A 144,179-nucleotide genomic window follows, 5' to 3' on the forward strand; every position below is an offset into this window, starting at 1 on the left:
AATAGTCGCGCGATAAAAATGTTCAAGAAGGCCGACATTATGTAATTATGATTAACGCAAGGAATTATTGACTGATGTCTTAGCTGACACAACATTAGAACAGCATGGTGACGAAATTCAAGGAGAAATGAAAGAGTAATGAGCCAGTGAACTGTCATATGTATAGATGAAGTACCTTCACTAAGAATTTTATGTTTACAGGGGATTCAGGATGAAGCACAGAAGGCATTTTCGGTTTCTCTGCTTATCTCTCTCTCCTAGGACAACCCAGTTAACTTAGCCGAGCTGTTGTTTGTTTAATTAGTTTATTTGTTCCTTTAATTAGTGGAGAATTTAGCCCAAACAAATTATGTCGGGGGTAGAACGGGATAGATGAACTTGTCCATGATAAACGCCTTTGTTGGTGCCACAAATTTTTCATGCCCCACCGGCCGCAACGCCTGATGACGATAGTCAGTAGGGCAGGACAATGCCCTTTAATAAAATCGTTTAAACGACAAGTACCAGCCAAAAACAACCCCATCCGCCCACCATAACAACCCGAACGCCGTTTACCCTCAACGAGTTCACACAACCACTTTTCAACTTTGTTTTTTCTTTTTTTCTGTATTTCTTGCTTTCCTTAGTTTTTCCGTACATCCAATGATTGGAACGATCTTCACGACGTCACTGATTCATGCATCATGTGTACTGCCATTGTAATATCCAACCCTTCTGTAACGCCCTTGTGACCGTGAGGTAACAATAAAAGAAAATAAATACTATAACCGTGTATCGTACCTCTCTCTCTCTCTCTCTCTATATATATATATATATATATATATATATATATATATATATATATATATATATATATATATATATATATATATATATATATATATATATATATATATACCTTGGCCAACATTACCTGAGACACTCCGTATATAACGGCGCAATTTGCGAGCATGGATTCACTGACTGGCTAGTTGGTTCATTGTGACAGAAAGAACAGCACTGCGAAGCCCGCACTCGTGCGCCGTTCTCCCCCGTACGGCGGGCGGCACAGGTTCCGCACGTTTTCGGAGAGCGTTGTGCGCTGCGCGATGCGGTAGGGGGCCGCGCGCGCGATGGGGGAGCGAAGGAAAGAACACCGGCGCGCTCGCGCTCGGGCACTTCCAGAAACCAATATGGAACGGCGGCGGAGGTGGCGCGGTAACAGGCGGCAGGCAGCCAGCGGTCGTAGCGCGGCGGGAGCTGCGGCGTCGGCTACTCGCCATGTCCATTACGTGAAATGCGGCCGCGCGCCTCTCGCACAAGGAAGAAGAAGAGCAACACCCGGGGAAATGGAATGGAGGAATGGGCCTAGGAAAGGAGCGAGTGGGCTGCCCAGATCGACGATAGGTGAAAGGAGGGAGAGGGGGAGGGAAGGCGAAGGAGCGCGGGTGGCGGGGAGCACGAAAGAGGCGAAGCGTCATCGGCGCTGAAGGCCGCCTGGCGTGTGTGGCAACAGGCAAATGGAATGCCTCTCCCCGGCGCAAAGACAACAACGCCGGGACGCAAACACTATACGCGCTCGGGAAAGGAACGAGGCGGCGAGGGTTCAGCGGGAGAAGAAGGGAAGGCTTCCGAGGCTTCCGTTTCGGGCCAGGCCGCGCACTCTCCGGCTGTCTGTGCGCGAAGTGGGGGGCGGCGGAAGGGTCCCCGAGAAGAGAGATGGGAGAAAAAAAGGAACGCTTGTGTAGTGAGAGGGGAGGTGACGACAGACGACAAGTTAATGGAAGCCATCTTAGCAGGGGAAGGAAGGAAGACGCCCCAGTAGCTGTAGCGGAGAGGCCGCCTCGAGATGCGTGCTGTTACTTGCGCTCTTTTGTGACGACGAAATCCGAGTGGCCGTAATGGACTTTTTGGTCCGGGGCCTCTATAAACTGGTGCACCTTGTCTTGCTCCGTGTTTTTCGTTGCCGCTTTCTCTCTTTCTTACCTCTCACTCTCTGTGTGCCTAGCTTGCTTTGGCTGCTTGGCCTCTCATTTTTCAATCCTTCGCTTCTTTTTGATGATGTTGTCTCGACTTTGTCCCCTACTTACTTAGTATGAATTTTTTTTTCTTTCGTTTTCGTTGTCTGGTTCTCGCGTCTCGCGGTTGTGACGCCTCTCGCCGCGCGCAGGCTGCATTTGCTCAAAGTAGGCTTCAAAGAGTGGACTTGGTTTTTGGCGCCGTCGGGAAGACGAAAGACTCGAGCCCGCGTTGCCGCCCACACTCGGAAGAAAGTAACGCCGCGAGGAAGTGGACGGAAAGAAATCTCTGCCGAAATGAAGAAGGAATAAAAACAAAGGCACGACACAGAAAAAAAAATATATAAAGAAGTTTAAGAGAGGGTGAAACAAAGTGACGGCATAGAAGGACGGCGGGAAGGCGCAGAGTGGCCTACCATAAGAAGCCGGGTCTCAAGTCTGAAGCGCATTGCTCTTCCAGCGGATTGAGCATCTCGGAAGTGCACGCTGTATCTTCGGGGCTGAGTGCGACTCAGAGACCTTGACGGCGCCCTCTTCGAAAGGAACTGCTTTAGGGGTTGCTTAAAGGTTGGCTAAGAAAAAAAAAAAACATCTGAGACGGCCCCTGTCTTGTATACTTCTCCTATCCCCTACATTCTCTCTGAGTCTGTTAGGGAGCTCTCGCACGAGATGTGTATAGAAGAACTCTACAAGCTTTGCCGTGAGTCAAGTTGGGGATGCGAAATGTAATCTATCGCGTTCATTATGTGCTTCTAGCGCCAAAGCACACTACTCCTTCCTCACTTCTATAATGAGACTGCTTAACGTCACTGACAAGAGCGCATACACTTCAGGCCTCGATCAAAATTGGAGAGTGCTCCAGCAAGGCCTCGACTATATCTCGGAAAAAGCTCAACAAGAATTAGACATTACAATTCATTGACAACATTCTTGATACAACCGGCGCTCCCAGGCCTAGCTCGGAGGTAGATGTCCCAAGTAACATAGCCTTGGAAAATGTTTCTACTTTTCAGCATCCAAGCTGAGAAAAGTTCTCATCGCAAGTAATACATAAAGCGTTGCAGAGAATACTTTGCTCTGTTGCTTCACGAATGCTGTCTATTTCTTGCATACTAACCGCTCTTGCGCTTTCGGACTTGTGGGCCAGTATATTGTAGCGGTTCTTTTCTCTCGATTCTGTTCTCTTCTTATCAACCACCTGCCTCGGTTCGTTAATCGTGGCGATAACGTATACGCAGAGTCAGCTTTGGGGAAGTGTGAAGAGGAAAATAATTGGAAAAGAATCCTTCCATTATCGCGGCCCTGTTATAATCTGTGCAAACTCTTAATAACATTTACACAAAATCTAAAAAATGGGTGTTACGTCTGAAATGGTGCTTCTCGAGCATACTTCGGCTAGCATCGGCGCAACAATTTGCAAATGAGTTTCACTCACCCAATACTTACGGAGTGTTGTTACAACGGCCTAATACACAATCGCAGGACTCTGAAGACAGGAAGAGGTGAAGAAACTGGTCACAGCCTTGTGCGTTCTTTTTCTGTTATTCCGCTGCAAACGTTTCCTTTTCTTTCTTTCTTTTTCACAGATGGGATTATTCGGCCATATTGAATGACATTTCTTTTTCTCAATGACGCAAGGACGTCTATAAAGATGCACTGTTATTAGATGCATGGATCGAACAGAAACAAGCTGCAGTTGTACATGGAAACTTTTCAGTATTTGGAAGATACAGGGCACAGCAGTCATTCGTAGCTTTCGCGCCAGAATGCGAACTACATTCTTCCCAGAACTATAGGGAGCCTTGCAAATGAGTAGCACACGGTACAACAATCAGAACACCAACTCGGTGCGGGAAAGCTGAAGGCCACAGCAGGAACAAAGCACGATATTTGTGAAGGAACCACTGGCCGACTCTGAAACAGGCAGATTTTCACCGAGTCATTGAAGAAGACGGGCGCAAGGAGTTCAGAGAAGCATTCTTGGCATGTTTTCCACGTGAAAGCTGCGCCCACCACTGCAGAGGCGAAGAATTCGGAAGGTGCGAAAGGTAGCCACTAGCGCAGGGTCCTGACCTTTCAAACGTGCCGCCTTATTGCCCCCTCCTCTGGGAAAGGGCTTATCCGCCAAGCCTGACAGAAGCGCAGATGCATATTCGGCTTCGCTATAAAGAGTTTAAAGCGGTAATTGAGCCGTGGCCACCGGCGCTAGTCACTATTCCAGAATGTCTTCGTAAGCTAGCCAACACGTCGTCCGCAGCAGAAAGCTCATCACGGTCAGGCTGTGACACGGTGATTGTGAAGCCCGCATAAAGGAGCCGCTGGCAGGTTCCCGTTGTCACCGAAACTGACAAAGGCAAATCAGTGGTTCGTAGACAGCTTAGTTTAGTCGCGGACGGCGCGGCGGGCACCCACGCGCTGAGCCAGGGACGGGCTGTGTCCTTCTCAACTCTTTCTCGGAACGCTCCGACGAGCTGCGTCTGAAGTATTACAAAGGACGTTCTCTGTATCATTTTGTTAACGTGCGTATGCAGCTCGTGCGCTACCATGTTTGTTAGTTTCAGCTCTCCGGCTCTTCTCGCTACCTATTCGTGTGCCCATTCATTGCGTCGGTCGTCTGTCGACTGTCAGACGCTTCTTCCTCGTGGCACTGCTAGACATATTCATTGTTCCACCATGCCACGGAAACGCGTTGGAGCCCTAAAGCTCTAACCAGGCACTGCCATCGGAACGTGTCTGCACGTTGCGCCCTGCACCAGTGTCGCGTCGAACCCGGCGACGGGACCAAGAGGGCACGCATCCACACGATGCGCGAGTCGCCAAGCGTCGCATCGCGTTTTGTCGCGGCGGCGTAATGTGCTATACTTGCTATTTTAGACGTCTTACCTCTTCTCAAGAAAGCTGTTGGAGAGCGTCGCTTAACGTATCTCTCTTGGGGCTGTCAACTGTCCCTAATTTTTCGGGACAGTCCCTACTTTTGAGTAAATATCCCGCATCCCGACTTGACCCAGTCGGGACGGCCAAATGTTCCGACATTTACATTCTTGTTTCTTTGTACTGGATAACAAACAATAAATACAACAGGTTTCCATTTTATAATGCCTTACAGCTCGTTTGCACGCTCTTCTCTTTTGTCTGCTGTTGCATTCTAATAAACACAAAGGCTCTTTCGTTTTTTGTCGTGGTTCTATAAAATTCCCTTGGGGGCCCTAACCGTTGACCGTAGCTCTAACCGTACTGGTAGCCATGTTAGTCAGGCGAATATACTGCGAATTTCTTGCTGTAAATCACTACACGGCGGCACAAACGAATTTGTTCAACTTTGTTGCATGCTTTGTTGCACGTCAACTTCGTTATACGTTGGCGGCTCCTGGTATTGAAGAGGTCGGTCGTCGCTAGCCGCTCCCGTCGTTACTTTGTGCACTCGAGAGCTGGTAACCCTAACTTCTATGTCGATGTTAAAGAGCGCGCAACTTCCGCAAAAGAGTGTTGCCAATCCAAAGGATCGAGCGGCGCGTTTGTTTAAATAGGCGTGTGCAACAGTCCGCCTATCGTTCGCTTGAAATGTAATGCAAGCTGCGCCTCACTGGCATTGAATGTGAATACACAGCAATACATACACACAAGCCCCAGCGCATCATCCTGAATCGCGCTGGTATGACCAACCTGACACCTTAGAAAACGATGACTGAGAGACCGCATAGTACGCGCTGTTAAGGTGTATACATAGGGTGCCCTTTATTTAGCCAACCCATTATAAGAAGGAAATGGAATGGCGGATACATGGACTAAGGTGGCTCTCATCACAGTTTGGAATCCCGCCGCATTCCCGTGTCTCCCAGTCCGACAGATGGCGCATCTTACGAGGGCTTCAAGAAAGGATAACGTCCGTCGGACTGGATCACTGCCCCTATTTTATATATAGTTGACGCGCATCTTCAGTTCCAATTGGATCCTCGGCTCCCACGACGCATCTACACGCTAGTGTGTCGCCTGCGCCTCGCAATGGCTTTCACCAGCAATTAAGCGTGTGTCTTATAAGTAGAAGTAAATGGGACCAACCTGGAGAGGTTGGAAGCAGTACGCTTGTAGCAACTCCATTATTGTTATGTGGAAAATATAAAGGTGCTTCAAACGTGGATAAATACAAATGAAGGAAAGGATTATAATGACACTTTAACGCGCGCAAACACTAGTACAATAAGAGTTAAACAAGGACAGAAATCAACAACGAACGCGAGCCACAACACAAAATCGTGCCTAGCATTTTGAGCAATTGTCAGCATTAATAAGAAAGTATTTCACTGCGTTACAAGCTGCCACTAGCTGCCCATAATCCAAGTATCGTCCCAAGTGACGTTCCCCAGTGCTGCAGTGAGCCTTAAGTTGGAAGCGTATAGTTGTTGCCCTTGCTGAGCACGTATGGGTAGCCCAACAACGCGCCGGCAATTTCCGCGTCTGCCGCTCCGCAAGCGCCCGACGCAGAGCTTGCACGATGTACATTAAAAATAAAGTGTTTCGTGTACGCCATACTGAGGCGATAGCGACGAAACAATATTTCCACACTTCGCGGCAACTTCACATATTCAGAACTTCAGTCCAGGGTCGGCGGTACCAAAAATTGATCTTTTGGCCTCTTGATCGAACCATACGCCACAGATGATCTCGCTTAGAGTTTTTCTAGTGTGTATTGGTCCATCATATTTGTACGGCCACGACAACAAGGACGTAATTACCGTACTCCTCGACTTTACCTAGCGTGCACACTACAACTAGACAGTGCCTAGAACGAGAATTCCGTTTACATGACTCGCATTGGCTTTCTTGTCTCGACAATATTCGCAACGCGATGAGTGCACTTCAGCACTATTTTTTACCGACATACGTGATTAATATTCATCGCTCAGAACCACGTGCAACTGCAGGCGTCTCTTTCGTGCGTGTATGTGAAATATATTTTGGTACCTCTGACACCCGCCGACCTTGTTTCACTTGCAGTTTTCTTGCGTCTCTATATCTGTCTTTTTTGTTGTTGTTGTTTTGTGAATGTTAAATAGTGCAAGAATCCATATGTGACAGCATACGGCAACAAAGACTCCTCCATTTATGCTAATCGCTCTGTTTCGCGCAATATCAGTCGCAGGCAATAAAGACAGTGGTGCGCGAACAATGGTACGGTGAGCCACCACTCTTGTTTCCTTCTAATGCCTAGTCTATCGTGTCTTCGTGTTGGCAATCTTGAACCGCTTATAAGTAAAGGAGCGCAAGCAGCACGAGAGTTCGCGTCTTGAACTTGGCACTCAATGTGCGAATAAATGGGCGCAAGAGAATAGCATATAAGTTGGTATCCCGCCTCGTGCTGGGTCACATCTGCGCATGTATAGGCAAGACCGTGATGGGTAAGGGATCCAAACCTCCGTAGCTGATGTCGTACAGCACTGTACGAGATTAGCTGACATCGATATATATGTCACACACGAGTGGCCGTATCATGCCCCAAATTGTGTCCGAATATCTTTGATTTAGAATACGAAAATGTAAACAAAACATAACATGCGCGCCTGTTGTTTTCGCTAACGTGTAAGGTGATTGCTTTACAATCATTGGGAACGTTGTTAACATGTTATCGTGAGCAACGGTAAACTCACGACGATGGCGAATGACCAACGAAAGAATTTCACGATGGCGTGACGTACCATCTATGGACGAGGATTTTATCGTGGCTGAGGTCAAGCGGGTTCTCGCATCCCTTAACGGCAGATCTGCCCCTGGGCCCGACGGGATCACCAACAAAATGCTCAAGCATCTCGACGATGACTCAGTCGAATTTCTTACACACAAGATGAATGAAATCTGGTCCAGCGGCCTCATTCCCAAGAGCTGGAAATCAGCCTACACAGTACTCATACCCAAGCCAGGTAAGGCGCCGAGCATCGACAATCTAAGGCCCATCTCCCTGACGTCGTGTGTTGGGAAGATGGCCGAGCACGCCATGCTTAACCACCTCACTGAACATCTCGAGTCTAACGAATGCTATACACACAACATGATTGGCTTTCGGTCGGGGCTTTCGGCTCAGGACGCCATGAGACTGATCAAGCACCTGATGATTGACTCTACCTCCGCCGACACTAAGGCAATTCTCGGCTTGGATCTGGAAAAGGCTTTCGACAACATATCGCATGTATTTATTCTCAAGAGCCTGACAGAGTGTAACGTCGGCAAACGGGCGTACAATTTCGTGCGCTCCTTCCTTTCCTCGAGGTCCACTACACTCAAGATTGACGAGTTCTTGACCCACGAAATTCAGCTTGGGCCAAAGGGAACACCTCAGGGGCCGGTGATCTCCCCCACGCTGTTCAACATCGCCCTGATCAACCTGTCGAGGGCCTTGAACAAAATACCGAACATTAACCACACGATCTACGCGGATGACATCACCATCTGGTGCTCCAGCGGATGTGAGGGTCAGGTCGAGGGTGCTTCGCAAGAGGCCATCGATGTGACGGAGCGGTATCTTATCCCCACCGGGCTAAGGTGCTCGCCCGCTAAATCCGAGCTCTTGCTCTACAAGAAGAGGCCCAGAGGCGGTTCTCACCGGTCCTGGAAGCCAGCAACAGAGAGCCACATTACGTTATTCACCGGTAAGGGCTCCCCAGTACCGCGGGTAGACACTATTAGGGTCCTAGGAATGTTTATCGAGTCGAACGGGGCCAATGAAGCAGCTCTCAAACGCATTTGTTCCAAGACCGAAAGCGCCCTGGGCCTGATCCGAAGAATTGTCAACAGGTACCGCGGAATCAGGGAGAACAATCTGATCCGGATTATTCACGCCTTCGTGCTATGCCACCTCGCTTATTAAGGGGCTATGCACAACTGGCTCGTATCGGAGCGCAACAAGATCAATGCCCTAACCAGAAGGGTCTTCAAGCTTGCCCTCGGCCTTCCCATCCGAACGCACACAAAAGACCTCCTCAATTTGGGAATTCACAACACGTTCGAAGAAATCGTTGAAGCCCAAGAATTTTCCCAGTTTGTCAGACTCTCCGGTACCCCAGTGGGCCGAGCCATACTTGGCAAGCTGGGACGTAACCCCATGGTCGTCAGTCTCGACGCTGTGAAGCTGCCGAACGACGTAAGATCCAAGATTTACATAGACCGGATGCCACGCATAATGCATCCCACCTACAACGAAGGACGAAGACGAGCCAGGGGTAAAGCTCTGCTCGCCAGTGCCCGCTTGAACAAGGACCGAACATGCTTCGTAGACGCTGCTTCGTACGTTCAAGAAGAGGCCTTCTCCTCAGTGGTCATCGACTGTGATTCTAAAATCCTTAGCTGCGCTACCATGCGCACTTCTAATTCCAGCGTTGCAGAGCAGGTTGCTATTGCTCTTGCATTGACGGACAGTGTTCTTGGCACGACTTACTCCGATTCCAAGGCCGCTGTTAGGGCCTTTCAGATGGGCATGGTGGCTACCCAGGCCCTACGTATCATCTAAAGTGCTAAAGACATGAAACATCACTCTTTGGCCTGGTTCCCTGCGCACCTTGGAACCATTGAGGGTGCCTCGATCAATCCCAACAAGGAGGCGCACTCGGCTGCACGAGGTTTGACTGACCGTGCGCTGGGTAACGCGTCCTCTCCTGGGCAACCCGAGCCTCTCTGCTCGTACAACGAAATTTGCAAACATAATTATCTGTCAAGAAGACTCCTGCCTTTGCCGCACTCCTCGCTGTGCAGGGCCCAGACAGTCACTCTCAGACTTCTGCAAGCAAGCACTTATCCGAGCCCCGCGTCGCTGCACACAATGTACCCCGAAAGGTTTCCAAGCCCGGACTGCCCATTGTGTGGTGATTATGCGGACTTCGAACATGTCCTGTGGGGCTGCGCCTCTGCCGGTCCCCCTTTCGCCCAAGAGGAAATGATGAGGCTAATTAGGGCCCAGGATCAGGCCTCTCCAATCCTGGCAGTCCAGAGGGCTCGCGAGAGGGCCGTCAGGTTTCACCTGATGGTCCCCGAGTAAGCTTAGCGAGGTAACGTTGAGTTTGCTTACGTGTATAGTGGACCAAATAAAGTTGTTTCACTCACTCACTCACTCACTCACTCACTCACTCACTCACTCACTCACTCACTCACTCACTCACTCACTCACTCACTCACTCACTCACTCACTCACTATAGCCGTAACATAGAAAGTCAACGCATGCCTAAGAGGTGACTAACCAGAGGCTTTGCCCCTGGCGAATGGTTCATAATGAGATGAAAATTGCAGTACATGTTGTTGGGGTCTCGGTGCTGGCGCCCGTTATTGCGAATGGGTCGCAAGCCCCAAGGGTAGCGTTGGCCTGGCGGCCTGGGGCACTGGAAGCATCCGAAGGTCCCGGCAAAGCAAGAGAAGACTGGTAACAGAACAACTTGTTTATTCTAACATAGCAAAAGAGCGGCCGGTCAGGTCGACCGGAGTGGAGAGACGGGAGAGCACGTAACTCAACAGTACAAATCGGAGCCTCTCTCCTGGCGTCCGGGGGCAGCTGCTCTTATACTCTCGGCGTCGCGGGCCAGAAGGAAGGTCACGGGATGAGCCCACGACACGGCGGAGCATGAGCCCACGACGGCGCGCACGGTCGAGCCGAGAGACCTGCTGAACCGAGTGTAGTGACGCATCGCCAACCCGCCGACGGACAGACCTGCTGGCTCCTCACTTGGGGAGCTCCGCTCCCCGGCTGCCGCGCTCTGACAAGCGTGGGCACACACACACACACGCACACACGAATACACGTGGCACTGAAACACGCTTGGACACGCTTGGCGGGGAGGCGTTGCGGCGGCGTCGAACGGGCCAAAATGTCCGCCGCTTTGAACGAAGCCCCGGCGTCCGTTGCATCCGCGCCGGCATTACCGCGCGTTGAAGGCGAAACGTAACAGACCGCCCCGCCGGGGGAAGGAGATCCCGATGGTCAGGGGACTGCATCCGCTGTCCGGAGGGATGTCGCTCGATGATGCTCATAACCGAAGTCGGGCGTCCTTTGGCGTTTCTTGAGCGCAGCGCACAGAGAAGGCCTCGTTTTCACGTTCAGGTTCACACAGGACACTGCAAAGTGACTTCGGGAGAGTTGACATTTTTGTTCTCGTTTCCGGCAAGCGTTAGAACTACGCCGAAAGTCAACCGCTCAGTCAGCAAGCACGGCACAACCCTCACTAAGCCCTGCCAGGCTCTTTCCCCTTTTATACTGCTGCCTAGTTCCTTACAGTAGTTTAGCAGCACTCAGAACGCGTCCACAAATCGGAAAATTGCACTAGAAAGCACATCATCACTTTGAAACACTACACAAAAGCAATAGGTTAAAAATCCTGCCTCAGGAAGAAAAACATCAGTAACAAGCAATTTTGAGGCTGATTCCCACGTTAGGGGCTTCGACTTAAGCCATCGGCGTTACCGTTGAGACTCCCCTTTTTGTAACGCACCTCAAAGGAATATTGTTGCAAAGCGAGGCTCCAGCGCAGGAGGCGGCCATTTTTGGGAGAGATGGTCTGCAGCCATTGGAGAGGGCAGTGATCCGTTTCAATGATAAACCTCGAGCCAGCTAGGTAACATGACAATTTCTGAACGGCCCACACGATACACGCACACTCTTTCTCGGTGGCGCTATACGCCTGCTCACGACTCGTCAGCTTACGACTAGCATACAGGACGGGGTGTTCTACTTCTCCATTTTCCCGTTGGCACAGTACAACGCCCATGCCTCGCTCACTAGCATCGCACTGAACAACGAACCTTTTTGTGTAGTCGGGCGATCGTAGCACAGGCTGGCTTGTTAGGGCGCTCTTTAGGGCGCTAAAAGCTCTTTCCTTTGTCTCATCCCAGACGACTGTTTGCGGCTCTGTCTTTCTTAGAGCATCCGTTAGGGGAGACGCGATATCAGAGTACCTGGGGATGTACCTCTGATAGTAGCCGGCGACACCTAAGAACGACCGAATATCGGTCTTCGTGCGCGGTTGCGGGAAGTCTCGCACAGCGGCCACTTTTATTTCAGAGGGGCGGCGACGACCCCGACCAATCACGTGCCCGAGGTAGACAACCTCGGCCTGTGCTAACTGGCACTTGGGAGCCTTGACTGTCAAGCCCGCATCGCGCAGGCGGGTTAGCACTGCCCGCAAGTGGGCCATATGCTCAGGCCAGGATGCGGAGAATATCGCTACGTCGTCTAGATACGGTAAAGCGAATTCTTGCTGTCCCCGCAACACTTTATCCATGAGGCTTGAAAAGCAGTATGGCGCGTTCTTCAAACCAAAACTCAAAACTTTAGGACGGAATGTCCCCATTGGTGAAATGAACGCCGCATACCTACTAGCCTCTTCTGTAAGTGGAACCTGCCAATAACCCCTGACAAGATCTAGGGTGGAAATAAACTGAGCGCTACTCACTCTCTCAAGGCGCTCCTCGATGTTAGGGATCGGATAAATTTGATCCTCAGTGATGGAATTAAGCCTGCGGTAGTCGACGCAAGGACGAGGTTCCTTGCCCGGTACCTCAACTAAAATCAAAGGGGAGGTATAATCACTCTCACCCGCTTCAATAACACCGAGCTGTAGCATTTTCTTTACCTCAGCCTCCATAATATCGCTCTGGCGGGGTGACACCCGGTACGCCTTGGATCGTACTGGCTCTGGGGAGGTAAGGTCTATGTCATGAGTAAAGACAGAAGTCCTACCAGGCCTCTCAGAGAACAGACCTTGAAACTCTTGTAAGAGCTGGTGTAGTTCGGTTTTCTGCTCAGGCGACAGCGATGCTTTACTTATTAAGTCACTAATGACTTGATCGGTGTCTTTCCTGTTCGTCACTGAGCCTAGTCCCGGAAGCTCGACTGGAAGCTCTTCGGGAACGTTTACCATCATGCACACCACTGCTTCCCGTTGCTTATAGGGTTTGAGCAGATTACAGTGGTAAACTTGCTGTGCTTTCCGCTTTCCTGGCAGACTCACCACGTAGTTAACGTCCGACAGTTTTTGAACAATCCGTGCTGGGCCCTCCCACTGCACGTCGAGTTTGTTCTTTAGCGATGTGCGCAATATCATGACCTCATCGCCCACCTCAAAACGACGGGCCCTGGCTGTCCGATCATAATAAACCTTGGCCCTCTGCTGGGCCTCTGCCATTGCTTCACCTGACAACTCCTGTGCCCTTCTTAAGCGTTCGAGGAGCTTAAGCACGTACTCTACCACGACTGGGTCGTCGCCCCTGCCTTCCCATGATTCTCGAAGCATGCGAAGCGGAGATCGCAGCGAGCGACCGTACACCAGCTCAGCTGGCGAAAACCCCGTAGCCGCATGCGGCGCGGTCCTTAATGCAAACATCACTCCAGGCAGACACAGCTCCCAGTCAGTTTGATGTTCAAAACACAATGCTCTCAACACGCGCTTCATGACGGAGTGGAGCTTCTCAACGGAATTCGACTGGGGGTGGTGCACTGAGCTGTGTAACAGCCTTACCCCGCACCTTTCGAGAAAGGCTGTCGTCAAAGCGCTAGTAAACACTGTACCCTGATCTGACTGGATTTCTGCAGGAAAACCAACTAGCGCAAATATGGACAGTAGTGCATTGACTATCTCAACTGAGCTGAGTTCTTTAAGCGGCACTGCTTCAGGGAACTTTGTCGCTTGGCAGATCACTGTCAAAATGTGTCGGTACCCCGTGGCTGTTACCGGCAGAGGTCCCACTGTATCAATAACGAGCCGTCTAAAAGGCTCCGTAATGATAGGTACCAACTTCAACGGCGCCCTCGATTTGTCCCCTGGCTTGCCCACCCGCTGACAGGTGTCGCATGTCTTCACAAAGTGGTCTGCGTCCCGAAAACACCCTGGCCAGTAGTACTCTTGCAAGAGACGGTCCTTAGTTTTCTTAACTCCTAGGTGTCCGGACCACGAACCCCCATGCGACAAGCGCAACAGATCCTGACGATAGCATTGAGGCACGATCAGCTGATCGAACTCCACTCCCCTGCGGTCTAGATACTTCCGGTACAGGACCCCACCTCTTTCCACAAAGCGAGCATTTTTCTTGGCGATACCTTCCTTGACAATGCAGCGTATGTTTTCTAGGCTGCCATCCTTCTTTTGCTCGGCTATCAAAGCCGACCGGCTGACTTTTAGCAACCTGTTAAGTCCGTCTGACGTAGGCGCGATGAGCAAATCTGGAGACAGCTCTTCTAACTTTCCCGTGTCGGGATTTTCCTCTCCAGTATCTGGTGCCTTTAACGCTACAGGCTCAATGTTATTCAGTTCGGGCGTGCTCTGAATACCAGCTTGCTGCGCCTCTGACCCTTTCTCATCGTTCAACAACGTCGGCCCCGCAACTACCGCCTTTGCAGCGAGCTCCCGAACCTTCGATCTGGTTAAGGCCTGAACGCTAGCCTCACCAAACAAAAGCCCCTTCTCGCGCAGGAGGTGATCGGACCTGTTCGAAAATAGGTACGGGTACTGGGGGGGCAGCATAGATGACACTGCGGCCTCCGTCTCAAGTGCTCCGAAAGGTCCTTCAATAAGCACTTTTGCTACCGGCAGACACACGCTATGAGCTTCCACTGCTTGCTTGATCCATGCGCACTCGCCCGTGAACATATCGGGTTCTACGTAAGAGGGGTGAACTACATCCATTGTAGCTGCGGAATCGCGAAGCACTCGGCACTCTTTCCCGTTCACGAGGAGGTCTCGCATGTAAGGCTCGAGAAGCTTCATGTTCTCGTCAGTGCTGCATAAAGACAAAAACACGACTTTTGTTTTTGTTTCTGGACACTGCGCCGAAAAGTGACCCGGCTTCTGGCACGTATAACAAACGCGCGCTTGCCTCGTCTCGAACCGCTTTCTGCGTTCGGCTTCGGTTGCCGCCGTCTCCGTACGTTCGGTCGGACTGCTTTCACTTGCATCCGAACTACGTGTGTCCCCCTTTGCTCTCATGGGTGTGAACTTCGGCCTCTCAAACTTGGAGCCAAATTCACCCTTTTGACCGTCCTTAGCTCCGCGAGCCCGACGCGTCACAAACTCCTCGGCTAACTCAGCGGCTCTAGCCACCGTACTAACGTCTGGCCTATCCAAGACCCAGTACCGCACGTTCTCAGGTAACCGACTATAAAACTGTTCTAGCCCGAAACACTGCAGAACTTTCTCGTGGTCACCAAACGCTTTCTCTTCTTTGAGCCACTCCTGCATGTTTGACATAAGCCTGTACGCAAACTCTGTATATGACTCACTTTTGCCTTTCTCATTTTCCCGAAACTTCCGACGGAACGCCTCCGCTGACAGCCGGTACTTTTTTAGCAGACTCGATTTCACTTTGTCGAAATCCTCTGCCTCCTCTCTATTCAAGCGAGCGACTACGTCGGCCGCCTCGCCGGGTAGCAAAGTGAGCAAGCGCTGTGGCCACGTTTCCCGAGAGAACCCCTGCTTCTCGCACGTTCGCTCAAAGTTAACCAGGAACAAACCAATGTCCTCTCCAAGCTTAAACGGCCGCATCAGGTCAGTCATTTTGAACAATACTCGTTCTCCTGCACCGTGTGCCTGACTTCCATTACGAGCGCGTTCCATCTCTAACTCGAGACGCTTCATTTCCAAAGCGTGTTGACGGTCGCGCTCTTCTTTTTCTTTCTCTTTTTGTTCTTTAAGTTCACGCTCCTGTTTCTCTTTCTGTTCTTTAAGTTCACGCTCCTGTTTCTCTTTCTGTTCTTTAAGTTCACGCTCCCTCTCCTCAATGGTCTCAAGGCATTCCGACAGCTCGTCATCCTCAGCTTCTAACTCAAGAATAGCCCTTAGCAGTTCTGGTTTTCTGAGTTTGTCTGAGACATCCAGACCCAACTCTCTTGCAAGCTCCAGCAATTTCGGTTTGCGCAACGACTTCAAATCCATGGCTGCTCTGAATGCTGCTTTCTCTACTGCCTACTATTGTCTTGCCGCAAACTAACCCGGCAGCAACGACAACCACAATTACCAGCTCTGTTTCTAACACTAACAAAAGCCTGGCAAAACTCAGAAGAAGAAAGTCCCGCACTCACAAACCTCGCAGCCAAGAATTCAGCGCAGTCGTTCCGCTGCAGGCAACCAGTCATCACACAGGGCTCGTTGCACTGCTCCCGGATGGTCGTTGTGCTGCTCAGCATACATTCAACCGCATCTCTTCGCTGCTGGCCTCCGTTGTCGCGATCTCACCGCTGGCACCAGTTGTTGGGGTCTCGGTGCTGGCGCCCGTTATTGCGAATGGGTCGCAAGCCCCAAGGGTAGCGTTGGCCTGGCGGCCTGGGGCACTGGAAGCATCCGAAGGTCCCGGCAAAGCAAGAGAAGACTGGTAACAGAACAACTTGTTTATTCTAACATAGCAAAAGAGCGGCCGGTCAGGTCGACCGGAGTGGAGAGACGGGAGAGCACGTAACTCAACAGTACAAATCGGAGCCTCTCTCCTGGCGTCCGGGGGCAGCTGCTCTTATACTCTCGGCGTCGCGGGCCAGAAGGAAGGTCACGGGATGAGCCCACGACACGGCGGAGCATGAGCCCACGACGGCGCGCACGGTCGAGCCGAGAGACCTGCTGAACCGAGTGTAGTGACGCATCGCCAACCCGCCGACGGACAGACCTGCTGGCTCCTCACTTGGGGAGCTCCGCTCCCCGGCTGCCGCGCTCTGACAAGCGTGGGCACACACACACACACGCACACACGAAGACACGTGGCACTGAAACACGCTTGGACACGCTTGGCGGGGAGGCGTTGCGGCGGCGTCGAACGGGCCAAAATGTCCGCCGCTTTGAACGAAGCCCCGGCGTCCGTTGCATCCGCGCCGGCATTACCGCGCGTTGAAGGCGAAACGTAACAATGTGTTGGATGACAAACTTCGCCACGAAACGCAAACTCAACTAATGGTCACAGCTAAGGAAAACAGCCGGAACGGCAATGCTAAGGCAAACAACAGAAAGATTCAAATACCATACCTCACGCAACAAATACGACAAGTTAAGACAGCTCGCTTCATTTGTTTTCTGCGTGTTTCGCTCGCGTTAAGTAGTTTTCCCGTTCCCGCAACTCTTTCGGTCTTGTGCACTAAGCAGTGATGAGTCAACTCATGAAACAAATCTGTCCAGTTCACCTCTAAAAACAATCATGAAAAGAACATTTAGAAAAACGCAGCCTAAAAAGTGGCGACTGATACGGAAGGATGATTGTTTGTTTTAGTTTCTTGATTTATTTCTACAAATATGCGAAAATCTTCTCTGCGCTGAACAATTGGTAGGGTATGCAGACGCCTAGTACATCAACACTAAAGACTCTACCAATGAGCTCGCTGCTTGAGTGATTAAAGAGAGAAAGTACAGAAACGGGACAGGAATGGTTCCAGATAAAGAGTAACCCCATGGACTAAAGTTTTTATGTGCGATACCAAATACGCAATCCCTCACCAAATATTTTATCATTATAAGAACCACTCCCAAACAAAGAGAGAACACTGCACTGAAAGTACCGCCATCATAAAATATCTGCTTTGCGACTGTGTTTAACTCATAAATAAATGAGCATGACAACATTAAACTTCCCAGTACTCATCGACACCTGACAAGCGTTGTATGATCAGTATATATCTAAATATGAATATTATCCAAATTTTTTTTAATTGCTGCAGTGTATACCTGGCTGCGTAAGTTTTCTGTTTACGAGACCGTCGGAAAAAAGAAGCGCAATATTTGACTCGGGTAACTCATCCTCCACAGTGATTAAATTATATCTTCCTGCATGAATTATTATGGGGATCAGCGTCTGCTTGGAGCTCGAACCAGGTTGACCATCGGAGATGGTTCGGCAGGGAAGACGAGGTGATGTAAAAACAAATAACAGAAGTTTAATACATCAATGCAGGTGAGCGATGCACTCCAAGGAAAATACAAAAACGTTCAGCGTGCGTGCACCGGTACGCAGGGTCAGAGATGCGTCTCCACGTGGCTTTCTTATACCCTCCACTATTCGGACAACCTCATTCTCTGCTGCTCCCTGGTAGAGCGCCCTGTCAGGACATGTCGGGTCAAGCTGTACCGAGGGACACGGGAGGAAAACCACTCCTTGGCGTGAAAGGGTGAACGTTGGCCACGTCGTGTCAACCCACACAGAGGGTTATCGCAGGGAAACCACCGCTTATTGTAGAGGGGTGGAACGTAGGACAGAGGAGAGTAGAGTTAACACATTCCGCGCATAATGCCGTCTCACACACCCGACTCTTCATGTTGAGGAGCGTGACGATTAGCTACGCCGTGTCCCAGGTTCTTGGCATCTGTTCCGTTCTTTGCCGCACAAATATGTACAACAATGCACATCAGAGACAGAGAGAGAAGGATATAAGGAAGGCAGGGATGTTAACCAGTCAAGAGTCTGGTTAGATGCCCTACGCTGGGAGAAGTGAGAAGGGGAAGAAGGAGAAGGCAGAGAGAGATAGAGGGTATAGAGACGTGCACGGACAGTACTTGAGTCAAAGCTGCTCGGGCAAACCAGACGTTCTGAGAAAGCACAAAATTGCCTTCACTGCCTTCTTAGCCGATGATTGATGGGGACGGCGCTCTAGTACTGTCTGTTCACTCAGAGGGCGATCATCCTGTTTCCTCAATGTGTCGGACAAAGATTGTCTTTGTGCTTGAAATTGAGGACAGTGGCGCAATAAGTGGTCAATGTTCTCCTCGATCCACAAACATCGCATGTAGGACTATCAGCCATTTCTATTAGTGCTGAGCACGCTTTCGTGAAGGCAACTCAGAGCCACAACCGACACAGAAGAGACGCGTCGGCGCAGTCCAGCTGGAGGTTTCAGTTGCAATGAAGGGTTTAGTCTGTGCAGTCTTGTGCGCCTTGTATGTGCGGTATTCCACTCTGCTAAAGAGAATGTGCGTGTTAGAATGCGAAGTTGTCTGGCAGGGTCGGTCGTTCATCACATCAGAGTTCCAAGGTAAGTGTTAAGGCTGCCCGGTTTTTACCGTTGTCTTTTACCATTAAGTATACGAACAGTATTTTAACGTTTTAAGACAGGGACATTTAATAAACTATTTATGTAAATGAAAAATAATGTAGATACAACCGTGTGCACTAGTCATTAAGAAACTGACTTATGGTTGTCATGCACGTCACACATTTTCTGTGTCTACTTCCTTTCAATCTCGACAACACAAAGGACACCTTTATATTGTCGAGATAGAAAGCAAGCATGGATTAGATTATGAATCTAATACGTGCTTTCTTATGCGCCTTGATTTTAGTCTAGTTCTGTGACCGTACTTCGTGTTTACTTTAGCGCACATATGTGACTCGAATTTGCGTTACTGTGTTTCATAGTTGACTGTCAGTTTTAGTGCACTTAGGTGACTGCACTTAGCGTGTTTATGATTTCATTATTTTTATTACGATTTATTCTTTTTTTATATCCCTATGCGAGAAGGAGCAGCCGGCGCCAATTAAAAGCGACCCCATCTTCTAAATATCATATAATAAAAAAAATGACAACCATTCCACTCTGTGAAATGGAATGGCAGCCAAAATTGACGACAGTCAAAGCTCTCAAACGCAAAGCAAAGTGCTTTCGCTGCCATTCCACCTTCACAGAGTAGAATGGTAGTAGTTTGTTCGTTAAGCACCGCGTGAACGTTCATCGTCGGTGGTCGTTTCGCGCCGGCGCCGTTTACATTCTCGTTGCTGTTCCCTCTGGCGCTCCTCGTACTCATGTTATTCTTCGGGTGTACGAACTATACGTGTCTGCCCCACCGATAACACAGCTGTTTTTAGCGCCAATACATCTCCTGTTTATATACTGCGATAACCTTGACGTCACGCTATTTTTCACGGCGAGCATTCTAATCTGTTCCGCATTCTGCCATCTGCTCTGCCGCACTGCACTAGTACAGGATTGCATACAAAGCAAACAATGAAACCCATTGTGTATAAGTAAGTCCGGTTCTGTTACCGGACGCCGAAAAAACTTCGGAAGCTTAGTCATATACAGCTTTCGCTGTAAAAAAAGACAACATGTATAGAGAGAGAGAGAGAGAGAGAAACGAAGAGGGATAGGTAGGGGGTCAACCAAGGACGTGCCTGGTTGGCTACCCTACACTTGAGGAGGGGGAAAAGGGAAGAACAGATCAGGAGAGAAATGAAAAATAACAGTCAGTCATTCAGTCGCACAGGAATCTCCACTGTCAGAAGCGTTCATACAATCCAGTGTCCTTCAAGAAGTGCAGAAGGGATTTTGTGGCCTTTTGCATGCAGCATGCAAGACTACGCGCTTCTGTCTAGTATTTTCTCTTGTATTATTCAGAATACTGACGTAAGGCTTTAAAGATTCCGGAAACTTCTTTCCCTTAAAATTTTGAGGAAAAATGGCAAGGTGTTATATGTGAAACGTTATGTCAGAAATTGTATCCCACAGCCTACAGGTTATCAGCATATCGCAAGCTACGGGGCTTGGAGGCGTCACACATAAACAATCACCACTAATACACTTCTCTCTTCAGAATTATCAGCCTGGTCCCACTGTAGTGACCCGCCGCCAGTACTATATATATTCCTCACTCGGAAAAAGAAAATGAAAACAATAACACAGACACCAGCGAGAAAGTATGTGGAAAGAGATGGAGACGAAGAAGAGGAAAAAACGCTGAGGGCAATCAAAAAAGACAGCTCTCGCCCATAAAAGCCCCAGCCAACTACAAAGCGCCAACCTCTTATGTTGATTGCGGGAGGCGTGCGTTAAAGTCGCGGCCCAGGCGCCCCTCCACCTTCCTCTTCGTCTCCCTTGCCTTCTCCAACGTTGAATGATCCGCCCGATTTACTTGCACGGCGGGCAAGCTCCTGCTCTACCGCCTCTTCGTATCGTGGCACGCTGCCCTCTCCCGATGCACAACCGGAAACTGCGTCACGTGGTTTCGTCAGTTCCGGCGCGGCAGCGGTGGCGCGCGCGCTCTCGCATCGCTATCCGCCCGCGCGTCTCGAAAAACGCTCCCACTGGCGCGCCCCCCAGTCGCGCTCGAAACGCACGGGTGACGCTACGCCTGCGCGCTGCGCCTGTCTCTTTCCCAAGGGCTTCAGCGGTGCCGCACTCGTCTCTTTCGCCGTAGCGCTTCATCTCTTTACCTATACTGTCACTTTGAACGAAACCGCTTTCCGTCACCACCATGGTGTGCTCCGCCGGACCTCCTCGCGATTCGACTTGACTGTTCTGACTCGCTCGTCAAGTCGGTGAAGTTCCGTCGCACTCGCCAACACACAGTGCTGCTTGCAGTTTGGTTTCGATTTCGCCCAGCGAGCGCGCGCGCGTCCGTTGACATCGAGCGCGTGTTCGTCGTGTTCGTGTGCTACTGGTGGATTTGAAAGCGCAGCAAACGGCGTGTGTTCCCGAATCCTGCGTGACAGGGGGAGGCGAGTTGACATCTGGACGAGGAGCCCCCCGATCGGGCAAAGCGTGGTGTGGACGGCGTCGTCCGTGACAGTCGAGTGCTCAGCTCTCGCGAAACACTTCCTGCTTCAAGCTACATCAGTTTGGGTGAGTGATCTACCGCGTCGCCGCACTCTAATCACTTCGTTCGACGCCAACGACGTCCCGCAGTTGGTGAAGCGCGTTCGTGGAATCGACACGGCCGAGGCTGTTAATTTCGTAAGGAGCGGCATTTGGCTCACGTAAGCATTTGATCGCGTAATGAAGCGCGCGTGCGGGGTCCTCCTCTTCGACAGGGGAGCCGTCGGCTGCGATGCATAATTACGCAACCCGAACCGCATGACTGCGCTCGTATGGCCCTTGTTTTAGCACTTAATAGGACGGCAGTGGCGCAAGCCATTAGTGCCACCGTAATTAACAAAGTGCTTGCCAACGCCGAGTTGTAGGTTTTGTTTTTCTTTTTGGCTCTGTTTCGAAGAATAGGCGCAGCCTTGGTGAAATACTAAAAAAAAAGGAAGAAGTGTGTTTTTACGAGTTCTATCGTCATACTGTCTTCCGGTAATTGCCCGTCGAAATGGTGTACATGCACCGTAAGTTACATAGAAACATCTTCAAAGTGACTTTTACACTGAAAAAAAAAAGAAATGTAAGAAAACCAGCGTCATATGCTTTGCTTCGTAGCCGCTTAGCTATAGCATGAAATAGCATCCCGACTGTATTACATGATTTGTTATCATGTCATTTCGCCGTAATGTAGGATTTGGGCCTCCGATCAATCACCTGCGGTTGTGGTCATTACCTCTGATGGAGCCCAGACCTCGTACCGCAAACATGGGTGACAGCATGCATCGTATAGTTACAGCGGTGAAACCTTTGCAGAAAAGAAAACGCAAAATATACCCAGAACAGCGCCGGAACACGTTCGCGTCGGGAGAAGAGGAAGGCGTTGGCGATGCCGTCGCTATCTGCCCCTCCCGTGCATAAAACGGGACAGTTAACCGACAAGCGGAAAGAGCGAGAGTGGTCGTTGCGTCCGGACGCGACGCGTGTGTCTGTGCTTTTTTAGAGGATATAACGACTCCACGTGCGCCTGTAGCTGTCAAGTGCGCTGTAAAAAACGCCACTGACAACCTGTTTACGCCGCATATAGACTCTTTCACTCTCTAACCAAAGTACGGCAGAAGTAGAGGATTCGCACTTCCGCTCGCGAACAGTCGCACGTGTGTTTGCAGGAGGACGTCTCGACGTCGGTCTCAGCACTACGAGGTCCATCATACATTTTTATCACCCTAGGCCGCGGTATTCATAACAAAAAAGGAAGAAGGAGATAAAGAAGCTGGAAAGTAAAACCAACCAGGCGATGAGGACAGAAAACGCAGGTCGTTGAACGAGAATTGAGACCTTCTTCTCGTTGATTAGAACAACTGCACTCAAGAAACACGAAAATAAACAAAGAAAGCAAAGTGGGTGAAAACCCGAAAAAGAAGTCTCGACTTCCGAGAACGCCAACTGTCGTTCATATTGATAGGCAATTTTCTTATCGAGAGACACATGTGAGGAACGCCGATGCACGAAGATCATTACTGACGGATGATAAATTAGCTTGCCTAGCCTATATAGTGATCGCAGTGTCTACTGATTCCACGTGCATTATGGAGACAGGATTTGCAAATACGACATCCGGAGCGGAGTGCCACTTTACTGCGGTATCAGCTAGTAAGGCTGGCAATTTTCAGTGCTGCGCAGACCATCTTGTTGAATGGCATATGTAAAGGGGCAGCAAGACACAAGCTGCGCTTTGTGGGTAGTTCTCTCATTGTTTGTAGTTGCGTGTACTTGATATGTGTCATTTACAGCTCGCGCTTCTAATTATATATGTACCCCCCCCTCCCCCCATTTCGTGATATAAACTTCGTTACAAACGAATAATTTGGTGTTGCGTTGCTATAACGTACTTGCAAAGCATTATACCTTTAATCTATATATTTAGATCGCCTTGTCGCCTTTATGCTTTATACTATACATTGTAAGTGAGCATTCGCAGACGAAGACGCCACTCCTCGAGTTTAAGGTATTCTAGAGGGAAAGCCTAAAGTCCACAGCTTTCTCCTACATAATGCGTTTGCTTGCCTGTCCCATGTCGGCCTGTTGAAGCCGGTGTAACTAATGGTTGAGAACAGATAAGCGAGCATCGAAAAAAGCCACAGGCTTGCGCAGCACACGCAGCACAGTCGCAGCCTAAGCTGGAGGAGCGTTTCCGTAGGAGACCGTCGTAAACTGATTGGACACGGTAACTGCGAGTAGTAAGGATATTGACACACCTGTTTTTATTTGCATACATTTATTGAAACACACTCAGGTGTGCTTCATGGTCGTAAGTGCAGGCCGAGAAGGACATGCAGCGGGGCAGTAAGGGTACTTTGTTGTTTGTAAATACGAAGTCTAAACAAGAAATGGTGCGCGAAGAGCTAGCTGCACTGTGTTCACACAAATTCCATGCCGAGGCCAGTACTACGTTGGGTAGTATGTACACAACCTTGACAGTGTTGACAAACTAATCGCAGCATAGAGAGAAGAGGTTAGCCGAAGGGGGATCATCCTCATAAGGATTGAAAGCAGCTTGTCCCCCCCAGCGCTTTAATGCATCTGGCATGTGAACTTATATGCTAACATGTCATCACTGGAGGGATGGAAAAACGAAGCTGACAATGCCGCAGGGACCGCCCAGTGAAGGTCTACGCGAGCAAGTCTAGAGCAAGTCCACTTCGCTCCCGCTGGCTTGCACGTCCACCTAATCCAACCTAACTGTAGTGAGTACGCGTCACCATTAAGTCATATGTTGAGCTCCTCGCAGAAACTTCACGAGGAGATATTCACCTCTTGAAGCGGTAATGACCCTGCGGGAACGCAGTGCCTTGTGCAGTTGCGCCGGATACACATATACTTCGTTCGAAAAGCGCGAAACGTGGCCATGTGTCTGCAACCGGTGCCTCAGCTCACGAATGTTGAAATCAAGGATATACTCGTGAAATGAGGCTTTTTCTAGGAAGTAACTCGTAAAGTGTCCATCTAAGTTATCTGCTCGAATGATCACACTAATGGCGACTGGAATCTTATTAACACTTAATACGGTGCCCGTATTTCACCGCCTCTTGCACGCCTCCAGTCATCAGCACAACCAAATCCTGCAAGAAAGCTCGAGTAGTTACCGCGTAGTTTGCCAGCATACGCCCTCCGAGTAACCTACCCTTGAGTTCAAACCGCGCATTACGCTTCATTTGAGTGGTGTATATTTCCCTCCAACACCAAAGCGCGCGCCCAGAACGGAGCTCCCGGTCACGACCGGGCCGAAAGAAACATTCCGGAGGGTTCTCAGCGTGGGTGAACTGTAGGAAACGCCGTCGTCTATGGTGCACGCCGCAGAAACGTTTCTCGCTTCGGGTTAAGTGGCTGGAAGCCCGGCTACGATTCCGCACGCCCCGGGGGCAGCGCCGCATCGCCAGTGCTGTAGTAGTTCGCGCGTCCCTCTCACCTGTAGCGGAACTCCGTCAGCAGGCACGTTTCTTTCTCAGCGCATTTATGATCTCATGCCGCGCACTACGTCCTCACGCGTGGTTCGGCGCTGTGAAATGCGGCTCGCGAGCGTGAAATGGAACTAATTCAGGTGGAAGGGAGCCTAGAAGGAGAGAAGCCGCGTCCGGCAGGAAGGCGTGCAGGTAAGACGGCTCTCAAGCTTGCAGAGTAAGGGTGCAGCAGGGTGAGGTTATGCAACGGCGGCCTTTAATGCGCCCTGACACGCTGCCGCCGTCATCTGCGCAAAGCTTCTTTTTTTTTCCTCCTTCCTTGAAGCGGCGTGAGTGCGATGATGCGGCGAAGCATCGCGGTCTGTACGACTTTCGTGCTTTAAAAAAAAAAAAAAAATATGCTTGGTGTCTGAGACAACGAGTAAACCAGAGATCTTCACGCAAAGACTTCGTCGTGTTCCCTCGTAGCTGGTCTGCTGGGCAGAAGAGTCGGTCGCGTTTACTGCGCATAGCCCATTCCTGTGAGTTTAACTGCGAATCACAAAAGTAAATAGCAAGAAAACGGATCCCGAAGGAAAACATATTATTACCGCCTCTATATATGGTACCAACCTAGAGAAATGTGTTTCCTGCAATGATCTGCAGTTCAGCGTGCACAGAACTGTTATACACGGGACAACTTAAGAATTCGCCGCTTCAAGTCCCACCTTACGGAACCGCACAGCTCATCCACACACTTTGTGCATCCGCGCATCAAAACATAGTTCCTCAGGAACGTTGATACTGAAAGAATTAAGTTTCACTCCGCCGGGACGTCACAGATACGAGCGAACGTAATGGGCTTGCGCACCTATACAGATTCTCGTTGAGTTGTATAGCGGTGTACTTGCCAATTCATAGGTCATCGCGGGCTATAGTTAGTATTAGTACCGAGCACCTCCTAGATACCCCCACATTGGGATTACATTTGATGAGCTCAATGTGCATGCTCATTATCATGGCCGTTGCCAATATGGCATGTCTTTGTCAAACAAACAAAGGTTTGATGTTGCCTTTTATGTTGTTAAACCTTAGTTACTGTTTTGTTATCTCGACCACCACTTTCATTTGGGTCCATCCCGAGAGAGGTCCAAATGCTTACTCAACATTAGATGCGAACGATGCCCGCGTCATTTCCCTTTTGGCTTTTTTCCTCGAGATGAATAACAGTTACCTTGTACTATTACTACTAATGCATCGATACTTGCACAGCGCTGCTTACGCTATCTAGAACACATCAGCAGCATGCATCGGCAAAATTTAATGCTGCCTCCTTAGCGGGAAAGGAAAGGCCGAAATTGATCGAAAGCTCGTTGCGACTAAACAATTCATGGACATTCAATACCTTTATTAGTGAACACATTATGCCGCTTCAGATTTCTGCAGTGAATAATGAATGACCTTTCTTCGCTTCAAGAAGGCTTTCACAAAAATCTCGCGGTCGTGGTGGCAGCTTCGTGGGATGCTTCGCGCATCTCGTCACCGCGGTGGCCGACGTGGGTGATTAGAGCTAACGAACCGCCGCCAACAGTGGCCGCTGTTCCCACGGCTCTTCGAGGCTAAACACCACGCAGTGTGGAAAAAAAGAAATAGTGAGCGTAGGCGGAGAGAGCGCGCAGAAATAACGAGCTGGCGAAAGAAGGCACGCTGCAGGCGCCGTACCGTCGCTGCAAGCCAATGAGCAAGAGCCGCCGCTGCCAACGGCACCGGCAACAGCCACTAATTTGGGGCGCGACGGTATAGAAAGCATCATTGTACGAACGGGGCGACCTCCGGAAATCCGCCGCGCCATGATTGAGAACGAAACACCCTTTCCTCCGCGGACAGCCACCCTGCTGCGTTCGGCGCGAACTCTCCCGCTCTCTGTCTCTCTCTGGATCTGCCCTCCCCTGCGCGTTTCGCGCTCACATGGCCGCACAAACAAGCGCGCCGCTGCCGACGCCGGTGAAACGTTTGGGAAGGAACGAGTTAATGAGTCGTCTTTCTCAGCAAGAAGGGTGGGCAGAAAAACGCCGACGAGGCCGCCCACCGCTGTATATACAACCGCGGGCTGCGATAAGTCCGCGGCTCTGTAACGCTGCGCCCTTGTTATCCGCTTGCTCGTTACGGGGCGCCGTAATATGATTGGAACGGCGGCGCGTGGCAGTTGTTGACGAGTCGCCCTCGGGGGGAACGAAAAAAAAAGAAAAAAAAAGACAAAATTGAGTAGAAAATATTATACCAGCCGTTGCGGAGCCTGCCCTGGCTGCCTTGTCAACGAACCGGGCACGCAGGGAAACTAAATAAACGAAACGAGAAACTAAAAAAGAACGAACGCGAGATCCGAGTCACGTCGGTCAATGGATGCTAAGTCACGGCAGGAAGCTGTTTTCTTTTTTGCTCTCCCTTCCTTCCGGCTGTCTCTTCGCTCTATGTCGCCCAGCGTCGTTTATTTTATTGCTTTTGCTCGTTTCGCGTTGACACGTCGGGGGCCTATATAGCGAAAACAGGCGCCCGCGCCGCATGCTGCAGCGGTTTGACTCGACGCGGCAGATGCATTCCAGCGCCTCTCGTGCGTCTCCGCTTCGTCTCGGCCGCGCGGCGCTGCACCGGCTGGGACCCGGACGGAGGACGCGGACGAGACGTCGCGCGAAACGCGAGAATGCGGTTGGCTCTTTCACCGGCGCGGCGAACGAAGCAGGCCAGTCGCGAGGCTAATGAAGGAGTTCGATTGAGGAAGAGAAGAGCGACGGCGACGCCCGGTGCACGGCCGCCGCCGGGCGCCCCAGACCGAGGAGCCCAATTAGGGGGACGACGACGAGCTGATGAATGAGGAGACGAGCGACGACGCGGCGGCCGCCGAGAAGAAGTATCTCCTCTTCTTTCTCCGCGACGAGAAGTTCTCTCGGACGAAAAAGAAAAAGAAAACAGGAAAGGAACGCAGGCAGTTGCCAGGATTGAAAAAAGATGAAGAAAAAAGCGGTGCGGGGCAGGGGGAGGAGTGGGAGTGTGGACGGAAACCGCAGAGCGCCGAGTTCGTCACCTGTCTAAAAAAAAAAAGATAAGTGAGTGAGAGAGAGAGGGAGGGAGAGAGGGCTATGGACTCAAGTAAAGTGAGAATATAACGAGTTAACCGGAAGAAAAAGAAAAGCTCGGGAATTAAGTCAGGCAGCGACATTAAGCGGCTCGCGACGAGCACTTTCTCTTCCTCGTGGCAAAAGAATAGCGAAACCAATGTTTGCGAGGCTTTCTTTTAGTATTCGACTGGCGTTGTGCACCGGACGCGCATCATCGCGACCGGTGTTGCTTTTTTACTGCCAGGGTAGGCAAGCAAGTGGCAACGCGCGCTTATAGATGCCGGCCCATGTACTATAGACAGGGGACATTGATAGCTTTCAGAGGTCGCGTACAAGCTGTCGTAATGAAAGAGCCGCTCCTGTCGAGAACCTATATACGTACAGCACAAAGGCCCTCCGCACAGGTGACTGCAATACCTTGCATCTTCAGATGGGTCTGTTTATGGACTGCCAATAACCTTCGCGCCTTCTTCTCGCATTCTTAAGTTATACTGTCCTATTGGAAGTGGGGTGATTCACCCAAGTGGCACCGGAAAACACATTCACGCGGACCAGTTTCCGACCTAGATCGTCAGGCTAATCCCGACTGTTTAGCTACAATTATTTTTCGTTATATACCTCCTTCGCTACGACAGCCACCACATTCACTGTCGTCCTGAAGGAGTTGGGTCGACAAGTTCTCGTTTTTATAGACATCGTCTGATAGCGGCACTTAACGCTTTCGTCTTCAGTGTGCACCTGAGGGGGCTAAGCTTCATAATAAAGGAGTAAAAGATCGAGCACCCCACCCGACAAAGCCGCACCAGGTAAGAATGCTTTGTCGGCTGTCTCTGAAAGAACTGTCGTTAATTGACCAAGCCGTGAGCAGACAACTACTATAGGGTACACGTTCGTGGGCGTAAGAGCCCAACTAAGGGAGATTCTTTTTGCAGTACGTGCGAATAAACTGACACACACCAATATGTATTAGAGCTGCTGCCTAAAGTTTGCTTGAAATCCTAGAGCCTGGATTCTTGATCTCGTAATTCTTGGCACTGATACAGCGCGAAATGTGCACAGACCACTCATTGTTTAGTGTTATAGCCCTTTTAGTATGAAGAAATATCGACTCATCCAGAATTCAGCTAACTTACTCGCAATGCACGTTTGTCACATCTCTGCTTTTAGAACGCAGTGAGGGAAGCACCCATGAGCCCCATGTGAAGCCGTCTCCAACTTAACAACCAGCAATGTGCGCGCTATGTATTCGGGACGCGTCTCAGCTGCTGACCTTGGAAGATAATATCATAAGGCATTCGTAAGGAGCTCCAACTGCGATATTGACGGGAGCCTCGTGCACGAACAAGCTAGCAATGTTGTTTAAACAAATCATCTTCGGCCACGTAGAAGCAGAAAAGAACAAAGTATATATATATATATATATATATATATATATATATATATATATATATATATATATATATATATATATATATATATATATATATATATATATATATATACATATATATATATATATATCCACGAGGCAATAGATTACGCGTATGCAGCCCACTCTCGCGAGCTCCACTCGCAACCGGCGAAACTCGCTTAGTGGACCCAAACGTAAGCAATTGCCCTAATGGCTCTTGATTGAAGTGACAGGGCTTTCTTTACTCCCACGAACTTTGCTTCGTGTTTTCTTGTCCGCAAAGAGCGCGTGCCTTCATCAGAACCTCTCTTTACGTCACACGGCGCATCGCGTGGCGCCCCTACGCGGCGAGCAGTGCACATGTAGCCCGAGCCATTAGGGCCATTGTTGACCCAGTGTGGGCGTGCCCCGAGCGACTAGGGTGGTCGCCGCAGCCGTCGCCGCGGTGTGCCGCGTCCAGCGTGTCTGTACTTATTTTTCTCTTTCGCGTTATTTACTTCTTTTTTTAACCTGGGAAATATAAACCGCGCGTGCGGTGCGTGCTACGCGCGCATATGTGTGCCAGAGCGTGCGTGCGTGCATGCATGCGTAATGCTGATTGGACGAGAGATCCGGCGCCTGGCGGCGACGTGACGCGTGGCCTTACAAGTCGTTAAGCGACGTGTTCTCTCTTCTACCTTTTTTTTTATTTTTTTCTCCTTCATCTGCCGGTGACGCCGAGCTCTGATACTTCTGCTTCGGGTGTCCACCTCACGATGGGTTTCCTGTATATACTGGGTCACCGAAAAAGAGCAAGAACTGCTGTCGGAGCTCATCCAGCGCAGACGCCGCGTGTGAAGAGAGAAGTGCTGCATGGGAACGGACCGAGGTTTTGCTCATCGAGCGAGTTCTATGACTGGCATGCCCCGTGTGCTCCGTTTGCGTATGAGCAAACACAGCGATAGCAAGGGAGGAGCAGACAGCAGCTAGGCGACGGTTCTTGTGTGGCCCAAGGGCGTTTCGCCGCCAGCGCAGCAGTGGGCACATTACAAACGGTGTCGCGAACCATCAAGGCGCGGGGCGGGGCGGGGCGACTGTGCTACGAATAGCTGGACTACGGGCGGGTGCGTGCGTTCCTTCCGTCGCGGACCTGCGAATTCAAACAGGCGGGGTCCACACACCGCAAGAACAGAGGAATCGCTCTCGTGCGCCGCGCATTACTCATCTCTGCATGCCTCTCCCTGGAAGCTTCAGCGACGGACCTTTCCTCATTGCTGTGCGAGTGAGTGCAGGCGTACACACATAGCTTCGAAATCTGCGCGCACGGTTGCGAACTGGGCGTGAGTTATGTCGGCTGAAACGTGCCGGACACACACACACCAGCACGGAGGCAAACCACAGCGTGCGTATGTGTTTTTCTATACCTGCTAGCATATGCATGGAGTGCACACCTAAAGCAAGCATATTTGCTGAACGCCAGAGCGATGGCGCGGAACCCGCCGTGTCAGCTGTTGACGTCGTTTACAAAATGTGGTGTGTAAGCGGACGGAGGCGGTAGGAACGGCGGCAGGTTTTGAGTAATGAGCCGGCACCAGGCACGCTTCCTTTCCCAGTATTTGCTCCCTCGAGCTGAGCAGTTTATGCAGATTGGTGTATCGACAACGGTATTTACCCGCACCGGAAGCGCGCCGCGTCTGCTCCGCTATCGACAGGCCGCCCGCATGCATGGTTACGGGGGGCCAGAGATGCAAACGATGAAACGCAAAACGGCATTTGAATTCGATATCAGACGCGTGGAATCGTACGCGGCTTCCATTCGAAGCGTGATTCGCTAAATACTTCGATACTTTCTTCACCGGCATTTACTGCACTTTTTGAGAGTGGCTGGGCCGTGCTACCGCCTTTGATTGCGCAGTGAACTCTGTTGTGTGTGGGCGAGCATAACTTTTATCCATTTCCTCCTCCATTTCATCTTTCCTTTCCTGCCCGCTTCCCCTTCTCGGAGTCTAGGGTAGCACACCAGGTTCAAATTGGTTAACCTCGCTGATTTTCCATCTCTCTTTATCTCACCATAATTACAATACTGTGCTTCCTCAGGGTGGGAAGATTGTCGTGGAACTATACATGTTAGTCAGAAGTACTATTAGTGTGAAATTTCTGTTGTTAGCAAAGATGAAAGTGGGTCTCCAGGTGATATGGTGGGTTGCGTTTCAGTGGGCTGCTAAACCACTCATTTGATATGCGGACTGCTCTATACACAAAGGAGATCAGTATAAACAATTTTGCGCATGAATGCTACTAAAACAAGTCACAGAGCACAACTACCTGACGTACTAGAATATGATACTTGTCTGGTGCGCCTGCTGTCACTGTAGCACGTCTGGCCACTTTATCATCATCATAATCATCGTCATCATCATCATCATCATGCCCATTGCAGGACGCAGGCCTTTCCCGGCGATCACCAATTACACTTTACTTGCGCTAACAGACCCCGCCTTATGCCTGCGAAATTTGCCAATTGCATCACACCACCTAATTTTCATCATGCCGTCCTCGACTGTGCTTCTCTTTCTTGGGACCCGTTCTGTAACTCTAATAAACCATCGGTTATGTGCCCTACGCATTACATGGCCTACCCTCTGCCATTTCTTCCTCTTAATGTCAACTAGAATGTCGGCTATCCTTGTTTAAGATAGGCGAGAGGGACGTGTTCATCATATATCGGAGACAATGTAGTTTATCAATTTATTTAAAAATACCTCACAGGCCTGAAAGTGAGGCATTGAGTAAGGGGAGGCAGGACATAGAAAATACATAGAATATATGACATCCATGAAACCGTAGCAGTTTACATACTACAACCGTAAGTGCAACCGAGGTGAAAAAGAATTACTTTGTTCACGATTCACTAGTAAAAAAAAAACATAATATAATAACAAGGAATGAATCACACAGAGTATTTTCAATGAAGTCGTGTAATTAACAAGACCGGAGTATTAAACAGTAGTATAAAACAAGACAGAAAAGTTACTAACGCGACATTCCGACGGAAAGGTAAGCATAGTGACATAACGGTGCTAACGCGACAATAAGGTCGAAAACAAAGTGCAAGTACAAGAAAGGATGGTGCAACAACCGTAAGACCTCGCATTTTTTTAAGTCATGTAGTCGGTCAAGGCGTCACGGGATGAATCGTAGCTGGACCCGCATGCAGTGTTATTCGGGAGAGAATTCCATTCATGGTAAGGTTTGTAACAGCGCACCCAAGACAAGGACAACAGAAGGAATAAAACGACGACACGGTGCTCGGTCCCGAAGCGCCGTGCCGTCGTTTTATTCCTTCTGTTGTCCTTGTTTTGGGTGCGCTGTTACAAACCTTACCATGAATCCCAACCAACTGGCCCAACTTGCCGTTCTGATGAGAATTCCATAATCTGATAGCACGAGGAAGATCAGAGTAATGGACTGCATTTGTAGAACCGTAAAGGCGGGCGCAATGCAATACACAAAAGTATACAATTTATCTTTCACCGAGCAGACCAAACGTCCAACCACTTAGCTTGCATCAATTCTGTCTGAACGTATGGTTGGGTGTTATAACAGTGTAGAGATATAGATTCGGGAACGTGAACTTCGCATGTTTGTATTGGCTATAGCCTTTAACACCTTCGCATCGTAGCGGAATACGTGTGAGCGCTATACGGGCGAGCCTTACATTACAGCTGCAATGCTGGCGGATGCATGCCAAGTCGCGTGCTTCTGAGCTTATGACAGTGCACGACTGCAGACCTTGCGTACTTCGAGCGCACCACCTGGCGCGGAGGTTCCGTAGAGCGTGGCATCACGAGAGTGCTCAACCGCCAGCTGCGGCAGGCCGCCGGCGTATGCATGGACGCAGGACTCCGTACTTTCGCAGCAAGAACAACTACACCTGCACTGAGAAACTGAGCGTCCGACGTCGAAGCCTTCAGCTCTATCTAATCCTCACAGTGTATAGCGAAACAGCAGGGCATCACTAACGAACGTTTCGTACAACCTGCTGCACGCCCGCTGGCATTTCACGTGTTCGCGGCTGCATGCACCGACCCAAGATCATGGCGGCTGAAGCGGAGCTGCGCGTGCGTATTACTGACGTTGAAGCTTGATAACATTATTTAACAACAGCTGTTCGTAATTGTGATGCAATGCTTTAAGCTTGCCTCATTCGCGTACCGCCGCATCTGTCGGTAAGGGTTGAACATCGGAGACTGCAGGATGCGCCTTCCTTGTGGTATGTACGCCAGGTGCGCTTCCGGAGCCATGGGCATAGAAGGAACTTTCCTATTCAGGGTAAAAGAAATGTAATTGAAACAGAAGTCAGAACGAATGCAGTGAAAGTGGGCGAGAATTCAACAAATATAGAGAAAATTCAATGACATTCGCTTGAAAACGTACATAAATGAACCTCTACTATAGAGATAAGGTGGAATTCAGCAAAATTCATCGTGTGCCAGAGAATCCTCCAAATGCCTCGCCTACAATATACTTGTGCATTCACCCCTCATCCTCAACGCAGCCATTACGAAGCCCAATTGTTCCTAGCCTGTTTGAAATACACTAATCAATGCCTACAAATTTGGTGCGCCCTTTATGAACACTATTCGTTTTTTTTTCGTTTTTGTTTGTGAGCCTGAGAAATACGGTTCTGATGCGTGCGTGCGTGCGTGCGTGCGTGCGTGTGTGTGTGTGTGTGTGTGTGTGTGTGTGCGTGTGTGTGTGTGTGTGTGTGTGTGTGTGTGTGTGTGTGTGTGTGCGTGTGTGTGTGCGTGTGTGTGTGTGTGTGTGTGTGTGTGTGTGTGTGTGTGTGTGTGTGTGTGTGTGTGTGTGTGTGTGTGTGTGTGTGTGTGTGTGTGTGTGTGCATTCTGGATGTATTTCTGACAACAAGCGTGTCTTGAATGGTTTTGGTAATGATACGTTGAATAAAGGCAAAATTCCTCAAAGTTCAACTGATTTCAGGAACGGGACCAAATTTCTTCTCGTGAAGGAAATGTAAGCAATACACGAAGATAATGGCTGTGATAAACAAGAATGAGATCACGTCATTATTACATTAGTAATGCTGTGCATGGACATTATCTTCAACCTCAGTAGTTTCTTCCTGCATTCAGTTATGGTGCACAGTACTCATTTTGCTGTGAAGCAAGGTCGCGTTCATATAGCCTCATACTTTGCCTCTTTATTATCCGCCAGAACCACATCACAAGTGCAATTTCACGCAGTTCGGGCTACTAATTATTTTCACCCACTACACCTTCGTTTCACTCGCTAGATATCAGCACCAGCCGCCAATTTTCTGTTTTCGATCAATATACTGATGCCATAAGACCATCTCTTATCAATTCCAATCTTATGTTCTCTTTTGGATGTGTGACGTCACCACTGCAGCTGTAAAGGACGCAGGGGGAAAGAAGAAATAAAAAATAAACAGACGAGCGCAAAAGGAACAAGTATAGCATGCAGCAACAGACAAATCTTCGAATATAGTAAAAAAAAAGAAAGAAAATTCGAAATTAGCACTGCGGAAACCGAGCATGGCCTGTATGGTGTGTTTTAGCCTTCGGAGATAAGTTGAGTGCATGGCACGCCGTTGGATATTTCTTTTCGGTTTATCCCGTCATGTGCTGTTGCTGTCGCAGACGCTACTAGATACCAGAGGCTGAATTCATGGAATTTATCGCGCGAAGACACCGAAGCAGGCTGCGTTACTCTTTCCGTCCCCGGACGTATACGTGTTCGTAAAAGTCATCGGGCATAATTTATTTTTTTTTGTGTGTGACCTACGAGTGTAGGAATGCATCCACAGAGGAAACGAACACCAGTGCTTACAAGCCGACAGGGCATTTTAGAACTTCCCGAATTCTTGCAAAAGGAAGCGGCAGCTGATACACATGGCGACAAAAGAGTGGCATGGACATGGGAATAACACCGCTGCGACGACGTTACACGCACTGCAGGCGGAGGCAGGGCCGAAGAGACGATCGCCTCCGCATAGCACGCGAGATGCGAACGAGGCCCTAGCGGAGTGAGTACTGAGTGGCAGTGTAGGAGCCAGTAAACGAATAAAAATAATTGAATGGAGGTGTGAAGTGATGAGAAAAACAAAATTTAATGTAGGATGTCGGCATTTGGTAAGCGGAGCTTCAAACCAGTTCTGTACAAGTTCAGACTCGCGATAAGGAAGCAAGAGAGTGAGGACAGTAGCAGGGAGGTAACAGGCGACCGCGACAACGTTTATTGCATGGCATCATAGAAGAGTGTTTCAGGTAATGTGCCAGCCCTCTTTGAACTCAGAAACGTTCTAGCTCGAGGCAGGTGCTATAGACGTCTTCATATACGTCCAAGAAGCTGATGGCAGCGTCAATGCAGGGAGGAGAAGTGGTGGTCTATATAGTCCTAAGCGGATGAGAATAGAGAGACGGGGGTATGTACTCCAGGTTGAGTTTCTCGCGATCGCTCACAGCATCGGGTCTTCCGAGTAATGGGTTCCATCAGGCAAATTGTGTTTCCGAGGGTGGAGAATCAGCACGCACTCGCTTCTCCCTGTTGCAGATATGCGTGCCTGAAAAAAAATAGTAAAGAAAAATAAAGAAACAAAAAAAAAGGAAGGGAGGTCGACAAGCGAGGCGCATTTATTTGCTCGACGTATAGGTTCCTCACCTTCTTCCTCGCATCCTTACCCGTGCTAAGACATTTTCCCGAAGCGCCCATTTCCTCCCTCCTGCGTCAAGAATGGCCGGTCGATCCCTACGCGGGCTTCGACACACAGTGCGGCGCGGTGTTTCTCGTGTCCGGCTCGATGCGACGCGGCGGGCTTTCAGGGGAAATGGAGACGGACTGCGCGGCCTGCCGCAGGAAACAGAGCCGCCGCCACACCGCGGCCACCAGAGCGAACGCACGTTTGATGCCTCCTCGTGCCATTCATACGTCTTTTTCGCGGTGTGGTCTTTCTTCTCCTGCGGTGGCCCTTATCTTTCTATGGCAGTTTGGAAGAAATGCAGAGTGTGTAAGAAAAGTAGAAAAAATTGATGGGTATGAGACCTCATCTAACGACTTCTTCTCGAATGCGTCTACCCCGGAATCTGTTAGTGTGCTGGTATATTTGGGGAAAACTTACATGTTGCACTGCCGCATCGGGTCATCTCATATAGTCGCCCATTGACTGTAGGCTATAGGCGCGCGAATTTCTGCACGTATAGCTCGCGCTGCGCTTTAGACTAGAACACCAAATGCATCCGCGGCAGCAGTATAAGCCATGCGGCTGGCACCTTCATAGTAGTTGGGGGTATTCGATGAGGGAAATATATAATATGCGTGTTCGAGCGTTTCGTCTGCGGACACAAAAACGTGCACGAAAGCTATACACGATTCGGAGCGCGCGCGGCACCGTTTTGGCGAGAGGACGTCGTCTGACTAAACGATATGCCGGGAGCGCAGGAAGCGGCTCCTCATCGTATCAGTGGAGCGGTTGCACGTTTCTTTCTCAGTAACGCTTGTTTGTTTGTGATGAACATTATAGGATGACGTCTGTTATACTATGTCATCTTCGCATAATGAATAACAGCCAACGAAGATACGTAGTTTTAGAGGATTATTTGACGTAGCCCTAATTTCTTTTTTCCTTCCTTTTTTTTTCTTTTTTCTCTTTCTTTTCTTGTTTTTTAACGTTTAGCGCTGTGCAGTGGTCCGCAATACAGTAATTCGAAAGTACAGTACTGTCACTGGCCTACGTCGTGTTCACGCACTAAAAGAAGTTCTTGCGCTAACATTTTTCTTAAGAAAAACTGACAGCCAATTGTGATGGACATATTATTAGCGAAACCAGCCGACCAATGACAAACGGAGTTTTTGCGGACGAAAATTTTTTTGAGTTTGGCCCCTGTATAGCAGTTCGAAATGCCGCGCTAGCAACCAATTTGTTGTTGTTGTCGTCTTCGTCGTCGTCGTCGTCGTCAGCTGCCAGAACTGTCCTTGCTTGCAAACAATACGTATAGATCATTTGCTTTATGGTTGGCTAAAGATACCCGCCTTCCTCTTGCTCAGTCCTGTATACATGTACCTTCTCAGCGATAATGTGCAAAACGCGGTATGCTTTCTTTCGCGCGAAACAGCTCAGTATATAATGACATCTCTTATAAAGCGCGCTCCCACGCTGTACGGGCCAACTCAACCTACGGAAACAAACACGCAAAGAAAAAAAAAGAAGAAAATGTCAGCAGCTAAAAACTGTGTGCGCAATCGACACGTCTCGCATGTGGTGTCGGCTTCAGTCTTCCCACAAAAAGTTGACCGCCCCATTTAGCGTCTCTCTTTTTCTTCCCAAGAGAAAGAAACTGGCAGCACACCGATCTTGCGCAAGCGCCGCGAAAAGCCATTTCTTGTACGTACGTCAGCCATGGGGCGCGCGCTGCCGCCGCTCGTTCCCGCATTTCAAATACTATTCCCTCCCTGGTTTCCACTAATTGCCATCAGGACAGCACGTTTCCCTTAGCCGAGTGGGAAAAAGGCTTTGGCATCGTGAGGCTCCCTTTCCTGCCGTTCCTTTCTAGTTGCTTCTTCTTGCTTTTCTTTAGCTGACAATGGCTGTTAGCGCAGCTCAAGCGGATCTTCGTTAAGCCAGACCCAAAAACAGGCGCCGTAACAAGCGACAGCTGGCGGCTTTCGACAAGACTGACAGTCGTCGTCGTCGTCGCCTTGCGCGGCGCTAATCAAACGAAAGTAGAAAACAAGAAGCACGAATGCTCGACTGAGCCAGGATAGAGTGTACGGCGGGCGTATGTTGGAAACCGCTGCTCCGCTGCTGCGGACATCGAGGGCGTGGAACAAAAAGAAAAAAATGGAACAAGAAGAAAAGCTCAGAAAGCAGAAACTTCTCGCGCAGCACGCTTGTGCGAAAGCGTTTGCCAACTCGTTTGAGGACCCTTTTAAGTTCGCCGTCTTCTACGTTCCTCGCTAACTAGCGCGCGCATTTCGGAGAAATACCACTGCTGCCGTGTGTCCTTGATATGAGAAATGTGTGAATGGCCCATGGCAGGCGCGTGTAGGGACTCGCTAACGCATGATTTTTGCGTATTAAACGCAGCGGCTTGTTTTGTTAGAGATGCCGCAATGAGTGTCCTAGGTGGCGTACTACTTGAGCTTATCTAACGCGCATCTAAATATGGGCAAAGACTCGTTTTTGTTATCGTTTCGCTTTCTCTCGAACGTGCTGTCGCCGTGGCCATCGTGAACGAAGCCCTCAAGGCCGCTCTCACCACATTCATAGGCGCAGGACTTAACCAGAGACTCTATAGATGCCTGTTATAGTGTGTGCTTGTGTATCTCGTGCGCGTGTGTTAGCGTGTGTGAAAGGGTCACTTGACGTTTATGTTATCTGGAGTCTATATATAACATATTAGGCCTATGCTCAAGCAATCATCATCATCATCATCATCATCATCATCATACTGCCTTATGTCCACTGCAGGACGAAGGCTTCTCCCTGCGATGTCCAATTACCCCTATCCTGCGCCCACCGATTCCAACTTGCGCCTGCGAAGTTCCTAATTTCTTCGCTCCACCTAACTTTCAGCCGTCCTCGACTGCACTTCCCGTCTCTTGGCACCCGTTCTGTAACACTAATGGCCCACCGGCTATCTATTTTACGCATTACATGACCTACCGAGCTCCATTTTTTTTATCTTAATGTCAGTTAGAATATCGGCTATCTCCCTTTGCTCTCTGACCCACACCGCTCTCTTTCTATCTCTTAACGTTATGGCTAGCATTCTTCGTTCCATCGCTCTTTGCGCGGTCCTTAACTTGGCCTCAAGATTCTTTGGCAATCCCTAAGACTCTGGCCCATATGTCAGAAGCGGTAGAATGCATTGACTGTACACCTTTCTTTTCAATGATAGTGGTAAGCTTCCAGTCAGGATCTGGCAACATCTGCCCTATGTACTCCAGCCCATTTTTATTCTTCTGTAAGTTTCCTTCTCGTGATCTGGGTCCCCTGTGAGTAACCGACCTAGGTAAACGTACTCCTCGTACACTCTAGAGGCTGACTGGCGATCTTGAACTCTTGTTCCCTTGCCAGGCTATCGAGGATTATCTTTGTCTTCTGCATATTAATCTTCAACCCCACTCTTGTACTTTCTCTCTTAAGGGACTCAATCATTTGTTGCAATTTATCCACAGTGTTGCTGAACAGCACAATGTCATCTGCAGATGGAAGGTTGCTGAGATATTCTTCGTTGATCCTCACTCCTAAACTTTCCTAGTTTAATAGCTTGAAAACTTCTTCCAAGCATGCAGTGAATAGCATTGGAAAGACTGTCTTGTTGCCTGACCCGTTTCATTATACGTATCTTTATACTTTTCTTGTGGAGAATCAAGGTAGCTGTGGAACCTTTGTAGATATTTTCCAAGACATTCACGTATGTCTCCTGTACTCATTGATTACGTAATGCATTTATGACCACTGGTATCTCTAATTAATCAAATATCTTTTCATTATCTACCAAAGTCATATAAAGAGGTTGATTGTACTCTTCAGATTTCTCGATTACCTGACTCATGACATGGATGTGATCCATTGTAGAGTTTCCCTTCCTGAAGCCAGCCTGTTCTCTCGTTTGGCAGAAGTGTCGCGCTTATTTTATTGGATATCATCTTGGTGAATATTTTATACAAAACTGAAAGTAAGCTAATGGCTCTGTAATTTTTCCATTCTTTAACGTCTCCCTTTTTATGGATTCGTATAATGTTGGCATTCTTCGAGTTCTCTGGAACCGTTGAAGCCGTGAGACATTTCGTATAAAGGACCGCAAGCTTTTCAAGCATGATATCTCCGCCGTCTTTGATTAAATCGACTGTTCCATCTTCTTCTGCCGCTTTTCCCCGGTTCATGTCTCACAAGGCCCTTCTAACTTTATTGCTGGTTATAGAGGGAGCCCCTGTATCCTGTTCATTACTCCTTTGAATGTAGGTAGCGTGGCTGCATGCTCTGGGTACTGTACAGGTCAGTATAGAATTATTTCGCTGCTTTTACTGTATATTGGAAATTGCTGAATATATTACAAGGTTTATTTTTCAGTGCATGCATCTTGGCTTGTACTATGCCAAGTTTTCTTCTCATTGATTTCATGCTGCGTACATTTTTTTACTGCTTCCTCCGTCTTTCTCCCGTTATAATTTTGAATATCCGTTAATTTCTCCTTGTTGATCAGTTTTGATAGTCCCGCGAATTCTGTCTGATCTCTTGAGAAGGAGGAATAAATTTTATTTTAGGATAGCAGATTTGGGACCTAGCTAAGCCTATCTACCTAGATGACGGCCTCGAGCCTTCGTTACTTAGGAAAGCTTATTTTCTGGTTGATTTGGTGCCTTACCTCCCACTTCAACTGCTGCTTCTGAAGCCAGCCTAGTTATGGTTTCATTCATTACATCTATGGCATATTCATCTCTCTGTTCTAAGGCTGCATATTTGTTTGCAAGCACCAGCCTGAATTCCTAGCACTTCTACAATACCTAGCATACCTAGCATACCTAGAATACCTAGCACTTCTACACGCTGGCAACAGAGAAAGAGAAATGATGCATAGAAAGGCAGGGAGGTTAACCAGAGGTAGTTCCGGTTGGCTACCCTGCAAGGGGGAAGGGTTAAGGGGGATAAGAGAGAGAGAGAGAAACCACCTACACTATGGAACGGTAGGGGGCGGCGTTCTTAAAGTCTATCGCGAAGCCCCGTAGACCGCAGGAACCTTAGTAACGCTAGTAAGGCCTTCAGGGCGGATGTTCTTTGGGAGCACTAACCTAAAGCAAAATATCCATCCTCCATTAGAGAATGTGTATCTCCTTCTTCACTGAATTAGCGCGGCGAGCACGAAGTGGTAAAGTAGCAACTGTCTTCTTGTGCGGATATACAACAGGGTACTCTGCAGCCATCACTTTAATGCAATGGATCAGATAGGCGCGGCCAGCAACGAAAATGGGTGGGGAATAGGCATGAAAGAGACAACACCGCAAAAGTTTTTCCTCTGTACTCATTTGTGGTGAGCGAAAATCGAAGAAAGAAAGAACGAAAGAAAGAGAAAGAAAAAAAGGAAATGCTAATGGACGAGTCGCGAGAATTGCTCTAAGTCAACACATCAGAGGTCCCAGTGCCTCTTTCTTTTTCCAGCGTTCGCGTGTAACCAGGATGAGGTGTGCATTAGCCGGTCTCGGCTCCGGAACGGCATTCCTTTTTTTTTTTTTTTTCTGGGGGAGGGGGGGGGGGGGGGGTGGCGCCTCGGTGCAGATTTGAGCAGCCGCACGGCCTGTCAACGCAGCCATCAGGCGACCAGTCATCGCAAGTGTCCTGGAGGGTGCGAGACCGTTTTCCCACGGCTAATGCCCCAACCACTGGCACGCGCTGGAAAGCTTCGGCGCGCGCCGAAGGGTCAAATGCGTCAAAGCGTCGGTCGGGAACTCGCTGAAGCGGAACGTCGCGCAGCGATTACGTCTACTGCCGATGCTAGAAGTTTGCCGGCGCGCGGCGAAGCTGCGCCGGCGTGCACCAATGGGAGGCTGCGACGCCTCGCAGGCGTCAACCAATCGGAGGCTGCGGAGCCTCTGGCTGCTAGGACTGTAATGGCCGACCGTGCGGAGACGCCGGCACCAACGATCGTCCGAGTGTTTTGGACGCACGACGCGCGCGACAGTGTTCCTGAAAGACAGTGTTGTAAAAGTAGGCCGACAACGACACGATCAACCGACCGACGACCGTAGGTTGTGGCAGTGCGACGTGGATCCGAAGCGACTTCGAACGACGCCGACTAATCCAACCTGCCCACTGGGTTCCGCCGGGCTCGGTACGATCGTCTGCTAAAACAGCCAACCGAATCACGATTGCCGCAACGTCTGTGCTTGTTGTATGTGCATTTTGTTGTGCTCAAAACGAATGGAAACACGTTTACGAGCTCCGAAGTCTGGATAGTCAACACTCGCCTATCGCCGATGTTGTTTACGTTACGCGTAGGCCTAGCGCGTCCATCGAGTTCGTAACTGGCGAGTGAACGAACTCACCTGAGAAATCTGTCGAAGGAAATGAATTTTCAGGTCCGTTTGGTGCTGCAGTGATTTAAAATATGGCACTCTTGACTTCGTGTGACCTGTGATGTGGTGAATGAACCGTGTGGAAGTTGGGTTGGTCAACCGCGGCGTGTTTCGTGTGGTGTCGGTTGACTCAAGTTTAACGGGCAAGCTCTGCGCTGTTTCCAGTGGTAAAGATAACTCCCGAAAGCGAACTACACTAGTAGCCGAACTATTGGAAGTACTTACATAATCAGCCGTGCCGCCTGTTTCAGATGACATTGCGCTCTTTTATTCGGCATGTGAATCCAGTTCAGTACAAGTTCACTGTACTCCTTCACTCGCTTCTTTCAAGTGCGACCGTCTTTTGGGCTAGTTGGGGATAAATCGCTCGTGTAGCAATCAAGAACACTGACGCACTGAAGCATACGTGGCAACGCAGTCATATTTGAGTCAGTGTGTCGTTATAGTTGAGCACTGCAAAAAGAAATCTGTTTGCAACGTGTGCCCTGTGTGCAGTGCATAGCAGGACCTGCATCATGCAAGACCTATGCATGTAGCAGCGTATACCATGATTGCTTCGATGCCCGCTTCAGAAGCAGCAAGTACTGAGTCAATGAAACTGTAATTGAATTTTTATCTCACTTTTTGCTTATGGAAAGTGTAGATGGTGTGAGTGCATTGTGGGGAAGGTAAAAAGGTGTCATCAGTGTTTTGTGCAGTCAGTATGCTTAAACTGCTGGAATCCCTTCAGCCTCTACTAAAATGTTTCTTGCTGCGATACTATAAATTGTAGTCAGGACAAAGATGTACTCAAAACCAAGTTACTAATGCATCTGCCCAGAATGTGTTTGATTAACAAGTTAACGCTTCCACAACAACAATATGCCGATGAACAGCATATGTGCTTACAATAAATACATTCCGTAAAGGTGAACGACTGGGCCTACAATATCAAACTTTGTAGTAGCACCGTAAAAAGTGCTGCCATGCGTATCAGCCACAACGAAACTGCTGCACGTCCAACCTTCTTCCTTGGAGGCACTTCTATAAAGACTGTTCGGGCCCTTCTCATTCTGGGTGTAGCATTTAGCTGTTCTCTCAAATTTTCCACATATGTCACCAGCACTGTATGTAAGCACCGGCCCTTTCTTGGGTTTGTGTCCCGTGTGTCCCTTCCCTGATGACCTAAGGTTTTCCGAGCACTCTACACTTCTATCATTCTGTCACGACTTGAGCACTGCTCATCAGTATAGTTCCCGTACCAAACTCTCGAGGCTACAAAACTTCAGCTTGTTTTGTGCCGGACAATACGCACCCTTTACTCCCGTCTTTTCGGTTGTCACAAGCTCATGCCAGCCTTCGAGGATTGCCTCAAACCCCTCAAGTAGCACACCCTGCAATACCAACGCAACATTGCACTAGTCTATACTGCAGGGTGTTTGACGTCTCTCTAAACAGCACTAATCTTTTTTCACTTCGTCTGAACAAGTGGTCAGCACAGCCTGAGCCCTCATCACGCCTGTATGGCCCGACACCACAACTCATGATTATATCTGGCATGCAGAGCTTTCTCTCCACCCCCCTGGCGATTTGGATTCTCCTTCCTTGGAACCAGACTTCATTGGCACTCCTGTGTGTTGTGCACCTGTCGAGTGTGTGCGTGTGTGCTGTGCTGTGTTATTGAGCAAGTGTGTGTGCACGTGGAGGGGAAGGAAGTGTCTTCTGCATCCTGCAAATTCCTGCTTTAGATGGCTGGTTATCAGATTCTCTAACATACAGGCATCAGCCTTCTTTGTAGTCTAGTGTGCCAAGTTACCACTAAGATTATTATTATTATTATTATTATTAGAATCATTACTTTGACCACATTGATTGTGTTGAAGCCAGCGTGACACATAATTCAAAATATTTCTGGAGCTTTGTGGGCTCTCTCTTCTAAAAGGAGTGCCAAAGATGTACGTCTTCTTCATGAAAATAGTGGTGTTGTCTCGAACACTGCTGATGCCTTTGCAGAACATTTCTGTTTGCTATATGGCGTGAAATATGCTTCAAGTAACCTTCCTTCTCAGTCTGGCGCAGTGTATGCTAACAGTCAATGAAAACCTCGTTTCCAAGTATATGAAGTGCCTTAAACTTTGCCTTAAACTTTCCCTTTCTTGTGGTGTTGATGGTATTTCCTCCACAGAGCTTAACCCTTTGAGACGCTGTCTACACAATTGGGCACAGCAGGAGCGTGCATCAATAGCAAAAGCACTGATGAAAGTAATGGTATTTAAAATGTGTTTCATACATCTTGAAACACTTATTATTGGAACTGTGCTGCAATTTTGAATAATGTGCAGAATGTTTTAACAAAATGAGTGAGAAGGTGGACGGCTGGGTGTTGTTACTCTGTGTCAGTATGTTGTATGTAGCGGGTTCACTTCTTTCATTGTTTTTTACAATGTCGTGCACCAGGCATAATTGTCAAGTGGCTAGATAAGTGCTTTTCAAGCTTTTCAAAACACGAAATAGTACATGTTTTCATATTTTGTGTTCCTGTAGTGAGTTTTCGCATGGAGTCGAAATTTTGTAAACTTGGCAAAACTCGCTAAACTATTGAAAATTCTTAATATTTGCTGCGGCTGTACACTTTCTACGATTCTGAGGATGCAAGAGATGTGGTGAAAGCAACTTTTCAATCAACGGGATAAAGTGGTGTCTGAAAGGGTTAAGATGTATGGAAGCATACTTGTTCCTCGTTCTCACAAGCATCTTCAATAGTTCCCTAAAGTCTAGTACCTTTTCTAGCACTCGGAAGGTAGCATGAACATTGCCCATGCACAAATCAGGTGCTAGATGTGCAGTTACTAACTGCCGACCTATATCTATCCTCTTCAGTGCGTCAGGTGTTTGAATCGATATGGGATTCCTCGCTTTCTGTTAGTGCTAAGAGCATTTTAATAAATGAACAGCATGACTTTGTGTGCTGACATTTCAGACTTTCAGACTGTCAACAGTGTTCACTACTGCATCGACTTCCAAAAAGACATTTTTTCACTCTCGAACTGGTGCAGAAACAATAAGTACTCTTAAATGCTTCCAACACTATGGCATTAAGTTATATGCACAAAACGCACCATGTGAAATTTTGATACACCCTACGTGATGCTCCACTCCTTAGGGTCGATGAAATGAAAGATCTTGGTGTGTACTTCGACAAAATGCTAAGCTTCTCTTCACATAGATAATTACACAAGATGTCCTTCACGCTCTTGGAATTGCATGCCGTATATTGCATGATTTCCACTCACCTGTTGTGTTTCTGAAATTCTGCTGTGTGCCTCCAACTACTAGAGTATGCCTCTGTAGGAGGGGGGTGCAATGAGCAAATCTAATTCTGACCTCATTGAACGCATCCAGAATAAATTGATGTCTATCTTCAAGCACCACTTTTGCCATTCTGGCGACCACAGTTGAGCCTTTGTTCCTGCACCTTTTGTTCCTGTATAAGGTGGTCCATGACATTACACATTCCTTAAAGCTTCTTGATCATATGCATTTGTTTGTGCCGCAACAGTATACCAGGTATCATTCCACATTCGTTGCCTGGGCTTGTTACAAGATTGTGCTAATAAGACTCGACTCCAAAACATACTTCAGAGTTCATTTCCTGTGTTTTGTGTATCTGTAAATAATCACGTAGGATTAACTCCCTTTTACTTTTTCGCGTTTCCTTTTTTCCCTATTTGTTTCTCTATCTTCCATTTTTTTGTCTACTGCATTCATGTTTTCTCTACATTTTGTCTCACATAGTTAGTGCTCGTTAAGTGCACCAGTACAAAGGCTCTCTAGCTGTTCTTGGGCACTACAATAAAAATTTGAATGATTGACTATTATCGTAGTATAAAATTGTGCTTTTTAAGTATGTACTAGTATACTATTTTAGTGTAGTAGCTTTCGTGCAATTAAAAAAAGGGCATGAATTAAGAAGAGAGAGAGAAAATGATAAATGAAAGGTAGGGAGGTTAACCAGGACTGAGCCCGGTTGGCTACCCTACTCTGGGGAAAGGGAAAGGGGGACGGAAAGATTAAAAGAAGAGAAAGTCCACTGGGGATATCAGTCGGTCACTCAGTCTGGATCACAGACGCTGACTCAATCCGGTATCTTTCAAATATCGCAGCAGCGCTTTTGTGGCCTTTTGTAGCTGCGATATGCGAGGCCATGGTCCCAAGATCTTGTTCAAGGTGAACGGCTTTCCATCTAGCTGATTGAGAGCTCTGCAGAGGTCTTGCCTTTCATCTTCAAAAGATGGGCAGTAGCACATTAGGTGTTCTATGGTTTCCTCGACACCGCAGACATTGCACTCGGCGCTATCAGCCATTCTAATCAAAAATGCATATGCACTGGTGAATGCGACGCCCAAACGTAAGCGGCACAGCACTGTTTCCTCATTTCGCAGAAGACCTGGTAACAGCCGCAGTTGCATAGAGGGATCGAGGGAATGCAATCGATGTAGAGTGAATCCAGGTGTGTGCCACTTTTCCAATGTCAAAAGAGTGTGCTAGCTTGCCTAAGTGTTGGGCTGTGTCAGTCTGCGATAAAGGTACAGAAATAAGGGTTGCTCCTTCGTGGGCTTTCGTAGCAGCTTCGTCAGCGAGGTCGTTGCCGGAGATACTGCAATGACCAGGCAGCCACTGAAACGCGACGTCGTGTCCTTTCATGATCATGTGATGGTGCATTTCTCGCATCTCCGACACGAGTTGTTCACATGACCCGCGACGGAGAGCTGACAGAAGACATTATAAGGCCGCCTTTGAATCGCAGAATATTGCCCACCGATTAGCCGGTTGGTTATTAATATAATCAACGGCACCTCGGAGGGCAACAAGCTCCGAACCGGTCGATGTTGTCAAATGAGAAATCTTGTATTGGATGCTTAGTGATCGTGATGGTATAACCACTGCGCTGGTGGAGCTGGTCTGAGTGGAAGAACCATCCGTATATATGTGGACTCGATCAAAGTAGAAAGTGTGCAAACAATCCAGAGCTGCTTGCTTCAAGGCCAAGGTAGGCAGGACGGTCTTCTTTCTTATCCCTGGAACCGTAAGACGCACTTGAGGTTGCTTTAAACACCACAGAGCTGAGGTTGAACGTGCTGAGGGTGTGAAGCCCGATGGTAAGCAGGCACGATGGATGCTGACCTTGTTGGAGAAGGACGCCTGTGGTTGTCGTTCTGGCATGAATTAAGAAAGTGCAATAATATGCTATGTGCCTGATCATATGCATTGTGCTATTTATTTCTTCTGAGTTTTAATAATGGCTGGCTACTGTATGCAGTGTTGTGCAATAAAATAATATGCCACAGCAATTATTGCGGGCCTCGCAGAACAAATTGAATACATCTTTCTCAGTCAAAACATCATAGCAGGCTGAAAACAATAAACTGCAATTTTTCTTTTTGTGGTGACGAATTGTATAAATTGTGAAAATAACCTGTTTATATATTTCTTATATTATGCAAATGAGCTGCTCCCATACATTCGAATAGGTGCTTCAATAGTACGACTTGGCAAAGGGCAACGAAAGACTCCTATTAAAACCCTCTAATTCTCAAGCTTGTATTATCTGACGATATGTCATTTGATTAATGTAAAGAAAGGCAAACTTGATATGTGGAAACCAGTTACAATAGAACATGGCCCTTACACTGTGAAAATGTTTTGTAGCAATACACTCAATGTGAAGGCCTCCGGATGGGGTGTTGATGCGTCAAAACAACCTAGAATAATAGAGGTGCTCCATGGGCTAGATTTGGCAGAATCAAGAATTGGGGGGAGACAAGATACGAATTGCATACATTTTAGCTATTCTAGTTTTTTTTTTTTTTTTTGAATGCTACAGGGGTTTCAATTCTGTTTTGCTGATTTTCTCAGAACCCACTTGTTCACGTTTCTCTCATGCACCAACAAGCATAATTATATTGACACGGATGCTTTATCTGTATCCGGTTACCGTATTTCACCGGCTAAAAAATGTTAAACGTTATCGCTCGGTGCAGGATGCTCCTGAACGTATCGGAAGTTTCGCGAATGTTATCGATGGTTCTGTCTGTTGTCGACGAACCTTGCTAATCTGATTGCATACGCGACACGAATTGTGTTGTAGTTTCTGGAAGGCACGCGGACACCAGCGAATAGGCTGTAACTTTCGACGACTGCCGTATGCAAACCGACGCGCTTGACCCGCAGATGAGATTTTCTACGATTGCCGACATTGCTCGCCGCTATCGTTGCGATTGAGCCGGCACTATTCATTTACCGTCACTACTACGTGGCAATATTTCCAACACAGATTTTTTTCAGTTACACATTGCACGCCTAATTCTTACATAGTTGGCTGTGCAATAAGCTACCAAAAAATGAAATGGTGCAACAGTTTTTGATATATGGCATCGTCGTGCAGGTGTTTGCAAAGCGATCTTGCAGACAGACGACGCGCGAGCGCTGATGTCGATATTTTATACACTATTGTTACTTCAAAAATAAAAACAAACTGTTGCGGCAGGTGTATATTCATTATTCAAACGTGTTTTTAATATCTAAAAGCACATACAGATCAATAACTTATTGTTTCGAGCTTAGTTTACAGCAAGCTGTTTTAGACCGGACTTTGACGGATGAAGACGGAGTAGTCCAGCAACAGTGCGCCGCAGCCGAGGAGCGAGCTTCGGCGCGCGTCGGAGCTTGTCTCCAGTGGTTGCGCGCCCTTTCCCTCCAGCCGAAGCGAAGCGACGCATTCGCTTGCCAGCGCGCGCCGAAGCTTTCGGCGCGTGCCAGTGGTTGGGGCTTAAGCGCTGATCGCTCAGTCATCGACTGCCCTGAGCGCATCATGTACCCTGTGTGCATCTTGTCAATCTTCTTTTTTCTTTTCTTTCCTGTCTTCTAAGCTATTCCCTCCACGTTATCGTCTGCTTTTCTGCTCATTGTATTAAGCCTTGCGCTAGTATGACGTAGCGCCGTTGGCCCGTAAATGGTCTGTAAGAATGTAGAAGTGTACAACCTCGCAGAGAGAAAGAGAGAGAGAAAGAAAGAGAGAGAGAGAGAAATACCGGAGCGTACAACACTGCTCAGCATAACTCGATGGAGGAAAACGGATGTTGCTGATGTTCTTGCAATAGCTTTTCTTGCCGGCGTTTCTCTGATCTTAGCTAAACCGTTTATCTCGCGGGAACCGCAGCTTCGGCATTCACCTTGTCTCATGTTGTTTTTTTTAGCCTTCATGGACTACCGTATAGCTAAGCTCGTTATTCCCTATGTTGGAAGATACATCCACGCATTTTTTTTAGGAATGCTGCAAGGCAAACACTTTGGTCGAAGTAGCAATGGCGAGCAAAGCTGGGATAATGTAACGCTTCGATTCCAGAGTTGTTTCTTTTCCTCGCTTATTCAATGGTTAGAGCGGCGATCAACCCACGTTATTAACAGAATTTGTCTTACGTGAATGGTGGATAATAATATATAGCATAGAGTAAAAGCAATCCGTACATTATACCGGCCCAGATGTTTCCACTCTGCAACGATATTAAAAATGCTCGAGTTTACACGTACACAACCGTATGGCACGTGTTACGCAGGAAAATCCAACTAAAACTGCTCAAGGACACCAAATCCTGAACAACAACAACAAGAACAACAACAACAACAAAAAGCTGTTAGCAGTTGAAAACTTGTTGGATTGAAGGAAGCGTCATATTTGCTGGGAATGCTAGTCAGATTATGTTCTGTGGGAGGAGTATTTGAAGGCGTTATCAAGTCAAAGCGGGAAAGCAAAATCTGCTTAACGATTATAGGACCGCGTTGGCCTTGTCGGTAAGGCTCACGATAGACGGTAGTATAGATAGGTGGTAGCAAAAGGGAAGACAGGAAAGCTTTAAAAGGCTCTTTTATGCATGCTTTTATCCGCAAGCTTACAGAACCGACCAGACGACTGCCATTGCGGCACTGAGCTCGAGGTCGCGGGTTCGATCCCCGTTCGGGTGCGGGAAGATGGAAAGCCGTTCATGTACCTTGCATTGGGTGCACGTTAAGGAACCCAAAATGGTCAGAATTAATCCGCAGACCTCCTTACGGGGGGTGCCTTACAATCAGATAGTGATTTTGAGCAGCAAAACCCAAGAATATAAATAACTAACCGCGACGTGCAAGTTAACAGGGCGTCCTGTACTATATAGCCGTCACAGCAAAGTGACACATGTTCATCGTTGAGTCTCCATACCACGTAACGCCGCTGCATCCCCACGTCCGTCGCTGCTGAAGCACGCACGCATACACTCGCTAATCGTGACCTTATTCGTGTACAGTCATCTTCATTTCTTCCTACCAGATGCCGCTATAGATTCGCGGCAGCATGTTTGGTTGCGGCTCGCTGCTTCAGTGATGGAGGGCGGGATTGTTCAGGACGGCTTCATTTACCAAACCATTTGTTGTTTGACGATCGTTACCTGCGCATACATATCAAAAGAATGTCATTGACCGTGCATCAATGTTCGGGCCGTAAAGGCGGCCATAAATTATTTCGTCTTTCTGGCTTTTTGCTCGAGGCGCGTCCCTTGTAGCGTGAATACAACGACTCACGGAAAGAGGTACGTTGAGCAAAGAAAGACGGAGCGCTCATTCATCGAAGGAGGGTCGTACCGCCGGGCTCAGCGGCCGCACGGCGGCACGGGTGCATCAACTCGTGGTGCCATAAAAGAAACATGAGGGGGAGCAGGTTCATTTTCCCTACCTACTCCCGCGGTTCTATCGGTGGCGGTTTGGCCCTTTGAAGGTCGGCAGAGAGGAAGAGACACTTGTGTTCGAGGAGGCCAGCTTTTGCTTGGCACGCGGAAAGGGAGAGGGCGCGCCCTCCGTCCTCCCGGAATGTGAAAGCAGCGCGCGTCATTCCAGGGGTTCGCATGATGCAGCAGATGCGCACTCCGCGTGCCTCTTTTCGAAGCTTCGCCGCAGCGCGCATCGTTTCCCCTGCATCACAACAACAACGACCACAGCGACGTCGGCAGCACGAGCCCGCACACCGATAAATGCGCTTAGTGCGTGCGCCAGCAGACGCGGCAGCAGCAGTGTTTCGCTTCTTTCCCGAGAGGGCCGAGACACGCTGCGCAGGGATGAGAGGGAAGTGCTTATGATTTCGGCGTCTCTGTGCAACTAAAGTGCCGGGCGAATGCCTCGGCGCCGCCGCAGCGCAGCTACTACAACTACTACTCGAGCCTCGCTGATGGCGGGAGTGGAGAACAGCGTGGTGGAACAGATGTGGGGGAGGAAGGGGGGGGGGGGGGGAGTTAGAAGAGCACGAAGCTTTCGTGCGTCCAAATGGCGAACAACGCGGCGGGCCTGTTGCTAATGGAGTGCCCCCTCAGCTCTTGCGGCAGCGCGTGCGGGCGGCGTGTTCCACTCGAGGTGTCTGTTTTACGACTGGCGGCTGCGGGACGGCACGAAAAGAAGCAGCAGAAGAGGGAGAGAGGGCCCAGCACTACGCGTGTCCGTAGTCGTCGCCCGTCGTCGTCGGCGGGCCTTTTCGAGCAGCGGTCGGGCCCGCCTGGCGCGCCGCGTTCTCTTTTCCTGCGGTTCAAGTGCCTTCTCGTTAGCTGAAACCTCGCGGCGCCGAGTCACCCGTTTCCCGCCGGGGACCCGCGGCGCGTCACTTAGCCTGAGTGAACATCCTGTTGGCCCGCGATCGGCCGGGCCGCCCGTCTGTTTCTTGTTGTCCGAAGCGTTCGCTGCGTGCGGGTTCTCCATCGGCTGCTGGTTCCTGAGTGGTCGCGCACGTGGTCAGACTCCTTCTCGCTCGTCTCATGCATAGAGACGGACCGGGTCGTCCTTGCTGTTGCAGACGCGGCGGTCGATTACTGACCCACTTACTCGTTCATTGTTTTTTTTTTCTTTGCAAGAGAGAGAGAGAGATGCTTATGTATCAGATAGAAATGTGAAATGATAGCTTGATCACAAGTGACACATCATATACGGCAAATGAAAACTAAAGGATTAGAAATACAAGTTAATGAAAGGCAGTTTGCCTCGCATCAAACCTGGACTGCTACTTCATACGTGTAAATAGAGACGCACGACTTCAGATGTGTAATTATGTAGGACGTCTGTCCACAACATGAGAATATATGTATGCACCGTGCACGTACAGCGAGAACAGGAAAATATGATGTAACTGTATTTTGGAATGCGCCAACCTGAGCACTTTGAAACGGATTGATTGATTGCTTCATTGATTGATTGATTTGCACTCACAATACACGGTGTTGACTGTTTTAATGTCAGAACTGCGTTAAAGAAAGAGATCGCAGTACAGGACGAAAAACACAGCGCCGTTTGCCACACGTCCTTCGCGCTCGAGTCTCTGTCCTCGACTCGCCGGGGTGGCTTAGCGGCTATGGGTGTTGCGGTGCTAAGCACGGGGTCGCGGGATCAAATCCCGGTCGCGGGTGCCGCATATCGATGGAGGCGAAATGCAAACACGCCTGTGTACCGTGTATTGGGGGAACGTTATAATCTCCTGGTGGTCAAAATTAATCCAGAGCCCTCCACTACGGCATTTCTCATAATCAAATCACGGTTTTGGCGCGTAAAACCCCAGAATTCGAATTCGAGTCTATGTCCTCGTCTCCACTCGGTACTAACTTCTCGAACCCCTCGTGTGGAGTCGAGGTAGGAGAGGAGGAACGTCGAAATGCCGTGCTCAAACCCGACGCCTAGAACGGCTGACTCGTCTCGGCATCGCCTAGCGAGTCTCGGTGGCTAGCGCTACAAGGGACGAAGTCCGCTGCCTGTTAGGCGATTCCTCTCGCACGAAGCGGGCAGAGAAGCGGGATGGGCAACCGGACGTGGCGCCTTCGTTTCAGCAGCGTTTGAGGCGAGGCGGCGCAATACATCTCAAATGCTGCTGACAGATACGATTGATTGATTCCGCCTTCCACATAATGCTGCGTTGTGATCGGGAATCGAATCCACGAGCTCGTGCTCACCAGTAAAACGCCATGGCCAACTGAGCTAATCGGCGCGGGCAATGCTTAGAAGAGCTACCCTGTAAAGGAGCTCTCGCGAAAGCTCGCGCCTGTCCCTAAGGCGTCACTGCAGTCCTCACTCGCCCTATTTTTCGGAGCTCCCGTCGCTCCGATCGGAAATTCCCACAAACGGCTTAGACAAGCGCATATATTGGAATGCTGTACATGTACGCGTAGTCCCTGATGGCAAGTTTTTGTCCACAGCGCACGGAGGTTATGTCGTCCGCCCCGTCGTCTTAATAGCGCTGGAAGAATCGCTCTCGCGGGCAAAAAGGCAACCTCCTTCGTCAGCAAAAAACCTACCAATTGCCTATTATATATGTCATGCGCTATACCGTTATAATAATAATAATCCTAATGTGGGTCGCTGCTGTCATTTTGTGCTTACATCGTGCCAATGTTGGTGATTGTAAGTGTTAACTGCCATGGCCGACAAACAAATGCCGCACATGGTGACATTTCTGTGTATGGAATGTTGCGGCAGAGATGAACCAGGGTGCTGTATGGGCTTCTTTTTCTTCCTTCTTTCTTTTTTTCATCTCGCTAATGTTCATTGTATATATAGCGCACTTGCACATTATATGTGCACTCGCCAGCAAACTTTTGAAGGCGAATGATGCCGCACATCTTTTTCTCCTTCGCGGCCTAGGTATGCCGGCTCAAATCATGTGATACAGCTACTCGTGCGTGTTCGAGCGATGGGATGCATTGAATATTCTACGTTCAAGCTGAGCGAGAATAAATTTTAATTTTGTACTGATGCCGCTGTCCCCTAACATTTTTCTCACGAGTCTGAAGCCTTTCCTTCATCGCAAATACTCTTTCCTTTCCGTGTCCCAGTTCCACAGTAAATAGCAAATAGTAGCCGTTGACCGCAGGCGACCACAGGCCGTCCTTCTCTGTCTTGCTGTAAATGTCATGTGGCTCTCTTAATGTTTATGCTTAACGCTATTTCCTTATCATTTGGATGCTTTCAGTTGCAGGTTCGCATTACGTACAAGATTTTGTTTTTTAATGTATCCACCAACATCAAAAGGTGACTGAAAGACGGAATTTCAACGCGTGGCCTTGTGCCAAGGCCTCAGGGGTTATTCTTCGACTCACACCATCGCAATACAAAAATGTAGTTAATTATCGTTTCGAACATTTCTTAGTGGAAATCGCTGCTTGCCTGTATTGTTGCTTCCCATGCTGCCTATATGCCCAGTGGGTGATTAACCTTCACCCAAACGTGAATGACGCAGCGTTCTTCCATTAACTTTGTTTCCGCGATATCTGACCTGCTACATTAAATTCGTCCTGAAATTTCGACAGATACTCGTAGTCAAAAGTGTTTACTAGTAAAAACACGGCAGCTTTTCCAGAAAAGCGCTTGCACGAGCACCAACAATTTTTTGTCCTACTTGGACACCTCGTCTCAAAGATAACGCTCACTCCTTACGAAAAAAAAAGAAAAAGATTCAACAGCCCAACAATGATGACCGCCCCAACACCGCATTCACTCAAGGAGGCCTAAAGACTTCGGCTGCACTACGATCTTCCGCAGAACGCGGTCACTGAGTAGCGAGCGTAACCTCTAGTGGCATCAAAAGTCCATCCCTCTTGATCCTGGGAAGTACGAGGAGAAGAAAAACAGATGGACCTCCGGATGATAGCGGTTCATTTCCTAAACGGAACGCCTTGCCCAAACATATTCGTCGCCAGAACAAGCACCCGCGTCACACGCGCGGTCTTTGATGCAGAACGGAGGGTATAGAAATCGTTTGCATATGCACCAACGGCAGCAGCAACGGCACCAACAGCCACGGCAGCGGGGCGACCCCGTGTGTAAACACGCCTTCCCAACCGCCGCATGCGCTAGCCGGCCAAGAGAAAACGTGTCAGAAAGACGAGAGCGCTTCGCAAAGGCGGCTGCGGCAGCAAGGGCCTTCGCAGCGTTCATCGCCAATTTAGCTTCCCCTTGAAGAGCGAACTGGCCGGCGACCCGTTTCCGGGAACACAGCTATTCGCTATCCGAACGAAGGCTTTCAACGCGCACTGCTCGCGCCGCCGACACACGACCGCCTGTGCGGCTGCGGCGAAAAGCGCGGGCTCGGCGGTGTTGTTTACCCTCCAGGAAAGGGAGTACTCGTAAAACGGGCAGGGTCGCACCGATGAAAGAGGAGCCGGCAGCTGCTGCGGCCGCCGTTTTGCGAATGCGCCGACGTCCTACGCAGCGTCGGCGGTGGCGCGCGTATACAGCTCGACGCGTCTTATTACGAGCGCCGGCCGGCCGACTGGGGCTCGAACACCGGGCTGAGCAACACTGCCGTGCATCGTTCGTCGGTCGACGCGACCGCACTCACGCGCGCGCGCGACGCAGGTCCCTTCGCTCGCAAAAGCGCGTGCTCTGTGAATGCATCGTGGCGACCATTTTTGCTAGCGGCGCTCGCCGCAAGCGCTACGGGCCGTGAATTGCCCGTTTACTGTGAAAAACGTGAAAGAGAGAAAGATCAAGAGCGAGCTTGACGGGGGCTGCTTCGTTGAATCGTTGCGGTTCCAGCGCTATTAAACGGGATGGTTATAATTTTCAAGCTCTGTATCTGTAGGCACCGCGCTTCCACTATTTCGTCTACGGCAGCTGTTGTTGCGGGTGGCGCGTTCTTGCGTGCAGCGAATGCGTGCGTGGGCGCAACACACGTGGGGATATTGTGGAGATTCATTTGCTACTTTGCGATTTTTCTCCTACGGTTCTTCTTAATTTTTTATCGAGTATTTCGCGTACGCTGAAATCTGGTAATAACGACGACGGATAGCGTAATTCTCTATTATATAGTAACACACTCGGATAGCGTGAATTATCTTATAATAATAACAACCACGGATAATGCGAATTGTAGAGCTAAAGTAGCGAAGGTTGGCTCTACATGTTGAATTTAAATGCGATACTTACGCGCGCACTGAGAGAACACGCACGGAACGTGGTCGAGCTCGAATACTGCGTATCGTGCGTGTTCCTTCCGTGTGCCCTTGTGGTTCAGTAGCGCGTTTAACTTCAGCAGAATAATATTGAAACACGCAAACTCTACGAATGTTGTCAATGTGTAATGTAGCAAGTATGTAACTATACAATCGATATATATTCGACTCTCGAAGCACGTGCTGACACAACCGAGACACGCCAATTTCTGTTCCTCTGGGCAGAGTGGGCTGTGCCGGCGGCTGTTTGAGCAAGTGATGAAACCATATTCACCTTGGCCAGCTTCACCTTTCCCTAAAGCACAATTTACACGATCGTATATACTTCTATACCTTGGCAACCTGGATGAGTCTCTAATTCTTAGCGTCATTCCCACTTAAAAGTGGTTCAAAAGAAATTATTTCATTCATTGTCATAACCTGTGAGCGAAATTTTGTTTTCTTTAACATTTATGCATTGGGTAAACTCGTGAGAAAGGTTTACTAAAACATTCATTTGGTCTGTCTGTCTGTCTGTCTGTCTGTCTGTCTGTCTGTCTGTCTGTCTGTCTGTCTGTCTGTCTGTCTGTCTGTCTGTCTGCATGTCTGTCGGTCGGTCGGTCTCTATCTATCTATCTATCTATCTATCTATCTATCTATCTATCTATCTATCTATCTATCTATCTATCTATCTATCTATCTATCTATCTATCTATCTATCTATCTATCTATCTATCTATCTATCTATCTATCTATCTATCTATCTATCTATCTATCTATCTATCTATCTATCTATCTATCTATCTATCTATCTATCTATCTATCTATCTATCTATCTATCTATCTATCTATCTATCTATCTATCTATCTATCTATCTATCTATCTATCTATCTATCTATCTATCTATCTATCTATCTATCTATCTATCTATCTATCTATCTATCTATCTATCTATCTATCTATCTATCTATCTATCTATCTATCTATCTATCTATCTATCTATCTATCTATCTATCTATCTATCTATCTATCTATCTATCTATCTATCTATCTATCTATCTATCTATCTATCTATCTATCTATCTATCTATCTATCTATCTATCTATCTATCTATCTATCTATCTATCTATCTATCTATCTATCTATCTATCTATCTATCTATCTATCTATCTATCTATCTATCTATCTATCTATCTATCTATCTATCTATCTATCTATCTATCTATCTATCTATCTATCTATCTATCTATCTATCTATCTATCTATCTATCTATCTATCTATCTATCTATCTATCTATCTATCTATCTATCTATCTATCTATCTATCTATCTATCTATCTATCTATCTATCTATCTATCTATCTATCTATCTATCTATCTATCTATCTATCTATCTATCTATCTATCTATCTATCTATCTATCTATCTATCTATCTATCTATCTATCTATCTATCTATCTATCTATCTATCTATCTATCTATCTATCTATCTATCTATCTAACTAACTAACTAACTAACTAACTAACTAACTAACTAACTAACTTATACTTAGGTATACCATATCATATAGCATATACCATATATCATACACTCAGGTGTAAACAGATTTGGATGTAGTAGCGGAAACGCTACGTAACTTCAACAAGTTTGGCGTAGAAACGTCGATAAAGTCTCGCTGTACCATAACTCGATATTGCTCGTGCTGCCAAAACTCATCGGCTGCATTTAGCGCGGAGGAATGCAGGAACGGGACATTGCCGTGATTAAAACCGGGTGCCATATATGGCGTCGCACAGTTCATCATCTGCGTCGGCTATTATGCGTTCATTCTCTTGACTCTTTCTCACCCGCCTCATTATTTTCAGTGGAAGGACAGTAATGAAAGAGCTTTATAACGAGCGCAGTTGGCGGATTTATGACCTCGAGTCCGTTTAAGAGGCTCAATATACCACGAGGTTATGTAGTGCAGCTGTGGAATAATAATAATAATAATAAAAAGAAAGCAGTATAGGCTGCTCAGTTTGTCTGATGCCCATTTATTTTTCAGCCCATTCAGGCAACACGCTCTCTTGCTTTTCCGACACAAAGAGGTTGGCAGAGTACGACACGAATAAATCATAGCTGGTGCGCACTGAAGTCGAGAATCCCACGTTCGCGTATATGGCCTCATACGGGTGTTGTCTCTCCCTGATGTTGCGACATCAGTGACTAGACTTTCTTTTTCTCTTGTTTGCCGGCGCTCGCTAAGCGCTCGCGTTACGATCGCGAGATTTCTGGTGTACGAATGGCAAGCTACACTTGGCACGCCAGTAAATTAACAGTTGATGTCGCGCATCCGGGCTTAAAATTTATAGTTTTGCGCATAGTGTACCGGATTGTTCCAATACCTTCGCTATAGTAGAAGCACCACTTTACGAAGGAGCTGAAGTGCACTGTAAAAAATACGCTGTGCTCTAAAGCTAAAGAAGGCTTTTCCCGAACTCACCACCTTTCCGCGCGGCAAGAGATTTCGCTGGTATGTAGCGTAGCGTTCGACTCGGTTTTCAACACGACGAAAGGCAGTGCTTTGACAATTTCAGTGACCGACTGTTGCGGCACCGTGCGTGGACACAGGGCTAAAGCTTCCGTGTCCGTCGAATATTATTCAAATTATCGGCTCCTGCTGTTTCGCCTTTCGTAATAGACGAGTATTCCCATGGTGAATTGAGGAATTTAAGCCACAGAAAGTTGACCTACAGTTGCTACACATTCATCGCGAATGAAGGTAGGGCCTGCAGACACGGACACAATAGAAGAGAATCAGGCAACATAAACGTCGTGTCGTGTTAACGTGCGTCAGCAGCTCTTGCCGGTATTGTGGCGAAAACAGCAGCTTAAAAATACCAGCTTCGTGAAGGTGCCGGCATGGTTAAGGTGAAGTCAAATACCGTACACTGTTAGCTGCCCACCCAAGAGCATACAAAAGTGTGCCTGCACAGTGCGGGCTCAACAAAATGCCCAGCAGCTGTTTCTCGAAGATCTTCGCCATGCTGTGTGAGTTGCCTTCTTCTATACCATCTTTGTTCCTACCTTTCGTATACATCACCTGCCCCAAGCATGAGACAGCAGGCTAGAAGAATGCGACCCAAAGCTACCGCAATTCCCTCGGGCTCAGTAACATCTTTCTCACTCTCTTAATTATAGAAATTTGGCAAATATGCGTACAAAGCGAACTCTTTACCACTGAGTGCTGGTACTGGTGCTCAGTATTATAGCTCCGTCCTGTAGTAGAGAAAGCAGTATTGTGACGCATCAACCAGATGATGGCTAGTAACACGGACTCTACCTCACTTCGAGTTTTCTTTCTTTATCAGCACGTATTTGCCCACATGCATGTGAGTGCCACATTTTCTTTCCATTCTTCGGCATTTAACTAATGAAGGTTGCTCTACGGACCTAAAGGCCCGGTATGCTTTGTTGCTGCCCAGAAGAACTCGTTCCCTCTTTAAGCACTGGTTCGCAGTCTCTGCGGTCTGAGATGGGAGAGTGTGCGACAAATTTTAGAGAATCTGGTGCTTCGAACTGCGAGCTCGACCCCCCCCCCCCCCCCCCCATCCTCCCCCGACGGATATAGAAAGGTGAACAAGTCAAGTCAAAATGAGCATTTATCCCGCATCCGGAGGTACACGCACACGGCGCATACATGTTGCACCAGCATGCGCTGTGAATATTTTATGGACGTCATATCGCCACTTTTTTTCACTGCGGCGGCCACCTAACCGACCTGTCTGCTTTATTCTCCCTTGTATGACGACGCCAAGAGGCGCCAAGGAAAATACCAAACGAAAGCTGCCATAGCATAACCTAGTCCCACCCGTTCAGTGTATAGTGAATTCGCTCGTCTCCTCAGTTGCCCCGTCCGGTGCTGTGCACAGGACTCCCGTCCAGGTGGCGGGAAAAAAATGGGGAGGGGTTGCAACCCCTTTAGGTTGCATTTTCGCCGGCACATGCGTTCTCTGTGTCCTCTACCGCTTTCCGGCTCTCATAGCCAGCGTACACTTCCAAAGCACCATGACCGTACTGCATTGGAGACAATGAAACACCGATGCCTCGAGGTACCGGTGTTGAGCCGAGCCACTTAGGGTTTAGGGGACACACTGGGGGAACGTGCCGGAGGCCGGAAACGAACTGGCGGCGACGGCGGGTGTGGTTTGGGCGGCCGCGTTCAATGGCCTCTCTCCTTGAAGAAGATGCAGAGGTGCCTGAATGGTGAAACACCATACACGAAGAAGCAAGAACAGTTCCGAGCGACAGATAGAGAAGAAAAAAAGGGGCATTGTTCCCAGTTTCGGTGGAGACGGACAGGCCGGCGCCCGGAGGGAACCAAAGAGGCAGACGAGCCTCGAGACAGGGGCAGGAAGGATGGACACGTGACCATCACCTCGCGAAAAATGCCGCGCAATCTTCAACTGCGGCAGCCCGTGACGACAGCGACCAACGCCTCATAATATCCTCACTGCCTCAGTTAAGGAGCTTCTTGTTGTCAACTGGGAGTTCAATTCATCGTGAACGGTCGAATGCAGTGCGAGGGGCATGGCTCTCCAGATTTCTTGTGTAGCGATACCATGACGACTTAATCATTCTTGGGCGCTTCCTTGATAGCATCGAATTTGATTATGGTAAATTTATGTGAGCGCACTTCGGTACTTGTTTTATCCGCAGTAAGCGTCTGTGTTGAAGCCGCGCCGTAATTTCGTCCTGTCCCCGTTCCTTGCCAGCCTTGGCAGGTACCCAGTTTCTTAAAAAAAAAAAAAAAAAGGTGTTGTGGACGCGTACAGTAAAAGATTAGGGTGCTTGCGAGGTCTTCTCAGTCGTTTGTTAGAAGCACAGCCACATCCTTCGTCTATTGTTGCTTCTGTTTTTCGCTGACGCTGTAAACGCCGCCTAGCGCTTCGCCTTCGTCTAGAATTCTTGCCCTCCTCTGTTAATCCCACAGGCGCCGTGCTTATATCAAGCAGCGCAACACCTGAACCCATGTCTTCCCAGTCAAGCCGGCAGAACGCTTGTCTTTTTATCAGAAACCTACTTACTTTCGCACTCCTATAGCGACTAGTTCCTCCCTTTTGCGTTTGACTACCAAACACGACTAGGAGTGCACTCTTTACTTTCATTTGATTTCTTAATCTGGTAAGAGGCGACGATTGGCGTTCGGAAAAACTTGGAATTAAAGGAAGTGGGTTTAAGCTGCACTGCCAGGAAAGGCCTTTTCTCTATGTAACGTTGACATGACTGCCGTCAAGTGAGCTTGGAAAGGGTTGCAGTGTGCAGAAATTTGGGGAGATAGCGAAGATACGTGGAAACGTGAAGCAGGCAGCTAGAGGTGCTTTCTTTCTTTAAATAATCGAATGCGAAATTACATGGCGTGAATTCAGTTCTTATGCTAGTCATGAATTTAAAGGGCACGCGATTTATCGGGTACTAAGTGAGCATAAAATTATCTCATGCACGCAGCTTCTACATACGCTCGCTCAGTTTCGTCCGAACATGATTGCTTATTTATTTATGGCTTCTGAGTTACGGAACCTCCTGCAAGCAGCTCACCACAACCGTCGCACACGCGCTTGTCGCTACACAAGCGCGCGATCTCGGTCCTCAGGCAGCAGTCGACCAGTGCCGACGAGCAGATAAGGGCCGGAACGAAAAACGAGAAGCACACGGCGCAGACGAAGCTGAATGCTACAGTGGGGCGAAACACCAGCGAGTGGCAAATACGAGAGCGGCTGATACCAAACAAAAGAGAGTGCACACAATTCGTCCCACTCCGTACAGTTACACAATGAAAACAAGCGCTCCCTTCTCTCTTTAACACTCGGCGCCGAGTGACTCGAGTCGGCCAGCTTGCCTGCGCACAATACTTTGTGGTGGTGATGGTGCTGACAGTCTGGTATACATGTACTTGCACGCGTCTTTTTGCTTCGGTGTGTACGAGTCCTCGGAGGGAAAGAACGGAAGCTGATGGACTCAGCGCGTCATGGTAAAAAAAAAAAAAAAAAAAGGAACCAAGGGAAAGGGAGATGGAACGGCAGAAGAAAGATGGAGGTGCGGATGAGAAGGGGGGTCTGCGCTGCATTATGGAGCCATTTGCAGCTGCTTATCTCTCTGGCAGCGGTCGACGAGGGTGCGCGATACGTCTAAAACAACTTGGTCGCCGCTCTCGTCGTAATGGACCGCGGGCCGGCCCGGCGCGGCAAGCGAGCGAGCGAACGCGATCTCCGCTTTGTTTGCTCGCTTCGCACGGCCCTCGCGCGCACTTACTTTGTTGCGCGCGGCCGATGAGCACTTCTTGTTCGGGTGCTGCTCATTCTCGTGCTCGGCCGGCATTCTTCTTCTTTTCCTGACTCTCTTCTTTTCTTCCCTTGCTTCTCTTTTTTGAGAGCAGCGGTCATCCGCGCAAGTCGATTGTGTGCGACGGCGTCGACGATTGCGGATAGCCGGTATCCCCCACCTTCCCTGCCCCCTTGAAGCACACACAGAAGCACAATCGTCGTTCTCTTGTTTCTCTTTGCTCTGGAGTGGCGTTAGTCAAGCAAGACGACACGCTTTGCGTCTGTATAGCATGGCGAGGCTTGCGCTGCTTCTGCCCGGTGCGATAGTGCCGCTCGCGGGCGCTATATACAGCCGTTGCCGGGCGCAGCACGTTTATTGACGTACGCGTCAGCCCGCTGCTCCTTTTGCATTTAGTCGTCTGCTTGTACTGCAAAGTGCTCCAACGAGTGTAACGTTCGGGTGGTGAAAAAGAAAAAAAAAAAGAAAGTAGTAGCAGCGCGAGGAGATGATGAACACGAAAGCCGTGCTAACGAAAGCAAAACAGTGGCAGGTACGAAGCATTAGGACAGGACGCGCGTGGCGACTTGCCATGAGTTCGCGTTTCTTAATTTGCTTTTTATTTCTTTTTTTTTTTACGTAGCATATATTTTACAGCTCGGCACGTAATCGCTGTAGCGATCGCTAAAATTGCTAGGATCGTGCATAAGCAACCCGGCATTGTTTGCTTTTGCTCACATTCTGTGGCTTTCCGTTGACGGTTTGTATCGGTGCTGTCGATGATCCGTTATCTCGAAGTGTATGGCGTTACCAGTGCTCTTTGTCTGTAACGATTTAGCTGCCGCACAGTGCACTCTGCAGAGTGCGGCCTAATCGCGTTTTTCCAGGCCTATATGTGTGGTCCCAGGGATACTGTACAATCGCCAAGCGGGTGGTAGGTTAAAAACTTTCTCTTCTTTTCGTTCTGTCTTGCAGCATATAACGTTGTACAAAAAATAAAGACGCAAATACTTTGAGCTTCTCGCGAAGCGAAGTGCTTGGTAGCGTGAGTGGTTTGACTTCTCGTCCACCCGTTTGGCAGCGAAAGCGGTCATCAGATAAGAATTGACAAAGCTGGCACACTGACTGTCAGCCCACGTTTACTGACGAAGAAAAAAAAAAAGGACCAATCTGTGCTCTTGCGTAAATGAACACCGGTGCACGTGAAGATGGATACGCTTTCCATTTTCTTTTTTTTTTCACATTTACACTTAGATACAAGAGTCTATCCTTTCTTAGCGAGACGACAGGCTGACGCAAACGACGCTGGCTCTTTCAGCCTTAATACGCGTGCTTATTCCAGTTCACGTTGGCCTTCTCCGCAGCCCAACTTCGATCTTTCTTAGCGAGCACTTACACACTTGGTGTAGCGCAACTGCTTTGCTCTCTGCACCTTTTAAGCAGCTCATCATAACGCCGGCTGCCATAGCCGACCTTAAGTTAAAGAAAACAGAAGGCTTGTGTCGTCCTCAGCAGGTATGTCTGGCACAACATTTGTACAGAGATGAAAGCCGAGCTACATCGGGAAGAGTCGCCATCCTGCAAAAAAGAGGGAGAGAGAGAGACAAAACGTTATTTTTATGAGGCGCGGAGAGGGGGGCATTCCGGTTATGGGTGGAGCCTTCAGTCCAGGCCCCAGCGGCGGGTGGCTGCACTTAGGGTTCTGGCGATCAGCTTTCGCTGATCCTCCAATGGCGAGCTGGTCAGCACCATCTCCCACTGTTCCGGCGTTGCGTTTCGGTTGGGGGAGTTATTAGCAATTTTTTGGAAGGCCCATGTGATGTGGCATAGGGTAGGTGGCTCTGTACAGAAAGGACAGAGGTGTTAATGAAGGGTGGGGTACATCGCATGAACGAGCGTGAGGTAAGGATAGGTGTTGTTCTGGAGTTGCCTCCGGGCCGTGGCTTCAGATCTGGTGAGGGATGGGCGCGGTGGCGACATCGTTCTTCTCGAAAGACGGTATAGTGCTGGAGTATTCGAAATTAAGGCTAAAGCATTTCTACGCCATATATAATAAGAAAACTGGGATAATTAGTTATAAGTAACATCAGCCGCCAATTTACATATCTGCACCAACTGATCATACGTTTAACATTATGGAGCGCAGAGCTTGTTCACAAATCCCCCCCCCCCCCTTTTTTTTTGTAAATATTATTGCCACGCGGAATCGTTTGTCAAACGTTCAAGTGCCAAGTGGGATATGGAGAGGCGTTTTTGCAAAACTGTAAACCGAGAAGAAACCGAAGACTGTGGCGGTTGTTTTCACAGCTCATTCCTGAATGGCAGGGAGATGGTGGGCTTCTTGCAGTGGCAGTTTGCAAAATGTTTTTTCATCCTTCTTTGTTTTTGTCTTTGTCTCGAGAACTAACAATAAAGCGAACGGTAGAGTGATGACGATCCTCTCCCGGTTTAGCTTCTCGAAGTTATCAAGTTTTGTGACTCCACCTGTATCGATGAGCCTTGAGCGTCAACTTGGTCAAGCACTCTGCTACTCTCGACGCGCTTGAGCGCACATGCCGCGCAAATCTACGTGTACGATGAACAAGGCAACATCATTCTGTGTCGCCCAAACTCCCTCGCAGCGCGCTGTCCTCAGTGTGCGCCCGTTACCAATGACCCGCCGGAGCAGACAACATGAAAGAAAGAGACTAAGTAAAAGCAAACTCGGGGCGTAACGACAGATTTCGGCGATGTTTTTCACGTTGCATGGTTTTCGGGCGCATTCGTATAGATTCCCGGAAGAGACTCGCTGCGATATCAACAGCGAACCCTTGTATGCTTACACCCAAGTTCTCACGAAAGCGAAAGTGTACTGCCGAATGCAGCTGATTAAAGCTCTCTCCACCGACGACGACGCACCTATACAGTGAGACTTTTCAATGTGACTGTAGTGTCGCGGCGAAGCATGGCAGTCTAATTACAGTTGCCGCAGCGCAGCGCGTACGTGGCACGGTGCGGTGGCGCATGATCTTCGCGATCATTCCGAGATACTGAATCGGCAAGGCCGTACGCCACGGCGACTGCGGCAGCGATCCGATGTCCTGACGCGGTATAGGAAGCTCACACACGTTCACTGAACGCAAGCGCCCGGGTTCGCCAGTTTCTTTCTTGTGTTGTCTTTGCCGTGGCGTAGGGGCGCCTGCATGGCCGCTCGCTCACACACGCTGCGCGGCCAAACAGCGCGGCCGCCTGATTTGAGCAGCCGAGGCGCAGCAGCTTCTAAATTATCGCCGGGAGCGAGCGCGCGCTCTGGCGCGCAATTAAAGCCGCTTATCCGTTGCCGGAGTCCTAGCGCTCCGGCGCGTGTGCGCGGCGCTCAGGGCCCGCGCGGGACGGGGCTCCGGGCCGCCACTCGCTACTTAATTAAAGTGCTAATTACCAGACCCGAACTAATTACGCGTGCGCCGATAACCCGATCTTTGCCTGCTCCATGCAGCGACGGCGGCGTGTTGTAGGTTGCTCTGTGGCGGCCTAGCTTCGCTGCTCGGCATTCTCGAGCTACCCGCGAGCGCTAGTATGTAAGGCGCGGCGGGGAGGAGGAATAGGGGCTCCACAACTAAACGCGCCGCGTCTGCGTCAGCCTAATAGGGAGCGGTTCGGGTATAGGCAAGCTCGCTGCCCTGCAACGGCACCGCTTCCTACGCGACCGTAAATGCCTACTGAGCCTCGTGAACCAGGCTCGCGCCACAGGAATACGAAACATAGGAATACGAAACAACCGTGTCTTTCTAAATCACAGGGTTGCGCGCTGTATTTGGCTCGTTGAAACGCTTGCGCACTTCGCTCGTTCTCACTATGGCACGTTTCAGCAGTGATCCGCGCTTGCGCCGCGCCATCGCCATAACAAACAGGTGACCCTGTGACATTTTTGACGGCTGCAGAAGCGTCTGCATGCGTTGGGCAGCGAAAACGGCCTAATGTTATCATGTTTTACTGGAATAGTCCCATTAGTAAGAGAGAGAATCAATGAGTCTCAGCCAAATCGTCCTGCGTTTTCAACGGTAGTTTAGTTGTGTGAAAGAGAAAGAGAGAGCGAAAGAGAGGAAGAAGACAAATGAAGCGCCTGGTTGGCTACCTTACGGCTGGGGGATGGCAAACGGAGAATAGAAAGAAATTCGGTGGCGATTAAGCGGCACATGCGAGAGAAATACGTTAGCATTACGTGGCACCTCTTTGAGGGCCCGGATCCATGATTTAAACCGTGTCCTCCACAATGCAAAGTATTGCTGAAGGGCTCACTCGACACAAGTCCTTCCTCTCGGAGGAGCCAAGTGCAACTGACGGTGTCCTGAAGCAGACCACCGTCAGTTGCGCTCGCGCGCGCGCACACACACAGTCAGCCTATTTTTATGTCCACTGCAGGACGAGCGCCTCTCCCTACGATTGCCAATTACCCCAGTTCACGCTAGCTGATTACAGCTTGCGCCTGCAAACTTCAATTGCATCACCCCACCTAGTATACCCTGTCGTCCTTGACGGCGCTTACCTTCCCCTGGAAACCATTCTGTAACTCCAATGGTCTACCAGTTATCTATCCTATGCATTACATGGCCTGCCGAGCTCTCCCCCCCCCCTCCCCCCATTTCTTTCTCTTAATCTCAACTAGACAGTCGGCTATGCCCGTTTGCTCCCTGACCCCCCCCCCCCCCCCCCCGCTGTCTGCCCGTCTCTTAACGTTACGCCTAACAATTTTCGTTCCATCCTTCTATGCGCGGTCTCTAACTTGTTCTCGAGCTTCTTTTTCAACCTCCAAGTTTCTGCCCCATATGTTAGCACCGGTAGCATGCAACAATTGTACACTTTTCTTTTCCACGACAGACGTAAGCTCCTAGTAAGGATTTGGTAATGCCTACCGTATGCACTCTAGCCCATTTTTATTCTTGTCTAAATTTTCTTCTCATGATGAGGGTCCCCTGTGAGCAATTGACCTAGGTAAACTTACTGGTATATAGGCTGAATTCTTGTTCCGTTGCCAGGCCATTGAACATTATACACATTATACAGGTATTTGTCGTCTACGTATTTATATTCAACCACTGTCTTACAGTTTCTCAGTCAAGGGCCTCAATCATTTGCTTTAATTCGTCCCCAGCGTTGCTGAGCAGGAGAATGTCATCTGCAAACCGAAGCTTGCCGGGATATTCACCGTTGATCCTCGCTCCTAAGGCTTACCAGTCTAACAGCTTGAATACTTATAAGCATGCATTGGATAACATTAGAGAGATTGTGTCTCCTTGTCTGAGCCCCTTCTTGATAGTAACTTTTTGCTTTTCTTCGGAAGAACCAAAGTAGCTGTGGAATAGATATTCAGGTATGCCTCCTGTCTCCTTGATTGCTCAATGCCTCTATGACTGTTGGTATCTCTACTGAATCAAATGCCTTTTCATAACCTATGAAAGCCATATTGAGAAGTTGATTATACTCCGCAGATTCCTTGATTACCGGATTGATGACATGGATCTGCTCCATTGTAGAATAACCCTTCCTGATGCCAGTCTTTCGGTTGATTAAAGCAAAGTGTTACCCCGACCCTATTTGAAATTATCTAGGTGAATATTTTATACAATACTGAAAACAAGCTAATGGGCCTATAATCCTTCAATTCTTTAACATCTCCATTCTTATGAATTAGTATATCGTTTGCATTCTTCGAGGTCTATGGTACACGTGAAGTCGTAAGGCATTGCGTAGAAAGGGCCGCAAGCTTGTCAAGCATGATATCTCCTTCATCTTTGATTAAATCAACTGTTATTCCATCCTCTCCTGCCGCTTTTCCCCGGGTCATGTCTTGCAGGCCCTTCTAACTGCATCACTATTTAGAGAAGGAGCCTCTATTCCTGTTCATCAATAGTTAGAATGCATGATATATCGTGGCTGCGCTGGGTACTGTACAGGTTAGTATAGAATTATCTCTCTCTTTCTCTCTGTGTAGGTATATAATAGTGTATTTGACCACGACGGTGTCCTGAAGCAGACCACCGTCAGTTGCGCGCGCCCACACACGCACATGCACGCACACACACGCACACACACGCACACACACACACACACACACACACACACACACACACACACACACACACACACACACACACACACACACACACACACACACACACACACACACACACACACACACACACACACACACACACACACACACACACACACACACACACACACACACACACACACACACACACACACACGCGCGCGCGCGGGCGCGCGCGCGCGTGTGTGTGTGTGTGTGTGAATACACTGCTGGCAAATAAAGAGGCGCTTCTAAGGGGTAATTAACGACAATTATTCTTGCGCAAGCTGAACTCGCTTGGCCGTAAAATTAAGAAAGTTTCGGCATAATCTCTGTTGCGAGCGCACTGTACGCAAAACTCGTCCTCTAGTACTAGCTAAGTATAGGGACGGGAAAAATTACAATCACGTCAGTGAAAAGAAAGTAATTGGAAGAGCACCGGAGTGAACCACTCAGCAACTAAGCCCTCGGCATTCACTCACTAGTCCTTTCTTTTATCTTCTTCTTGGACAAATAAGGTACAGCAATCTTCGATGAAGCCAATTCTTCCAATAAACGCACGTCGTGGTCAATGTTGAGATGATTGCCTAACGAGGTATACGAAACTCAATACGAAAAAAAAAAGAAGGCGTACTATACCCCGGTATATAGGCCCAGACATGAGAAACCAAGCAGAAATCCGGTTTCGATATAGCCTATGCGGCACAACAGCCCCCAGTAGTGTTGCTGCATTATTGTTCTTTGACGTAGCGCCCTAGTACCTTTAAAAGAGCTTCATTTATTTTATTTTCACCTCGCCGTAGTTCTTAACGCGATTCATTTTTTCCTTCTGCTAATGAGTCAGCCTCTCGTCGTGTGCGCCTTAATTCCGTTCGCCAGGGCTTAGCGGCGCGAAGCAAAACCGCCTCTCTTAATTAGGAAGAAACGATGTGTGTAGGGTACCGGTAAACGAAGCATGAAATGAGGCGGCCACCTTGTGCTGGCCTTTTTTAATGTATTCTCTCTCTCTCTCTCCTTTATTTCTTTCATTTCTAGTGTAGCCTTATACGTAATCGTCATTACGCAGTTGAAGGCCGAATTAAGTTGCTGCAGCCATTGGCTGCAGGACACTCGCACTGGTTTAATTCGCGGGCGGTGCCGTATGCTGCGAGAAACGCAGGTTTGTGACGTCGTGCTGTGCAATGATGACCGTGTCGTGGCTGCAGCATATGTGGCGGATGATTACTCCGCCTCTTGCGCAGCATTCTCAGGACTTGCGTGGATTCCTTTTAAACAGCGCCAAGGCATTCCGAGAACGCAAGCTCATTATTACATGCATCCTGTGCGCAGCACCTTTCTTGTTGTCGCCGTTTGCTTTAACGAACAAGAGTAAGAACCTGATGTATTTATTGCCTGGTTATAACGTCATCACTTCGGGTGCCGCACACACACGCGTCTTCGCTGTAGGCTCAAATTATTCTCGGTCTCCCCCCCCCCCCCCCCCCCCCCCTTCGAACGGGCGTCTTGCTCTTTCTCCCTTAAAATGGCAGCGCGAAGTTGGAATCAGAAACGAAACGAAGAGTGTCGTTACAGCCGTATGGCGTACCGGTTAGTGTACGATTGCCTCGTCCAATTTTCTGTCACGCGATTATCCTGGCATACCCGGCGAAGAAAAGGTATAGCAGCACTCGGCATCAACGCTACTCACCGACGTGTACGAGTAGCGTTTGTTTATTATCGATTTGGGAAAGAATAATTTCCGCTTCGCGAAATCTACCAGCCTGGTTTGGGCATAGTGAGGAGTTTTTCCACGGGTTGACGTGCCATATATATGGTGAAGCGTAATAAGCTGCACATCGCGTCCTGTTGTTGCACTTTGTTAATAACGAATGAAGTGAAGGGAGGGGGGGGGGGGGGGGGGGGGGGGCGTTATTTCCTCTTTCGCGTTGCCGCGGCTGATTAGCTACGTAGTGCAACAGCCCTCGCCACCCACTCGTTTGCTTTGTCGTCCCTGGTGCAGCGCGGGGACGCGCATGCGCGCGCACCGAACAGTTGTCCGTATAGTTTAGCGCGTATAAATTAACCTGCGTTTCTCTGTAGCGCGCATCTTTTTTTTTTCTGTCTCCTATATCTTTGCCTTTCGCTTGTTTCGCCATAAGCCGGTGGGCGTGCTTTCACGGCGTCCGTTTCTTTCATGGTTAAAGCGGATTTTCAGGTTGCGACGCGCGCAGCGATCGTTTATTAAAGTGGCTGGCGCGCGCGCGCGCTGCAGGCTCTCGTCCGGACGTCGTTTAATTCCGAGTATATAGCGGGCTATCCTAATTAGAATCGCCAGGGACGCGCCGTGTGTTGAACGGAAAGCGCGGGCGAAACAAGAGAACGCCAAAGACTGCGGGAGGGGGCGTGACGCTGCAGAACCTGCAGCGTTGCAGCGGCGGCGGGCGTCATTAATTACGAAAGAAACTGGTGAAGCGGAAGATTACGCTTTCTTTCGTCTTTTCGCATATTTCCTTTCTTTTTCTTTTTGCTTCTCCGCTTTGTTTTCTTCCTTTCTTTTCTTTTGTTTCTTGGTCCGCTCTTGTTTGTGTTTTCGTCTCTTTTTACGAGCCCAGTGAGATGACAGGCCGGGATGTGCGCACAAGTGAACATAAGAAGCGAAATAAATTGGTCGCACAAGCTCGCTGTGAAACTTTTAAATAGCCAGGAATTGAGTGCAAATAGTTTACGTGCGTGGCTGTCTGTTGTCGTATAGAGCGCTTTGCGAAATCGCCTTCATTTTCCACTGTACTTGGGAGATCCAGGTGAACTTATACGCATTGCTTGGTCATGGCGCGCTGCCTGTCATGGCTTTTTAAAACGTCTAAACGAAAGCGCGAAATATATTTTTCTCGTCATTTTTCTTATATTCACTGCGTGTTTGAGAACAATGTGCATGCATCACCGCGGTGTTTGCAGGTTCGTCAAAGAAAAGCATTGAAATAAATGGCGAGAATGCAGAGTCAAGAAGGACGTACAGCAGATCTTAGATATGCAGCCTATAACCAGCCATACAAAACAAAAAAATATCTTCTTGGTCATTTTTTATCATGGCTGTGTGCGCGTGTGTGTGTGTTTTAGGCTGATAACAATCTGCGTTATGGTGGCCGCGGTTCTTGTTTCCTTGATCAGATAAGCATAGAAGTACATGGCAAGAATGCCGACTCAACAGGAACATCCAGCGACATCAGATATTTGGAGCCTAACTTGTCATGTTTCTTCAACCGGGCGTTCAACTGACGTCGGTGTCGTAATACATAGCCGAATCAACGTTGCCCCGAGAGTACGAACGCAAGAGGAATAAGAGAGGGTTTAATGAACCCTTTCCTAGAATTTCGGTGTGCTTAAACCTTTAACAGCAAGTTCGTGGTTATAAGTACTATGCTAAAAGGTAACGCATGGTTCAGGGAAGTCGCAGTTCGCTGAAATTTTCTGCCGACCATAACGCCGTATAATTGCATCTGTAGCTTGCCTTGCAGTCACGTCACATATGCGTCAGCGCTGTGTGCACATCGGTTGCTGTCGCCGACGACTTACTTCATCTGTAGTTGTTCTTCTCATATTCTATTTCTAATATATTCTTGGTCCTTCGTCGCCGGAATATTTAAATGCGCAGTGAGAGTGTTCTCAATGTTGTGAGCTTGTCGCACACAGAGGGAGAAGAACGCGGTAAATGTTAACTTCGAAAGTGTGCGCGTGGTCGCCTATGGCGTTTTGATCAATTAGAGAGAGGTTATTATCGTTCGTGATGCGCACGTGAGTGCGGTGTGCCCGAGGCGCATAACGACCGGGACCCTACGATGGTGACAATATGCGCTCCGTTAGCGGACGAACGTGTTGGTGAGCTACGTGAGCCATCTTGCGCTTTATGTTTTTGTTTGATCTCTTTCTTAAAGTGCTCACAATAACGCGGCCTCTTGACGCTTGAACAAACCGAATTACGCCTTTTCGTGATTAATGTAGGCTCAATAACCTTTTCTTAGCATGTGTGCTGTATGGTTTCGTATGTCATGGTATGGTAATCTTGGAATTCATTGGCGCAGCCTTCCTCTCCGCGCGTGAGTATACCTCCTAAATTACACAAGGAAGGAAGAAAAACAAGACGCGAAAGGCAGTAAGGATAACGAGATGAAGTGTCCGGTTGTCTACTCTGCACAAGGGATAGGGTAACCTAAATTACAGAACTTGTCTCTTACCCATTGATTGTATTGAAAGAATAATAAACTGAAACTGAAACATGCTGCACCGTGTACAGAAAATATAGTGACAATATTTCTGATGTGGTTCACCGCATGCATCAAACGAGAGATTTTACAAGAGGCATTACAGTGCAAAGTATCGCCGTGGTTTACAACAACAACAACAACAACAACAACAACAACAACAACAACAATAATAATAATAATAATAATAATTTATTTATTTATTTATTTATTTGCAAGAGGTGTCCAGCCATCTCTAAATCCCACGACATAACTCTCCGCTTCCGTTTATCAACACTTCTACGCTCCCATAGTATTACGATGTGAACGTTATTTTTGTGGTTCAAGAATAGTCTTCACTCGTTTGTTGCCTTTTCCTACGAAGTTTCCTATTGTCAAGTATACCTTTGTTCTTCATTATATTCACGTCCACACCTTGGCTAGAAAGGTGTGCTTGGCATAGTAAAATACCTTAAGAAACAGTGTGCAGTTCATAAATAAAAGAAAGGAAAAAAAAGCAAAGACGACATTTTGAAGGGAGCTGATTATTCCGCCACGAGTTCATGCAGAGAAACTGCTTCGTCATTCTGTCATCGTATTGTTAAAATCATACGCTTGCAACCGAAAACACTATGTAAAACAGCGACACAAAGGATAGAGGCATCGAGTTATTTGTCTATCCACTTCTTTCCTGAAGGGTTGAAATCTGGGCCAGTTGGTACATACTTGAACGAAAAAAAAACAGTCAAAAACACAAAGGACAAGAGGAGAGGTTCACACCACAACTTCTTTCCTCCTCTGCATAAGAAGTAAAGATCTAAGAGTCACCACACCTCAAGTGTGAAGAATGCGACGAAAACAATTGAATGAAAAATGAAATAAATAAAAGAGTCTACAGTATCGTTTCTTGGAAAGCTGTGTTCTATGTATAAAAAGGTAAACGAGAGAGAAGTGTGCGAAGGCTGATATTCCACTGGTGTCATGAATATTGTAACAGAATAAATAAATAAATGAATAAATAAATAAATAAATAAATAAATAAATAAATAAATAAATAAATAAATAAATGCTTCTTAGATCGGCGATCTTAGCGTGAAGCAGTTCATATACCATTCAGCGGGAAAACCTGCATGTATGTTGTCTGTTTTCTGTGAACTTCAATATGGCCCCTTCTTCATGTCTAACGGCCTGCGCAATGGCCCAAGAAAAGACGTTGAGGCAAGGCCGTGTAGCAGGTCCTCTCAACCTTTCTTTTCAGTAGTATACTGCGATCTGAAATGCGACTACCCATAGTCTTAAGTAGCGCTAACTGGTGGCCAAAGCCTCCGGAGCGACGATGAAGTCAAAGAGGTGAAACGCTTCCTCAACGAGTTCAAAATTAGGGTGCACGACGCTGCCATCCCTGAAGTGGAGACAGTGCGTATCCTGGGATTACTGGTTAACAACAAGGGTGTTAACGCAGCAATGATTACTCAACTCCGTACATCCTGCGAACAAGTGGTGCGAATGATCACACGTATCACCAATAAAACGAGAGGGATGATGGAGAACGACACTCTTCGGTTGGTCAAGGCCTTTATACTCAGCAGAATTGTGTACGTAGCTCCGTACCTTCGGATGAGGAGGTGCGAGTTAAAACATTTCGATGTCATGATCAGAACAGCATATAAGAAGGCACTAGGACTGTCGGTCAAAACATCTACAGAACGCTTATTGCAGTTGGGGGTGCACAATACAACAGATGAGATGATTGAGGCCCACCTATTAAGTCAATATGCCAGATTAGCAGGAACGAAAACGGGACGCAAGGTACTAGAGGACCTAAATATCAGCTGTCCTTACTATACGGCAACAAGACAAGACATTCCGAAAGAGTGGAGGGGCAGATTCGCGACAATGCCCCTTCCTAAAAACATGCACCCAGAATATCATCAAGCAAGGAGGAGGGCAAGAGCCAAGAAGATGGACCAGATCTATTCTAAATTAGAGGGAGCCTTCTTTGTGGATGCTGCGGGTCCGGTGGGAGGAGTCTCCACAATATCGGTGGTGCATCAAGGGCAGACGGTCAATGGACTTTCTGTTCGGCACGGGGAAATTGCAGGATTGGAAGAGGCTGCGATCGCCATGGCGGCTTCGCATCCTAGTTCAGAATACATCATTACAGACTCGCAAACTGCATATAGAAATTACACGCGGGGCCGAATTGCACCGCTAGCTTGCAGGATCCTCAAACAATCTGGGGTCTTCGCTTCGCGCAAAGAGCTGATTTGGGTGCCAGGTCACGAGGGTATAGAGGGAAATGAGCGTGCACACGCTGCCGCCCGAGCTTTCCTCCCCCGGGGTCCCTCCTCCTCCCTCCCCGAAGACTCGGACTTCCCAGTGCCATTGATAACTTATGCAGATGTATTACAACACTTGCGCTTATCGCGACGAAAATACCCGGGCCCAACTAAGGGATTAAACAAATCAGAAGAATGTCATTTACGAAGGTTACAAACCCTATCATTTAATAACCCAGTCAAGCTACATGCTATTGAGCCACAATCTTTTTCGGCCGAGTGCAAATTCTGCGGGCAGAAAGCAGATTTGTACCATATGGTATGGGCCTGCCAGGCTAATAGTGCCTTAGAAGCTATAAAACAGCCAACGTGGGAAGGATGGGAGGCAGCCCTGTCCAGCTCAACCCTCAAGGACCAGCGAGCCCTCGTGGAAAGAGCTAGGGCGGCGGCCATAGCCAACGGAATTCCGGAATAAGAATCCGACCACCCTTCTCCTAACTCCCCTCTCCTTTTTTTTTCTTTCTTTAAATAAAACGTTTTCATCATCAACGAGTTGGCGGCGGAGTTTTACGACATTGGGATACAGAAATTGAAGCACCGTCTACAAAAATGCGTAGAAAAACATGGCGATTATGTAGGAAAATAGAGCGAAGTTTCGTCTCTCCAATGATGTAAATTTCTATGAGAATAAGGAATGGTGTCTATTTCCAACATTGATGGGAACCTTACTTCTGGATCAGCCCTTGCATATATATATATATATATATATATATATATATATATATATGTGACAAGTGTGTGGAAGTGGGAGAGTTATGCGGACTTTGGATGTGAGCGAGACGTCAATTTTAGTGCGATCGGGAATAATTATAGCTGGTGTATATCTCGACGGAGAAGACAAGTAAGTGAATGATAATATAAATGACAGTGAAAAAAAACATTTTTTTTTTCAGCTAAGAGCACATTCTGTCATCAAATCAAATAAGAATGGAGATGTCGCACAAAACTGAGCCGTCATTTACGTGCTGGGTTTTGCACGGACGTGCGGAGGGTCATCGGCTTAAACCAATTGATTGTAGCTATAACGTGGGCTGAGACGAGGAGAAGAAAGGTGGAAGCGACAAAACGAAGTTCAGTTGCCGCTCACGTACATCCAAACTTTGTCTTGAACCAATACGTTTGTATGGTATGCTATGTACACGGGCTAATCGGCAGCTCGAGTAATTTGGACGATAATCAAGGCGGCGCCATAACGTCGCCTTCTTTTTTTTTTTTTCGTCCGCACACCCTGCGTCGCCGACTCCGTGAGCCACTAACGAGCCGCGGTTGTCAGCGGTTTTTGGCCCGCTTAAGCTCGTTGCCTCCTCGCCGCAGCCGCCGTTGCGCCTGACCGTCTCGTCGGGGGGGGGGACTCGGTCGCCCGTTTTCACTCGTCGCCAGTCGCGCATTTGGACCCGTGTCCCACTAAAACGCGAGAACAGCGCGCGGGCGCCTGTGTGCCACCGTGTTTGTGTGGTGAACTCGGTCGTGGAGCTGCCACCTACGTGTTCTTGCCTCCCCGTTTGTGTCGAGGCAACCTCTGGTTTGGCCCCGTGCTCTGCGGCCCTTCTTTTTATTCTTCTTCTTTATTTTTTCTTGCGTATGTTTTTTTTTGTTCTTGCTTTTTTTCATTTTTCTGTTTTTCTGTAGCATTCCTCGACCGTCTCGTCACCGAGGCACTCTTTTGTGTGCCGTTTCAAGAAGGCCCGTGGTATGCGGTACGCCTCTGTCAATCTCTGCTGCTGGTTTATTCTTTTCTTATATGCGAGTGGCACAAGTTGCGCTAAGGGGCGTGCAGAAATTCGAACAGTTTGGCGAGAAATTCAATGGAAAGTGCTCATCTGGTAAAGCTGAGCTGATATGTCGCGGTGCTTAATAACGGCGCGATCTTCTTCGAGCGAGTCAGCAAGACTCACGTGGAGGAAGATTCGGCGACCTTGAATATTTGATCGGACGTTACTTATGGTGGACAGCGAGAATGTCGCACGACGTCGAAGAATGGTGCAAGGGGCAAACTATACCGACGTCTCCGTTTTCTTTTTTTCTTTTTTTTTGCGTGAAGTTCGTGCGGTCCTTCAGGGAAGCGACACGTGTAAAAAGCGAGGACAGAGCGCGCAACTCGACGACGGCTGCTCGACCGCGCTTTGTATTCGCTGTCATTTGCTTCACCCTCATTAATGCGGCTACGTATCGTTTCAAATCTAAATGACACGTGCTGAGCATTTATTGACCACCTGTTAAATGCCGCGTCCACAGCCTCGTCTTCAATTTCTTCTCGCACACCGCGCGCTAGCCTGTCACGATCGCCGTGTTCTTCAACACGCTCACGCGGCGTTGCTTTTGTTAAAACAAAGCGACAGATGCCGTGGCCGCGGAAATTCTAAGCCGATCAGCACAAAAACAGGCGGTGGAGGCGCCGGGGAGCCTTTTATTCTCTCCGCGCCTTATACGTTCCTCGGCAGCTGGCGCGACGCGGCTTCGCATAAAGACAACACGCTGAAACGAGTCGACGACCAACGAGCCGAGAGATTCAAGCGTCGAAAAACAACTGTCCGCCGAGGGGAAACGGAACGCTCGCACTGCGCGGCTACGCCTCGGTTGCAACCCTTCTTCTCGATCGCAAGAAGACGGACAGGAAGACACGCCGCGGTCACAAGCGGCGAACTAAAAACGACGGGAGGATAGACGGCGACAGGCACGACGAGGAAGCCACGGGAGTCAGCGAGCCGCCCTTCTGTTGCGGCGAAGCCTCTCGCGCTGGCGGCACCGTGGTGCGCCGCGCGGAGCAGGCTGCCAGTGTGTGTGTGAGCAGCGTTTTCCCTGCGCTGCAAGCGAGGCGAGAAAGAGAGCCGTCTACGCGCGGGCCTGTCAAACGAACCGGGGGTGCCACGGTTGTGTTGTGTGCTCTCTGCCGTGGTGCGACCTCGTGGGTTCCGTGCCTGGGAAGGGAGCCAGGCGCATGGCTTGCGCTGTGAAACCAGACGCACGCGGACAGATTGAGTGACCCGGCCCGGCGGCCAGCCCGTTTTTCGTGCCGCTGAAAAGAACGGCGCGCCACGTCTTCAGCTGCGTGCTCCCCTTCGCTGGGACCAAACGCCCTTCTCATGTTTCTTCTCTGTACAAGTGGCAAGCGCCTGGCACTCCTGGGTCGGCCGCAGCTGCAGGGTGTCCAGCGCCACGAAGCTCACGAGTGGCCCGGCGGACTCGTCGAGAAAGTTATGACGGAGCCTCCAAGCCTGACCTTATGCTCGCCGAGCCCGTCGTCTGCTGCGCTGTTTTCTAACGTTGAGGAGCCCAACCTTTCGTTAGCGGAATTCGGTGAGCAACGTGATGTATAAGCTCGCTTTACTCGACTCCCGTGCTACGAAAACGACTGAATTTTGTTTATCTTATTGTCACTCTGTCTCTGAACTATATTGTGGGGCCTGCCGTGGCAGATTTATTTGTGTCTTTGCGTGCACAACCATTAAGTGTTGGTGGGGCCTTGGCCATAGGCTGGTTTAGCCTGGCTATCGAAGTCGGGTACTGTTTCGCCTGAACCATCAGCAGAAGTTGGAAACGGAGTTATATAAAAGTATTAAAGATCATATAACCACAGATGCATGACCTTTAAATGCCAAGCTCCTTTTTCGTTCTTTTTTCTTCATATGCTGCTTATATCTCCGCCTCGGCGTTTAGCCATTTGTTGATTTCTATTATTTTGCACGAACTGCTGACATGCTGCTGGCTAACTATCTTTGAAAAAGTGATTCTAATGATTTTGTTCCTTCGTTCTTTACTACTTGTGCCCGCCCGGCACGCATCCAACATCGTCGCTCGTATAAATAGACAGTATACAGTTCAATTGACAATGTACAGCATTTCTGAAGGAAGTAACTAAGTATCTAAAGATGTTTAGCCGCAAGAGCCAAAGCTTCATATCTCAAGCAACAGAGAGAGAGAGAGAGAGAGAGAGAGAGAGAAACGAAGTGGGAAAGGTAGGGAAGTTAACCAAGGACATGTCCGCTTGGCTACCCTACACTTGGAAGGAGGAAAGGAAAAACAGATTAAGGAGAGAAAAGGAAAATAATAGTCAGTCAAACACCACAGGAATAGTCCCTATATATAGGAAAGAAAAGGAAGGAAAGGTAGACTAGAAAGGTTACACAGAAGACGAGCGCGATTTTGTACTCTTCGGGAATAGGATGAGGAGAAAGTGATTATAGAAGGATGAAAACCACTGTAAGTGTCTCCCACTGTCCTGAACACCTCAACCGTGGTGTCAGGGGTATATGGAGTGGGGATAAAGAACAAAAGGGACAAGTAAGGCAGAGTCGAGGATATACCGCTCTGTTAATGCAAAATGGGAGAGAAATATGTTAGATTTGTTGGCGCGCGGTACAGTCAGTTTGTCACGTAACTTTGTATTTAAAAAAAACTGAGCTGGGCTTTCAAAGCCTGCTTTGTAAACGTTCGTCGATACTGATATCCTGTAACCCTGCATTCGGGAGTTTTGAGAGAACTTAAGCTGAGTCAGGGGGGGATTCCCTCTCAGAGTAATCACAGATTGTATAATTGCAACAACATCGTTCAAAGCTCCCAAAACTCCAACAGATTTGCCATAGTTCCGGCGACCCGGCCTGCACAGTGTCCGCCGGAGTCGTCCACGCGTCGTCGCGATCGTAGACAGCCGTAGCTGGTGACCATCAGTGCCGTCAACGCGAAACGATGAGGACTGTCTCTCGCCTCGTTTCACATATGCGTAGCGCCACTCCCCTTTCTTTTTGTAGCGTGTCGAATGTCCCTTACCGCAAGCAGCTGTTGCTCTCCGTCCAGGGGTTCATTAGCGGGTTCTCCCCAGGGCTTCGCTGCGAGCAGGGGGAGGACGAACCGCGGGGCTCCAGAGCTGGGCCACCGCTTTCGCGGGCTCCATAACGCGGGACCAGGCAGTGCATGGCAGCTGCTTTGAGTCATTCGGGACGCGTTCTCATGCGGCGGAGAAGCAAGACGAGGGATCACCGATCTCCTTCGACGTCTTTTTCCCCCCTTTTTTTTCTGTTGCCCTAAGATAGCGTGCTGCCTCTTTGGTTCTTTTCCCAGTCTGTCTCTCGATGTTCCTCTTTCCACATCACTCTTCGCGATGCCCCCGCGCATAGTGAGGCAAATTGCCTCTTCCGTCCAGCCGAAAGGATAGGGCTGACCGGGTTCTCTCGGTAGTTCAAAGAGATGGAAGCTAGGAGAAAGTAGACCTTGCTGCGGTGGCAGAAGAGAGAGCTCTGGCTCTTGAAGGTTTGAGGGTGGGTTTTAACGAGAGATGTAAAATGACGTGTCGCAAATACTAGCAACACGTCAGGTCGGCGCAAGCGGGTGCCATATACAGTGTCCTTGCATTTATGCATCGAGTCCTATTTCGAGGTTCTCAGATAAAGACCGATGGCCGCGTTGATGAAAGTGGAGAAGTTTAGTCTTGAAAGCCTGGAAGTCAACGGAACTGCGCTGATGCAAGGTTCATTAGCGGTACACAGGTGTTAAAAGAGCAAGCGATGTTATGCGATTCCATTGGCAGGGATTAATACACCAGCTGGCCATTTTGTATGTTTTTAATGACCAGTACCTTAAATTCTAAGCACTTTAGATCAGAGAATACTTCTTTAGCGAGGCTATCACTCCCTATGGGGAAGTGTCAACCGGGCGCCCTTCTTCAGGGTCAACGCAACTGCCTTCTTCAGGGTCAACACAACTGTCTGCCTTCTTTAGTGCTCTCCTTCCGAAACCTGTTGTGATGCAATGTTTGACCTCGTTCTCGCCACTCCCACTTTGCAGGTCCGATGATGGACATCAAGGCCGAAGTGCACCGGTGGAACCCCGAGGTACACCGGAGCCCCGTGCTGGGACCCGGTCCCGGCAGTGGTCCCGTGCCCATGATGACTCCAGCCGCCCTGAGCCACTCTGGTCCCGAGTGCGCGGGCTGCCAGAAGCCCATACGCGAGCGGTTCCTACTCAAGGCGCTGGACCAACTGTGGCACGAGGACTGCCTCAAGTGCGCGTGCTGCGACTGCCGCCTCGGAGAGGTCGGCTCCACCCTCTTCACCAAGGCCAACCTCATACTGTGCAAGAGGGACTATCTCAGGTAAGCGGGAGTATCTTGAATATCCATTCATAAATGTATGGCTCCGCACTTGGACATGTCGCTACATTAAAGAAGCAGTTCTCTTGCCGCTTCCACATGTCTACTCCCGAGTGGAGTTCGACTAGATCAGTCTTCAGTCCAAAGAAGGGATAATGGATAGGGGCTCTCAATATAGAAAGTGAACTCCTTGTTGAAGATTCAAGTTGGTGATAGTGTCTGGAGCATGTCGACTTAACGTGTAGGTTTATTAGCTTAGCAAGCCAGGTAAGTAAACTCTCAGTTTGAGTTACTCTTTCATGGACAAAGAAGTTTGTCGCGGCTTGAGCAGCATGAAGCTGCGCGAAAATGCGTAACGTGTGACTCCATTCTCTGATATGTCGGCGCCCTTATAGATGTTGAAACGGTACGGTGCATTAATGTGGTAGTATTAATTAGAAGTGAACCTCTAAATCTTCCAGAGGACTTCACCAGCTGGGCGCCGTTTTCTTGCGTGCAACAATGTATATGGATCACGCCCTTGCACATACCGCTGCCTTAGAACCGCAGTTCCTTTGATTTCAGTTAAACATTTTGCGTCTGATTTCGGCAACAAACGAGACACTTCGTGGTGCGACATTGAGATTAAATCTTCTTTTTTTATTGATTCGTAACTTTTTCTCGAGCACCCAATGCTCTACTGACGGTTTTAGGTATACTGGCTACATTAACCCGCTTGCCTGCCTCAGCTAATCTTTTTGCCAGAAACGGGCGTCTATTGCGTTCCGAGTTATCAAAAGCGGAAAAACGGTTCCGCTTTGCAGGTGGTGGAGCCCTCGAGAAATCTTAAAATAAACCCCAAACACTAGGCGCTCTCACTCATGTGAAATTATAGTTCTCTACAGCTCGCCATATAATATCGTTCTTTGAATTCCTATATTTAAGCAAGTCGTGAGGCTACCGTAATACCGCGTAGACTATTTGCACTGCGCAACCCTACTCTTCTCATGTCCTTATGGCCTTCATAAACGTTGACACTATTATTACAGGCATCACATTGTCTTAAGCTTAACCTCGCAAGAATGATCCAAAATGGCATTTAAAACAAATGAAACCAGACAGAAAACTGCTATTTTCTTGTGGAAGTGTTAGAGGCGGTACTCAAGCATGCTTTATATTAATCGGTGGATACCCGGCTTTTGTGTAAGCACAGTGTGAGAACAAGTGATCTCGGGACGCCGGAGGCATCCTGGAAAAGTGTGGCGTCAGTACAAAAAAAAAAAAGAACAAGGAAAGAAGGAAAAGGAGAGGCTTCATGCAGAGATTACTATGAGGGGGCATATGTCAGCCCTCCATCTATACTACGCACAGCGCACGTGGACGGGTGCAGGAATTCCGCTTGCAGAAGCACGTGCGAATAGTCCTGAGTCGCGGCAGAACAGGCGAAAAGAAAAAGAAAGAATGAAAGAGAGAAGGAAGGAACGAAAAAAGCGCGAGAAAGAGGAAAAGGCTGCTGTGTGTTCACGGCTGCTGCTCAACTCGCAGACTGCGGTGTGCCGAGCGTGGCAACTCGCTTCGAAAGGCACAAAACTTTCCGGATAGTTTGCTCGGCACGCTCGACCACGTTTTTCTCGTTCCTCGCGTCAGCCAGCGGTGCGCCTCCAAACACACACGCCGCCGCCCCCCGTCCGCACGCGAGAATTCGGCGGCGGCGACGACCAAGCCCAAGCGCACCTCCCTACATCACCCGTACCACCCGTCCTAGCTGCTCGCGCTTGCATGGACCCAGCCAGTCGACCTGCTGCTGTTCTAAGCAAGACTTGCCGGCCGTCGCTAGGCTGCGCCTCTACAGGCTGGGCTAACTGCCGCAGAAAACAAAAGAAGCGGTCCAAGCGCGACACCTAACAAAGCACTGTAGCGGCAACCGCGGCTGCTATAAGAAGCGGCCACAGCGCAAGGTGCACCGACTCCGCGCGTTTTCTCTTCTCTTTTTCTCTCCTAGCTTCTATCCGAGGCGACAAAACCCGTGTTCTCTTTCGTAAAGCGCGCCCACGCTGCAGTTGTGGCGTATACGCCGAACGTGTTGTAGCAGCTATTCAAGGAGAGAGACGAAGAGACCACGCTACTTCCCTGCGCCAGACTGCACAGAGCTCACTGGGCATTTCGAATACCTCCACAGCTCGCCCACCCGCGTTCGCACAACCGCGTTGAGAGAAAAAAAGGTAAAAAAAAAAGGAAAAAGGAAAACGTCGGAAAAGGCAAGAAACGCGAAACCGGGTGCGCTCGCAAAACGACCACTGCAGCGTTCTGCTCGCACAAGTCGAAGGAATGCGGCGGCGGCGGCTGCGCTTGCGTCGAAGGCGCGTTCATGCGCGAAGAAGTCAAGCTGTGCCAAAGCGTGCGAGCGCGCGACATTGGTTTCAACCCACACCCAGTCGGGCGCGCGCGCGCGGCTGACGTTGGTAAACGTGCGCGGGCGCGCGTTTATGCCCGCGCATCGCGGTGGTCCGTGTAAACCCCGTCCTTCCCTCCCTCCCTCTCGGAGCCCCACGACACTTCCGCGCGTGGTGGAGGGTCGGGGGTACACGCGAGCTGGTATCCGTGAGCGCGCACGCACACCGCGTGCGCGACGAAGGCTTGGGTGGGCCCCGTTTCCAGGCTTCTTTCGTCTTTACTATTTATTTTTTTTGTTTTTGCAGCGAATTCCTACGTTTGTATACGCTGTCTTACCAAAACGGTGATGCTGGCTGTAGCTGTGAATGCAGGGAGCTTACGTAACAGGATCGAGAAGCCGGATTCGGAAAGCAGCTCTCACTAAGCGAGAATGGCTAGTGATTGCCCGATGGTTTAGGTTGGCCGATCAAGTATCTTCACGAATGTGACTCGCCGTGCAACAGACGTGCAGATTTTTTTTTTTCTTCAGATACCCTAAAGGCCCTTACGGGCATTACATAGCGGGGGGGGGGTTAACAACAGAACATTTCAAACACAATTAGGGGAGCAAGGCAATATAGAACACCGTGGTAAAGATCACCGAATACAACAAGAAAATATATAAAAGAAAAAACAGGAAAGAAAGAAAAGCCTACATGATGAAAGAAACAAACAAAAACACTCGGTACAAAGCATGTAGATGCACTTCCAATGCGTCAAAGGCACAAAATTCTGTTTTTACACAACATGCGTAAAACTGCGCTTCAATTTACTTACAAATGAGTCATGATGATGTATAGAAGCAATTTCTTTTGGCAGCTTGTTCCAGTGATAAATAGCAAGATAGAGCGGTAATTGTCGAAGGAGATTCGTACGCGCAAACATGGGACGCACTTTGAAGGGATGGTCGAGACGGGGGAGAATGTTTTGCGGGGGTTTGATATGGGATGCTGTAAAGGATGACGGGGCATGATACAATCTGTGGAAGTGGGAAAGCACTGCTAACAGTAGTCGTTTCTAGAGAGGGTAATTGGTACAATGTGAGACTGTTAGTACGAGCGAGCGCTTCGGCTCCCGTATGTCGTACTTGGTGTCCTTACCATCGGCTCACACGATGTCAGCTGTCCAGATGAATTTGATTGAAGTTATTGTGCCTACGAAATGAGTTTTTTCTCTCATTTTGTTTTCTGGTCTCGCGGAAGACGCGGGGGTCTTTAGACTCGCTTTCCTTCGTCTATCCTTTGCCGGATAATGTAGTGATTCCTTCCGCTTCGTTATTTTTTGTGCTTCTTTTTTTCATCTACCGCTCATAATCCTCCGATCATGGTGATAATATATGCGGAGCACCATCCGAAACGTTGTCAAAGAGTGAAAAGCAGAGGAATTGCAATATAATGGTTACGCTAGCCTGGCCTTTCCTTCATAAGTGGCAAATTTATGTCATAATCTCATCATGTCATTAAAAACAGGCTATAGGCGTCTCTGGCGTTTTCGTCAGTGAAGACCGCCCGGCTTATGGCCCTTATTTTTCAACTATGCATTGAACCAATTCCGCTATCTCTCATGCTTCTTTAAAATTTACTTTAAGTACAATGTTTATATTTATTACAACCGAGCCTGATTCTCAAATAAATCGTTCTAATGAAATATCGGACCTGGTCGGGGCTTTCTTCGAACCACCGGCGTCGCGTATTCGCGCTTGGCTCGAGACAGTAATTCGGCATCTTGCCTCGACCTCATCTTGTCATCTTTGACACGTTATCCAATGGGCAGCGGCGAATGAGTTTTCCTTTTTATGTACTTGAGTGGCTTCTGATTAGCTGGAACTAGGGCCGTAGCTTGTCACCACTACATAGATATTGATGGCAATTACATGCGGCACATTTCAGAAGCATTCCCAGCTGTGAAAACTACGCTGTTATCACGCGGTTCAAATGCGCATACCATTGGTTATCCGTTTTCATTTCTAACCATATGGAAAAGCCTTCCTGGCTGGGATCAGCCGACATAAATATTATATATTTAATGTGATCGCAGCTTCCATGCAGCACAGAATTAACCTTGTTCGCTTCCACTCTTTTCTCCGCGATCTCTGATTCAGGAACGCAGCTGTCTGCTAAGAAACAGGACACTCTGCTCCAGTTGAACTTGCAACATATAGTCGCGGCATTACGAGTTTCCAGGTACCGAAACTGTCTCCGCTGCTGGAAATATTGCTGTAGGGAAAAGTAAAGGAAATCGCGCGACGTGCTGAAAAGTCGAGCAAGGTGAAAGGCCGACATTCCTCTGCGCTGTCTGTCGCCCGCGGGAGCTCACGTGCAGATCGCAGCGAGGTTCGGTTGGGACATTGAGAGAACGCCTCATTCGGTATGCGCCCAGCAGCCACGAGACCCATTTATGGCGACTCACGCGTTAAAGGATTAGACGGCCCGCTGTTCTTTGTTTCTGTCTCTTGTTCCTTTCGCATTTCGACACGGATGGGGTGGGGGCGCGAAAAAATGCTAACGCATCTCTTTCGTCTAAGTTCTTTTTTTGTCTTTATTCATATATCGTTCTTGTTTTTTTTTTTTTTTTTGCTATGACTTTTCCTTATGCCGCGGCGCACCACGCCGAAAAAAAAATTGAAGCCAACAAATAGTATCCAGTAAGGGGGTCGGAAATCGCGTAAAAAAATGGTTTGCTTTCCATGCAGTAATGCTGAGCTTTATGCTCCGCGCACGCCATGTTTCTCTCGCGCCCGCGGCACGTCCAGCCCAAAGCTGAGAGCTCGGCGGGGAGCAGGGTATACGCCTGCTAGCAGTGGGGCTGCCGGCAACGCGTTCGCGCCAGAAATCGCCCATAACGGCCGCCGCCGAATAAGTCATCTGCGCAGCCGTGGACGCCTCGTCGTTTGCCGCCGTCATCGTCAAAAATGTCTCTCGACAATGCGCCGCGCGGACTAGCTGGGTCGTGTCGACGGCGCGTAGCCGCATCGGGAGGGTCGGAGGTGCGTCGGCGTCGCGGCGTGTCTCTGCATAGCAAGCACGCCCCGCGCACAACGCCGCCCCGCCATAACTGCCGTGCTCGTAATAGTACCGTGCAATGCAGCTTGGCGACAAAAGCGCACGAAAGTAACACCGCTGCTCTTGCGCAAGTGAACTTATACGTATATAGTCCGGTGTCGCACAGCTCTAACCTTTGGTCGTCCTGGATGTGGTCGCGAGAAGTGTATCTCAAACGATTTACGTATTTCTGGCGTCCAGGATATGGCTGCAGGAGAACTAGATAAATAGAAGAAAAAAAAAAACGAGTAAATCCTGTAAGGACATTCGAGGCACGAAATGGATCGATGAGTACTGTAAGCGTGCAAAACGCGAAGCACGCGACGTTACACGCGCCGTGTTAGAACCCGCATCATAGGAACGCGCCTTACTGTAGTCCTGCGTGCACTTCCCGTCTGAGGAGCGCCCAATTCGCTGGGCTAGCTGCACCAAACTGGCGAGCGACGGCGGCGGGGAGCGCAGGCCGCGAGAGCGCAGCGTGGAGCGCGGCAGTTTATATGGGCGCACGCTCGGTTGAGCCTTGTGAAAACGTCCGGCGCTCGAACGGCCGAGAGACATTTGCGTGTGTGGCCACACGCACGCGCGCGTGCGCGCTCGTACACGCAGACGCGCCATTCCCCGCTGCTCCATCAAAGCGAGGCGGCGGCAGCGCTTGTGCGGCGCGCGCGCGCACAATAAACGCACTTTCTTCCTTCCCGCTGTCATCCACGCACGCCCGCGCCAACGCTTTGCGCGCGACTTGTGGGCTGCGTGGCGGCGCACCGCCGACGACGTCAGGAACGCAGGCTTGCCGCCGCAGCATCCGGCCATCGTGTTTACTGCGGTGTCGGCGGGTGCTCGAAGGAATATGCGGTTCAGCCCGTGTTTTCTGTCTCGGTGCGGGAGTGCCGACAGACGGAGGCAGTGCGTATATACTTTCGTAGGGAATGCTGCTGGACAGAGAATTGTACTGCAGCGTAAATAGCCGCAAATGTGTGCGCGGTCAAAGATACGGTTGGGGGGTTCTGCTGACGGGGACTGCGCATAAGCCCTCCCTTCCCCCCCTCTCCCGTCGAGTACATTCCCCGCCAGAACAGCGTCTGATTCCCCTGAACATTGTCGCAATCGGGTGTGTTTTACTTTAGTGTGTTCTCACACTCGTCCCAGACTTACTCGGATCGCATAACGGCTTGTGTAAGGTCAGGTGGGTCCGTACCCGTCTCGCTCTCCTCACAATACGAAACGGCGCCTTTCCTTTCCTCCTAACCCACCCAGCGGAAACTGACAAAAGCTTGCTCGTAACCGCTACATTCCGAATAGAAGAAGAGGAGGTACGAACAAGCGTGGGCGTCCGCTTAGAATACAACCGTTCCGCCGCACAATAGATTATACATCTCTGCTCTTCTCGTTACACTTCAGTTCTTCACCGCATGGCCTCATTGTATGGGACCAGCAGTGGCGGCTCAATAATTCACCACCACCACCGTGCGAGCGTTTTCGGCGAGGTTCGGCCGGGCGCGAATAAAAAGGGCCAGCGCCGAGCGTGCGCCTCGCTTCTTTCACGTCTTCATTTCCGCCTCTCGCGTGGTTTCGGTGGGCGGGCTCCGCACAGGGAGAGCCAGCGCGCGCGCGGCAATGCAGAGTACGTGGCGTGCCGGCCTGCGTGCGGCATGCGAACTCGCGGCATCACGCCTCTTCGAGATTTGATCACGCAACGCTGTTCGTTGGGGCCGCGCACTTCCTCGCACCTCCACTGGGACAACGGCGAGTAAAAGGGAGAAATATGACGGAGATTATAAGACGACCATACGTGGCATATATAACTCAGTAGGTAGCCAGTCGCGTACTTCACGCATTTCCCGTGTGTCTTACATTTGGTGCCACGCTGATAGCATGCGGACTCCTATGAAATGGCGGGTTGTTTTATTTCGCATTGGTCTATATGAGAATATAGTTTTTGAATGGTCATTCTGCACGTGACTATACAATGATAAGAATGCCCGTATGAATTGCTTATCGCAAGAAGAGGAGACGTCGTCTGTATGTGTGCTGCGTGCTCTAATTTCTTTCTTTCTCTTTTTTGATATGTTATCATTTGCATATGACTCTCCCAATGTTTTGCTTAGCCTTCTTCCCGGTGTGTTTTGGCCACACGTTGAAGACGGCGCTGTGGATTAGGTATAGGGTCAAGTTGCACGAAGATCAGCCAGTTATATCAGTTGTAATTACCTTTTCTTTTTCTTCCTCCAGTGGAACGACATTTTCGGCGCCAGAGAAGGAAGCCGCGCCGCGCGCAACAAAGCGAGGGAGCACGTGTTACAAGACACACTATAGTGTAGCGTAGCTGTCGTACAAGGCTCCTCGTGTCGTCCGCGGGGGAGCTACACAGAAGCGTGATTCGGAGCCGCCAAAGGGATGCACGCATGCATGCGTGTCCGTGAATGCGACCGAGTTGGTCGCGGATAACGACGACCATATGCGTGCGCTGAAATGAACGCGTGGTTAGGTTCCAATGGCAGCACACTTAAGCGACGCCTTTGCTCGCCTCGCATCCATCCCGGCCGCCTAGTTCTTTTTATCATTTTGCTTAACTTTGCATTCCCCTTCCTCTTGAATGTGTTCACCAAAGCGCGCACTGAATGGGCGTAGGATGACGTGAAAGCTCGTTTCTTAACATATTTTCCTCATGCGAATGGGCACTGTCATGTGGCTTTGTCCAAACCGCCTGCTGGCGACTTCATTTCGTTTGCTCGGTATTCTGTCGCCATTTTGATAGCTTCATTAAGTTGTTTACGCTTATGCGGCGATTCACAGTTTATTAACACTGGTCGGCGTAAGAACGGGTGTTGGCTGCGACTGACTGCCCCGGTTGCCTCTTTTCATAAGAGTATAGCGCTGCAGCTGGATCGTCTCTTACTTTTAGTGGTGAGTTAAGTTTCAAAAAAACAATGGGATGCATATTGCCACCCTGCGAGCCATTAATTTACCGCGGGTGCTCGTTAAGCATGCGTTCCAGCCTTTTTTATTTTTCGTTCGTTTGACGAGGTGACTTTCACGGTCCAAATTCTCATTTCGTAATTTCACTAATCAAATCACGTATCTGGACCCAGGTTCGCTCGCTGATATCTCGTCGTTCCATTTACGCCGCCTCGACCACATCCCGCCTCCGCGTTTGCAAATTGGCGCTCGTGACTATATGAACGCAAGCGAACCACGCACACACATAACTACAGCAGTGCCAGACTAAAGTCTGCTCAGGAACAACGGAGCTGTTCAGTGCTGTTCCGCTTGGAAATGTCGTTTTCTGAGAAAAGCCATTGCGAGTCTGCCGGCCGACCGTAGTCGAGCGAGAGACAGAGATCTGCGGCGTCGGGGAAATGACTCGTTATGCCTAGACTGACACGTATACTACAGGTCCAGAAAGGCAGCTGCCTCACAAGGCAGCAACAACCGGCGACGAAGAGCGCTCTCCCCAGCAGGACTGGTAAGCAACACGGCGTGCAAAGCGCCACAGCTGGGTTCCATCAAGCGTTTCCACAGCCAGCCTCGGAAGAAAGCAGGCAGCCAAAAGCAGCGGGGAAGCTCAGCCGCGTTTCGGGTGCGGCGGATTCGCGTGTCCGAAGAAACGGCCGGTGTCGGACAGAACGAGAAACAGCAGCGTGGCGCGAGAGAGGTCTTCCATCTCTCACGCTCTCTCGCCGCGATGACCCACGGCGCGAAGAACGAAAGAGACGCGGCAGCGGGAGGTCAGCGGCGCACGTGCGCGCGCCTGCGAAGAAATGGAAGAGACGAGCGCGTCCGGTGGCCGTGGTTTTTTTTTCATCGCGGCTGCTAAAATGCGCGCGCACTCTTCTGCGCAAACAATAAACCGATCGCACCTGTCTCAACAGGCCGCAACTGAAAGTGAGTGCGCGCTTGTCTGCGGCCGGTGCCCGATGGAAGCGGTGTTTTTCTGCAGTTCTTGTACGCGCGTCGCTTTGTCCGTGGCGAAAGAAAAGAAGCAAAACGGATAGAAGGAACCGCATGGGTCTTGTGGTCGTCTCGTTGAGTAGTGACGTCCGTCGGCTGGCCGGCACGACCGCTCCGCTTCGACGTGCCCTTTCGACAACGATAACGCCAGCTCTGGCGGAAGATGCCATGCGCGTACTTTTGTTTCCTTTTTTCTTCTAAGCAGCGCAGACATGTGGTAACAAGAATCTGCTCTTTTGCGGTAAATTTTCGATTGCGTGGGGTGGTTCGTCAGCGCATGGCAGGGGGACAGGTGCGAGCGGAGGTGGGCTAATACCCCTGTCACACTGGGTGTTTTAATGTCATTCGAACCGAATGGCATTAGCATCGAATGACATTATTCGGTTGCTACACAGCGATATTTAATGTCATTAGCACCGAATGACTTCCGCAATCGAATGAGTTCGAGAAACTCATTCGGCTTCGCACTCGGAGCGAATGTGTACTCTCAACCCCAGAAACAAAGCAGAACAGGACACAGTATTTGCAAATTGAAAACCGTACTCGTACAGAAATAATAACGTTTGCGTGTTTGAATGGTTTTGCTACTTTAAAGAGACAAAATATGTGCGGCAGGCTGTCGCAAAATGTTGTTACTCTCCAGCTCAGCAGCGTCTGGCCGCCGCCCATGCCGCCGCCACACTGCTCGTCGGCCATAGAACGTCTAATCGCTTCCTCCGATTATTACGCCTTGCTCGTAATGCAAAGTACGCAGCAACTAATCGCTTCACCTGCTGCAACTTAGCGTCGTCGTCCAGTGTCTCAATGTCAGCCATTTTGTTTGTTTTCAATTTATCGGCTACTCAGGTGGCTAAGCCTTGTTTTGGCTTATAGTGGCCACATAGTCTGAAATAGAATAACTTTTTTATAGGCATTACTAAAATATTTTTTTTTCAGTGAAGTGACGTCCCAAAAATATATTTAAATATATGGATTGCCTATGCAAGCACTTTATACCTACCTTGTCCTACTTTAGTTGCCACGGTCGCGGGATCGAATCCCGGCCACGGCGGCCACATGTCGATGGGGGCGAAATGCGAGAACACCCGTGTACTTAGATTTAGGTGCACGTTAAAGAACTCCAGGTGGTCGAAATTTCCGGAGTCCTCCACTACGGCGTGCCTCATAATCAGAAAGTGGTTTTGGCACGTAGAACCCCATAATTTTTTTTTTTTAGTTGCCACGTTTTTTGTTTTTTTTCGGAATGATCGCCATTGATATCGCCACCGAATGACATTAACTTTTCGAGTGTAGCACCTCCGCGGGCAAATGACATTCGTTGCACCGAATGCCGTTCGATTCGAATGACATTAAAACTCCCAGTGTGACAGGGGTATAAAACTCGATCCGGGCTGTCGTAGACGTGCACCGTAGGAGCGTTCAACATGTTTGCCCGTAAGTACCGATGCCTTCTCACGTCAATATATTGAGGCTGTAATACCCTCCGCTAGGGGATTTTGCTTTCAGCAAAGGGAGGTTCTTGCTTGCAAAGATATTCGGCATGCCGATTTATTTGCGCAAAAGAATACAGTGCGCACCGTTGTTCCCTCTTTTTTTTTTTTAAACGTGCTATTATTCCACTTCGGAGAACTATGGCTTCTTGCGATGACTGCGTACCCCGCTGCTTTCCACTGGAGTATAGCGAGTTCAGCAGCGTACATTCACCTCTATGTGTGTACTCGGCGGGTAAGAAGATGTTAATGCCCCTAAAAAGTGCGAAGAAGCCCGAGCACGCAGCTGTGAATGTACGCGATGAAAGGAAGCCAGACGTGCATTTTTCCCATTCGAACTATCGCTTCGCATCTGTGCTTTTCGAAAGCGCAGGGCAAAGCGTCACGGGCTCACCGCAGCGGTTTGCACAGCTGTAGCGCTGTGAGCGTAGAAAGATCCGTATAGTGGTTGCTGTCTGAGTGAGTGAGTTAGTGAGTGAGTGAGTGAGTGAGTGAGTGAGTGAGTGAGTGAGTGAGTGAGTGAGTGAGTGAGTGAGAGAGAGAGAGAGAGAGTGAGTTATTTTTATGAAATTAGAAATGTTGGCTACTATCCTGTCGCCGGCTTCCTCACAAGCAATAAATTGTTCTTTCATCAAAGGATGATAACATGAGGCGGTCGATACGAAAATACGTTCTGGCAATAAAACGCATTTAGTTGTTTGACTAATAATAGTAATTGTTTGACTAACGCGGTAAGTAGCATGACTACTGATGCGGTATATATATAGAACGACTTACAGTGGTTCCGTTTTGCCTTGAAACAAAATCTGACTGCTCCTATGACTGGCTGCCGCTCCCGTGATGTCGCCGTCTGCTACACAATATGCAGTCAAATATAGCTGATGGCGACGGGCCTCGCAGAAGCTTTGAACCTGACGCTGGGAACCTCTACCTTCCGCGATGTGGCGTGGAGGTGTGATTCGTTCTAGAGTTACTGTATATGCTACCACAGGTAGCAGAGTTGCGCGTAGGTCCGCCATCTTGCCTGGGAAGCAACCAAATCTATGCGGCGAAGCCGCACTCCATTTATGCAGGCGGCATGCCTACCGTATCGTCGATCGACAGTTGGTGGTTTTGCATCGCTTTTGGACTACTTGTCCGCCTAATGGCAAACAAAGCGCATCGAAACAGCTGACTGCATAAGATCGTCAAGAAAAAGGCGCCGAGATCGGTCCCCACCGAAGCTTAGGCCTAGTGTATCCGCCGAGTCCGTCTGCACGCTCTCGGCGCGCCTAGGCTCAGGAATCAAGAAGTCTAACACGGATAAATCACTCTATATTTCAGCTTTCGCATCGGTGTTCTTAAATAAACCATTTTTTCATGTTTACAGTGCCAGCACAAATAGCGATGAGCGCCGATGTGACGCGTCATAAACACAGGTATATATGTGCTGTCGCGGAAGGCTCCCGGCACTAGCCTGCGCTTCTCTGACGAAGATATATGACTAGACAGACGTGTCGACTGAAAGGCATCACTGAACTAAGAAAACGTTGCATATTCTTCGCGTGAAGAACAAGAAACAGCTATCCAAATCAGTAGTAACAGACCATACAGCGTCCCGGTTCGGCGGTTCATTTAGTACTTTTTTCAAAGTTAAAATGCCAGTCGCAAGTGAAAATCGATGTTGTGGCACTTCCGAGCGCGCTACTGAATACGGACAGCAAAATTTTCTTTGTGGTACAGGCGTGAGTTTTATATGCAGGGCGATAGCGCATCTACCATGACTGAGCGATACATCTCTGTAAAACTAAAACTGCTTCTCGATCCTTGACATGGCATATTATCCATTCATGTTCCCCTCCTGGCGTGGCGCGGTGGTAAAGTACCGGGCTTGGGATCTGTAGGTTCGACGATCGAATCGTGGTCGGAGCTTTTTTTTTTTCTTTGATTGCACCAAATAGCTCTCTGTTGCTTTTTGTATTCCAACAAAATATATACGGTGTCCAGGCACCGCGTATTTAACGCGCTATAGTTATTTTTCGCACCAGTACCCAGTGCCTCCGAGTACGCCGCGCCTGCCCAGCATCCAGCGCGCGGCACTGGGCCCATAATCCGGCGCTGCACTGAACACTGGATAATGGGTACTCGGTTTTGCATTAGGGATACCTGCTTATGTGCCAAAGCTCTCAACGTGTAGGCAGTCTAAAACATTACTGGTGAATCAATGACCAACCATTAGTATTTCGACACTGGTACCCCATTAGACTTCCTGTAGAAGCGTACCCACCTACTAGCAGGCACTGGATATTAGCCACACCTGCAAGTACCACTTCATTATGTGCCTTTTCACTGCAGGGATACCAAAAGTAACCTTCTGTGGGAGTGTAGTGAAAGTTTTTCTCTCACAGGATTGACATAGCTACATTGACATAGCTATATAGCTAGCTCTCCGCAGCTAGCCCGCACGCGAACAGCGAACGCCAAGGTCGGCCGGATTCGCTTTTAATTTGACTGGCGATAACTTGTGTCAATCCAGTTCGCTGCAGCGATGGCGTCGGGAAATACAAAAATTGGCCCGAGCATCTGCTTCTCCGCAATGCACGGTTGCTTGACTACCACGTGATGACGCTCTGCCAATAGAGGCGCTAGCGGCGTGATAAAACAGACGCGCAACTCTGCTACCTGTGGTAGCATATACAGTAACTCTAATTCGTTCGGTCGGCGCGCGCATCCGACACCCGCTGTGCCGAACAGAAAGACGAGTGCGATCGGAAGTGGCGTGACGTCTGTTTGGCGTTGCATTCATTTCCTCTGTTCACACGTTCGCCTATGCGCCAACTGGTCCAATCGTAGCTGTAGTTTTCTTTCGTTTCCGTTCTTTCATTTTTTTTTAAATCTTTTATCGCGCTGTTTTGACTGGACATCTCTCCACATCGCATCGTTGTCTCTGTTATGTCTTCGCTTCATGCATGACAGTTGTTGGGGTTGTGACGCATGTGCACCTGTAGGCTAATTGTGAAGTTAACCAACGTTACTTTGCTGCACGACAAGGCGCTTTCAGAGTGGACAAAAACGATAAAGTGTCCGAGTATGGCTTAACTCTGCGCCAGTTTGTGATTGATTACCGCGTTCTAACTTATTGATCCCAGGTTGGTTGGGGGGGGGGGGGGGTGCATCTTCAACACTACTTCGTGAACAGTTTCTACAGAAAATTACGTGACTTCGTGAACAGTTTCTACAGAAAATTACGTGCAATGCCCCTAGAAAAACATGCACGTGCATTTTTGGCCAGCTTTTGCTATACACTGCTCTAAGAGAAGAGGTATATCCACGTAGAGTCACATTTTCGAGCTCTTGTCGTCAATGATTGTAGAGTAACATGGGTAAGTAATATTACAAAGCAAGAGTAACGAAATCCAACGTGGGTTTCACAGCGTATACGGTCCCTGTCCTTCGTACGTAATGAATCTCGCTTCTTTTAAGAAAGCTGCGCTGACGAATACGTAAGTGTCCCGCTTCTTTCACAGGACGACAGGCGTAATCTTGGCACCGCTTGGAATTAAAGATTCATCGCATGTTTGAGAAAGTGGCTGCATATGAGTGACTGTTTGCTTTTACGGCACTAGAACAGACTCCCTGCAGGAGCCACTCACGAATACAAACGCGGGAAGATGAAATCGACAGTGACGACGCCAAGCGCAATGTACTCTACAGAGGGAAACGCGATGAACGTCTCGGTTGAGCATTGATAAAGTTGAGGAAGCATGAGTTGAGGGGCCTATGTACACGGCGTCAGCTATGGGAGACCGATTCGTTTTGGGAACGCTACCACTATATACCGCGAGCGAAGAGCTAAAATAAAAAGGAAACCAAAATATTTATGTGCGTACCCCACATGGCACGGGAGAGCGGTAGGTGAGCGAGCCTTATGCATGTACATTAACTTTATTATGCATCTACCTTCAGCGCCCTCAAGCAACGCACAACAGGTGTTGCACGGAATGGCAGCGCTATCCAGACACGCAGCAAACACGTGACGCGGCACGATAAGGTCACTCAGAAGGGACACTTTGATGACGCTTGCGAGCTGCTCCATGCATTCATCGCATATCGCGTGTCCTGACTTGAGCATACGTGTGACTCGAGTAACTATTAAGCGCCCACCGTAATGATTTTCCGGTGATTAAATAACAATCGTCACAGACACGTGGTGGGCACCACGATGCACTGCCCCGTTTCACTCCCAGTAAAACGTAATCCGATGCCGTTAGTTGGGCCAGAGGTGCCGGAGATAAATTTTTTCTTACAGGAAACAACCAAAGCAAAGAAAATGAGACAGGTTCGCTTTAGCGTTGTGTCGGAGCTTCGGTTTTGCAGCGACAACAGTTTTCTGATTAAGTTCGCCGCCTGACGTCGGGCCCACTTGTTATGGCCAAGACAAAAAAACATTCTCCTATTTGGCACGCGAAGACGTACGCTGCGCAGTTGTGAAGCAGTTAAAGGGCGCTTTAGAATGCCACATAAACAAGCGCGAGCTTTCTCAATCGAGAAGGGATAGAAAAGCACGCGCGTGCTGTTTCTTTCATTCCCGACTGGCAAGAGGCCTTTTCGATAAAACTTTTTGCTCGCCTCTGCTGCCCAGGTAAGAAAGTAATGAAGGATGCACCGTGTGCGGCTAATTAAACGGCGAGAGAGCCAGTGGGTCCCATAAACCCCAATGACGATCATCTTCGTGACTGCGATAATGAGACAGGTGGCTGCGATTCGGAGCGAAGCATAATAAGCTCCGCCGTTGCACACCGCAGCGAAAGCAATTTGCCTGCGCGTTCTTTGGGCCCCGACTGCCTCACGTTTCATCTTTATTACGCTGCTGAAGCCGTACGTATATATATATATATATATCTTGCATATGCGCCGTTGTTGGCCACGGCAACTCTTGTGGCCAGGATGGCGCTGCTACCTAACTGCATAATAGAGCAATTTCTTTATGTAAACTAAATGAGGTGGTGGAGCTCTTTCTACGGGAATGTGAAATGATGGCGCGAGTGAGAGGATTAGGATATTGCTAGGGTCTCTGTCGTAACCAACCTTCAAGAAATGTTCGAGGTAGCGGGTTGAATAAGGAAAGCTTACAATAATTATTACGGAACAGGGGGTTTGTGCTCGCAAAGCCGTGAAGATGTAAATATAAATTGCAGGAAGTCGGGCAATGTGTCGTAAGTTCAGCAAATTGTGTAACGCAGCTTGGGCGACAATGATCATGTTATTGCGACCTTGGTGATTTTGTCGTCGTGTCAAGGCGGTTAAAAAATTCTTAAGTAAAACTCTTGCTTGGGCTAGTTGGTTAATGCTTGAATGAGTAAAGGCAAGGCGGAAAAGACCAGGACTGAAGAAGGACACAAACGACAGGAAAGGCGCCGGTCCTGCCGTTTGTGTCCTTCTTCAGTCCTGGTCTTTTGCGCCTTGCCTTTACTCGTTCAAGGTTAAAAAACGCTCATCCGTATGCAGAACCCGAGCGAAGAGCGAGCCATTTCGCTCTTATTCCTGGATATCCGCCGTTATATAAGCGTGACATACTGAAGCAAGGATGGTGCAATTGGAGGCGGCGAGCGTGGCATTCGTTATTTCACAACGCTTGTTTATGTACTGGCACGTCGACGCTACACAAGGTGCTACGCCAACGCAAAGTGTGGCAGCAGCCCGTAATGCGAACGAGCTTCCCGTAAAAAAAAAAAAAAAAAAAAAAAGGAAGAATAAAAGCTTCGTGTATCACCCATTTCTAGGTGGCAGATCCGCACAAATCGCCTGCTTGAAGAGACTATTATCATCTTCTCTTTATTTGCATAGTTGCCGTACGAGTAGCGTGTTTTCATGCTTAACTGTTTCCTCTCCACAAAAAGAAAAAAAAAACATATGGAGAAGGGAAATCTTGGCTCGTTGCCTAATTAGACGGCGAGGTACAAGGGCCCCATCGCCTCTGCACCTCTGCAAACGAACAAACCTTTGCCACAAAGAAAAAAAAAAGACGTAAGAAGAGTGTTGCGCGGTGCTTCACAAGACGAGGGTTTCAGGTGCGACAGCGAATAAAGAGAAATAATAAGATGGCGCGAATAGAAGACGCGGAGAAGATGCGTGGCTCGGCAATGGAGGTGTGGGATGCGCGAAGGGGGGGAAGGGTACACTGACGCCACCTGGAGGCAGCAATTAGAAGTCACTCCCGCGGCGCTGCTCATTAGGCGCCGGTGCGCGCGCGCGTGCCCTTAACGTGCGCGCGACGGCGGCTCCCGCTAGCGTAATTTTAGCGCGCGGCCCTCCGTCGGCTTTCCAAGAGCGCGCGCCGCCGACTGAGCGATGAGGAGGTGACGGAGGAAGAGGAAGAGGGGAGCGCGAGAACGCAGTAATGAGCGAAGCACGTGGGCGGAGGAAGAAGACGCGCGCCTCTGCGCGAGTTTTTACGCAGCTGTCGGACAGGGCGGAAAATAATGAGCGATTAAAACAAAACAAAGGTAGCTTCTAGCAGCGGGCAGTAAGTATACCGGAATCACGAGTGTAGGCCCATCCGGTATACGGTGAGGTAATAAGCTTTCTGTACGTCTCTGGGGCTGCTTCTGGGTCGACCCGTTATTCACGTGGGGCTCCTGGAGCCTAACGATTACTTCTGGCGAAAACGAGGGGAGGTGACCAGTGCATGGGCAAACGAGTGACGTTTTCATTGTGAACGCTTTTTTTTTTTTTTTTTTGCTGCCGCGGACTAAAAGCCCGCGTTAAACCTTCGGCTGGCCACGGAACTTTCGCTCTGCTCCAGCGCTATATAGTTAACGTGACACAGGTGACCTTCCTGCTTGCGCTTGGCAAGAGAAGCGCATATGAATGCGCACGTTTTGTTCTGGGGCAAGCGCCCAATTTAACATCTGCGGGTACTACGCAGTACCCAGCATCGCGTAAAATAATAGTCCGTGCTACGCAAGCCATCTCTCTTCCTCACCTCTGTTTTATTATTGTATTTCTTTCTCTCTTGTTTAACGAAGACATGCTTCATTAGTTCTATGCAAATGTTATACACTATATACTCGCATCTCGTACATTATCCTCCCGTACTCTGTAGGTCAGTTAAACAGTGAACGCGAGATACGAATCTCTCATACTGTTGAGGATATCGCAAAAGTACAGGGGCAATTCTGTATATGCCGAAAACTCTCGGTGTTCAATGGACCACAATTTCTCGATACGGGCTACCGGCGTCCTAGAAATCGCTGCTACAAGTGCCCTGTGCGGGGGCATGGTGTGAGGGAAAAAAAACAACAACAACAACAACGCTGCAAGGTGGAGTCCCGTTTCGCATCGCGTACCGAGAAAAATCACTACGATATTTGTTCTGCACCCCATGTGCAATCCTTGCATCGCAAAAACGAATTCGGCTTGCTGACGACCCTTATCCAGTAAAATTCTACGGCCTATTTCACTCGCAGCGCAGCGCCTGGGTGCAGCTTTACTGGGAGGCATGTTTTATTTATGTTTGCTATGCACCGCTGATGACGTCAACCGTGAAAGTACAGCGTTTGTCGCGTTTTACTGGTATCTTTCTATGTGTATTGCTGCTGTCTCCTTTCATGTGTTTTTCTAAGTTCAGATTTACGTTGCTCTTTGGCTTACTGTTGTTTTATTACCGTCATATGATAGCTCATAGTGTCACATACTGTAAAACACGCTATCAGACTTCTTTCGAGGTTTTATTTCGTGATATTTGCGCAGCAATCCCCATACGCATGATTTCGCAGGAAACCGGGATCGTCTTGCTGCATTTGCATTCCAGGGCAAATTTATCCCAAGACGAAATTTTTGCGAATAGCCGACCATTCGTGGAAATTGAGATTTCCATTCTTTTCGCAAGGTGCACCCGCCGTAGTGCCCTCCGTCAGTGACAACTTAAGAAGGCTCGCGCACCAACCCACCTACCGACGCAACCGCTACAGGATAGACAAGCGCAGAGACACCCACTTGCCTGCTGCCGAAGCCATGCTTACGATTAACCAAGCCAAGCCCACCTTTTGCCTGCAGATTCTCGAATCTCATAATTCCGTCTAACATTTTGCCTCCATTGACTACGATTTTTCGCTCTCGCCACGGGCATGTGTTTGGCGGTCTTCCTATCTCTTAATGTTGCGCCTATCATATTTTGTTCCATCACTCGTTGCGCAGTCCTTCGCTTCCTTTAAGCTTGGGAAACATTGCTCAGTACTGGCAGAGTACAGTGATTACATACGGATGCAGTGCGAGTTCTGATTATTTCTGTGAGAGAAATGTTTCTTTTCTTCATGTCAGCAAATTTCCGTGTATGTAAAACTCGATCTCGGCGTCTTTCTTTCTTTCTTTCTTTCTTTCTTTCTTTCTTTCTTTCTTTCTTTCTTTCTCCTCGGTCTGTGCGATTTCTAGGGGCGTTTTCCATTTTCGTGCTCAGTGGGCGCGGTGCGCTTAGCACGCATGACGTCGCTGGTCCCACGGCGTGTCCAATAGCTCAAGAACGCATCGTTGGCCTCCTTTGAAAATCCCCGCCCGGCGCCTGAACGGTTCCTCCTCCTCAGCGCACGCGAGCAGCGGTGCGCTGCCGAACGTCTGTATGCGCATCGGGCCCCATATATACACTCGCCGCCTTCGTGTTCTGCATCTCAAAGGCCCGACCGTCTGCCCTGTCCGTCTCGGATGAATGCCGCACAGATCGCGCGGCCGCCGTTTGGCCGCTGCACTCGTCATTACCCTTTCTCTTCATTTGACGGCCTGGCCTTTTGTGAAAAGGGCGTACGCGCTGAGCACGAAGAGAGCGTGACTGAAAGAAAGGCTGAACGATGAAGACGACAGATACGCGTGTTAGAAACGTAAGGAACGTCTTTGTTTATTGTTTTTTTTTTTCGTTGAAGGTCGCGACTCTATTGAAGGCAGTATTTTCGTCCCACTGAGCGATTTGTGGGGCCCCACGGCGTGCGGCCAGGTTGGACGGATTAGAAAAGCGAATATCTGTGGTTTATTCGCGGCTTTTGTGACGTCTATTATTACTGTGTGCTGAATAAGAAAACCCCGTCCGCCGTACACTGAGGGTTGCTTTCGTTTCTTTTTTTTTTTAAGCTCGTGGAGGATCGAATACTGAATTAGAAATTGCGTGTCGAATGGTCTGATTAACTTTGTCTTGCTCTCTTCAGAGGGAAACTTACAGTTTAAATGTAGCTTAACACAGCTATAAGCAATGCAGTTTATTCAAACATAGAAAGAGCAATCGGTAGGCTGAGAGGTTCTTATGCTTTCACCCAGCCCGCGTGACAGCTCGGTGGCAATTAATGGCGTTTTGCCGCTGAACGGGATGTCATGCGTTCCATTTCCTGCAGCGAATGCTGTATTCTTGCAGCAGCGCAATTCAATAACGGTATCAAGCTTCGGGCGCGCTTTAAAGATTTCCAAATTAAAAAAAAACGTAGAGGAAAAAAAAAAAAACAGTTCATTCCACGAGTTTGTCGCACATGCACAAACTGCCTGAACTGTCCAGGGCCTCAAAGTTTCCTGGGGACGTTGAGCCGCTTCCACCAATTTTTGCCAGCACCCGATCTCCCAGGACGAGCGATGGCGCCGTGAAACAAATTATAATGGTAGAACGACAGCGCGATTGTGCTTCTCCAAAACTTAGCTCGGTTAACTTTAGTGTACGGATGCAGCAAAGACAAAAAAAAAAAAAAGAACGGGAAAAATGGGCTGTTAGCGGCAATGTGACAACCTCTGAGATACAAAGTGTGTGGCGATAATCGGGCATATTCACTTCCTGATATTATTCATACAGATTTGGCATTAGGTTTCGCATTGCTGCACTGTGTCTTAGTGCACTTCACAGATGAATTGGAAACATGGAATGTGTAAACTCAAATACAATATAATTCTGTTTCTGAAATACAGTGGCAACGTACCCATTCTTCCTTTTTTTTTCGTTATTGTTCTTTATGTAGAGCAGTTGATCAGTTAAGCACAGACGGAGACAATCGAAGGGACAAAGAAGTCGGTTTAAGTTTTTCTCCTGAATCGTGGCGTAGTTGACGTAATGTGACGTCATGAGTTTCGTCGTATTTCTTCCTGTTTTGACGTTGCGCTAATATGTACCCTCTAAACATCTGCAACTTTTCATCGAACTCGCCATCCCTCTTTAAGCATAATGGACAAAACCATAATGACGGAGAGCTAGAAGCTCTGGTGAGACTAGCGAGAAAATAGCCCCCGTTTGTTCTTGCACCTGCAGACACTCGCATCAGTACTGCTGTTATATGTGCCGTATAGGGCGGCGAGTGACGACGTGACGTCGAGTCAATTGAGCTCATTATGCATGTTTCTCAGCGGCAGAGCTGAACCCGAATCGGGTGGGCGACGTTCGTGGAAATGCGTCTCCCAAGTTTGCATTTATTCAGCAAAGTAATATGCGGCAAGCGATACCTGGAAAGCAAAGAAGACGACGCGAGGAAAGAATTAAAATAAAGAGAAATGTTTCCCAGTAATAAGCAAAAGAAACTCGGGCGAAAAAAATATGTATTTTTTTTTTCGTTGAAGAAGAAACATGCGAAACGCCCCTTCGTGCCGCGTAGGAAATTTGCATAAGTTTCCGAGAGCCGTTCCTAAGAAGCCATCGCAGAAAGAGGCTGATGCAGTCGATATGGCGGTGCGACGGCTATGAGGAAAGAATGGGTGGTAAGCGTTTTAAAAGCCGCTTTGGTTGGCGTTAGTCGGCGAGAAAACCTTTTTCTCTCGCGTGAGGATAATCCTAGGCCCTTCATCGGCTTGACAGGTGCGACACACTATTTGGGCTTTTCTCGCAAGCTTCCTCGGTGTCGGATCACCAGGAAACGACTAGCGTGCCAGGAACGTTGTTCGTCTCTTTGAGACCGCTGCGGTTTGGCTCTCGATGCTTCTTGTCTTACCAGATTTCCGTTTCTCATCATCGATTCGTTCGGGAAATGCGCTCTTATGAAACAGGGCGAGTCACTCTGAATTTTGGGGCGAGTTCCTGCTCAGAGACACGGCTCATTAATCACCCTTTCGCTAAGTGTCTTGTCGTGCGTATTGCATCGGCCACACTGGCGCCTTAAGGATAAAAGAACGTGTTAAGTATTTCTACGGTTAATTAATAAAAAAAGAAAAAGAAAAAATAACGTAAGAAAACACGCATATATGACGTCAATGACATAGCTCGCTCTATGGTGTTTAATTATTCTTTATTTAAATAAATGAACGCATAGCAGATTTAGCCGCCTTGATGTAACGCCAGCTACTCGCTGTGCTATAACATCATTTTATCAATACCAGCACATATAGAGAGTAGTATACTATATACAGAACGTTAAAGGAGCAGTGAAAACAAGCACTAAATCAGTTTGAAACGATAGAGTATTCTTTCAAAAATCTATTTTCCTTACTTTTGCTGTAGTAGATTAAATATTGGAAGAGAACGTGCAGGTCAATGTTCTTTTTTTTTTAAGTTTGCAGCGAAGCGCCACCGCGAGTACGTCGGCGTGACGTCAAACATTTCAAAGTATTTGTTTCGTATGTTGGAGGGCGTGACTCAGTAAATGTTTCCGAAATGTCATGCATATGCACTGTCGCTCGCAATTCAACTCAAACGAAACCCGTAATTTTTGTAAATAAATAAATAAATAAATAAATAAATAAATAAATAAATAAATAAATAAATGGACTAGAAACAAAGGATGAAATGAAACGAAAGAAAATCTTGAGCAATGAAAAGACAGGTACGAGGCAAATACAAGCAAAGAAAGCACGAGAGTCGATGTAACGGCGAAGGAGGTGGTCGCGCCATTTATGTCTTAAGCATCGTCAAAGGGGAAGAGCCCCCGAGCGCGGAATGACCGTTGTCTCCGAAGGCTTGTTACGTCACGGGCACGCACTACCAGGGCTATACTAAGGCGAAAGCGCCGACTAGGAAAAAAAAATAAAGCAAGGAGAACACCGACGCAACCAAAAAGAGAGAAGAACGTTGAGTGCGGCCCTTTTCTCACCCGATGAACCTCAGTCACGACCGACCGGGTTCTTTCTGCGGGGGGCCAGTGCGGTCCGCGGGCATATTTAATAGAAGAGGTCAATTAATAGCGCGAGAGAAGAAGACTCCTCGCGGTCATCGTGCAGTACACTCCCTCGACCACCACCGCCACCACCGGCCAGGGTGGACCACGCCCCTCAAATGGCGCGGCGGCGTGTCTCGAGCCACTTAGGGTGCCGGGCGCGCGCGCGCTTTGCGGAGAAGCGTGCGGTGGTCCGCAGTCTCTCGCTCTCTGTCCTCCATCTGTGACCACGGGCGCAGCTCGGGGCGCGCATTAAGAATATCACGGAAGCGCCGCAAGACCACGTAGCACGAAGAAAGATACGAAAAGAGGGAAGGGGCAGCTAAATGTACGCGGTCGACGTTCGGCGAGCGCGGCGGGATGTGATGTCCCGCCGCCGCCTTCGCTTTCTCCGGAATGACGCGCGGTGCGCGGCGAAAGAGAAAGAAAAGGAGCCAAATGCATACAGGCACGTCACGCGCTAAGCGTGCGCCGCAGAGGTCTTTAAGGCGACGAGGGCGATGCGGTGGGAGGGAGGATAGGAAGTACACGACCCGCAATTTGCGGCTCTTTCATGCGGCCGTCTGAGGCGTCGGCGGCGGTGGCGGGACCAAAACGAAGTCCGCGTGCTCTTATGGAAGAGATGGAGGAGGAAGGGAGGCCACTGGTGGCCGTCGTGCGGTGCTAGCCGCGGCAGAAATGCGCTGGCAGCAAGTGAGAAGGAACTGCAGAGGGGGGAGAACGGCATCGCATGCGTGGAATGGGCGATTAAAAGGGGCAGTGCGTGAGCCGTGAGCGCGGATGGAGGACAACACCCGGCCATCAGCGGCAGCGCCGCGAAACTGGGCCCCCGTCGCCTCGCCGCCGCCACGCCCGGCCGACGGGAAACGTCGCGACGCGCGCGCTGGCGCTGCTCGCAGCTTCTGACGCTGACGCCGGCGGGAAGCGAGATAGCGCCCGCTGTTTGGTCTCCTCTCCGCCGCCGTCGTAGCTGTTGGTCGCCTGTTTATTTCGTCAAGCATGGGCGCTCCTTTCCTCCTTTTAAAGGAAGAGCGCAGATTAGAGGGGGCACACTGAAGAATTTTTATTATCATTACGTCTTCGAATCCTTGGGGGGTTTTAGGTTCAGCGTGTCGGGATGATCGTGTCAGGGACGCCGACTGAAACGATTAGCGTGTGAAACGTGAGTGTGTAACTTCAGATCTATCCCGTATATGCGCGATGCCATCGAAGGACAAGATTTGTCCGGGATCAGATTAAGCGTTTATGCAATCTTCCACAAATAGCTCACTGCTCGTGACTCTGGTAGCGCTGTGGCCGTCGTGTCCTGCTTACGTTCAGCGTAGTTTGGCGTTAGTGGTCCTTAGGTTCCTACTATATTATCATCACGCCCGACGTTAGTGACTTAATAGCGAGGTATCATTACGGGAGCTTGATTACAGCGCATGTTAGTTGACGATATGCTCGCAGTATCACGCCACTGCCAAAACTATACGGCTTGCTTTCAGCTACGTAGTAACGTAGCAGAAATGGTATTAACATGGGGAGATGTCTCTGTTAGAACATGTCAGCATCGTCGGGTAGTTACTGTGGTAGCAAGAATGCTTACCTATAATCGTTCCTGCGTCATGTTTGTAAGCTATGTCTATTATTTTGATAGCCGAGGCCTAGCAGTTCGGCGCCTGGCCACGATCGGTCTGCATTAAGCAGCGCGTATGGCCTGCTTGTCAAGTTCAACTGCGTGTCGTGTGATGCAGTGGAAGCCAAAGCACGAGCGCGTTGGCGTCACCGCAATGTCTTCTTTTTTATTATTGCAGGTTATTTGGCACAACCGGACTGTGCTCTGCGTGCAGCAAAGCTATCCCAGCGTTCGAGATGGTCATGAGAGCCAGGGGAAACGTGTACCACCTCGAGTGCTTCGCCTGCCAGCAATGCAACCACAGGTAGGGCAGGTTGCCAGAGTTATATATTGAAATAAAATATTACGCTACACTTTTTTCCTCCTGTTAACAACTTTTTTTTTCTTGCGTGTTTGAACGCGTGTACTGGCTGATACGTGCACTTAACTGCCATTACGATAAGTTTTGTGCTTATTAGGCTTTCGTGTTCTAAGTGTCTGACTGACAGTGAAAAGTAGTCGTTATAGCTACGAGAAAGATGACGTCGAGACTATACGAGTAAAGATAACATTTTGAGTGTTATCAAATAACGGATCTGCGCAGGTAGTTCTGTACATTGTCTCCCGTTCTGGTAATTCTCTCTCTCTCTCTCTCTCTCTCTCTTTATCTTTTTTCTTTACTAACTGACTCAGTACACGTATATACCCCAAACACTATACGTCTCGCACTATTTGAGAATTTAGTTCGTCCGAACCTAACGTGCTCAAATAAGAGAAAGTTAAGTAAAAGAAAGCATATCTGGGAGCAGATAAAATGATGCCGGAATGCAGATTTCATTTAGCTAATCCAAATTGAATTCATTGCCGCGACGTTCCATGTTTGCAGCGTATTTATGTGACAGGACTGTACGTTTGATTGCGTTTTATGCGACACTTTCCTGAGCACACGCCTGTGAACCACGTTTTCTTGTGGAGTGTATATATGAACTTTGAGTGTTTCTCACTTGTCTGTGTTTGTTGTCTTGATGTTCTAGTGTCTTTATATGTTCTTTTCCTGTGACCTTCCGTTATATGTAATTCTGTCAGACAAGGAGCAGCCGACACCGCTTAATGGAGCAAACATCTCCTAAACATACTACATTAATAAAAAGTCAGCGTTGCGAAATTGATCTTGTTTTAAATTCCGATTCGATGTCTAATTACAATTCACTGTTTTCTCACTGCCTCCTCCTCTGATATTCATCGCAGGTTCTGTGTGGGTGATCGCTTCTACCTGCACGACAACCGCATCCTCTGCGAGTACGATTACGAGGAGCGGGCCCTGATGGCTGGGGTGCCGCCGCCTTTCTACGCCACGGGTCCCGGAGGCGCTGGCGGTCCCGGCGGCTTAGCGGCGGCGCTCAGCCACCAGCAGGCCAACAACCCGCTCCCGGTAAAGCGTCAGGGGCAGCAGCAGCAGCAGCAACAACAGACTCCGCAGCAGCAAACGGCCATGTCTCAGCCGCAACCGCCATCGCAGCAGCAGCCGCAGCCACAACAACAACAGCAGCAACAACCACAGCCTCAGCCACCTCAGCAACAGCCGCACTCCGTCGACGAGCCGACCAGGGACGACCGCTCGAGCGGTTACGGCAGCGGGGACTCTCCGTACGACGGCCGGTAGCTATGGCGACCCCCAGCGCCGACCATGATCTGCGCTGCGCGCCCTTTTCTCGGCAATGGCGCGACCAAGAAGCGGAAGACCAAGAGGTAGATCCTTCCGGGAATGGTGGGAACTCGGCCATGCCTGGAATCGACGAGTGCTGTGGGCGGCCCCGAACGGTGGAACACGTGCTGCCTCCCCCCCCCCCCCCCCCCCCGACTTCTCTTTTTTTTTCTTCCTGAAGCCACGTTCGCCCGTTGTGACAGTCTCGTTCTGCGAACGCCGAGCCACAGAAGCTTCGGAATGGCCTCGCACATGCTTCATCATTCACTGTGGAACGAGCCAGTATGGTGTGATTCGAGGACGATGAATCGTGCTGTGGTTCTTCATCAGTGGGATGACAGTGTAGTATAAAGAGAAAGAAAAACGAGGAGTGGCTCGTTTTTTCACGCAGGATTGCGAAATTTACAGCTATTTTGTTTCGCGTTGCCTCGATGCTGCTGTTCACTTTTGTCTCACCTGAGTGCATTTCATTTTAGTGTCGCTGAAGAGCGTGGCTTTACATTGACTAAGCCAAATTGAGATGATACTTTAGACTTGCTTTATTTTTCCTGTGTGACACTATCTTCCTTTTTCGAGAGAGATAATTTTCTAAATTAGCCCCGATACCTTTCTCAAATTTTTCTGTAATATTTAGTCACTGACGATGAGTCATTTGGCTTGTTGCCTCAGTACGGTGGAACCCCGTCGCAGCAAATCCGCTTATGGTAAGCACCAGTCCCTGTTTATTCTTTGTATAATTTACCAGGCAAGAATAGTCTGCACAGCCGTCAGAACACTCGTCTACAGCGCAGAAATGATATGCGTAAATAGGGCCCCTCGATGTAGCGCGCCCGCGCTACATCGAGGCTTCCTATGCGTAAACGTGTGCTTGCGCCATCTAGTGGAGGTTAGTTAGATCAGAAAATTTCCTTCTTAGCAAGGAGTTCCTTTCCGGCAAGGCCACCGATAGCCGCGCTGCTGCCTCTTCAAGAAAGGCAGCCACTTTAGTGAGCGATAGGTGAGCACACCTAGGCTTCGAATCATGGCGACTGCAGAGGCTCAGCTCGTCAGGCAACGCATGCTTCAAAGAAGTTGACCTGAACGAGCAGCACACGGTAGCGAACTTCAAAACGCACCGCTTAAGCGCTCTACAAAAATATGCTGTGAGCTGTGCATTCATCAACCAGACCTGACAAAGACTGTTAGCGCCATGCAGCGACATCGGTTATGGTGTTGCGCATCATGCACACACTTCCCTGGAGTTAAATATTTTGCACCGTTTAATATTTTGAAACTCCATTTAGAACGCTTATGTGAACACGAAAAAAAAAATAAAGCTGGCAGAATAGGCTTGTTGGACTGAGGTTGTCCTGTCGAGCTCATCGGTGCGCCGAGCCAATGTCGAGTCGGGCTCGGTCAATCCGTATCCGCCTGCGTTGGTTAGCTCAGTCAACGCTTTCGGTAGGGCCAGTGATGCGCGTCCAGCAACGAAGATCCGGACGTTGCTTTCGCGAATTCTTTTCTTTTTCTTGCTTTCTTTCCACACCTTGACGAATTGGTCTGCCAAGAGCGAGCTCATGTAAACTGTCTCAACCCAACTTTTCCATGGACCTGTTCGCTGCGGGTTTATCTGTACGAGTCTACGTGCACAAAGAACGACAAACACAAACCAAACCGCAATGGTAGACGCAGATAGTCTATGTTCTAGGTTCCTTCTTGGCGTCACCAGGACTCACTGCTGAAATAAGGGTTTTCAGTGATTCGTGTCTAGCGATAATGCCGCTGTAACGAATATTTAGCTTTCTCCCAGCTTTTTTGCTGTAATGGGGTTCTAGTTTAGTTTTCTAATTACAAAGATGCGTAAAATTCAATGTGCATTTTGTCATTGTGTTCTGATTATGTGAAATTCGTGGGTGACCAACGTTTCTTTCTTTCTTTCTTTCTTTCTTTCTTTGTTTCTTTGTTCCTTTCTTTCTTTCTTTCTTTCTTTCTTTCTTTCTTTCTTTCTTATTCTTCTTCTTATTACTATTTTATGCCTGTTGACCTAGCGATCTGGAAGTCAAACAAGCCGTTTCGAAACCACTTCTAGCTTCTCTAGCATCTCTTGCCTGTCTTGAGGTCCTGACAAAAGTATTTTAAATTGACATTGCTATAATAGATGGTTTTTTTTGGCTTGACTGTCTCGTGAGTGATAAGTACTTAAGGAAGGATTGCAGTGATGACCTGCTTGTAAATACGGAAACACCAAAAACCGCTACTCTTTGTCCACATCGTCTCTCATGGTTCAAGAACGCTTGCCTCCCCATCACGCATCCCTCCACGAGTGCGCCAGCTTTGTGATGAAACTCATCTCTTCTCCCATTTGTGACGGATCGTCGACACCTGTCTGCTGTTAAGCAAATGTTGGACCTATCTGCGTTGTGTGACGAAAATATGTAGCCTGTGCTGAGCAAGTCGGCAATCGCTACTGGAGTTCCTCACACGCCTGCTTCAGACTGTGTGTGTGACACGCGCTCCTCGTGGACAATGATGACACGTGTTGGACAGCAACAACGCTTAAAAAATGCTGTACTGGATAAGCTTTCACCGGCTTACATTGTGAGGGCTAGTCCAGAGACTAATCTGGCTTTGGGGAGCATATGTTGTCGCCCAGAGTGCAAAAATGGCTTTCTTTCTTTTTTGTTTGTTTGTTTGTTTGTTTATGAAGAGCAGCTCGTGTATTTATCTTGTTTCGCGGGTTCTAGTACAAGCAAAACCAAAACGTGTGTAACGCGATAATTTCTGTCATCTAAAAAAAACCAAGAAAAGGATCGCGAAATAGAGGGTGGGATTAGGTTCCACTTTTTTTTTCCCCACCCTAGTAAGTCCTTTACTTGTCCAAACCGGGGAGAGGGTAGCTTATTTATTCAACTTCTTTCTCTCAGTCACAGTTCCTGATGCTGAAGTTTCCAAGGGCATTATGTGTAGCGAGTACAGAGAAGAAAGCACGTGAACCTCTTGTCGCTCGAGCACATGTGGGCGTGGCCGAAAGAAGCTAGCGTAAAGGTCACTTTCACGAAAGAAAGAAGAAAAAAAAAACGTCCCCTGTAAATCACGCGCACTTTGAGTGCGATGTGTGGAACTGTCGTTGCGGTTTCCTTACGCTGCCCGCTTTCTGCACCCTGTAACGACGGGAGAAAAAAAACAATGGGTGCCTTGTGAGAAATATCTTGTACATATTGTACACGCTTTGTTCATTATGCTAAGGGAAGTTTCCTTTGTTGGCCGGACTCTCCTTTCCCGCAATTGTTTGTTCCTGATGCGTCCGAGATAGGCGGCTGCCGGCTATGTGTGTGCGTGTGTTTGTGTGTGTGTTTATGCGCGTATGCGGCCGTGCAGAGAGGATGGCGTCAGATGTAATTACACAAACTGGCCACGGCTATGCCTAGCTATTGAATGCGCATTTCGCGACGGCATTATTGTCAATAGCATTGAAAAATGAAAACACCAAAGACGTGCCACTAGTAAATGTCGTGCGATAACGGCCAGATACTGGATCCTTAAATTGCCGCTTTGACGACAGATTGACATACTTTCAACTTTCCCAGTTGAGAGCAGTGGAGAGCCACCCTTAGTTAAAAGCAGTGGAGAGACAGTTAAACTGAGACCGTCTTTCCTGCTTCTTTATTTTCCTATAGCTACAATCCTCTCACTTATTTTTTATATTTCTATTTTCTTTTTTATGCTTAAACGTTGCTTTCTAAATTCACGTCACGCAAGTAAAAACAAGAAAAGAAAAATTAAGATTGTGTCGTTTCGGCGCATTTGAAGTGGTGCGGACCGTACGGACAGACGTGCAATAATCTCAAGTCAAGCAGTTACTAGTCAAGAGGTATTCCTAACGGTTTCGCACTCTCTCGAAGCACTGTAAATTTAAATTAAACGCTAGAAAATTTCTTCCGTCCCGTGTAACCAGGTAAACGCGAAGAGTCGTTGTTAACGGAGGCAAGAAGTCGGTCGTAATATTTATCAGTCTTCAGCTAGTGTCAACAGCTACGCCTGCACATATACAGAGCGAAGATAATTTCCGGGTTTTTCCAGAAGTGGATTTGTCAGCTAATCGCGGCAAAGCAATCAATATGAAATGCTAGAAGATATTCAATTCAAGAGTGAAGCTGGAGATTAAGGAATGTGAAGAAAAATGATTCAGTGGAGACGTCAAGCATGAATTAGTGACAACTGCTGTTTGATCGATGCAACTGATGCTAACATTTTATGGTGCAGCCGCTAATTAGAAATGCCGCGACAGATTTTGTACCTTATTTTCTTCATGCCCGAGCATGGGCGTCGTGTATGACATGGGCAGCAATTTGTACGCGAAAAGAACCTGGTAAAGAGGGGTGGGAATGTGCAAGTGCTTTATCTTCATGACGGCCAACTGTTTTGAATGGGGTGTTCACGTGAGATCTAGTTCATTCACCTACCCATTGTTGTGCTGTGCTCGGATCAGTGCACGCGGGCATCAAGTTCACAGCGTTGAGAGTGCTGTCTGTTTCCCTCCAAAGTGCAGTGATTGACCATGTTTGCTCTTTTTTTTGAATATAATATAATGCTACTTCCCAATTTGTGTGGCCCATTCTTTTCGCTCCTCTTAAGCCTCTACCTTTGTGCAGAGTCATGGGACGCCCCAGTCTTGGCGGTAAAACTCGGAGCAATAAAAGCCTGTGTTGTATCTTTATCGAATATTAAAGCGTCAGTCTCTGAAAATCCTTCCGCTGCGCATTCTCCGAGAGGATCGATTTAGTATTGGTGTCTCACTGCACATGGCTTTCTGTTCTTGAGCACGAGGTAATAGGTTCAAATTGCTACCACTGTGGTCGCTATTTCAACGCAATTTCCAGTGGCACCGGAATCGAAAGGTGCTTTATATTGAGGTGCCTGTTGGAGCGCACCAAGCGGGAAATAATAACCTCCAGAACCCAAACGGGGGCTTTTCGATTTAAAGGGACCCTAAAGGAAAATATTAGGTACAGTTAGATTGAAAGATCAGGCTTATGTAGTAACAAGTTCGTCATTTGTAAGCAAGAAAGAAACAACATGGAAAATCGGAGTGGCGCCATTTGTTGTGGACTATAGTACCGTTTATGTGACGTCATCACTGGCTCATTCACAGAGAGCGACATAGAGGAAGGTCACGTAGACATTACGTCAACTCGTCCGCTATGACGTGGTTGGTTCAAATTGAGCAGCAGCGGGACGTTCGGCGGCAACTTTGTAGGCAACAAAGTAGCATATCGCCATACCGAAAGCGACGTTAGACATCTAGACGAGTGATCTGTCGATCCAGCTCGACTTAATATTTTCGTTCAGTGTCACCGTAAGATAATTATTTTGTAGTAGGATGATGCTTTGCATGATGCGTCTGCTTAGTTCGTCGGAGCAGAACACGCGCACTTTCGAAGACGGGCGATCGCGGTGCATTAAAGCCACCTCTCAGGCCTCCTGCCTACCGGGGTTTTTATACTGTTTGCCAAAGTACTCGTTTCACAGTGTGTCGGAATATAAGCGCGCTGACTGACGCGCAGTGTGGTGCTCTGCCGATTAACACCTCCGTTAACACGTGAGCAAAGCATAAAAAAGCACAAATTAATACAGTTCTCAGTAGTACCTGCTTTTTTCAACTGGATTCGTTACTTTGAGCGCTTTTCAGGAGGTGATAAGCACCTGCACACCAAAACTGGGTGACGCTTCGTTGGCGCGAAGTCGCTTGACTTCTGCTCATGGAACTGCAGGAGGGGCCGAAGGCTAACTCGGAATTTTGAAACTGGTATGCCATTGAAGAAATCGAATGACAGAGTGCTGAAGGTACCGTTATCCAGGCTCGGCGCTTCCCCTGCGGATGTGTATGGACTTCATCAGAGAGCCGCTGTGATTTCTGGGGGTAGCTGTAAAGTTCGTTGGACTGCTGTGAACGCACAGGGAACTCGAAAGCACAGTAGCAGCGCGTAGGCTTTCAACCAGTGAAAATAAGTGTATTAGAGTTGATATACCGACTCCGTGTGCTCCTAATATACGTTTTATAAATGAAGCGCACAAAAAGCGCAGTTGCAGCACATATTCCGGCGTGGCGATGGCCGGCCGCTTTACAACCGGGTTAGTGTGAAATCACTAAAAAAAAAAAAAAGAGAGAAGACAGAAAGAGAGAGAGATAGACCAAAATTTTCTATTAGAGTTCCAATTGGCGCGCTCGGGTCAAAATCGCAGGCGGTGGCGGATATAGGGTGGTTGAGGGGACGTGACGTCATATCGTGTCGTATTGCAAAACCGGAGTTTTATCAAAACCGAGTGGAAGCAGTTTAAATAAACGCTTGATTGTAGATGGAGGTATAAACAGAAATAGCAAGTATATCAAGAGTTTAGATACGTCTCGAACGTTAAGCACATAGAGTAGAAAGATATCGAAGCGAAGTACCGAAGTGAAAAAATTCCAAAGGCATGTCGCATGCGATAACAGGCAGGAAGCGTATGGCGGTTGTAGAAATTCACACGAAGGAGGTGTAAGGGGATCGCCGCTGGGATCTGCAATGTGACCCTTGACTTGGTACACATACAACGGCGTCCGTGTGTGAGTGAACGCTCAACGTAACGACCAACCAGCACTAGTGAACGTCCGCACATTTGAGTGCGAAGGGCCTGGTACCCTGTTACCCGTAGCATTCAACTTTAAACACAGTCATCTCGATATTAAGAACATACTTTATGGTAAAGTTGAAATCAACACGAGTGATTAACATATTCATTGAATAGCCACAAGGACAACCATCCTCTTAATGAAACCATTACTCGCCGAGATACTCGCTTTAAGTTATTAGAGAAAGAGTGATTTGAACGAACGAACTAGTTAGGTGCAATAACACCAAAATGATGGTCATTATTACGGACATGGCAGCGAGAACTCGATACCAATGGCGTAGAGTGAACCCCGATTTGTAAGAGTGAAGGAATATCGATGAAAATATACGGTTGCTAACTAAAATCATGTCCGGTGGGCTTTCTTGAATTTGAGGAAGGGACAAACGGGATAGGTGGAGAGTAGAAGCGGTAAATAGAGAGAGACAGAGAAAAGGAAAGGAGGCACTTTGACCAAGTTGCACCTGATTTGGTACTCTACAGGGCGAAGCAGGGGACGTTGGCAGTAAATGAAGAAATGAAAAGAAAAACAAGCAATGCGCACGCACACACAATAGTGTTCACAGCGTAATAAAAAAAAAACAATGCACATTGTCATGAACGTTACTGTAATCATAAGGGTTCACGAATTCCAGTAGACTTGAGGCGCAGCAGCAAGTAATTAGCGTTCTACACGTCTTGCGTCACCGGCCATGCGAGGTGTTTTGCTCCAGCGGTCTCTCTGGCAAGTCGCTCAGGCTATCACGGAAGGTGGCTTTCACCTTGTATGTTTCCTCAGGGACAGAAACACCGCAGGCGTTCAGTACAACATCCCCAAGAAAAATTTATGAAGATGTGAAATCTCTGCCTACAGGAAACGAGGTGTGTCTGGGAAGTGGGACGCAATACTCGTTAATGGTGATTTCCGAACCCAGGCTGGATAAGCACACTGCAGGGTGTACGGCGAAGTTGGGAAAAAAATGTCGCAGTTTCGCTCGGAAGGCAAGGCGTTGATTGCGATAGCAAATTCGTAGACATATATACGAAGTAAGGATAGCAGATTTATTGGCCGCATAAACATTCAAACATTCGCTTGCTAACTAAATTAACAAGCATGGTGTCAGCGCGCACAGGCCGACATGAACGAATCACACAAGGACCGCGAACACTTGCTGTCAAAACTTTGGCTTGAGGAAGCGCGGCAGCAGCAGCGAGCGAAGTAACTTTCGTGCTGTCTATCGCTTGAACGCAAACTGAGCGGCATAAACGCAGCACGCACAAAGGTATGAGCCGCTGGCGCACCTAGACTGTGCGTTCAAGATAGTGCGTGCGCGACCGCACAATACGCAGTTGCTGCCGGAGTACAGTGCCGCCTCCTCCTCCCTTTCCCCGGAGTCTTCCGGCGACGACGGAAGACGGCATGCTTCCTCCCCACTTTCCTCCCTTGCGTGCGAGAGATTTAGCCACGATCGGCGGCTCCCCCGGCACGCTTTCACTGGCACATACATCACACGGCGCGGGCCGACGCTGTTATCGCCTTAAGCCCCAACCATACGTACGCGCTGGTACGCGGCCGAACGCGCAGCGCCGCGTCTGAACGCGTACGGCGTCAGGCGCGGAGGCTGCATCGCATGTTGACGCGCGGTGGCGTGGAGACCTTGCAATGCTAGGTTTCTTGCGCCCGCGCCAGAAGCTGCCGCTCGCGTCACCAGCCCGACGTGCCTCACGTGACGACGGCGAACCAACGTGACTTCCGGAACGATTCTTCGTGCGAGCTGCAGGCAAGCCCGGGCAAGCTGCATGCGTTGTGATCGGAGTTCCGCGCGGGTTTTGGTATTTTTTGATGGCAGCCGCTGAAGTCTACTGCCGCAACGGGTACATTATTAACGAAATGTTCATTGCCTAAGTTCGGGACCTGACACAGCGTGCAGAACGCGTAAGGCACAGGCCACGCGAGTAATGCTATGCCGACGCTGCTGCAGGTTTCACCGAGTTCACAATACTGACAGTTGAGCTGACTGAACCACTATATAGGAGTCCTGCAACATCATTTCTTAATTATAAAAAACAAATTTTAAGTTAAAGCTTATTGCGCGCTATTGCCATCTTTAGCACATTGCTTAACGTGACCGTTAAGCGTGGGCTGGGCTAATCGGCGCGACGAAACGCGCGGCGACGAGTGCGTGGCAACTCCTGCATCGTTTGGGTGCGAGCCCTTTTCCTCAGCCGGCCGCGACGCGACGTCAAGTGAGTGCGGTGCGTGCGGACGCGTTCCAACGCGTACGTCTGGTTGGGGCTTTAGGCATTATATAAAACATCACGGCGACGGCAAAAATGCCGTCGCCCCTAAAGATGCGCCTTGAGTGTTCATATAATTGCTATCGCAATAAAAGCAACGCAATATGCTTTCGCCATACAACTGCGATTGGCAGTAGTTGTGATCCAGGGGCATATTGCACGCGGTACCGCTGACGTTAGTGGTCTTGCTGACCAACCTCCGCTTCAGCCGCATGTTGACGAAATCGCTCTAACAAGACGTATACATGACGTATAGGTATACAAGATGAAGATGTATATGTATACACGACGCTGACAAAGTGTATACTCGCCTTAGGAAAGCAAGCACAATCTTTTTTGCCAGGCGCGATGTTGCGGTGCCATATATAGCATGCGCTCGACGAATGACGGTTGTTGCCAATAGATTTGCGTGCGCCTTGTTCTGTCTTTCTCCGCGTTTCTTATTTATTTTATTTTATTTCTCTTTTCTTTTGCGTTTTACACCAATGGCAGATAAGAGCGATCGGGCAAGATGGCAAACGCTAAGAAAATCTTGGTATCGGAAATTTACACGTCTCGGAGCCACATATGACACAACAGGTTTCAAGCAAGAGGCTGCCCGTATAAATGTAAATGTTAGTTATACCTTGCTTTGGTGAGACAAAGGAAAGCGAGGCTTATTAAATAACATAGATGAAGTGTTGTGTACTGATGTTTCTTAAAGGGTTCAAAGTGCGAAAGACCGCTCTCAAAGTGATCTCAGAAATGAAGAATGGACGTAGGCCATTGATGTTCACTGCGTTGGGGCAATTTAAACGTGTTTTCAAACATTCTGTTGCATATTAAATGCGTTTTACGCATGCCTTAGCGCATGCACGGAACAGCAAATTGAAGGCATAAGGGGCAGGTGGCGGCAAGGTTCACTAGCCCCGAGGCGCCCCAATTCACAGTAGGATCCTGCAGCGGCCTCAGGCAGAAACAGGACGCAGTTTGTAGGAGGAAATCATAACTAGCACGCGAGACAGGCTCGTTTGCTCTGTGCCGTATGGTTTATTCGGTGGAAGAACCCAGTTGAATTGAGCCTTGACTGCGGCAAACGCTTTTGAGCGAAGGCCTGAGCATGGCGGGAAACGTGCGAATCGTTCTTGCAACGCCCGGTGCCTTTTTCAAGGTTCGTGCCTGGGAGCCATGAAAAAAAAGAAAAGACTTCTGAGCGCAATGAACTGCCATGCTTCCCGCTTCCGCTGCAAGGTGTGCGTGGCGCGAAGCGGGCGGCGGTGCGCAAGCGCGTCCAACCATAGCAAGCGAGAAACGGCGGCAAATCACCGGAAGCTCTCCAGCTATGTGGATCAGGCGAACGCTGCATCGTTTGCCGAGCATCGGTGGGACATTTTTCACTTTGTATGTTTTCATGTCGTGTAACACCGAGCCAAATATTGAACGATGCGATAACGTGGCATATACGACGCCACCCGGTAGCTCTTAGTCGTTCCTGTTATCTATGAGAGCTGTATCTTCAGCTAGCAGGGTTGCTGCGCAAAGCACTCTTCGATCGGAGACGTCGCGCTGATTTCCTTTGTTGAGAAGCTCGTTCTCTTCCCGACCCGAGTGTCGTCCCGATCGTCTGAGTCACCTGGACCGTGTGAGCTACAACGTACTATTGCAAGCAGCGCGAGAACGGCACTAAGATTAAAGGGACACACGACACGGGTGCTCACTTGCAACTTTTTGAAATAGTATATGTTGTCGTGTTAACAAGTCCGCATAACCACCATGTTGGAGGTATAACAGTTCATTCTGAAATTAATGAACACGGACACGATGACTTGGCATTTTGTCTAAGCATCGAGTTTACTTCTACGATTTCCAGAGGGAAACGAGGTGCTGTAATCCTTTGACCACAGCGGACCGAAGGGTAGTGTATACGGCTTTTTCTACGATTTTGCATGGCTTTATTCAGAAAGGACACTGCGGCTTCTCTTTTCTTGTTTATTGTGGTAAAGCAGTAGTAGCGTGCTTGTCGCGAGAAGCTTTCATTCCTATTAAAAAAAAAAAGAAGCTCATTCTCTTACAATTACAATTACTAGCATTCAATTAATATTCTTTACTTCGTTTTTATCATTCCATAAATAGGTAGCACGGTTCTGGAGCTCGTGTAGTGCTACATATATGGGCCTACTCGCCAATGGGCGTCACTCGAAATTCGTGACGTTTTAGATTGTTCTTTTTTATTCTTATGTTCTTGGAACAGTACGAGGTGGTAATTAGAGGCCAATTGAAGCTAACCATAGCCATTCAGCAAACTGTTAATGACACTAGCAGTAGGAAATCAGAACGTAGTTCGAAGTCAAAGGGGTGAGTTTTAGGCAACTCTGTGCACTACCAATCACTATGCCGCCGCCCAATGCCCTGCAATGGCAGCGGGCGTATAGACAGCATAGTGCCAGATATCCTTCTAGTATCATTAGTATGAAACTGATGGCTTAAGTGCCTGAGCGCCCTCACTGGCATTAGCAATTTCTGAATATGCCATCAAGAATGTTGTATTCACTTACATGAGCGCCAAATCAGAAACACGTACTCCAGCGCCTCGGTCGCCACACTGATGGATGCCGACGCAAGGCGGAATGATCACCACCATTTTGCCACTGCAACTCCAGACACCGTAGTAACACAGCGCTACCAAATCACTAGCAAGGTAGCAAGTAGCCTTTGTCAGAAGCACACGAGCCCACGTTGCCTGCGACTGCAAGGATGACTACTGGCTATTTAGGGAGCTTCTTTGGTATGCGATACATTTCAAAACCCTAAGGAACGACAAGAACTCACGTACTCGCCAACCGGATGTCTGGATTATCAGGAGCACCACGGGTACCGCAATACACAGCCGAACGACGCAAATAGTGTCGGCGCAGAGCAGCGCGTATGTTTTTTCTAAAGGCTTACCTCGTTTATTTATTTACTTATTTATTTATTTATTCATTTATTTACTGTTGCAGACAAATAGCCGTCGGTTTTATTTTCGAGCGGAAGGATGTAATGCATACTAAATAATTCAGTGGCAGGCTAGTTGGTTCGTCACTGCAGAAATGAAGCCCTGCAAAACGGGTAATATAGGAAGGAGCCAACATACTCGAGACTTGGAAGTTTGGCGCAGAGCCTGGGAGCAACTTCAAGCGGCGCACATCCCATCTTTAGGAATCGCGCCAGATTAAGTGGAATGCATCGCCATTCGCCGATTGTATCTCATTTGCGCGTATTAGGATGTTGTAAGGTCGTTGTGAATTGTCACCTTGGATAACTCATGTATGCATTCTATTTGTTTGGCTGAACTGCGTGCTTGCTCGTCTTCTCTGGGGTTCTCTCTGTGTTTGTGTATCTATTGCCTTGCAATGTTGTGCTCTTGGCTCGCACCCGGGCCACTTCCTGAGAACGCCTGCTTTGGGAAGGCGGTGGTCGGGCGTGGTTTGGTGAAAAAGAGAGCGGAAGGGATTCGCGCGCCAGCACTGGTTCTGGCGAGAGCCATAAATCGCGCAGCGAGCCGATATAGCGGCATCTGTAGAAGGGAGTCTTTGGGGAGTGTTTTGGTCGGGCCGAGAACTAACAATTTATAATTTAGCTTTTTTTTTTTTCGATTGAATGTATGATGGCTCGATACGAATCTATGCCCGTACAAATTAGTGCTACAGCGCCGTGATCCACCTCTCAAGATGAGTCACTAATCCACCATGAAAAAAGATTTAAAATCAGAAAAGCTTCGACTCACTTCAGCAAAGAAAGGGAAGCCAGTTAGTGACTAATCGCTGGAGCACTGCACATACCCGACTGAGGAGATGTAGGCGCTGCAGTGGCGTTACATACAGGTCCTTGGCGAGCCATCGCGAGTGCTTAAAATATCGAAAGAAGGATCGCGAAAGAAACAGTTCCTCTTCCCACAACATTGCCATTCTGACGCCCTTATCAAAAACTTTCCTTTTTTTACGATGATGATGATGATGATGATGATGATGATGATGATGTATAGGATATTGTGGCGCAAGGGCCAGGCATTGCCAAAGAGCGCCAAGGAAGGGTGTTATGTACTCGGTGCTGAAAATAACAAGAAAGGGTATGGTGGCTGTCTATGACGAGATAGCGTGTCTGTATAGAGGCATAGGTATAGGTATAGAAGCAAGATATGAACATGTTAATATAATGACAGTGGTTTGTGAGGCGTGCTGTGAACGTAAAAGGTATACCATGAAGGTGTTAAATAAAAACGTATATATGCCTGTAGCACTACTGCCTCGATGAGGTTTATAAGTGAAAGGGCCCAGAGGCAAGTGCCATACAAAGTGCTGCTTTCGCAGCAGGAGCCTCTGACGAGAGGCCGTGCTACGAAACTTTTGGGCCTAGTATTTGAAATGCGTCAACATCCCGTAAAAAGTTAAAAACTGTTTTGTGGTTAAAAAGCGGGTCAGCACCAAGGAACATACGCAGGTGTAAAGGGATATGCTGTCGGTAGGCTAGAGGGAAGTGCTTTTTCCGCTGAGATTCCGCTTCCCGACACTCCAGCAGGACGTGGAGGACGGTCAGTGTCTCGCCACATTTAGAGCAGGTTGGAGCTTGGAGCTTGGAGCAGCAGGTTGGAGCGTCAATAGATAAGAGTGTGTGCCATAGGTATGGCCTATCCTAAGGCGGCCGAAAGTGACCTCGGTTCGCCGTGTTCTTGTTATTGGTGCGTAATTTCCTAAGTGTGGCTTAATTAAATGGAGTTTATTGTAAGTTTCAGCGTCCCACATCTGTTGCCAATGTCTTCTAATTTTTTTTTGCACAAAAATAGTTTTAACTCTGAGGATGGGTACCTTTGGAAGAGTTGCGAATTTTCGTTGTAACGGATTTGGCAATTTCCTCAGCAAGCATGTTGCCGTTGATGCCGTTGTGCCCAGGCACCCAACATACTATGATATGCTGATTAGACGAATATAATTTGGACAGGAGTGAATATAGATTACTGAGTATGGGGTTCTTGAGGTTCTTGAGTGACCTGTTTTTTCTTTATTATTATTTTGTACCGAACGAAGTGCAGAATCGTAAGTTGTATATAACACAGGAAGTGCAAAGAAGTAAGAATTGAGTGCTAGGGGCTTTGATGCAGGTGTCCACGATGAACAAAAATACAGATAAGAGAAGAAAGAAAGAAAGAAGGAAGGAATGAATGAAAGAAAGAACCACAGATGATGAAAGGCGTAAGGCGGGCAATGCGTGCCCGGGCTGTATATAAAGCTCGTGCCGAAGGAACGCCATCATCAGCAGGAGTAGGGCGGTCGGCTGGCCACGCGGAGAACGCTGAGCGAGGCTGTAGCGTGTTATGCGTGCGCGCCGCGCCTCACGGCAGCCGCCGGCGCAGCAGCAGCAACAGCGGTAACGCGCTCCTCCGAACCGGAGCCGCGCGTCCTTGGTCTCCGCGCCGGCGCCGCAGCGCAGCATGCAGACCACCAGGCCGGACAAGCGTGCAGCACGCGGATTTTGCTGCGCAAAAAGCAGCGCTTCGCGGACCGCCGCTCACCCACAAAGAAGTGCATCATAGTCGGCGGTGCCGAGGTCACGCACAAGAGATCACCCCCACGGGAACCGAAGAGATTCTCGTGCCCGAGACGGGACTCCCAGCGGACGGGACTTCTTGTTTCTCTCTCGAGATGGGGGCGGCGGCGACGCTGAGAAGAGCTGCTCCGCTTAAAGGAAGAAAAAAAGCAAGAGGGGGAGGGGTTGAGAGAGGGGCGAGAGAGACCTCGCATGCGTGATGAGCTTTGCGTGGCTCCTATATAACGGAGCGAGCTCGCGCGGTTTTACAGCGCTGCTGCTGATGCTCGCCCCGCTCGGCCGATGGCTTCTCTCTCTCACTAGAACGGAGTGATGCGAGCGAGCAAGCGTGTGCACGTCGCGGCGTCGGGATCCGGCGATTCGCCTAAGTGGCGCACTTCCTCGCGGGGCGACCCCCGGGCGCAGAGCGCGGCGCACGCACTGCATTTGCGTTTCAAATGGAGGCTTTCGCGAGGGCGGCCCGCACGACGGATGTGGTCCCGCGGTTAAGAGCGGGCGTTTTCCGCCGGCCATGCTTCAATGCGGCGGCGGACACCCGAGACGACGTCGGCGGCGACGGCTTTTGGCGTGTGCGTGCTCGCGCACGAGCAACACCGAAGCGATTTCGGCCGCTCCTATACTATACCCCACTCTACCCTCCCCCCCCCCCCCTCCTTTCGCTACCCTACGCGCTGCTTCACCGCCTTGCCTATCTTCTCGTATATTTTTGTTTAACTTATTCCATTTGAGTCTTCTTATTCCGACCGGTCTACTGGAGAGGAGAGGTGAGGCTGTCTCTCTTTTACTATTTTTTTAATTCTTAGAATCCGCTTTTAAGGCGTTGCGCGGAAACGTTGTAAAGACGGCACGCTGGGGCAAAAAGTGTGTAGAAAGAATGCTTTCGTATGATCGGTTGTGCCGCCGTTCCTTTTTTCGGGGTGAGCGAGTACCCGGCATGCGCTTTTATTGATGTTTCTTCTTTTACGGCTTTACGGCTTTTACGGTATCGGCACGCGAGGCGTTCTCCGATACCAAGACAGCTCGAACGCTACTTTTCGAAAACAACTCTTGGACTTGAGTCAACACAGAGTTGAGCACAAAGCCTGCATGAGATGTTGCACGTTTTCGTCGGTGAGGACTGTCGGTGAGAGCGTGAGAGCAACAAAAACCAATAGCCGGATCATCTAGCGAGGACATAACTTCTGGCGGTAGTCTAAAGTTTTAGTTTATCTTTTTGTAGAAAGAGAAGAGAAAGCAAACAGAAGAAAGGCAGGGATATCAACCAGACATGCATCCGATTTGCTGCCCTATACGCTGGAGTAATGGAAAGGCGAATAGAAGGAGGAAAAGTGAGAGAGAGTGAGCACTGGCTGCACGAGGGAGGATGCACAGGGACATGATAAGCGGTTCCTTAAAGCGGCGCACTTCAAGTAGTGTGCTAGTGCCCTAACAGCTTTTTATCCAGTGACGGGTGTGGCCACGGCCCGAGTATCTTTGTCTGAAAGAACGATATCGAGCGCAGTCGGTTTAAATTTATCCGGAGAGAGAGCCGTTGTACGTCGTAGTGAGGACAGATACACAGTAGCTGCTCGATGGTTTCTGCGCACCTATAGGAGTTGCACATTAGGCTATCGGCCATTCCCATACGATAGGAGTAAGCGTCCTTGAACGCCATTCCCAGCCACAAACGGCACAGCAAGGTTATTTCGCCGCGAGTAAGGCTAGATGGCAGTTGTAGCCGTAGCATGGGGTCCAGTTTATGCAATCGGCAATTGAAGGCACTTCAACTCCACAGAGCTTGTGACTTTTTACGTGCAAGCAGAAGAAGTTCCCTGGCAGCGTCCGTCCGATCGCCAAAGGTATTGAACGCGTCTGGGTGTCTTCGTGGACAGCCCGGGCAGTCCTCTCAGCAAAGTGGTTGCCGACGATGCCACAGTGGGCAGCAATAGGCAACAAAAGGTGACGAGGCTAACCAAATGCATGTCCGGTTACCTACTGGAAAGGAGAGGATATTTGAGCAATGCATGGCCGTGTACTTGGTTAGGGCAGAAAGTCGACAAGTCTCTTCATGGCGAGGACCTCCATGTATGTGCGCAATATTTCTCAAATTTATTTTCCATTGAGGTTTGTAATTTACTCGTACCCGTTTTTTCTTTAAACCAATGTGTTTTCTGAGGCATTTACAGAAATTCTGGGGTATAACGCGCCAAAACCCCGATCTGATTATGAGGCACACCGTGGTGGGGGACTTCGGATTTACATTGACCACCTGGGGTACCTTAACGTGCACCTAGTGCACGGTACACATGCGATTTTTTTTCGCTTTTAGTTGCCATTGAAATGTCGCCGCCCTGGCTGGGATGTAAACCCGTGACCTCGCCTTTAGTAGCGCAACGCCAAAGCCACTAAGCCACCAGGTCGGGTGGTACTAAAAGGAATTCGGGACTCTGAGCACCGTTGAGTGTCGATAGTTGCTCTAACGGACGCAGTAACCACTATAGTTAACTGTTTACCTAAACGACCTACTCTCTTACACACCCGATTTTCTTCATCGTAACAAATGAAACCAGAAGAAGAATGCCCAAGTAATGATGTTTGTTGCAGGCGATAATATCCTGAATAGAAAATCCGACCTTCTGAGCGCGCTATCCTGACCTCGCATATTTTTAGGACTTACGTTCCCTGTCGGGGTCATGATGATTTCCAGATGATCATTTCAGAGAGGAAAGGGTGTTACTGCTGGCACGTCTTACGACTGAGGCATCACGTCGATTTACGGCGAACCTAAGCAGCTGCTTAGTTAATATAAAAGCTGTCACTGTAAAGGCGACTTTTACACACGCCTGTTGCCTCTAGTGCATGAAGTGGTTTAAGTGCATTTTATAATACGCCTGCAAAGTTTTTAAGCGCATTTTTAAAAGTACCATATAAAGACAACCTACTGTGTTCTAGACACGAAAAGCAATACACATACTTATCAAGATGATTCACAACTTTCTAGAAATGTGGCCCCTTGATGATATGGTGTCGACCAAAGGATTCCACGCCACGCCATTCACGCACGTTATGTGGACAGGCTTCATTTCCAGGAGACGACATACTAACATAACAGGGAGCAAGGAAAACATTTCTGGGCTCATGGCGAAGCTTTTAGAAAAGCCGCTCACAGAAACGTCCGCCGCCCTGGGTCGGAAATGAAGTGGCGGATTTAATGGACGTCGGCTGCGGAAGAAGTCGTCTTCGCGTGACGTGAGCTGACCACAAGCGGCCTGTGATGAGTCGAAGTGGTCTGATGAAGGAAGCGTACAAAAAGTAGAACGGCAGAAAAAAAAGCAGATGACTCAACGACTAACTACGGTCAGCCGAAAATGACAGCAATGGCCAACGACAACACAGCAAGGAAATGCTGTATCTATAACACGTGGACAACAGAGAAGCGATGACGTAGAAGGAAACAAAAGTGGCGGCAGCCGCTGTGTGCGCGCGCGCACGCGGGAGAGAGAGGGATCGGGAAACAGAGAGAGCGCTCAGAGGGGATGGGGAATCCACGTTCGAGATAGGGTCACTTCCGTTCTGAAATGTCTCTTGCAGTCCATTCGTCCACAACGGTGCCCGCTATATACCTTGCGTAACGCCGCGCGGCCCAACGCAGATAAAGCCCGCAGAGCGGTACACTACAAGCCTCGAAAACGACCTTTTCGCGGTTGAGGCAGAAGATAGCACAAAAAAAGGAAGTTAGAAAAAGGAAATGGAAGGAGTGATATTCTATTAAAAAAAAATAGAGCACCATCCCTCGGAGTGCCTTCAGCGTGCGTCCACTCGCACATAGCTCCTTCTCGTTTCCGTCTCCCCGGTATTTCTGTCCGTCTATCGCCGTGTTCCTTCGATGCGATACCCGAGTCGCTATAGCCCACGAGCGAGAAGAAACGGCGCCTCCAGCACAAGGTATAATATCAGTGCGACCACTGGACGGAAACCCCGCGGACGCACGCCACATCAGTCGCCTGCCCTCCCCTCTCGGCCTTCTTCCGTGCCAGCGTGCGGCAGCAGCACATAGCGCCGGCACAGCAGGCGCCGGCAACCGCCATCCGCTGTCGTCGATTATTCCGATTTCCTCTTTCGGCCACTGATTCCTTTGGCGCGGTGTGCTTTTGACGTTCTCGTATACTGCTCTTGTCTTTGTGCTCGTTCGTGTGGGCACGCGCGCGTGGGCGGCTGTTTCCTTCCTATCTTTCTCGTTCGTTCTATCTGCCAGCCTCTAGCTGTCCTGTGTCGGCGCGTCGTTGGCTCCGGCGGTCGGTCGGTCGGTCGGTCGGTATGAGGCCGTCCGGCCGGCTCCTGCCCCGGAGCACAGCGGAATGAACGCAACACGTTTGACCAGAAGAGAGAGCGCCATAGATAGCGCGTGTCCGTTGATGCTCTCGCATTGCCGAACCGCGAAACGGCGCGCTTTAAGTGCACCGCGTGCGTGCGTGCGTTAGCCAGCCGGCGGGCTTTCTTCTTTCCCCTCCGTTACGATCGGGGCGGAATCGTACATGAACGAGACAGAGAAAAAACACGTGGATACATAAAGTAAACGAGAGGCGAGAAGAAAAAAAGCGCCTGTAAGATGCACTGTAATGAGATCTAAGCTTGGTTATGTTCTTCTTTCCTATCCGACAGAACGTCTTTTCTTTGCTGGCTCCGCTTTGCGCTCCTGTAGCGGAACACGCTGTAGATAAAGAGAGTGTATAGGGTCGGCCGCAGTGGCAAGTTTGGAGGAGAGCGGCCGATGTAGGTGGGTGCTGGAGTGGTCAGTAAAAGAAAAAAAAGAACGCCGGCTTTTGTGTCCGCGGTGCGTGGAGCTCCCGTCCGCATGATTGCTACGGGCGAAGAGGGGTCGGGAGGGAAGGGAACGATGCCGATAGCAGGGGTATCGCTGATGGCGTGGTTTAGTGGCGCGTGTCATCAATGCAGCGAGAGAAGAAAGCCCTCGAGCAGTAGTGTTGTGCGAGTTGCGAATGGTCTCCACGATAGTGGTCATTTGGCGAGAAGGGGGCGGACTCCGCGAGGAATGAAAGAGGGAGAGGAAGAAAACAGTGGCGGCCAAGGAAAGAACTCGCGTTCGTAGGGAGAGAGAGAGAGAGAGAGAGAGAGTGGCGCGACTTATTTTCACGCCATAGCCTCCAGATATTTTTGCTCCGATAGCGAAGATTAGCGCTCAGGACGATTCGCTTAGGCGGAAAGTATGAGGTCCGCACTTATTCTGGGTGTCTCGGGCATCTCTAGATGGCACGACGCCTTCTTCCTCCCTTTTTCCTTTCTTTGTGTTCTTTTGTCATCAGCATGATATTGCTTCGTTGAGTGTCTGGATTACGTCTCGCCACTCCACTCAGAATGAAGTCATTCGGGACGTTGTATGGAATTGCAGTGTTCACGAGACCCCGCTAAACTGCCAATATGACTCTGTCCATTGTCTGTCCAGCTCAACACTGGGCTTCGAGATTTCAGCAAGCGATGTAATATTAACGACTTGTGCGTCGAAGAGCCCCGACGATTGTCTATCGGAGCACTTTGTTGGGCGTACTGCTTGCGAGTCTCGCATGCACCTATATAGCTGTAATTTTATGCAGACACGATTTGCTTTTACACAAGAATAGTCTGTCTTATGTTCCTCCCTAAAGAGAAAGGCTTGTGGGCTATGGCAGCGGGGAAGCGATGAAACAAAAACAGAACGTCAATATCGATGCATATGAATGAGTTCTTGAGCCCAGTGACTGACCTCACCTCAACTGCCATGGTTGCTCTTTCTTTCGATTGGAACACATTGAATCCTGGCTTTGAGAATAAGTACTGCACGGTGTGCGAGTATTTAATGTTTATAATTGTTTCTTATAGGTACCTTAGAGACAGCATGCTAATGCGACTTATTTTGCAAAAAACGGGCTCAAAAGAAAGTGATATTCATTAGCGATGGCTCTGCGAGATTGCAAGGTACTTTCAATTTACAGACTCGCGCTCTTTTTTTTCGAAGCAGAACAAGTACTAATAAAATACCTATTCAATTACTCACACCACTTATATTTATTGAAGACAGTAGACGAACACGCCACCAGACAGCATATATAGGGACTTGAACGCAAGCAACTGCCACGGCTCACAACTTCGCGTAAGAAGCGGCACCCATTATTCAACTGAAATTCATTCCGATGACACTGTTGCTTTGTGCCAGTGGAATCAATGAATCTCCGCTCACATCGCGTGTGACTGCACGCACCTTTCCAACACGTACATGCACTATCGCCTGGCTTGCAATGCGCCCTCACAGAGAAGCATAATTTTTTTTTCATGTGTAACATGCTGACAGTAAACTAGCGGCGCGAGCAGCAATACTAAGAAGCTTTGAATTATTTCGCTTAATTATTATTATTATTATTATTATTATTATTATTATTATTATTATTATTATTATTATTATTATTATTATTATTATTTTGCTTCTTAATTTCTAAGTTTTCCATTTTTGAAATTGTATTCGAACCTCAGTAGTGCCTGTGCCGGATGCGGGCATCGTTCAGCGACGTGCAAGTTGCAGCGGTGCATAGAGAAGCAGCTCTGGCGAATGCACGCGCGTCGACGGCGAGCGCGGAAACGCGCAGTAGGCATCTATCTATCAGCCTGCACCACCTTGCTCGCTCGCTCCGGTCGCAGTCCCGCTGCGAAGCGCGCGACGCGGTTCGATAAAAAGAAAACCGCGCGCGCTTCCTCCGCCCAAGACATCCGACGACATAGCGGTGTGCTACATCCTGTGCCCCAGAAAGCTTCGCCCGACTAAGGTGACGAAGCTGCTGACATCGGCGTGGACGGAAACACCGAATCTATGCGATGCTCGATGGAAGAGGAAACGGTCTTTCCGCAGGAAGATTTTGCCGCCGCCAGCCGGGAGTTCAGTTTCTCCCCTTTTCTTCTCGCACATCCAGTGTCTACGGAATATACCTAGCCGAATAGAGAGAGAGAGTGCGTTTGTTGCGGAGCCATGCGCATGCCCATTGGGTATGGTTAGGTTTTCCAGTATGTGAGCCACGTGGCACGCGGGATTCAGATCGTTCCTCCTATGTTTTTGTTTTCTGGCGAATTGAAGAAACAAAATCAAAGACGAAAAACAAAAACGCTTCTGCTGGGCAAAAGTTTTACCTACCCAATAACCCACTACCCAATCAGATCAAATAAAATCAAGCCACTTTATTTATTCCAAAGTACGGTATAGAAATTAAACACCAGGTAAAAAGAACAGCTTGTTGAGCCCTGGCGACCGTGTTAAGGCTGCGTTGTCACATTGTCCCGGACGCATAGGTGCTGACCTGCGAACTGTAAAATTTGTAGTCATCCCGCAAGCGTGAACTCCCGCCCCTCCTTTCTCGGGTGGCGAAAGTATACCACATCCTTTTTCTGTTTTCTTTTCTTATTCCGTCCTGAGCACTCACGTACCTTTTGTGGGATACAGGCAAACGTTATTAATCATGACTTACATTTAGGCGTAGCACACTAGAAGCTACTAACTTGAGAGAGCATAAATTGATAAGCAGTACAATGTTTTTGAGATAACAGTGAGTTTTGCAGAGGCTTTGCTGTTGCCCATTTTGCCTGCTGTAAGAACGCGTCTGAATAAACTTGCTCGAAGCAAGCATCCGTCTCGTTTACTGTCACTATCAGAAGATTTCCAAGAATGTATTCGGAGACCAACGAGCGAATCGCCTTCGTGAAGATAATTTTTCTTGAAGTTTGACACAGCATTCTTGCAATTGTACAATGAGGCGGAATTCCTAAACATGACTAAAAATTGGGGAGACCTGTCAGATATGCAGATGTCCTCAAAATATAATTTTGTAGTATTTTCTCCGGAACCCATTCCTCAGCTGGATGTGACGAACAAACGCACTCATTCACAATAAAGGTCTTTATTGCATTCTGGGGTACTAAGTGCCAAACTTCGATCTGATTCTGATAGAGCAACTGCGTAGTGGGTAACTGCGAGTAATTTTGGCCACCTGGGAAGGAAGGAAAGAAAACAAGGATAGGAAAGGCAGGGAGGTCAACCAGGACAGCATCCGGTTTGCTACCCAACACTGGGGGTGGGGGAAAAGGGAATAGAAAGAGGAAGAAAGGGAGACAGTAAGCACTGAGTACGTGTAGGAGGGACACCATACACAAGGACACTATAAACGGTCTCTTAAATCGGTGCACTTCAAGTACTGCACTAGTGCACAAATCGCTTTTCGAGCCAGTGACGGGTGTGGCCACGGTCCGAGTATCTTTGACTCGGTGAACGGTCTCGAGTCCAGTTGGTGTAAAGTTGCCCGCAGAGAGAGGCGTTGGACATCGTAGCGAGGGCAGGCACACAATAGGTGCTCGATGGTTTCCTCGCACCCACAGGAGTCGCACATCGGGCTCTCGGCCATTCCCATACGGTAGGAGTATGCCTTCGTGAACGCTACTCCCAGCCACAAGCGGCACAGCAAGGTTGTTTCGCCGCGGGAAAGGCTAGATGGCAGTTGTAGCCGTAGCGTGGGGTCCAGTTTACGTAATCTGCAATTGAAGGCACTTGAAATCCAGAGATCGTATGACTTCTTGCGTGCAAATAGGCGAAGTTCCCTGGCAGCGTCCGACCTCACCAAAGGCGTTGGACGCGTCTTGGTATCTTCGTGGGCACACCGGGCAGCCATGTCAGCTAGGTTGTTGCCGACGATGCCACAGTGAGCAGGAATCCATTGAAATATAATGTGGTGTCCTCTTTCCAGAGCATGGTGGTGCACTTCCCTGATGTTAGATATCATCTGTTCGTAAGTTCTGTGATGTAACGCAGATTTGATACTGTGAAGAGCTGCCTTAGGATCACAAAATACGACCCACTTCTTTGTTGGCTGTTCAGTAATGTACGTCATAGCGGCATGGAGAGCTGCAAGTTCTGCCGACGTAGATGTAGTCATGTGTGACAGTTTGAATCTAACTGTAACCTGCCTTGCTGGAACGACGAACGCGGCAGTTGAGCTGGTAGGTGAGGTCGAACCATCGGTATATATATGTATGTGGTCATGATACGTCTGGTGCAGTAACAGGAGCGTAGGTTGCTTCAGAGCCGGCGCTGGATGATTGGACTTTTTTGTAATTCCAGGAATAGCAAAATTCACTTGAGGCTGTCGCAGGCACCACAGGGGAGATGAAGGCTTCGCCGCCGGTGTAAAAGATGTCGGTATGCACTCTTGATGAGCGCTAATCACTCGTGAAAAGGTCGCTTGAGGTCTCTCGGCTGGTAGGGATGCCAAATGATTGATGGTCGGGGATCCTTGACAGATGGCGAATATGCGCTCTGAGAGAGTCGACAGCTACATGTGTCTGGATTATATGGTCTCCCGCGATGGCGATTGTTGCTGCTGTTGAGGTGCACCGAGGCAGCCCTAAACACGTTCGTAGGGCTTGACCTTGTATGCTCTCCAAGGCGCGAAAGTTCGTCTTGCACGCATTTGACAACACTGGTAGACTGTAACGTAGGAGTCCGAGAAACAATACCCTGTACAGCTGCATCATAGAATGGACTGGTGTACCCCAGTTTCTCCCGCAGAGAAATTTGAAGACCTGAGCAATGGCGACTAATTTCTTCTTCAGATAGACGCAGTGAGGGCTCCACGAGAGGTTGCGGTCAATGATGACGCCCAGAAAGCGATGCGCCTTAGCATAGGATACAGCTTGACCATTGATGGAAACAGGGTACAATGAGATTTGTTTGCGCGTAAAACCAAGTAATGCGCACTTTTCAGTAGACACACTGAGGCCTTGTTCTCGAAAATAAGACGCCGTCATGGTTGCCGCCCGCTGAAGCCTGGCTCTTACCTGAGGGCGAGTCATCGCAGAGGCCCAGATGCAAATGTCGTCGGCGTATATTGAGACATGAAATGTCTGCGGTAGGTACTCGGCAAGTCCTACCAGGACGAGGTTGAACAAAATAGGGCTCAACACTCCACCCTGCGGCACACCACGGCAGGTGTAATGGTCTGAAGTTGGGCCATCTTCGGTCTGTAAGAAAAAGCGCCTCTCAGTCAAATAGTCCCGAATCCATTGATATGTCCAGCCACCAACTCCAACAGCCTCAAGTGAGTTCAGTATGGCCTCATGGGAGACGTTGTCATATGCTACTTTTATATCTCGAAAAAGTGCTGCAGATAGGCGCTTGAGGCTTTTTTGATTTTGGACCCAGGCTACGATGTCAATGACGTTGTCGATGGACGAGCGACCTCGACGAAAGCCTTTCATGGCGTCCGGATAGATGTTGAATCATTCTAGGTACCATTCCAAGCGAGCAAGAATAATTTTTTCCATCACTTTGGCGACGCACCTCGAAAGCGCAATCGGACGATATGATGAGATCTCAAGCGGAGGCTTTCCAGGTTTCGGAATGGGGATCAAGCGGCTCGATTTCCATTGTTTAGGAATGGCGCCGTTCTGCCAAGACTCATTGTAGTAGTTGAGCAGCTCATCACGTGCGTCACGTCCAAGGTGGCATAGGGCAGCATACGTGATGTCATCAGGTCCTGGTACCGAAGAACGCCTGCAGGTCGCCAACGCAGCATCGAGCTCTTCGAGTGAAAATAGTACGTTCATTTCTGGTACACGTGCCTCAGGGATCTCATTTAATGCTGCGTCAGTAGTGATGGCCACGGACCCAGCAACACGTGCACACAACTCTTCAGCCACTTGAAATTCCGAGCGGATTGGGTAGAGGGCCCGAGCAGCAAAGGGCTTCCTTTGATGCGTAGATGAGCGAATACCCCTAACCGTTCTCCATATGTGCGAGAGCGATTTTCGGGGATCAAGCGACTGACAGAATGTTTTCCATCGCTTATCTTCCAATTTATCCATGCGACGCTGGACTTTCTTTTGTATGCGTCGTGAAGCCCTCAGATCCAAGACGGACTTCGTGCTCCGATAACTCCTCTCCGCCTGTGGGCGTGCCGCACGCAGCCTCTCCAGTTCCATGTCCAAGTCTGTTCGCCTAGCTGACCTTGTAAGCGAGCAGATGGATGTTTTCAATGCCTCGGCGATTGCTTCTTCGATAGTGTGTGAAAGGCCTTCCCGAAATGTGTCATCCATATCGTTCTTAAACTTTGACCAATGAACTGTACGCAAGACAGTAGAGGAGCGTTGCTCAACTCCTCTAATCTTTATGTATGTTGGAATATGGTCGCTTCCATGTGCTTCTATGTCCGAAAACCATTGGATGCTCGAGGCAAAGCGCCGTGACACCAAAGTTAAGTCCAAGCAGCTACTATAGGTCGTGCCTCGCAGAAATGTAGGGCTGCCGTCATTCACACAGCACAAATCATGGTCGGCAACAAAGGAGGCAAGACTCCTGCCTTGGGAGTCAATTTTAGTGCTTCCCCATAGCTGGTGATGCGCGTTGAAATCACCTGTGATAACCCAGGGGCCATTGTTCATTAGTAATATTTCACCTGGGGTTCTTTAAGATGCACCCAATGACCCGGTACACCGGTGTTCTTGCATTCCACTCCCGTGGGAGTGCGGCCGCAGCGGCGGGGATCGAACCAGCGACAGAAGCGCACCTAGCGCACAGAAGCGCACCACCTCAGCGACTTAGGGGTGATGGTGGAGACGCCAGTAATGGCCGAGTCATGTAAACATAAGCCAATATTTGCTCTCTTTCCAATCTCCTCAAGCCCATTTTATGGCTGTCTGCTACAGGCCCAATGTTCCGATCATGAACTGTCATTGCTGTCGTTGATTTCTTTGCGCTAGAACCTATTAAATTAAGAAAGCGTGGGCTATTACTGAATAATTTGTTGCGCGATCCGGTTCATTGAGATTTTGTGCCAGCAAACATTCTTAAAATTATGCCCTCGAAAGGCGCATAGATAACCACACCACTGTGTAGGTCATGTATAGGACCGCCTATAGGTAATATTGCAGTTTAATGTACTGCCCCTGCCATGAACTGTGCACGTGCTTCGTTCCTAATGCACGTATGCTTATTAGAATGCTTAATGTCAATGCATGGTGGATAATTTACTTTAAGTCAAAGCAACACTTTCATTTTTTGGCAGCATAGAAGACTTCCCGAGACGCATCCAAATAGTCTAAAAGGAAAAAGTACTAAGCATTTCTTTTTTCTTCTTTTTTTTTGATCTGGAAACCGTTTCCTCACTAATGTGCACGACAATCATAAAAATAATTGGGGAAACACTCAGAAATGCAGCAACACTGGACCAGTAATTAATAGAAAAAATATAGACATCAACAAAACAAAATAATATGTATAGGCATTCTTTGTACAAGATTAGCTATCATTCCACGGAAAGCGGTAGTTCGAATCACAACACTAGGTGAATACATATTTACGGAAAAAAGAAACCGCCACCAGTCAGTTAATAATTCATTCGGTTACCTAGAGACAGGGTAGAACTAAGCCTGCCAAATCGCGAAATTATTTTTCGTATACTATAGCCATTACTACAGCATCAACCATATATAATTCAAGACAGCAATGTTCAAGGACGGGAACTGGTAGCATCTCGGGATAAGCCCGCTCCTTAATACTGCGACACCAAACTACGCAAGAGAGCACAGACAGAACAACCATTGCCATTCTACAACATTATAACTAACACGAATAACACTAAGAACATAATAAATGAAGAATTCTCGCGAACAAACATAGAGGAAACACCGGCGACGTAGATAACCGAGGTCTTCGCATGCAAAAGATTAGCACAAGAAGAAAAACAAAACAAGAACAAAAACTGGCAAGATGAAGTAATCAGTCTGGTTAGGACACCGATGCCACAAGAAGTCGAAGGCTTCGAATGCAAAAGGCCACGGGGAGTTGTTCCTACAACAGAGAGACTATAGATAAGTTCCTATAGATAAGCAGCAAACGAAAAATGACCGAACTGCCCCAAACATGTAAAAGAAAGAGATAAACACTCACTCTTAGAATGCAGTACAGCTCACCCATTGCGAAAGATTGTGCAACGAACATTCCAAGTTAGCTCCGGCATCGACTACTTACGCAAACATTTTTTTGAACGAGTAGTTATTCTTATCACATGGTTCGTCATTTGGAAAAGGAGAAATATAGCAGTAGTAAGCTAAAGGTTAAAATTGCAGCGTTCTCCGCCATGAAAGAAATTTAACTTTACTAACGATCTTTTCATCAAACGAATTAGAAAAAGGTGGGGAAGCTTCCTTACTACGCTACTGGCACATAAGATATTGAAAAATAAGGGAATGTAAACTTGAGATGCCAGTTGTACCGATACTGAACAAAACACACACACACACACACACACACACACACACACACACACACACACACACACACACACACACACACACACACACACACACACACGCACACACGCACGCACGCACGCACGCACGCACACACACACGCACGCACGCACGCACACACACACACACACACACACACACACACACACACACACACACACACACACACTCGCACGCACGCACGCACGCGCACACACACACGTACACACACACACACGCACACACACGCACATGCACACGCACATGCACACGCACGCACGGACGCACGCGCGGGCACACACACACACACACACACACCCACACACACACACACACACGCACACGCACACACACACACGCACGCACGCACGGATGTGCAGAGAATAACATAAAATAAACAATAAAAATAAATGTGTTTTGAAAAGAGTGCTTTACAAATGTTACATAATTTTATTGTGTTGTATGTGATAACGCATGATTGTGTTTTGTTGACAAAAAGAAGGAATTTGCAAGCTGTGTGCTACAGTTTATATACATTTGTACTACGCTTTATATGCTTGTGTTATATTTGCATAAGTTGATAAAACGTCGCAAATACAGCTCTGGGGACCTACCCAGTCCGGCATCTATAATGGCCCATGTTCGTTGAAGAGCGACACCATTTGTACACATTTCCACATTTGGTCCCACATTTGGTTTCGAACCCTGTTCCCGCACCACAGCAGCCAGACGCGCTACCCATTCGACCATGGACTACTCAGTGACCCTCATAGGTAGGAAAACGGTTAGGCACAAACGAACACACAAAGCACCCGAAAGGGGGTGAAGTACCCTAGATACCAACTAAAAATTGGCACTCTTGTGTTATCTCGCACAATAACTCATTTATCCAGCCGCAGCGCTCTTAAAAATGCGTCCTTTCAACATTACAAAATTGATTTGTAACGCACGATTCACTGCGCATAGGGTCAGAAATCAACGTACGCGAAGTTTCACTGCAAAGTTGGTTCGCTTCTGAGAAATTGCGTACAGATTTCTGCGTCACTTTGTCTTCGTTAATTGGTGCGTGACTTCCCGAATCTTACCCTTGTGCTCATCTGCGCGCGCACATCTTATGCCCGCAAATTGTCGAGCGGGTACACTCAGCGCTTCTTTCATGGTGCGCTTTCTTTGGATTGCGGTCAAGCCGAGCGGCGCTGCGCTGTCAGAACAATATGGAACTTACCTTGCGGCTCCCTCATCCCCGCTTGCAGAATAACTTTCAAACTTCGCCACCAAGTTTTCCAACGTATTTCTTTTACTTATAGACGATTTCGAGCCGGATGCATCAAGTTATTTCGTCGTGGTTCCTTTCTAGATTCTTACAATTGCCGCAAGCATGATATAAAAGGCCTATTTCACTGTGACTACATTGGTCATAAATTATTACTACACACTATTGAAGAAATGGCGACATTGCTGGACGGACGATAATTGCTGTATTTTCCCAGTTAACATCATTTAAACAGCACCTAAGAAGTCGGCGCGTGTAGCCGGTGATGACCAGATATCTTAAGTTGAAAATCTTGCACGGAAGCGCCTCCACAACTGCAGTGTCTGTAATACGGCTTTTTATACGCGGTCCCAAATTTTGTACGTTTAGCCTTTAACCAACCCGTATATGTATCTAACGCATCTTCATTCTTTCAACTCTGCAGACGCATCAGCCTAAGCATCCTTTCTTGCCGCTAGCAGCGTCGAGAGAAGTGCACCGTTGTTTCCCAGCAGATGAATTGAAAGCAGCGGTGAGTGGGCGTCGATTCTTACGCTGTGGATTGCGCAATAAGCAGACGGACGAGGGGGGAAGGCAGACAATACGCGAGCCCTTTGTGCGCGTGCTTCGAATTCGACATTGAACTCGAAGTAAATGCATTAGCCACTCTAGCCGTGTCGCTCACGTGGCATTCTGCCCGACGCGATCTTCGTCATTCTTCTCGGAATGTTTGAACTTTGCCGCCGACTCTCCCTAGCCTATGTATCTTGCTCGTTTAAGATAACCGCTGTCGTATCTTGGAACACTGTATAAAAGGACAACACGGACGGTTCCTTTTTTTCTCTTCCTCCCAATTTCTTTCGTGAATGTCGTTCGCTACGCTGCAGCCCTTGGGAAGCGCTATAGCATTAGGCGCGGGTAAGTGCTGCCATTTCCACTTTTCTTCACTTTCACGTTATTGACGTTTTTTTTCTTCTTTCTTTTTTTCGGCTTCAGCGGAATCCACTGAAGAAACACCTCCGCCTCGCGATGTCAATAGGAAGCGAGCAATTAACGCTCCTAAAGGTCCCGCGGCTGGCGTTTGACGAGGCGTGCCTTTTCTTTACAGCTTCTCTCCCGTCGCTGGCGGCCGTTCACTTCGTATGTTTAGCCACAGTGGGCGCAGTAATGGCACCCAGCCGATGAGTTTCGGGACAAGGGAGGCGGCGGTGGGGAGCTTCTAAGGACGTTCGACGGGACTGAGCACCTTCTGCGCTCCGTCACCACCTCGGGGCAGGACCACACGCAGAAAACGCAGTGTCGAAGGAGGCGGCAAGCCTTGTTGTTGTGTTTGCAGCCGCTGTACTGTGCACTCTTCTGCTTCTGCCCTGCAACGACGTGCTGCAGCAAGCTGCGAAGGCAACAATGCGACGTGCAGTATAGGGAATTGATCACCGCTCTGGGTAAACATTATCTGCTGCATAACGGCAAGAGGGAAAACACCATGGTAAAGGGCGCTTTGTTGTTTTCTTCTTCCGCAAAGTTCTTGGTACAAGTTCATTTTTTTTTAGGGTGGGGGAGGGGAGGGGGCCGTGGACCTGCCGCAAGGCACATGGGCAATAAAATAAAATCCAATAAAAGATAGTCGCTATGCATGGCGCCGGAGCTGCAGCAATACATCTGGAAATTGATTGTATGCCCCCCAACGGGTGTATTTTTCAAGCATATAGTCTCGTCGCTGCATGGACTTAGCGTACGCGAAGCTTTAGGTATATATAGAATTGCGGCGTGGTAGTGTTTCGGTCTTTTCTGTGCATGGATTGTTAGGGTCATTGACATTTTGAGAAAACAGTCAGCGGGCTTACCAAGTATGTCGCAGGTGCCAACATCTCCTTAAAAATCGAGCGCACAATGGCATTGTAACTATTTTCTTAGCGAGGCCAGTTAATGCGAAGGCACTCACTGCTGAATGAGGGCAAAAATGTCCACTGAAAAAACTCCAGCGGTAAGTGTTCACAAGAAGCATGTGCACAGAGTTCACTGGCGCCCAGTGCAATATAACTAATAATCGAATAGGGACCAAACATAGTCTTAATACTAAATGTATACTGTGTGCGACTCGTAGGCTAAATTTAAAATTTTAGTTATTAGATGACCATTTGAATTTTTCATCTTGTCACTAATTGGAAATGACACCAAACAATTACATACTGTGACATTTATACTGAAACTGTAACATTTATACTGAAATTATATACTGAAACAATTATATGTACTGTAAGCAATTACTAATCTGTTAACGCAGATAGATGACAATGAAACCTTGATCGAGAAGAGCGAGTACTTTAGAAAGCTTCAAAAGGTACGAAGTTTGGGCGCAATAGGAGCTCAAATGAAATACTGAAATAGCGCTAACTCTAGCCCACCACTCGTACATCACAGAGAGAGTAAGACGACAGTTGTATAAAAACTGAAAGTCGGATCGAAACAAAGATTAGCAGAATAGTGGACAAATTGCACAGTATATATTTAGGCCAAAACTTGGATCGAAATAAAGACTTGCAGGTGTACTATGGACATATGCCACAGTATCTATGTAGTCAACCACTTAATACCCAAGAACTTGTCACAAGAATGGCGATCTGCTGAACAAATTATAAATGAATAACATTGATCGTCAAATACTTCCGCGTAATAAACAAGGGACGAATGTAGAAGAGGCATACACAGCGCGGACTACACAGCGCTTCTACATTCGTTCCTTGCTTTCTTACGCACTGGTATTCGACGATCATGAATGACCAGCTAGCTCAAATTTCAGCTATTGTAGCTAACATTGAGTCAATGCCTATTTCTATAAGCACAGAAGTAAATGTTTGATGCAGAGAGATTGCAAAAGCATAGTTATATTATTACACGAAATTTTATGGACATCGAAGGCACTAAATTGGAAATATGTAATTGTCGCCTTAGTCAGAACTGCATGCACTCAGCGGTGGTCACGGAACAAACATGACCTGAGCCGTGAGTTTCGTGGGTATGAAATAGTCTCCAGAGGGCATGGTGCGTCACAGTGGCATGATCGTTTATGAGTAGAGAGTGCGGCAACTTCACCGGCTTCCGATGAATGATTTAGCAAAGTCTTATGTGTTCGCTAAGATATTACAAAAGTGATCGGCGCATTCTTCTACAATGAATGCGCCTTTCGCAGCGAATACTATAATGTAAAAACCCGCGTGGCCTTTTTTTCGCCAATCTGTGCTACGCGGCCACTTGACCGGGGCCTGCTAAATCATCGAACAGGCCGGCCATTTGTTGTTTGGTGTTCCTGCTGAGATCAGCCACAAACCGTGCTAATTAAGCAATACATACCACATACTATCACAAGGGGCTCTTGCGGAGCTGTTTAACAAAGGTGTGTGTGTGTGTCTGCGAGAGAGAGGCTCTTTAATGAAGACTGGAGAGGTAGGTATTCCTGGCGGCATGTCTAGCATGGTACTCAAGGTTATTGCGATGATAAATGAAAGGATGCACACAGGATCGGCATACGACAATTAATGCACACATACATTATTAAAGTATCCTGTTGAGAATTGAGAAAAATTAAAAACACCTTCATAGCGTGGGACGCACAGCCGGCATTAATCCACGGGCAAAGTACAGGATTCAGCTTAAGGTGTGAAAGATGAGATGCATTTAGCGCGGTCATTTATATGGCCCTTTAGAGTGCGAGGAGATGGAAATTCCATATCAAGGATGTACATGAATTTGGTCATTCATAACTAGTTAACTTGAAGCACGAAGGAAAGACAGGTACGCACACGACGTACACGGTCCTTCAGCCGCATTGGAGGGAATGGCCATGTGTAGACAAGAACGACAGGGTGCATATGCACGCACCGCGCTGTCGCGGGTAGGCAGGCTTGGAACGAGGTCAACATCCACAAAGATCCATTATGTACTTTTCACGAAATTGTTCCCAATTATCGACTAGGCAGGAGGACATTTCCACCCCCTCACCCCAAATTGAACAAACCTCAGGCTACCACACTCAGACTCCTGCAAACCCGTTCGTATCCCACTCCTCAATCCCTAAACAAGATAGATCCTGAACACTCACAGTCGTGCCCCAAATGTGGTCATGACTCATGCTCTTTTGACCACATGCTCTGGCTGTGCCCAGCCCTTAACGCCTCTCCACCCATCACGAAAGAACAATGGCAGGAATTTCTCAAGAGCAGCAATCTCCACATTCAACTCCAGGCTGTCCAGAGGGCCCACGACATTGCGGCGAGACTTGATCTCCCGGTCCCATCGTGGGCGGAGCCACCGACTTGATCTTCGGGAGCCTTCGGTTTTGGCTCCCCAAGATCTCAGCCCCTCAGGACTCAAATAAAGTTCTTGTCATGTCATGCATATGCGCTTGTATCCGATGGCGGGTTTGGCGGGCATACGAGCATACTTGGAGCTTTGAAAGTAATAAAGTCTGAGTGAAGGAAACTAGTTTACATCACCAATGAGTGTTTTTATGAAAATGAGAAAATCACTCTTGGCATTGCCAGACCAGTTTTATTTCCGGGTATCTAGCTATATAGCTATCCCACCAAAAAATATGGGGTTATCCCAAAGACAGTGAAATCAAAAGAATGTGGGCCGATCCCTAAGAAGTGCAGCCTAAAAAATTACAGCTCCCTCGTAATCGAGAGTAGATGTAAGCATGAAATGGCTATCAGCAAAGCATATTGGTATGATACTAGCCACAGTCTTAAAATGGGTATAGTGCATGTCCGCAAGGGCACAACCCACCACGCCACACCACGCCACATTACACGAACCTGGTATGAACTGAACCTCATCGCAAGTGTCGTCTGGGTCAAGCAGCCATCCGCGGTGCGCCGTACGCTGCCGGATTGGTCACGCAGCGCGGCGCTATCTCTCGAGCCGGCGCAAAACCCATGGCGCTGAACTCACGGAGTCTCAACCCTGTCTCAGCGCCAAAAGATCACAATCAAGTGTATGGTGCCCTGTATCTGCCTATAACGATATAAAGCAGAAAAACGATGAAATGCAGGTAGAATAACAAAGCTGGAAGTCTGTTCAGTTGTTAACCCGGCGCTGTAGCCCATGCAGTGGTTATGGCGCGGCGCCATAACCACTGAGCTCGAAGCCATATGAGCTCGAAGCCATATATGTTCCACCCTGGCAGCTGCGATGCATTCGGATGGGGGCGGAATGCAAAAAATGCTCGCTTATCGTGCATTTGGTGCCTGTTAAAGAACCCAAGGTGTCAAAATATATCCGGAGCACCCCACTACGGCGGGCCTGATAATCAGATAGGTACGTGAGACCCCACAATTATTTTATTTCCCCGTTACTTTCCTTTGCTTAATGCGGGGCATCAAACCGGACGTGCGTCTGGTTAACATCTCTGCCTTTTCTTACTTATACACATCTCTTTAATTCTCTCCTTTTTAGATGTGGTTCGATGAGGTGCTTGATGAGGTGCCTCGATGAGATGCCAGTAGCTTCTCGGCGCGTGATGTCGAAGAAACGTATTTAACATACAATTGGGGTTGTAGTTAAACGGCAGCGTAACATATTTTCTCTACCGCTAGCCATGGAAATAACCGAAAGCACTGAAAAGTCACACACAACACTGCGCTGAGATATGCCGTTTCGTACTTAGTGGAAAGATGGTTCCCGCCCATGGCCGAGTCGGTGTTGTGGGGAAAATGAAGGATTTGGAGATATTGAGGGCACACGGCCAGGCAGCTTCGGGACGGGAAAGTGACTGCTCCCTAATAGTTTTTAGACCTTCCTGCCTCTAGCCGCTAAAGTGTACTCTAGCAGTTATAATCAGTAATCCTATTTGTTTCTTTCCCTTTCCCGCAAATCTCCCTCGCGTGGCGTATTCCTGTTACATAAGGCTGGCACAGCCGCCGTACTAACACATGCTGTCTATTCAAGTTGACTTATGGGACGCCCGCGCAGCTCACGCGCACGAACGCCCATGCGCTGGTTCACCTGCCTAGAGATTGACAGAGCGCGCGCGCGGCTTTTTGCGACCGGAGTCGCAGAGGCGAAACGGAGTCAGGGTGAGATAATGAAACATAGTGGGGGCAAACAGTAGGAGCCGAACGCGAGCTTTCACCGCCGCCGCCAGCTACGCAAACTTAGACGGGGCGCGGATCAGTGCCGCGAATAAACGCACCCGCGTCCGCGCACTTACTACGTGAACTCAGACAAGCGCACAACGCACAGACACACGCACACCGGCAAGCACGCAAGTACGCATACGCCAACTCTCGCTCGCACGCGCCAATAGCAGTGACGATACGGTCGCTCTCAATTCGCAGTTTTCCAACTGTTTTCCGAGCAAACAAGACGAGGGACTACTGTAACGGAAGTAGGCCCAGGCGGCGCAGCAGCTGTGACGCTCGCAAGAGCACTGTGCTTGCGTTCTAACTGGGCGCGTACGCATGGTTCACCTTAATTCGTGGGAAAGCTCGGGCACTATACGATGGAAATAAAGCGCGCGCACGTTCATCGCTGTTCCTCCATATACTTGTGCGGCAAGTGCCTCGGGAAAAATAATTGTGCTTCGAGCGGCACGCATGCAGCCGCCAACAAGTGAAGCAGGGTTGAACAAGGACAGGTGCTACGAGATTCCGCCCCAAGCTTCGTTGATTACGAAGAAATTCGAAGCTCTGTTTTGTCCGGTTGATTTGCCTCTCTCAGAGCAGACGACTGACATACATTGGTAGACAGAGAGACAGAGAACTTTATTGACAAGGCCCTGAGAAGCCCTGCCTAACGGTAGATGTACCATAATAAATACGAGCAACAATTTTAGCAGCCTCTATCTTTATATCTTCCTTTTCTTTTTGTCCATTCATTGCTGGGAGCTCATCAAGAAATCAAGGCTAGCTAGTGTTCAGCTGCCGGCGGCTAATGAGCCAAAGTAGAGGTAGTCACTAACGAGTAGCCATACGATGAGTTTGAAGTTTTCAAGCGTCCTGATCTATTGAGACAACGTTGTCAAAAAATTAAATTATGGGGTTTTACGTGACAAAACCACGATATGATTATGAGGCACGCCGCAGTGAGGGACTCCGGAAATTTGGACCACCTGGGGTTCTTTAACGTGCACCTAAATTTAAGTACACGGGTGTTTTCGAATTTCGCCCTCATCGAAATGCAGCCGCCGTGGTCGGGATTCGATCCCGCGACCTCGTGCTCAGCAGCCTAACACCATAGCCACTGAGCAACCGCGGCGGGTGCACAGCGTTGTCATTCTGTTGTGCAGGGCAATTGAATGTTTGCATCTGTAACACATTCAC

At 48.7% G+C, this 144,179-nt stretch overlaps 1 protein-coding gene across 2 annotated transcripts; it reads left to right on the forward strand.

Moving 5' to 3' along the window:
- The first annotated feature begins 21,038 nt into the window (after positions 1-21,038).
- On the forward strand, positions 21,039-112,406 carry LOC126536251 (LIM domain transcription factor LMO4.2-like). Of its 2 annotated transcripts, none has more exons than XM_050183144.3 (4): positions 21,039-21,547; positions 81,246-81,552; positions 106,320-106,445; positions 107,369-112,406. In XM_050183144.3, exons 2-4 carry the CDS (start codon positions 81,251-81,253, stop codon positions 107,781-107,783), a joined length of 843 nt encoding a protein of 280 aa, XP_050039101.1. In that variant the 5' UTR covers positions 21,039-21,547; positions 81,246-81,250; the 3' UTR covers positions 107,784-112,406. The 2 variants fall into 2 exon arrangements, with proteins under 2 accessions (XP_050039101.1, XP_050039100.1); XM_050183143.3 differs by lacking the exon at positions 21,039-21,547 and adding an exon at positions 76,429-78,761.
- The last annotated feature ends 31,773 nt before the right edge of the window (positions 112,407-144,179 follow it).

The sequence above is a fragment of the Dermacentor andersoni genome, chromosome 4 (genome assembly GCF_023375885.2).
Source record: "Dermacentor andersoni chromosome 4, qqDerAnde1_hic_scaffold, whole genome shotgun sequence".
Taxonomy (NCBI): domain Eukaryota; kingdom Metazoa; phylum Arthropoda; class Arachnida; order Ixodida; family Ixodidae; genus Dermacentor; species Dermacentor andersoni.

What these genes read in the sequence shown, in the direction of transcription:
- LOC126536251 (XM_050183143.3), top strand. Translation starts at nt 78,548, where the DNA reads ATGTTTCTTCTCTGTACAAGTGGCAAGCGCCTGGCACTCCTGGGTCGG. An exon ending in CCTTTCGTTAGCGGAATTCG is followed by an intron (nt 78,762 to 81,245) that starts GTGAGCAACGTG and finishes CCCACTTTGCAG; the next exon opens with GTCCGATGATGGACATCAAG. An exon ending in TGCAAGAGGGACTATCTCAG is followed by an intron (nt 81,553 to 106,319) that starts GTAAGCGGGAGT and finishes TTATTATTGCAG; the next exon opens with GTTATTTGGCACAACCGGAC.